The sequence below is a fragment of the Rana temporaria genome, assembly GCF_905171775.1.
Source record: "Rana temporaria chromosome 3 unlocalized genomic scaffold, aRanTem1.1 chr3a, whole genome shotgun sequence".
Classification (NCBI taxonomy): Eukaryota; Metazoa; Chordata; class Amphibia; order Anura; family Ranidae; genus Rana; species Rana temporaria.
The window spans coordinates 239,390-368,211 of record NW_024404423.1 but is presented as its reverse complement, the minus strand read 5'-3'; the positions used below and the strand labels follow the sequence as shown (position 1 = coordinate 368,211).

Sequence of the window (128,822 nt, the reverse complement as noted above, 5' to 3'; positions counted from 1 at the left end):
GGATCGGGATATTATATGTGATATCTGGGGGGATGGTGTAATAGGATGCAGTGTGATGTATCGGGATATTATATCTGATATCTGGGGGGATGGTGTAATAGGATGCAGTGTGATGTATCGGGATATTATATGTGATATCTGGGGGGATGGTGTAATAGGATGCAGTGTGATGTATCGGGATATTATATCTGATATCTGGGGGGATGGTGTAATAGGATGCAGTGTGATGTATCGGGATATTATATGTGATATCTGGGGGGATGGTGTAATAGGATGCAGTGTGATGTATCGGGATATTATATGTGATATCTGGGGGGATGGTGTAATAGGATGCAGTGTGATGTATCGGGATATTATATCTGATATCTGGGGGGATGGTGTAATAGGATGCAGTGTGATGTATCGGGATATTATATCTGATATCTGGGGGGATGGTGTAATAGGATGCAGTGTGATGTATCGGGATATTATATCTGATATCTGGGGGGATGGTGTAATAGGATGCAGTGTGATGTATCGGGATATTATATGTGATATCTGGGGGGATGGTGTAATAGGATGCAGTGTGATGTATCGGGATATTATATCTGATATCTGGGGGGATGGTGTAATAGGATGCAGTGTGATGTATCGGGATATTATATGTGATATCTGGGGGGATGGTGTAATAGGATGCAGTGTGATGTATCGGGATATTATATCTGATATCTGGGGGGATGGTGTAATAGGATGCAGTGTGATGTATGGGATATTATATCTGATATCTGGGGGGATGGTGTAATAGGATGCAGTGTGATGTATCGGGATATTATATGTGATATCTGGGGGGATGGTGTAATAGGATGCAGTGTGATGTATCGGGGATATTATATGTGATATCTGGGGGGATGGTGTAATAGGATGCAGTGTGATGTATCGGGATATTATATGTGATATCTGGGGGGATGGTGTAATAGGATGCAGTGTGATGTATCGGATTTATATCTGATATCTGGGGGGATGGTGTAATAGGATGCAGTGGATGTATGGGGAATATTATATTTGATATCTGGGGGGATGGTGTAATAGGATGCAGTGTGATGTATCGGGATATTATATCTGATATCTGGGGGGATGGTGTAATAGGATGCAGTGTGATGTATCGATATTATATGTGATATCTGGGGGATGGTGTAATAGGATGCAGTGTGATGTATCGGGATATTATATGTGATATCTGGGGGGATGGTGTAATAGGATGCAGTGTGATGTATCGGGATATTATATCTGATATCTGGGGGGATGTGTAATAGGATGCAGTGTGATGTATCGGGATATTATATGTGATATCTGGGGGGATGGTGTAATAGGATGCAGTGTGATGTATCGGGATATTATATGTGATATCTGGGGGGATGGTGTAATAGGATGCAGTGTGATGTATCGGGATATTATATGATATCTGGGGGGATGGTGTAATAGGATGCAGTGTGATGTATCGGGATATTATATGTGATATCTGGGGGGATGGTGTAATAGGATGCAGTGTGATGTATCGGGATATTATATCTGATATCTGGGGGGATGGTGTAATAGGATGCAGTGTGATGTATCGGGATATTATATCTGATATCTGGGGGGATGGTGTAATAGGATGCAGTGTCATGTATCGGGATATTATATGTGATATCTGGGGGGATGGTGTAATAGGATGCAGTGTGATGTATCGGGATATTATATCTGATATTGGGGGATGGTGTAATAGGATGCAGTGTGATGTATCGGGATATTATATGTGATATCTGGGGGGATGGTGTAATAGGATGCAGTGTGATGTATCGGGATATTATATCTGATATCTGGGGGGATGGTGTAATAGGATGCAGTGTGATGTATCGGGATATTATATCTGATATCTGGGGGGATGATGTAATAGGATGCAGTGTGATGTATCGGGATATTATATGTGATATCTGGGGGGATGGTGTAATAGGATGCAGTGTGATGTATCGGGATATTATATGTGATATCTGGGGGGATGGTGTAATAGGATGCAGTGTGATGTATCGGGATATTATATCTGATATCTGGGGGGATGGTGTAATAGGATGCAGTGTGATGTATCGGGATATTATATGTGATATCTGGGGGGATGGTGTAATAGGATGCAGTGTGATGTATCGGGATATTATATCTGATATCTGGGGGGGATGGTGTAATAGGATGCAGTGTGATGTATCGGGATATTATATCTGATATCTGGGGGGATGGTGTAATAGGATGCAGTGTGATGTATCGGGATATTATATGTGATATCTGGGGGATGGTGTAATAGGATGCAGTGTGATGTATCGGGATATTATATCTGATATCTGGGGGGATGGTGTAATAGGATGCAGTGTGATGTATCGGGATATTATATCTGATATCTGGGGGGATGGTGTAATAGGATGCAGTGTGATGTATCGGATTTATATGTGATATCTGGGGGGATGGTGTAATAGGATGCAGTGTGATGTATCGGGATATTATATCTGATATCTGGGGGGATGGTTGTAATAGGATGCAGTGTGATGTATCGGGATATTATATCTGATATCTGGGGGGATGGTGTAATAGGATGCAGTGTGATGTATCGGGATATTATATCTGATATCTGGGGGGATGGTGTAATAGGATGCAGTGTGATGTATCGGGATATTATGTGTGATAGCTGGGGGGATGGTGTAATAGGATGCAGTGTGATGTATCGGGATATTAATGTGATATCTGGTGGGATGGTGTAATAGGATGCAGTGTGATGTATCGGGATATTATAACTGATATCTGGGGGGATGGTGTAATAGGATGCAGTGTGATGTATGGGATATTATATGTGATATCTGGGGGGATGGTGTAATAGGATGCAGTGTGATGTATCGGGATATTATATCTGATATCTGGGGGGATGGTGTAATAGGATGCAGTGTGATGTATCGGGATATTATATCGATATCTGGGGGATGGTGTAATAGGATGCAGTGTGATGTATCGGGATATTATATCTGATATCTGGGGGGATGGTGTAATAGGATGCAGTGTGATGTATCGGGATATTATATGTGATATCTGGGGGATGGTGTAATAGGATGCAGTGTGATGTATCGGATATTATATCTGATATCTGGGGGGATGGTGTAATAGGATGCAGTGTGATGTATCGGGATATTATATCTGATATCTGGGGGATGGTGTAATAGGATGCAGTGTGATGTATCGGGATATTATATGTGATATCTGGGGGGATGGTGTAATAGGATGCAGTGTGATGTATCGGATATTATATCTGATATCTGGGGGATGGTGTAATAGGATGCAGTGTGATGTATCGGGATATTATGTGATATATGGGGGGATGGTGTAATAGGATGCAGTGTGATGTATCGGGATATTATGTGATATATGGGGGGATGGTGTAATAGGATGCAGTGTGATGTATCGGGATATTATGTGATATATGGGGGATGGTGTAATAGGATGCAGTGTGATGTATTGGGATATTATATGTGATATCTGGGGCGATGGTGTAATAGGATGCAGTGTGATGTATCGGGATATTATATCTGATATCTGGGGGGGATGGTGTAATAGGATGCAGTGTGATGTATCGGGATATTATATCTGATATCTGGGGGGATGGTGTAATAGGATGCAGTGTGATGTATCGGGATATTATATGTGATATCTGGGGGATGGTGTAATAGGATGCAGTGTGATGTATCGGGATATTATATCTGATATCTGGGGGGATGGTGTAATAGGATGCAGTGTGATGTATCGGGATATTATATCTGATATCTGGGGGGATGATGTAATAGGATGCAGTGTGATGTATTGGGATATTATATGTGATATCTGGGGGGATGGTGTAATAGGATGCAGTGTAATGTATCGGGATATTATATCTGATATCTGGGGGGATGGTGTAATAGGATGCAGTGTGATGTATCGGGATATTATATCTGATATCTGGGGGGATGGTGTAATAGGATGCAGTGTGATGTATCGGGATATTATGTCTGATATCTGGGGGGATGGTGTAATAGGATGCAGTGTGATGTATCGGATATTATATCTGATATCTGGGGGGATGGTGTAATAGGATGCAGTGTGATGTATCGGGATATTATATGTGATATCTGGGGGGATGGTGTAATAGGATGCAGTGTGATGTATCGGGATATTATATCTGATATCTGGGGGGATGGTGTAATAGGATGCAGTGTGATGTATCGGGATATTATATGTGATATCTGGGGGGATGGTGTAATAGGATGCAGTGTGATGTATCGGGATATTATATCTGATATCTGGGGGGATGGTGTAATAGGATGCAGTGTGATGTATCGGGATATTATATCTGATATCTGGGGGGATGGTGTAATAGGATGCAGTGTGATGTATCGGGATATTATATGTGATATCTGGGGGGATGGTGTAATAGGATGCAGTGTGATGTATCGGGATATTATATGTGATATCTGGGGGGATGGTGTAATAGGATGCAGTGTGATGTATCGGGATATTATATCTGATATCTGGGGGGATGGTGTAATAGGATGCAGTGTGATGTATCGGGATATTATATGTGATATCTGGGGGGATGGTGTAATAGGATGCAGTGTGATGTATCGGGATATTATATCTGATATCTGGGGGGATGGTGTAATAGGATGCAGTGTGATGTATGGGATATTATATGTGATATCTGGGGGGATGGTGTAATAGGATGCAGTGTGATGTATCGGGATATTATATGTGATATCTGGGGGGATGGTGTAATAGGATGCAGTGTGATGTATCGGATATTATATGTGATATCTGGGGGATGGTGTAATAGGATGCAGTGTGATGTATCGGGATATTATATCTGATATCTGGGGGGATGGTGTAATAGGATGCAGTGTGATGTATCGGGATATTATATGTGATATCTGGGGGGATGGTGTAATAGGATGCAGTGTGATGTATCGGGATATTATATGTGATATCTGGGGGGATGGTGTAATAGGATGCAGTGTGATGTATCGGGATATTATATCTGATATCTGGGGGGATGGTGTAATAGGATGCAGTGTGATGTATCGGGATATTATATGTGATATCTGGGGGGATGGTGTAATAGGATGCAGTGTGATGTATCGGGATATTATATGTGATATCTGGGGGGATGGTGTAATAGGATGCAGTGTGATGTATCGGGATATTATATTGATATCTGGGGGGATGGTGTAATAGGATGCAGTGTGATGTATCGGGATATTATATGTGATATCTGGGGGGATGGTGTAATAGGATGCAGTGTGATGTATCGGGATATTATATGTGATATCTGGGGGGATGGTGTAATAGGATGCAGTGTGATGTATCGGGATATTATATGTGATATCTGGGGGGATGGTGTAATAGGATGCAGTGTGATGTATCGGGATATTATATGTGATATCTGGGGGGATGGTGTAATAGGATGCAGTGTGATGTATCGGGATATTATATCTGATATCTGGGGGGATGGTGTAATAGGATGCAGTGTGATGTATCGGGATATTATATCTGATATCTGGGGGGATGGTGTAATAGGATGCAGTGTGATGTATCGGGATATTATATGTGATATCTGGGGGGATGGTGTAATAGGATGCAGTGTGATGTATCGGGATATTATGTGATATCTGGGGGGATGGTGTAATAGGATGCAGTGTGATGTATCGGGATATTATATCTGATATCTGGGGGGATGGTGTAATAGGATGCAGTGTGATGTATCGGGATATTATATCTGATATCTGGGGGGATGGTGTAATAGGATGCAGTGTGATGTATCGGGATATTATATCTGATATCTGGGGGGATGGTGTAATAGGATGCAGTGTGATGTATCGGGATATTATATCTGATATCTGGGGGGATGGTGTAATAGGATGCAGTGTGATGTATCGGGATATTATATCTGATATCTGGGGGGATGGTGTTAATAGGATGCAGTGTGATGTATCGGATATTATATGTGATATCTGGGGGATGGTGTAATAGGATGCAGTGTGATGTATCGGGATATTATATCTGATATCTGGGGGGATGGTGTAATAGGATGCAGTGTGATGTATCGGGATATTATATGTGATATCTGGGGGGATGGTGTAATAGGATGCAGTGTGATGTATCGGGATATTATATCTGATATCTGGGGGGATGGTGTAATAGGATGCAGTGTGATGTATCGGGATATTATATCTGATATCTGGGGGGATGGTGTAATAGGATGCAGTGTGATGTATCGGGATATTATATCTGATATCTGGGGGGATGGTGTAATAGGATGCAGTGTGATGTATCGGGATATTATATGTGATATCTGGGGGGATGGTGTAATAGGATGCAGTGTGATGTATCGGGATATTATATGTGATATCTGGGGGGATGGTGTAATAGGATGCAGTGTGATGTATCGGGATATTATATCTGATATCTGGGGGGATGGTGTAATAGGATGCAGTGTGATGTATCGGGATATTATATCTGATATCTGGGGGGATGGTGTAATAGGATGCAGTGTGATGTATCGGGATATTATATGTGATATCTGGGGGGATGGTGTAATAGGATGCAGTGTGATGTATCGGGATATTATATCTGGGGGATGGTGTAATAGGATGCAGTGTGATGTATCGGGATATTATATGTGATATCTGGGGGGATGGTGTAATAGGATGCAGTGTGATGTATCGGGATATTATATCTGATATTTGGGGGGATGGTGTAATAGGATGCAGTGTGATGTATCGGGATATTATATCTGATATCTGGGGGGATGGTGTAATAGGATGCAGTGTGATGTATCGGGATATTATATCTGATATCTGGGGGGATGGTGTAATAGGATGCAGTGTGATGTATCGGGATATTATATGTGATATCTGGGGGGATGGTGTAATAGGATGCAGTGTGATGTATCGGGATATTATATGTGATATCTGGGGGGATGGTGTAATAGGATGCAGTGTGATGTATCGGGATATTATATCTGATATCTGGGGGGATGGTGTAATAGGATGCAGTGTGATGTATCGGGATATTATATCTGATATCTGGGGGGATGGTGTAATAGGATGCAGTGTGATGTATCGGGATATTATATCTGATATCTGGGGGGATGGTGTAATAGGATGCAGTGTGATGTATCGGGATATTATATGTGATATCTGGGGGGATGGTGTAATAGGATGCAGTGTGATGTATCGGGATATTATATCTGATATCTGGGGGGATGGTGTAATAGGATGCAGTGTGATGTATCGGGATATTATATGTGATATCTGGGGGGATGGTGTAATAGGATGCAGTGTGATGTATCGGGATATTATATCTGGGGGGATGGTGTAATAGGATGCAGTGTGATGTATCGGGATATTATATGTGATATCTGGGGGGATGGTGTAATAGGATGCAGTGTGATGTATCAGGATATTATATCTGATATCTGGGGGGATGGTGTAATAGGATGCAGTGTGATGTATCGGGATATTATATCTGATATCTGGGGGGATGGTGTAATAGGATGCAGTGTGATGTATCGGGATATTATATCTGATATCTGGGGGGATGGTGTAATAGGATGCAGTGTGATGTATCGGGATATTATATCTGATATCTGGGGGGATGGTGTAATAGGATGCAGTGTGATGTATCGGGATATTATATGTGATATCTGGGGGATGGTGTAATAGGATGCAGTGTGATGTATCGGGATATTATATCTGATATCTGGGGGGATGGTGTAATAGGATGCAGTGCGATGTATCGGGATATTATATGTGATATCTGGGGGGATGGTGTAATAGGATGCAGTGTGATGTATCGGATATTATATCTGATATCTGGGGGGATGGTGTAATAGGATGCAGTGTGATGTATCGGGATATTATATCTGATATCTGGGGGGATGATGTAATAGGATGCAGTGTGATGTATCGGATATTATATGTGATATCTGGGGGATGGTGTAATAGGATGCAGTGTGATGTATCGGGATATTATATCTGATATCTGGGGGGATGGTGTAATAGGATGCAGTGTGATGTATCGGGATATTATATCTGATATCTGGGGGATGGTGTAATAGGATGCAGTGTGATGTATCGGGATATTATATGTGATATCTGGGGGGATGGTGTAATAGGATGCAGTGTGATGTATCGGGATATTATATGTGATATCTGGGGGGATGGTGTAATAGGATGCAGTGTGATGTATCGGGATATTATATCTGATATCTGGGGGGATGGTGTAATAGGATGCAGTGTGATGTATCGGGATATTATATCTGATATCTGGGGGGATGGTGTAATAGGATGCAGTGTGATGTATCGGGATATTATATCTGATATCTGGGGGGATGGTGTAATAGGATGCAGTGTGATGTATCGGGATATTATATCTGATATCTGGGGGGATGATGTAATAGGATGCAGTGTGATGTATCGGGATATTATATCTGATATCTGGGGGGATGGTGTAATAGGATGCAGTGTGATGTATCGGGATATTATTTTGGTATCTGGGGGGATGGTGTAATAGGATGCAGTGTGATGTATCGGGATATTATATCTGATATCTGGGGGGATGGTGTAATAGGATGCAGTGTGATGTATCAGGATATTATATCTGATATCTGGGGGGATGGTGTAATAGGATGCAGTGTGATGTATCGGGATATTATATCTGATATCTGGGGGGGATAGTGTAATAGGATGCAGTGTGATGTATCGGGATATTATATCTGATATCTGGGGGGATGGTGTAATAGGATGCAGTGTGATGTATCGGGATATTATGTGTGATAGCTGGGGGGATGGTGTAATAGGATGCAGTGTGATGTATCGGGATATTATATGTGATATCTGGTGGGATGGTGTAATAGGATGCAGTGTGATGTATGGGGATATTATATCTGATATCTGGGGGGATGGTGTAATAGGATGCAGTGTGATGTATGGGGATATTATATGTGATATCTGGGGGGATGGTGTAATAGGATGCAGTGTGATGTATCGGGATATTATATCTGATATCTGGGGGGATGGTGTAATAGGATGCAGTGTGATGTATCGGGATATTATATCTGATATCTGGGGGGATGGTGTAATAGGATGCAGTGTGATGTATCGGGATATTATATCTGATATCTGGGGGGATGGTGTAATAGGATGCAGTGTGATGTATCGGGATATTATATGTGATATCTGGGGGGATGGTGTAATAGGATGCAGTGTGATGTATCGGGATATTATATCTGATATCTGGGGGGATGGTGTAATAGGATGCAGTGTGATGTATCGGGATATTATATCTGATATCTGGGGGATGGTGTAATAGGATGCAGTGTGATGTATCGGGATATTATATGTGATATCTGGGGGGATGGTGTAATAGGATGCAGTGTGATGTATCGGATATTATATCTGATATCTGGGGGGATGGTGTAATAGGATGCAGTGTGATGTATCGGGATATTATGTGATATATGGGGGGATGGTGTAATAGGATGCAGTGTGATGTATCGGGATATTATGTGATATATGGGGGGATGGTGTAATAGGATGCAGTGTGATGTATCGGGATATTATGTGATATATGGGGGGATGGTGTAATAGGATGCAGTGTGATGTATTGGGATATTATATGTGATATCTGGGGCGATGGTGTAATAGGATGCAGTGTGATGTATCGGGATATTATATCTGATATCTGGGGGGATGGTGTAATAGGATGCAGTGTGATGTATCGGGATATTATATCTGATATCTGGGGGGATGGTGTAATAGGATGCAGTGTGATGTATCGGGATATTATATGTGATATCTGGGGGGATGATGTAATAGGATGCAGTGCGATGTATCGGGATATTATATGTGATATCTGGGGGGATGGTGTAATAGGATGCAGTGTGATGTATCGGGATATTATATCTGATATCTGGGGGGATGGTGTAATAGGATGCAGTGTGATGTATCGGGATATTATATCTGATATCTGGGGGGATGATGTAATAGGATGCAGTGTGATGTATTGGGATATTATATGTGATATCTGGGGGGATGGTGTAATAGGATGCAGTGCGATGTATCGGGATATTATATCTGATATCTGGGGGGATGGTGTAATAGGATGCAGTGTGATGTATCGGGATATTATATTGGGGTGGGGGGAGGGGATGTAATAGGATGCAGTGTGGGATATATTATATCGGATTTATATTTCAGGTGATGTGACTCCTCCCATAAATGAGATTTCTCCCATCCCCCGTGGTAATCTGACATTCTATCAGTTAGTGACGATTATAAAGGGGCGTGTCTCTGGGAGCCACTTTTCATTATTGTTTTGTTGCAATCGAGGAGCAGAGGGTCCGCAGAGTTCCCCTTTACATCGGGGTCCGCAGAGTTCCCCTTTACATCGGGGTCCGCAGAGTTCCCCTATACATCGGGGTCCGCAGAGTTCCCCTATACATCGGGGTCCGCAGAGTTCCCCTTTACATCGGGGTCCGCAGAGTTCCCCTTTACATCGGGGTCCGCAGAGTTCCCCTTTACATCGGGGTCCGCAGAGTTCCCCTTTACATCGAGGTCCGCAGAGTTCCCCTTTACATCGGGGTCCGCAGAGTTCCCCTTTACATCGGGGTCCGCAGAGTTCCCCTTTTTACTGTAAGGCAAACCCTGCAGACTCAGATGTATTGTAAAGGGGAACTTTGATGTAAGGGGGATTCTAATGTACTTCAAGGGCAAGAAGGGGCCCCCTGCAGAACACATGAAAGGGGCCCCCTGCAGAACACATGAAAGGGGCCCGCAATGCGAGTAAAAGTCCACGTGGTTCATCCGGCCCCCATTTTTTATATTTATTTTTTTGGAATGGTTGCGCTTCTCCCTTCTACCCGTCAGAATATATGAAATCCTGAATATCCAAGGACACAAAGTTTTCCTTCATCTTACTTCTCTTTGTTCCGATCATTTTCATTGGTCCCCAGATCTCATAGTGAGGGACAGAGAGAACCCAACGAGGGACAACCTTCCACACTCCATCTACTAATAACTCCCGTCCCTGAGGAGCTCCAAGGTGGCCGATGACTGACTCCAGGGACGTGATCGGGGCACTTAGCGTGTGCGTTCCTCTCTCTGTGTTTATATCAATGGAAGAGAATATGAACAATGCCCAACAGATCCCATCTCCTCTAACGTCCTCCCATCTCCTCCAACGTCCTCCCATCTCCTCCAACGTCCTCCCATGTCCTCCAACGTCCTCCCATGTCCTCCAACGTCCTCCCATGTCCTCCAACGTCCTCCCATCTCCTCCAACGTCCTCCCATCTCCTCCAACGTCCTCCCATCTCCTCCAACGTCCTCCCATCTCCTCCAACGTCCTCCCATCTCCTCCAACGTCCTCCCATCTCCTCCAACGTCCTCCCATCTCCTCCAACGTCCTCCCATCTCCTCCAACGTCCTCCCATCTCCTCCAACATCCTCCCATCTCCTCCAACATCCTCCCATCTCCTCCAACGTCCTCCCATCTCCTCCAACGTCCCCCCATCTCCTCCAACGTCCCCCCATCTCCTCCAACGTCCTCCCATCTCCTCCAACATCACCCCATCTCCTCCAACGTCCTCCCATCTCCTCCAACGTCCTCCCATCTCCTCCAACGTCCTCCCATCTCCTCCAACGTCCTCCCATCTCCTCCAACGTCCTCCCATCTCCTCCAACATCCTCCCATCTCCTCCAACATCCTCCCATCTCCTCCAACGTCCTCCCATCTCCTCCAACATCCTCCCATCTCCTCCAACGTCCTCCCATCTCCTCCAACGTCCTCCCATCTCCTCCAACGTCCTCCAATCTCCTCCAACATCACCCCATCTCCTCCAACGTCCTCCCATCTCCTCCAACGTCCTCCCATCTCCTCCAACGTCCTCCAATCTCCTCCAACATCACCCCATCTCCTCCAACGTCCTCCCATGTCCTCCAACGTCCTCCCATCTCCTCCAACATCACCCCATCTCCTCCAACGTCCTCCCATCTCCTCCAACGTCCTCCCATCTCCTCCAACGTCCTCCAATCTCCTCCAACGTCCTCCCATCTCCTCCAACGTCCTCCCATCTCCTCCAACGTCCTCCCATCTCCTCCAACATCACCCCATCTCCTCCAACATCACCCCATCTCCTCCAACATCACCCCATCTCCTCCAACATCCCCCCATCTCCTCCAACATCCCCCCATCTCCTCCAACGTCCCCCCATCTCCTCCAACGTCCTCCCATCTCCTCCAACATCCTCCCATCTCCTCCAACATCCTCCCATCTCCTCCAACATCCTCCCATCTCCTCCAACATCCTCCCATCTCCTCCAACGTCCTCCCATCTCCTCCAACGTCCTCCCATGTCCTCCAACGTCCTCCCATGTCCTCCAACGTCCTCCCATGTCCTCCAACGTCCTCCCATCTCCTCCAACGTCCTCCCATCTCCTCCAACGTCCTCCCATCTCCTCCAACGTCCTCCCATCTCCTCCAACGTCCTCCCATCTCCTCCAACGTCCTCCCATCTCCTCCAACGTTGTAACGGCTACCCTGTTGGTGTGAGGGTCTCAGCCGTTGGAGACGTCCTTTTCCCTGGCAAGCTGCGATATGCAAGTACCGCCAATGTGGTACATTCAATTGTGACAAGCCATGCAGTTCCTTGTAGTCCTCCCTGCATGAAGATTATAACTGTCCCGGCAGCATGCATATGTCCGTTACAAACGTCCTCCCATCTCCTCCAACGTCCTCCCATCTCCTCCAACGTCCTCCCCTCTCCTCCAACATCACCCCATCTCCTCCAACATCCCCCCATCTCCTCCAACATCCTCCCATCTCCTCCAACGTCCTCCCATCTCCTCCAACGTCCTCCCATCTCCTCCAACGTCCTCCCATCTCCTCCAACATCACCCCATCTCCTCCAACATCCCCCCATCTCCTCCAACGTCCTCCCATCTCCTCCGACATCCTCCCATCTCCTCCGACATCCCCCCATCTCCTCCAACGTCCTCCCATCTCCTCCAACGTCCTCCCATCTCCTCTGACGTCCTCCCATCTCCTCCAACATCCCCCCATCTCCTCCAACGTCCTCCCATCTCCTCCAACGTCCTCCCATCTCCTCCAACGTCCTCCCATCTCCTCCAACATCCCCCCATCTCCTCCAACGTCCTCCCATCTCCTCCAACGTCCTCCCATCTCCTCCAACGTCCTCCCATCTCCTCCAACATCACCCCATCTGTAACGGATCATGGACTATGCTGCCGGGACAGTTATAATCTTCATGAGGACTACAAGGAACTGCATGGCTTGTCACAATTGGATGTACCACATTGTATTCTGAGCTCAAAGGGTTAATTGGACAAAGGGTCTCTTTCACTGCTGAATGCTAATGTTCCCTTCGCATAGCTAATGAGAACTCTCTCTTGTGTGGAGGTAACAGCCTCCTGTGAGGTGTCTGCTCATGGGGATTATGTGTGAGTGATAATTGTTTTAAAGGTTAATTGAATTCTATTGTCTGATCAAGTTAAGGAGCCAAAACGGCTAGCGGCTGATTGGCTCAAGGGAGTGTCATTGTTTTAAAGTGTGTGTATTGAAGTCCCCCCTGGGGGGGGGGGGGAGTGTCATTTGTTTCTGTACAGTTGTAACCAGATATAAGGAGGAAAAATGTGGCAAATAAGGTCAGTCTGCTTGACCCTTCAAACATAGCACGTCTCGTTTCTTGGAAGGGCGTTCGATGGGATATACCGGCGGTACCTGCATATCGCATTTTGCCAGGGAAAAGGACTTCTCCAACGGCTGAGACCCTCACACTACATGGGTAGCCGTTACATTGGTGGCAGCAGTGGGATGGTCCTTTTATCCAAAGAGCAAGTGCTGAATGGAGTCGCAGTACGCCAGGCTGAAAAGATCCACACTAAAAGATCTATTGGAGAGTCGTGGTAGGAGTGCCAGCAACAGACCACGGAGGGAGCTGATAGCTGAACTGCTGCAGCTGGACGAAATGGATGGATCCATGGAAGGAACGGAGCCCCTTGCACCGGTCAGCAAAGAAGATGTAATTACTGGGATTGTACAGCGGAGATTATCTTTGTATCCAGAAACGTCCGTGGAACTAATCAACCAGCTGTTCCGGGAAGCAAGGGAAGAGATACAAACGAAGAGGGGACAAGAACTGGAACTGGTAAGAGCGAGACAGCCCATTACACCTGCAGTTCCTACCCCCCCACCTGCTGCTACAGGAAAGAAAATACCGTTCACTGCATTTAAAGCTTTTGTAGAAAGTGAGGAGGAAATCGATGGATATTTGGCGGACTTTGAGAGGCAGTGCTCACTACACCAGGTACCACCAGACCAATGGGTCACTATTTTGTCGGGGAAATTGTCGGGCAAAGCCAATGAAGCCTTTCGGGCTCTCGCACCAGAGGATATTTTACAATATCAGCAAGTTAAAAAGGCGCTGCTAACCCGATACGCCGTAACTCCAGAAGCCTACCGCCGGCGCTTCCGGGAGAACAAGAAGATGGCTGTGGACTCCCACATGGAATGGGCCAACCAGTTACAAAGGGTGGCATCCCTTTGGGTCCAAGGATGCAAGGCCAACACCGGGGAGGAAGTATTGCAGCTGTTCCTAATGGAACATTTCTTCCAAGACCTGGCCGCAGACATACAAGACTGGGTACGAGATCGCCGTCCCGCTAACTTAAACGAGGCGGCTCGGCTAGCAGATGAGTACGCGGAGACGAGGAAAGTAAGCCAGGGTACTATGCGGCTGGCTCAGAAGGTAGAACCGCGTACTCCAACCGTCACCCCACGCCCAGAGTTTCGGGCTCCAGTCCCACCACGTCCTCAGGGGCCTAGCAACTACCCCCGGGATTCGTCTAGGGTGACGTGCCATCACTGCAGCGACACTGGACATATTGCTCGTTATTGCCCTTTGAGAGCTACAAATAACAACTGGAGACGCACAGCACCCAACACAGAGGTCACTCCATCACGTCCCTCTGCGGCCCACTGCCTGGAGACCGAGGGGGGCCCTGAGGAATGTCTGGGAATTTGGTATGAGGCAGACCCAATACAAGCGGCCTCTCCAGATAACCGTCAGCATCACCGTCAGGAGGTACGAGTGAATGGACAAGTAGCACAAGGCCTAAGAGATTCCGGGACTACTATCACTCTGATTCAAAAACATCTGGTAAAGCCAGAGAACGTGTCCACTCGCACAGTTGCTGTCCGGGTCGCAGGGGGTGCTTTATTTCGCGTACCCACCACCCGGGTGCACTTAGACTGGGGAGTCGGGTCAGGAAAGACCACAGTTGGTATCATGGACAACCTACCTGCTGAGGTGGTGCTGGGCAACGACATTGGCCCTCTGACTTCGGCTTATTTACCTACACCTGCTGCTGCTTGGCCCGGGACCACCCGCGTTGCTGGAATCAACCCGCTTGCTGCTGAGAACCGGGTAAGACTACCTTCCCCGACATGTACTGTAGATCCGGCACAATATCACAGTCTAAAATGGGAATGTGACAAGTTGGCCAGTGAGAAATCAGAGATGCAACGACACTATGTCACGTATTATGAGATGTCCCGTGGCTTGAACATTGAAATGCACAAACAGGCGGAAATTGTCAAAAGATTAAATGGGATTTGCATCCAGGTGGTGCCGTATCTGTCCCAAGAGCATCAGCAACAGGTTTTGGGAGCCATTGAGAGAGCAAAGCAAGTGACTGTTCCAGAATTGAATTCTATTATTCACCGTCACCATCAGCTACCGACCTGGTAAGCCAATGGGAAGGCCGACGGACTGTCCAGGCAAACGGAACTTTTACCCTAACAGCAGACCGGACTTCCCCAAGTTGATCCGAAAAGGATCAATCCGGGTCTGCCGGAGTGTTCCACAAAAGGGGGGCAGTGTAACGGATCATGGACTATGCTGCCGGGACAGTTATACTCTTCATGAGGACTACAAGGAACTGCATGGCTTGTCACAATTGGATGTACCACATTGTATTCTGAGCTCAAAGGGTTAATTGGACAAGTCTCTTTCATTGCTGAATGCTAATGTTCCCTTCGCATAGCTAATGAACTCTCTCTTGTGTAGGTAAACAGCCCCCCTGTGAGGTGTCTGCTGAGGGGCATTATGTGTGAGTGATAATTGTTTTAAAGGTTAATTGAATTCTATTGTCTGATCAAGTTAAGGAGCCAAAATGGCTAGCGACTGATTGGCTCGAGGGAGTGTCATTGTTTTAAAGTGTGTGTATTGAAGTCCCCCCTGGGGGGGGGGTGTCATTTGTTTCTGTACAGTTGTAACCAGATATAAGGAGGAAAAATGTGGCAAATAAGGTCAGTCTGCTTGACTCTGCAAACGTAGCCCGTCTCGTTTCTTGGAAGGGCGTTCGATGGGATATACCGGCGGTACCTACATATCACATTTTGCCAGGGAAAAGGACTTCTCCAACGGCTGAGACCCTCACACTACATGGGTAGCCGTTACACCATCTCCTCCAACGTCCTCCAATCTCCTCCAACGTCCTCCCATCTCCTCCAACATCACCCCATCTCCTCTAACGTCCTCCCATCTCCTCCAACATCACCCCATCTCCTCCAACATCCCCCCATCTCCTCCAACGTCCTCCCATCTCCTCCAACGTCCTCCCATCTCCTCCAACATCCCCCCATCTCCTCCAACGTCCTCCCATCTCCTCCAACGTCCTCCCATCTCCTCCAACGTCCTCCCATCTCCTCCAACATCACCCCATCTCCTCCAACGTCCTCCAATCTCCTCCAATGTCCTCCCATCTCCTCCAACTTCACCCCATCTCCTCCAACGTCCTCCAACGTCCTCCCATCTCCTCCAACGTCCTCCCATCTCCTCCAACGTCCTCCCATCTCCTCCAACGTCCTCCCATCTCCTCCAACATCCCCCCATCTCCTCCAATGTCCTCCCATCTCCTCCAACGTCCTCCCATCTCCTCCAACGTCCTCCCATCTCCTCCAACATCCCCCCATCTCCTCCAACGTCCCCCAATCTCCTCCAACGTCCTCCCATCTCCTCCAACATCCTCCCATCTCCTTCAACATCCTCCCATCTCCTTCAACATCCTCTCATCTCCTTCAACATCCTCCCATCTCCTCCAACGTCACCCCATCTCCTCCGACGTCACCCCATCTCCTCCGACATCCTCCCATCTCCTCCGACATCCTCCCATCTCCCCCAACATCACCCCATCTCCTCCAACGTCCTCCCATCTCCTCCAACGTCCTCCCATCTCCTCCAACATCCTCCCATCTCCTCCAACATCCTCCCCATCTCCTCCAACGTCCTCCCATCTCCTCCAACGTCCTCCCCAATGCTGGTACATCTAAGAGAACATGAACAATGTCTAACAAATCCCATCATCCCAACGATGAGGAGAACATAAAGATGTAGGCGAGGAGTCACATTTCAGTTCCTTGGGGTTCACAAACTATTTCTCACATGTACTGTATATACTGGATACTAAACTTCTGAAAGCTGAGCTGCTCTTCATTTCATAATTCATGGATTTTCTTTTCTTCCACAGGCCAGTTCCCCTCCTGTGATTGTAAATACCGACACACTCGAAGCACCAGCATACGTAAGTATTGTGCGAAAAGTCTGTTCCTCGTTCTCCTCCTGCATCCCAATACTCACCTACCTACCATGCGACCCACCTATGGGGCTACAAGGCCATCCTTCCTCCTGCAGGGTGACAGAAGAGAGCTGAGTCTGTTCTCCTACTCCTGCAGGGTGACAGAAGAGAGCTAGGAGTCTGTCCTCCTGCAGGGTGACAGAAGAGAGCTATGAGTCTGTCCTCCTCCTCCTCCTGCAGGGTGACAGAAGAGAGCTAGGAGTCTGTCCTCCTCCTCCTCCTGCAGGGTGACAGAAGAGAGCTAGGAGTCTCTCCTCCTCGTGCAGGGGGACAGAAGAGGTCTATGAGTCTCTCCTCCTCCTCCTCCTGCAGGGTGACAGAAGAGGTCTATGAGTCTCCTCCTCGTGCAGGGTGACAGAAGAGGTCTATGAGTCTCCTCCTCGTGCAGGGTGACAGAAGAGAGCTAGGAGTCTGTCCTCCTCCTCCTGCAGGGTGACAGAAGAGAGCTAGGAGTCTGTCCTCCTCCTCCTGCAGGGTGACAGAAGAGAGCTAGGAGTCTGTCCTCCTCCTCCTGCAGGGTGACAGAAGAGGTCTATGAGTCTGTCCTCCTCCTCCTGCAGGGTGACAGAAGAGGTCTATGAGTCTCTCCTCCTCCTGCAGGGTGACAGAAGAGAGCTACGAGTCTCTCCTCCTGCAGGGTGACAGAAGAGAGCTAGGAGTCTGTCCTCCTCCTCCTGCAGGGTGACAGAAGAGAGCTGAGTCTGTCCTCCTCCTCCTCCTGCAGGGTGACAGAAGAGAGCTAGGAGTCTCTCCTTCTCCTCCTGCAGGGTGACAGAAGAGAGCTAGGAGTCTCTCCTCCTCCTGCAGGGTGACAGAAGAGAGCTAGGAGTCTGTCCTCCTCCTCCTCCTGCAGGGTGACAGAAGAGAGCTATGAGTCTGTCCTCCTCCTCCTCCTGCAGGGTGACAGAAGAGAGCTAGGAGTCTGTCCTCCTCCTCCTCCTGCAGGGTGACAGAAGAGAGCTATGAGTCTGTTCTCCTCCTCCTCCTGCAGGGTGACAGAAGAGAGCTATGAGTCTCTCCTCCTGCAGGGTGACAGACGAGAGCTAGGAGTCTGTCCTCCTCCTCCTGCAGGGTGACAGAAAAGAGCTAGGAGTCTGTCCTCCTCCTCCTGCAGGGTGACAGAAGAGAGCTAGGAGTCTGTCCTCCTCCTCCTGCAGGGTGACAGAAGAGTGCTATGAGTCTGTCCTCCTCCTGCAGGGTGACAGAAGAGAGCTAGGAGTCTGTCCTCCTCCTGCAGGGTGACAGAAGAGAGCTAGGAGTCTGTCCTCCTCCTCCTGCAGGGTGACAGACGAGAGCTAGGAGTCTGTCCTCCTCCTCCTGCAGGGTGACAGAAAAGAGCTAGGAGTCTGTCCTCCTCCTCCTGCAGGGTGACAGAAGAGAGCTAGGAGTCTGTCCTCCTCCTCCTGCAGGGTGACAGAAGAGTGCTATGAGTCTGTCCTCCTCCTGCAGGGTGACAGAAGAGAGCTAGGAGTCTGTCCTCCTCCTGCAGGGTGACAGAAGAGAGCTAGGAGTCTGTCCTCCTCCTCCTGCAGGGTGACAGAAGAGAGCTAGGAGTCTGTCCTCCTCCTGCAGGGTGACAGAAGAGAGCTAGGAGTCTGTCCTCCTCCTCCTCCTGCAGGGTGACAGAAGAGAGCTAGGAGTCTGTCCTCCTCCTGCAGGGTGACAGAAGAGGTCTATGAGTCTCTCCTCCTCCTCCTGCAGGGTGACAGAAGAGAGCTAGGAGTCTGTCCTCCTCCTCCTGCAGGGTGACAGAAGAGGTCTATGAGTCTCTCCTCCTCGTGCAGGGTGACAGAAGAGGTCTATGAGTCTCCTCCTCGTGCAGGGTGACAGAAGAGGTCTATGAGTCTCCTCCTCGTGCAGGGTGACAGAAGAGGTCTATGAGTCTCCTCCTCGTGCAGGGTGACAGAAGAGAGCTATGAGTCTCTCCTCCTCCTCGTGCAGGGTGACAGAAGAGGTCTATGAGTCTCCTCCTCGTGCAGGGTGACAGAAGAGGTCTATGAGTCTCCTCCTCGTGCAGGGTGACAGAAGAGGTCTATGAGTCTCCTCCTCGTGCAGGGTGACAGAAGAGGTCTATGAGTCTCTCCTCCTCGTGCAGGGTGACAGAAGAGGTCTATGAGTCTCTCCCCCTCCTGCAGGGTGACAGAAGAGGTCTATGAGTCTCTCCTCCTCGTGCAGGGTGACAGAAGAGGTCTATGAGTCTCTCCTCCTCGTGCAGGGTGACAGAAGAGGTCTATGAGTCTCCTCCTCGTGCAGGGTGACAGAAGAGGTCTATGAGTCTCCTCCTCGTGCAGGGTGACAGAAGAGGTCTATGAGTCTCCTCCTCGTGCAGGGTGACGCTCCTCTAGTAATGGTTTCCATGTTTTCTCTCTTCAGGTGAATGGTACAGAGGCAGAGATGGAATACGAGGAGATCACACTGGAGAGGGTGAGATTTGCCCCCCGTCTGTTGGCCCCCCGTCTGTCCCTCTTGGAGTCGCTCCTCGTTCTCTCGCACTCCTTCCTTACCTATTTGTATTCCTCTGTTACCAGGGCAACTCAGGATTGGGGTTCAGCATTGCGGGGGGCACAGATAACCCCCATGTAGGAGACGACCCCAGTATCTTCATCACAAAGATCATCCCGGGCGGAGCAGCGGCTCAGGATGGACGGCTCAGGTAGGTGGTTGTTACACCGCCAGGTGGGGGAGGGGATTATTGTACTGAACCTGGAGGTACCAAAGAAAGACACAACCTTCGCTAAGTGGAAGAGTGGGTTCTATAATACAGCTGGCAGGACCCCCACCCAGGACAGAGCCCCCCCGCCCAGGACAGGACCCCCGCCCAGGACAGGACCCCCGCCCAGGACAGAGCCCCACCCAGGACAGGACCCCCACCCAGGACAGGACCCCCACCCAGGACAGGACCCCCACCCAGGAGAGGACACCCACCCAGGAGAGGACCCCCACCCAGGAGAGGACCCCCACCCAGGACAGGACCCCACCCAGAACAGGACCCCACCCAGAACAGGACCCCACCCAGGACAGAGCCCCACCCACGACAGGACCCCCACCCAGAACAGGACCCCCACCCAGGACAGGACCCCCACCCAGGACAGGACCCCCACCCAGGACAGGACCTCCACCCAGGACAGGACCCCCACCCAGGACAGGACCCCCACCCAGGACAGGACCCCCACCCAGGACAGGACCCCCACCCAGGACAGGACCTCCACCCAGGACAGGACCCCCACCCAGGACAGGACCCCCACCCAGGACAGGACCCCCACCCAGGACAGGACCCCCACCCAGGACAGGACCTCCACCCAGGACAGAGCCCCACCCAGGACAGGACCCCCACCCAGGACAACGTCCAGTTACAGGGGCCCCTGAGGGTAATGCAGCAGAGGTGATGAAAATTCACCTTCATCTGAAAGTTGATTCATAAATGGGAATTGTCTCTGGTTGGTTGTGCATTGATGAAGCCACCGTTCAATCCGATGGACTCTTGTAACACCCCTCCCCCCCAATAACCCTAAAATATCTCACCCTAAGAACTGTCTTCTTGTGTCAGCCCGGCGCACGTCATAAATACCGCTACACGCCTTCTCAGTCATGGAGCCGTGTTGTGCGTTCCTACATGCACACCTCCCGACACGAGGGACACGGGCTGCACCAACGGTAAAGTGGCGATAGTTTTACAGCACTAAGAAAGGGTTAAATGCGCCCTAAAAGTGCCGCTGCCAAAATCGCTTTACAGGCGCTTCGCCAGCGGTGCCCATTGATTTCAGTGGGCAGGGGGGCGGTTTAGGATCTCGTCCATTGCCACCAAAAGATGCGGCTTGCAGGACTTTTTACCACTACTATTCCTTTATACTGGTGCAATGGTCACCACCGTTTACGATATTCCATTCCATCAACCCACGACAGCTTATCCGACAGTCCGACAAGCCAGCGGACACGATCCATAAGAATTCTCTCAGAAAGACGAGACAAACGCTCTGTGTTCTGAGTCAAATGAATGCACTTTAATGGTACACTCTCAGCTTTTTATGCAGTTACAGGGACAGTGAAACTCTCCACCCCCAAAACATCACACAATGGGGCTTCAATCACATTCTTTTAGATAATGACATTCAGAGGAGTTAATTATCCCCCAGACGTCCGGACTCCGCAAATAAGCGATTCACCTGTATTTTCGCATTTGCAACAAAAAGGATCACCATCTCAATCTAGAGAAATGCCTCTCTTCGATAGAGAACTGGATGACAAAGAGTTATCTTAAACTCAACGGAGCGAAAACAGAACTTCTCCTGTTTCACGCCAAGCGTTTGAAACAACCTGCAACAACCTGGACACCCCCGCCCATTCTGGGCAAAAACATCACCCCTAGCGCCAAAGTCAAAAGTCTCGGGGTCATCTTCGACACCTACATGACAATGGACGCACAAATAGGGTCAGTAGTCAGCGGAGCGCACCATCTGCTGCGCCTACTACGTAAACTCACTCCTTTCATTCCGAAAGAAGACATAGCTGTCATGGTGGGAGCAATTGTAAACTCCAGACTGGACTATGCAAATGCCCTTTACCTCGGACTCCCAAAGTACCAAATCGCTCGTCTGCAAGTAGTTCAAAATACGGCCGCTAGACTAGTGACTGGTAAAAAACCATGGGAATCAATCTCACCTTCATTGAGATCCCTTCACTGGTTGCCCGTTAAAGACAGAATCGTTTTCAAAGCACTCTGTCTAACGCATAGATGTATCCATGGGAACGCTCCCCATTATCTATGCAAAAACATAAAAGCTCACAACTCCAATCGCGTGCTGCGATCCACCAACCAAAATTTGCTCCAAATACCAAAAGCCAAATACAAGTCCAAAGGAGAAAGAAGATTCGCGGTCCAAGGGCCTAGACTATGGAACGCTTTACCAACCAGCATTTGGTTGGAGGAAAATCACTTAGCGTTCAGGAGAAAGATCAAAACTCATCTCTTTTGATATCAAAGGAGACAGGAACAACGAGCGCCCAGAGGCGATTTGGTTCGCATGTGCTGCGCTATATAAGTTTTTCATTCACCTGTATAATACACATTCCTATGTCAGACGTTTTGGCACCGGTCTGACATAATTAACATGACCTAATTACTACAGTTGACAAGTACATTCCACACACAAAACAGTATTAGCATACATAATGAAGGGTCTTAGGAACCAGGCTGAATTAACACCTAAAAGCTAGACATCTGACCTTTACAGACTTAATTAGCATCTCACAATGGAATGTCTAGGAGCAGACGCAATTAACACCTCAAAAGCATGTGTCCCCCCATTGAATGAAAACACTCCATTTGGAGTCAGACTTTAACAACTTGTAATATTCCAAGATATCCTGCAAAACATGAATTATCATTTATCAGTCACCCTATGCCCAAAAAGGGGCACAGGGTGACCCTAGACCCAGGAGTCATTAGTGACGCTGGCACAGGAGTATTCCCCATCCTTCAAACGTCTCTGGGTGTCACGGGCCATTCCGTGACATCTCTCCCCTTTCGGTGGGAGACTGACACAGGAGGGAACCTCAAACGGGTTGACTCCAAAGTTAGTCAGTAGTTCCAGTCCTCCAATGCTGGTATCCATACCGTACCCCAAATAAATTGTCCCAAACAGAGCATTACTCACCCCGCCAACCTCTGTCTCTCTCAGAGAACATGCCTGCCGCTGGGGAGAGGCCTGGACTGGCCCTTCCCCCTGGAGTCCTTTCAGCCGCTGGAGAGAAGACAGGGTGGCTGGGCTAAGTCCATCATGCTGTTGGGGATCTGGGCCAACTGGCCACCATTCCTGGGGTATACCAGTGGAGACTGGAGTCCCATCCACTGGTAGGTGAAAATCCCCCGATGCTTGCAAAGCAAAGCTGACATCCTCCTGTCTCAGTGCCGCACCATTTTCTGGGGTTGTGTCAGTGAAGATCGGAGTCCCATCCACTACCCCAGGAACTCCCTCTCCTGCTAGTTGGGAGCAGAGGCCTGGGGCACTCTGCTCTGTTGCCAGCTCTTCTGCTGGGTTGCTGTGAGTGGAGACCGCAGTCCCATCCCCCGATATCAGCTCAAGCTGCAGTTGTGTTCAGCGGTCAGTAGCATCCTGCCCCGCTGCCAGGGATTCAGCTGGGAGTAAAAGCTTTACCACCTCAGCTTGTTGCTGGAGAGAGGGGCCAACGGTCCCGGGTCCCTAGAACTCCACATCATCCGCTTCAGCTTTAGGGATGGCAATCTCCATATTTTCCACTGCCGATTCATCAGCCAGGATTTCACAGTTGTCATCTGAAATGTCCTCATAGTCCCAGGCAACGGGAGCCCCATCCTGCTGCTGAGCAGAGTCTAGCAGCTGTCTGTAGGCGTTCTCCAGCTCCCATTCCTGAACGGCCAGGAATTCCAAATCTTCCTGTAAACAGTGCCCTTCCGAGACATTCAATTTTTCCTCTCTGTGCTCCATTATGTCCTCCAAGCGCCACTCCCGGTCACCCCCGAAGTCAGGATCACTGGACATCCTCCAATACAACAATCCCAGGCCATCATAGTCATAGCCTTCCGTGGGGCTGTCATCCGCTGACCACGGGCACTCTTGGGCTACATACCACCGGAGGGCTCTGTAGCTCTCGTCCAACCGCATCTCTGCCCGGATCAGCCTGCTTAACTCGGCTGTCCACTCCTGCTTCGGTTGTTCCCCCAACAACGGCATTCGTACGTCATACTGCGGCCAGTACCTTACATGGATGGAGGGGAGGACCTTCCCTGGTGTTACTGCTCAAGAGCTAGCGCTTCCTTCCAGAGTTGGCAACGAATCACATCCGACCATCCAAGCAGGGCCTCCTCTGATACTGGTCCTCTGTGCTGTATCCGCATCTCTTGTAACCTCCTTCTGAATTCCTCTTCCATGGAGACTGGTATCTGTACCTCTCCTCTCTCTTCAGTTGGTGCTGCTGTGACTTCTGCTGCTGCAGCACCTCTTTGATGTAGCCAAGTGGCACCCACAGCCGATATACCCAGGTCTATGATCTCCGGTGGAGGATTAGGACCATACTGTGCCAGTCCTCGTTTAACAGCCTTTCAGCTCTATCCATTTCGACAAGTTGTGCGATAATGTCCCTTTTCTTACGGTTGCTGGCCGGTCTCCCCCGGCTCTCCAGTAAGTCCTTGTGGATAGAGAGCTTCAGCCGTTCATACAGCGTTTCCATTGTCCTGTGTCCTTGTAGCTGTTCCTCTGGCGAATGAAACATCCCACTGCTGCCACCACTGTAACGGTCACCACCGTTTACGATATTCCCATTCCATCAACCACGACAGCTCATCCGACACTCCACAATCTAGCAGACACGATCCATAAGAATTCCCTCAGAAAGACGAGACATACGCTCTGTGTTCTGAGTCAAATGAATGAACTTTAATGGTACACTCTCAGCTTTTTATGCAGTTAATTATCCCCCAGACGTTCCGTCTCCGCCAATACGCGATTCACCTGCATAATACACATTTCTATGTCAGACGTTTTGGCACCGGTCTGACATAATTAACATGACCTAATTACCACAGTTGACAAGTACATTCCACACACAAAACAGTATTAGCATACATAATGAAGGGCCTTAGGAACCAGGCTGAATTAACACCTAAAAGCTAGACATCTGACCTTTACAGACTTAATTAGCATCTCACAATGGAATGTCTAGGAGCAGACGCAATTAACACCTCAAAAGCATGTGTCCCCCCATTGAATGAAAACACTCCATTTGGAGTCAGACTTTAACAACTTGTAATATTCCATGATATCCTGCAAAACATGAATTATCATTTATTAGTCACCCTATGCCCAAAAAGGGGCACAGGGTGACCCTAGACCCAAGAGTCATTAGTGACGCTGGCACAGGAGTACCCCACATCCTTCAAAAGTCTCTGGGTGTCACGGGCCATTCCGTTACCACTGGCTTTTCAAATTTAGAAACTGGATGAAAAGCTTGGCTCAGGGAAACACTTTTTGAAAGATAAAAAAAAAAAACATTCTATACAGAACTCTGTAATCAGACCAAAATGAGGGACAAATGAGGAGGACATTCCAAATCCGGGACAGTCCCTCAAAATCAGGGACAGTTGGGAGCGATGCCTACATGACAGAAATCTGGAGACCACTTTCCTCATTTTTCCTTTCTTCTCACCTGGCACACCCTGGGCACACCCTGGGCGCACGCCTATGCCTGGGAGGTGACACCTTTGGCATTCATGGCCGCGGATCTCCTTCTCAGAGTCGGATTGGGTGAAGGTGGATTTGGTTTGGAATCTTTCTACTCATCACCTTGATTCAATCGTTGTCTTGGGAGGGTGAAGATAATCTCTTCATTCTCTCATTAGAAGTCAAGAAGAATGTTTTAGAGTTTTGTCCTCGTAGATTGTCAGGACCACCCAACGGGTCTACAAGTCATCAGTCCTCCTCCCTCCTCCTTCTAGCAGGGTTGTGGGGTCTGCGGGGAAAGGGGCCACCGGAGACCATTTGTAAGGCAGCGGTTGCCCCCAACTCATTTCTTCCGGGTGGGAGGTGAGTTTTGGGCCTGTAGATCCCAGAGAAACTTTCACTAATAATCATTCCGGACTTTAGAGGGCGGAGAGAAGGAGGTTCAGAAATCCGGAATTCTTTCCTCCCGGATCCTCCTCATGTCAGCGAGTCTATGGGAGGAGGAGCCATAGGGGCTGTCCTAGGGGCTCAGGAGGGCGGAGCTGACCCTTCAGGGGCTGACAAGAGGAGGCCCTAGAAAAGAAAAGCTATAGTTCCATTATCTTCCACCATAACTGCCCACCCTCCCCCATCATCCAATCATCTTCCACCATAACTGCCCACCCTCCCCATCATCTTCCACCATAACTGCCCACCCTCCCCCATCATCCAATCATCTTCCACCATAACTGCCCACCCTCCCCCAATCATCCAATCATCTTCCACCATAACTGCCCACCCTCCCCCAATCATCCAATCATCTTCCACCATAACTGCCCACCCTCCCCCATCATCCAATCATCTTCCACCATAACTGCCCACCCTCCCCCATCATCCAATCATCTTCCACCATAACTGCCCACCCTCTCCCATCATCCAATCATCTTCCACCATAACTGCCCACCCTCCCCCATCATCTTCCACCAGAGATGCCCAACTTCAAACATCATCTAGTAATTTTCCAATATATCTGCCCTTCCTCTCTCATCATCCAATCATCTTTCACCATAACTGCCCACCTTCTCCTTGATTTGGTTATCTTCAACTGCAACAGATCTCCCTCCTCCATCATCCATTCATCATAACTGCCCACCCTCCCCCATCCTCCAATCATCAGTCACCATAGCCACTCACTCTCCCATCATCAATCACCAGTCACCATAGCCACTCTCTCTCTCCATCATCCAATCACCAGTCACCATAGCCACTCTCTCTCCCCCATCATCCAATCATCAGTCACCATAGCCACTCTCTCTCTCCATCATCCAATCATCAGTCACCATAGCCACTCTCTCTCCCCATCATCCAATCATCAGTCACCATAGCCACTCTCTCTCCCCCATCATCCAATCATCAGTCACCATAGCCACTCTCTCTCTCCCATCATCCAATCACCAGTCACCATAGCCACTCTCTCTCCCCATCATCCAATCACCAGTCACCATAGCCACTCTCTCTCCCCATCATCCAATCATCAGTCACCATAGCCACTCTCTCCCCATCATCCAATCATCAGTCACCATAGCCACTCTCTCCCCATCATCCAATCATCAGTCACCATAGCCACTCTCTCCCCATCATCCAATCATCAGTCACCATAGCCACTCTCTCCCCATCATCCAATCATCAGTCACCATAGCCACTCTCTCCCCAATCACCAGTCACCATAGCCACTCTCTCTCTCCCATCATCCAATCATCAGTCACCATAGCCACTCTCTCTCCCCCATCATCCAATCACCAGTCACCATAGCCACTCTCTCTCCCCCATCATCCAATCACCAGTCACCATAGCCACTCTCTCTCCCCCATCATCCAATCACCAGTCACCATAGCCACTCTCTCTCCCCATCATCCAATCACCAGTCACCATAGCCACTCTCTCTCCCCATCATCCAATCACCAGTCACCATAGCCACTCTCTCTCCCCATCATCCAATCATCAGTCACCATAGCCACTCTCTCCCCATCATCCAATCATCAGTCACCATAGCCACTCTCTCCCCATCATCCAATCATCAGTCACCATAGCCACTCTCTCCCCATCATCCAATCATCAGTCACCATAGCCACTCTCTCTCTCCCCATCATCCAATCATCAGTCACCATAGCCACTCTCTCTCTCCATCATCCAATCATCAGTCACCATAGCCACTCTCTCTCCCCCATCATCCAATCATCAGTCACCATAGCCACTCTCTCTCTCCATCATCCAATCATCAGTCACCATAGCCACTCTCTCTCCCCCATCATCCAATCATCAGTCACCATAGCCACTCTCTCTCCCCCATCATCCAATCACCAGTCACCATAGCCACTCTCTCTCCCCCATCATCCAATCATCAGTCACCATAGCCACTCTCTCTCCCCCATCATCCAATCATCAGTCACCATAGCCACTCTCTCTCCCACATCATCCAGTCACTATAGCCACTCTCTCTCCCCCATCATCCAATCATCAGTCACCATAGCCACTCTCTCTCCCCCATCATCCAATCATCAGTCACCATAGCCACTCTCTCTCCCCATCATCCAATCATCAGTCACCATAGCCACTCTCTCTCCCCCATCATCCAATCATCAGTCACCATAGCCACTCTCTCTCCCCATCATCCAATCATCAGTCACCATAGCCACTCTCTCTCCCCCATCATCCAATCATCAGTCACCATAGCCACTCTCTCTCCCCCATCATCCAATCATCAGTCACCATAGCCACTCTCTCTCCCCATCATCCAATCACCAGTCACCATAGCCACTCTCTCTCCCCCATCATCCAATCATCAGTCACCATAGCCACTCTCTCTCCCCATCATCCAATCATCAGTCACCATAGCCACTCTCTCTCCATCATCCAATCATCAGTCACCATAGCCACTCTCTCTCCCCATCATCCAATCATCAGTCACCATAGCCACTCTCTCTCCCCCATCATCCAATCATCAGTCACCATAGCCACTCTCTCTCCCCATCATCCAATCATCAGTCACCATAGCCACTCTCTCTCCCCCATCATCCAGTCACCAGTCACCATAGCCACTCTCTCTCCCCATCATCCAATCATCAGTCACCATAGCCACTCTCTCTCCCCCATCATCCAATCATCAGTCACCATAGCCACTCTCTCTCCCCATCATCCAATCATCAGTCACCATAGCCACTCTCTCTCCCCCATCATCCAGTCACCAGTCACCATAGCCACTCTCTCTCCCCCATCATCCAGTCACCATAGCCACTCTCTCTCCCCCATCATCCAATCATCAGTCACCATAGCCACTCTCTCTCCCCCATCATCCAATCATCAGTCACCATAGCCACTCTCTCTCCCCCATCATCCAATCATCAGTCACCATAGCCACTCTCTCTCCCCATCATCCAATCATCAGTCACCATAGCCACTCTCTCTCCCCCATCATCCAATCACCAGTCACCATAGCCACTCTCTCTCCCCCATCATCCAATCATCAGTCACCATAGCCACTCTCTCTCCCCATCATCCAATCATCAGTCACCATAGCCACTCTCTCTCCCCCATCATCCAATCATCAGTCACCATAGCCACTCTCTCTCCCCCATCATCCAATCACCAGTCACCATAGCCACTCTCTCTCCCCCATCATCCAATCACCTGATGTCTCTTTGTGTTCCCCTCTCAGGGTGAATGACAGCATCCTGTTTGTGAATGAGGTGGATGTGCGGGAAGTGACGCACAGCACTGCTGTGGAGGCTCTGAAGGACGCCGGCTCCATCGTCCGTCTCTATGTCATGCGCAGGAAACCCGCGTCCGAGAAGATCCTGGAGATCAAACTCATCAAAGGGCCAAAAGGTGAGTCACTGGAGAGTGATGGGGGTGTAATGTGGCCCCCACCTATTTTATCTCTGATCCTGGGGGCCCTTCTGCCAACCCCCACTGGAAATGGGGGGGTATCATGCCCCCCCACCACGTTCTAATGTCTGCTCCTGGGGGCCCTCCTGCCAACCCCCACTGGAAATGGGGGGGTATCATGCCCCCCACCACGTTCTAATGTCTGCTCCTGGGGGCCCTCCTGCCAAACCCCCACTGGAAAGTGATGGGGGTATAATGTGGCCCCCACCTATTTTATCTCTGATCCTGGGGGCCCTCCTGCCAACCCCCACTGGAAATGGGGGGGGGGGGTATCACGCCCCCCACCACATTGTAATCTCTGCTCCTGTAGACCCCCGCCACCATCTATCACTGTAAATGGATTGGGATATAATGGGACCCACCAATGTCATTTCTGAGGCTCTGCCATTGGAAAGTGATGAGGTTTACTGAGGAGGAGGGGAATATTCCAAGAGAGAGGAACTCTAAAGGGAAACACACAGCAGTGTAATAGTCATAAAATAAGAAAATATTTATTAAAGTGACACTAAAGGTTCATTTTTTTTAAAACAACAAACATGTCCTACTTCCCTCCACTGTGCAGCACAGAGTGGCCCCGATCCCCCTCTTCTGGGGTCCCACGGCAGCTCTCACAGCTCCTCCCTGCATTAGATAACCCCCCTCTGGGAAGCTTTCTCCAATGGGGGTTACCTTGCTGGCGTCCATAGCCACCGAGTGTATGACTCGGCCCCGCCCCCCGGAGCCCGCGTCATTGGATTTCATTGACAGCAGCAGGAGCCAATGGCTGCGCTGCTATCAATCTATCCAATGAAGAGCCGAGAAGCCGTGGAGAGAGCGACCCAGGATCGCGCCCACGAACATTCCGGGGTTAAGGGAAGTAAAACGGCGGATCACCATGAGGGCCGATACTCCTTCCTCACCGGCAGATCTGTTCACCGCCGGGTCAGCGGATCACCATGAGGGCCGATACTCCTTCACTGACAGATCTGCTCACCGCCGGGTCAGCGGATCACCATGAGGGCCGATACTCCTTCCTCACCGGCAGATCTGCTCACCTCCGGGTCAGCGGATCACCATGAGGGCCGATACTCCTTCCTCACCGGCAGATCTGCTCACCTCCGGGTCATCGGATCACCATGAGGGCCGATACTCCTTCCTCACCGGCAGATCTGCTTACCGCCGGGTCAGTGGATCACCATGAGGGCCGATACTCCTTCCTCACCGGCAGATCTGATCACCGCCGGGTCAGCGGATCACCATGAGGGCCGATACTCCTTCCTCACTGGCAGATCTGCTCACCGCCGAGTCAGTGGATCACCATGAGGGCCGATACTCCTTCCTCACCGGCAGATCTGATCACCGCCGGGTCAGCGGATCACCATGAGGGCCGATACTCCTTCCTCACCGGCAGATCTGCTCACCGCCGGGTCAGCGGATCACCATGAGGGCCGATACTCCTTCCTCACCGGCAGATCTGTTCACCGCCGGGTCAGCGGATCACCATGAGGGCCGATACTCCTTCCTCACCGACAGATCTGCTCACCGCCGGGTCAGCGGATCACCATGAGGGCCGATACTCCTTCCTCACCGGCAGATCTGTTCACCGCCGGGTCAGCGGATCACCATGAGGGCCGATACTCCTTCCTCACCTGCAGATCTGTTCACCACCGGGTCAGCGGATCACCATGAGGGCCGATACTCCTTCCTCACCGCCGGGTCAGCGGATCACCATGAGGGCCGATACTCCTTCCTCACTGACAGATCTGCTCACCGCCGGGTCAGCGGATCACCATGAGGGCCGATACTCCTTCCTCACCGGCGGGTCAGCGGATCACCATGAGGGCCGATACTCCTTCCTCACCGGCAGATCTGTTCACCGCCGGGTCAGCGGATCGCCATGAGGGCCGATACTCCTTCCTCACCGACAGATCAGCGGATCACCATGAGGGCCGATACTCCTTCCTCACCGACAGATCAGCGGATCACCATGAGGGCCGATACTCCTTCCTCACCGGCAGATCTGCTCACCGCCGGGTCAGCGGATCACCATGAGGGCCGATACTCCTTCCTCACCGGCAGATCTGCTCACCGCCGGGTCAGCGGATCGCCATGAGGGCCGATACTCCTTCCTCACCGACAGATCAGCGGATCACCATGAGGGCCGATACTCCTTCCTCACCGACAGATCAGCGGATCACCATGAGGGCCGATACTCCTTCACTGACAGATCTGCTCACCGCCGGGTCAGCGGATCACCATGAGGGCCGATACTCATTCCTCACGGACAGATCTGCTCACCACCGGGTCAGCGGATCACCATGAGGGCCGATACTCCTTCCTCACCGGCAGATCAGCGGATCACCATGAGGGCCGATACTCCTTCCTCACCGGCAGATCTGCTCACCGCCGGGTCAGCGGATCACCATGAGGACCGATACTCCTTCCTCACCGGCAGATCTGTTCACCGCCGGGTCAGCGGATCACCATGAGGACCGATACTCCTTCCTCACCGGCAGATCTGTTCACCGCCGGGTCAGCGGATCACCATGAGGGCCGATACTCCTTCCTCACCGGCAGATCAGCGGATCACCATGAGGGCTGATACTCCTTCCTCACCGGCAGATCTGTTCACCGCCGGGTCAGCGGATCACCATGAGGGCCGATACTCCTTCCTCACCGGCAGATCTGTTCACCGCCGGGTCAGCGGATCACCATGAAGGCCGATACTCCTTCCTCACCGCCGGGTCAGCGGATCACCATGAGGGCTGATACTCCTTCCTCACCGGCAGATCTGTTCACCGCCGGGTCAGCGGATCCCCATGAGGGCCGATACTCCTTCCTTACCGCCGGGTCAGCGGATCACCATGAGGGCCGATACTCCTTCCTCACCGGCAGATCTGTTCACCGCCAGGTCAGCGGATCACCATGAGGACCGATACTCCTTCCTCACTGACAGATCTGATCACCGCCGGGTCAGCGGATCACCATGAGGGCCGATACTCCTTCCTCACTGACAGATCTGCTCACCGCCGGGTCAGCGGATCACCATGAGGGCCGATACTCCTTCCTCACTGGCAGATCTGCTCGCCGCCGGGTCAGCGGATCACCATGAGGGCCGATACTCCTTCCTCACTGGCAGATCTGTTCACCGCCGGGTCAGCGGATCCCCATGAGGGCCGATACTCCTTCCTTACCGCCGGGTCAACGGATCACCATGAGGACCGATTCTCCTTCCTCACTGACAGATCTGCTCACCGCCGGGTCAGCGGATCACCATGAGGGCCGATACTCCTTCCTCACTGGCAGATCTGCTCACCGCCGGGTCAGCGGATCACCATGAGGGCCGATACTCCTTCCTCACCGGCAGATCTGCTCACCACCGGGTCAGCGGATCACCATGAGGACCGATACTCCTTCCTCACGGACAGATCTGCTCACCGCCGGGTCAGCGGATCACCATGAGGGCCGATACTCCTTCCTCACCGGCAGATCTGTTCACCGCCGGGTCAGCGGATCACCATGAGGGCCGATACTCCTTCCTCACCGCCGGGTCAGCGGATCACCATGAGGGCCGATACTCCTTCACTGACAGATCTGCTCACCGCCGGGTCAGCGGATCACCATGAGGGCCGATACTCATTCCTCACGGACAGATCTGCTCACCGCCGGGTCAGCGGATCACCATGAGGGCCGATACTCCTTCCTCACCGGCAGATCTGTTCACCGCCGGGTCAGCGGATCACCATGAGGGCCGATACTCCTTACTCACTGACAGATCTGCTCACCGCCGGGTCAGCGGATCACCATGAGGGCCGATACTCCTTCCTCACCGGCAGATCTGCTCACCGCCGGGTCAGTGGATCACCATGAGGGCCGATACTCCTTCCTCACCGGCAGATCTGTTCACCGCCAGGTCAGCGGATCACCATGAGGGCCGATACTCCTTCCTCACCGGCAGATCTGCTTACCGCCGGGTCAGCGGATCACCATGAGGGCCGATACTCCTTCCTCACTGACAGATCTGCTCACCGCCGGGTCATCGGATCACCATGAGGGCCGATACTCCTTCCTCACCGGCAGATCTGCTTACCGCCGGGTCAGCGGATCACCATGAGGGCCGATACTCCTTCCTCACGGACAGATCTGCTCACCGCCAGGTCAGTGGATCACCATGAGGGCCGATACTCCTTCCTCACCGGCAGATCTGCTCACCGCCGGGTCAGCGGATCACCATGAGGGCCGATACTCCTTCCTCACCGACAGATCTGCTCACTGCCGGGTCAGCGGATCACCATGAGGGCCGATACTCCTTCCTCACCGGCAGATCTGCTTACCGCCGGGTCAGCGGATCACCATGAGGGCCGATACTCCTTCCTCACCGACAGATCTGCTCACCGCCGGGTCAGCGGATCACCATGAGGGCCGATACTCCTTCCTCACGGACAGATCTGCTCACCGCCAGGTCAGTGGATCACCATGAGGGCCGATACTCCTTCCTCACCGGCAGATCTGTTCACCACCGGGTCAGCGGATCACCATGAGGGCCGATACTCCTTCCTCACCGACAGATCTGCTCACCGCCGGGTCAGTGGATCACCATGAGGGCCGATACTCCTTCACTGACAGATCTGCTCACCGCCGGGTCAGCGGATCACCATGAGGGCCGATACTCCTTCCTCACCGGCAGATCTGTTCACCGCCGGGTCAGCGGATCACCATGAGGGCCGATACTCCTTACTCACTGACAGATCTGCTCACCGCCGGGTCAGCGGATCACCATGAGGGCCGATACTCCTTCCTCACCGGCAGATCTGCTCACCGCCGGGTCAGTGGATCACCATGAGGGCCGATACTCCTTCCTCACCGGCAGATCTGTTCACCGCCAGGTCAGCGGATCACCATGAGGGCCGATCCTCCTTCCTCACTGACAGATCTGCTCACCGCCGGGTCAGCGGATCACCATGAGGGCCGATACTCCTTCCTCACTGACAGATCTGCTCACCGCCGGGTCATCGGATCACCATGAGGGCCGATACTCCTTCCTCACCGGCAGATCTGCTCACCGCCGGGTCAGCGGATCACCATGAGGGCCGATACTCCTTCCTCACTGACAGATCTGCTCACCGCTGGGTCAGCGGATCACCATGAGGGCCGATACTCCTTCCTCACCGGCAGATCTGCTCACCGCCGGGTCAGCGGATCACCATGAGGGCCGATACTCCTTCACTGACAGATCTGCTCACCGCCGGGTCAGCGGATCACCATGAGGGCCGATACTCCTTCCTCACCGGCAGATCTGCTCACCGTCGGGTCAGCGGATCACCATGAGGGCCGATACTCCTTCCTCACCGGCAGATCTGCTCACTGCCGGGTCAGCGGATCACCATGAGGGCCGATACTCCTTCCTCACCGACAGATCTGCTCACTGCCGGGTCAGCGGATCACCATGAGGGCCGATACTCCTTCCTCACCGGCAGATCTGCTCACCGCCGGGTCAGCGGATCACCATGAGGGCCGATACTCCTTCCTCACCGCCGGGTCAGCGGATCACCATGAGGGCCGATACTCCTTCACTGACAGATCTGCTCACCGCCGGGTCAGCGGATCACCATGAGGGCCGATACTCCTTCATGCTACATGCCTGAGCTATACTGCCTCTCTCATGCCACATGCCTGAGCTATACTGCCTCTCTCATGCCACATGCCTGAGCTATACTGCCTCTCTCATGCTACTAATACTGAGCTATACTGCCTCTCTCATGCCACATGCCTGAGCTATACTGCCTCTCTCATGCTACTAATACTGAGCTATACTGCCTCTCTCATGCCACATGCCTGAGCTATACTGCCTCTCTCATGCTACTAATACTGAGCTATACTGCCTCTCTCATGCCACATGCCTGAGCTATACTGCCTCTCTCATGCTACTAATACTGAGCTATACTGCCTCTCTCATGCCACATGCCCGAGCTATACTGCCTCTCTCATGCTACATGCCTGAGCTATACTGCCTCTCTCAAGCAACTAATACTGAGCTATACTGCCTCTCTCATGCCACATGCCTGAGCTATACTGCCTCTCTCATGCTTCATGCCTGAGCTATACTGCCTCTCTCATGCTTCATGCCTGAGCTATACTGCCTCTCTCATGCTACATGCCTGAGCTATACTGCCTCTCTCATGCCACATGCCTGAGTTATACTGCCTCTCTCATGCCACATGACTGAGCTATACTGCCTCTCTCATGCTACATGCCTGAGCTATACTGCCTCTCTCATGCCACATGCCTGAGCTATACTGCCTCTCTCATGCCACATGCCTGAGCTATACTGCCTCTCTCATGCTACATGCCTGAGCTATACTGCCTCTCTCATGCTACATGCCTGAGCTATACTGCCTCTCTCATGTTACTAATACTGAGCTATACTGCCTCTCTCATGCCACATGCCTGAGCTATACTGCCTCTCTCATGCTACATGCCTGAGCTATACTGCCTCTCTCATGCTACATGCCTGAGCTATACTGCCTCTCTCATGCTACATGCCTGAGCTATACTGCCTCTCTCATGCCACATGCCTGAGCTATACTGCCTCTCATGCCACATGCCTGAGCTATACTGCCTCTCTCATGCTACATGCCTGAGCTATACTGCCTCTCTCATGCCACATGCCTGAGCTATACTGCCTCTCTCATGCTACATGCCTGAGCTATACTGCCTCTCTCATGCCACATGCCTGAGCTATACTGCCTCTCTCATGCTACATGCCTGAGCTATTCTGCCTCTCTCATGCCACGTGCCTGAGCTATACTGCCTCTCTCATGCCACATGACTGAGCTATACTGCCTCTCTCATGCCACATGCCTGAGTTATACTGCCTCTCTCATGCCACATGACTGAGCTATACTGCCTCTCTCATGCTACTAATACTGAGCTATACTGCCTCTCTCATGCCACATGCCTGAGCTATACTGCCTCTCTCATGCTACATGCCTGAGCTATACTGCCTCTCTCATGCCACATGCCTGAGCTATACTGCCTCTCTCATGCCACATGACTGAGCTATACTGCCTCTCTCATGCTACTAATACTGAGCTATTCTGCCTCTCTCATGCTACATGCCTGAGCTATACTGCCTCTCTCATGCCACGTGCCTGAGCTATACTGCCTCTCTCATGCCACATGACTGAGCTATACTGCCTCTCTCATGCCACATGCCTGAGTTATACTGCCTCTCTCATGCCACATGCCTGAGCTATACTGCCTCTCTCATGCTACTAATACTGAGCTATACTGCCTCTCTCATGCTACTAATACTGAGCTATACTGCCTCTCTCATGCTACATGCCTGAGCTATACTGCCTCTCTCATGCTACATGCCTGAGCTATACTGCCTCTCTCATGCTACTAATACTGAGCTATACTGCCTCTCTCATGCTACTAATACTGAGCTATACTGCCTCTCTCATGCCACATGCCTGAGCTATACTGCCTCTCTCATGCCACATGCCTGAGCTATACTGCCTCTCTCATGCCACATGCCTGAGCTATACTGCCTCTCTCATGCCACTAATACTGAGCTATACTGCCTCTCTCATGCCACTAATACTGAGCTATACTGCCTCTCTCATGCCACGTGCCTGAGCTATACTGCCTCTCTCATGCCACATGACTGAGCTATACTGCCTCTCTCATGCCACATGCCTGAGTTATACTGCCTCTCTCATGCTACATGCCTGAGCTATACTGCCTCTCTCATGCCACATGACTGAGCTATACTGCCTCTCTCATGCTACATGCCTGAGCTATACTGCCTCTCTCATGCTACATGCCTGAGCTATACTGCCTCTCTCATGCCACTAATACTGAGCTATACTGCCTCTCTCATGCTACATGCCTGAGCTATACTGCCTCTCTCATGCTACATGCCTGAGCTATACTGCCTCTCTCATGCTACATGCCTGAGCTATACTGCCTCTCTCATGCTACATGCCTGAGCTATACTGCCTCTCTCATGCCACATGCCTGAGCTATACTGTCTCTCTCATGCTACATGCCTGAGCTATACTGCCTCTCTCATGCTACATGCCTGAGCTATACTGCCTCTCTCATGCCACATGCCTGAGCTATACTGCCTCTCTCATGCCACATGCCTGAGCTATACTGCCTCTCTCATGCCACATGCCTGAGCTATACTGCCTCTCTCATGCCACATGCCTGAGCTATACTGCCTCTCTCATGCTACATGCCTGAGCTATACTGCCTCTCTCATGCAACTAATACTGAGCTATACTGCCTCTCTCATGCCACATGCCTGAGCTATACTGCCTCTCTCATGCTACATGCCTGAGCTATACTGCCTCTCTCATGCAACTAATACTGAGCTATACTGCCTCTCTCATGCCACATGCCTGAGCTATACTGCCTCTCTCATGCCACATGCCTGAGCTATACTGCCTCTCTCATGCCACATGCCTGAGCTATACTTCCTCTCTCATGCTACATGCCTGAGCTATACTGCCTCTCTCATGCCACATGCCTGAGCTATACTGCCTCTCTCATGCTACATGCCTGAGCTATACTGCCTCTCTCATGCCACTAATACTGAGCTATACTGCCTCTCTCAAGCAATACTAATGTCGCAATAGGAATTACTTCAAGTTTGATACTATAATTACCTAAGCTACTTTATCACGTATACGCAGGTGCTACTACGTTACTGCAGTACATCTGATATACAAGTACCCAGTTACTACAACTCCCAAATACTTTGAGCTTGGCAAAGTACAAATGTCTTATAGGCCTCGGCCTAATAGTTCGAACTTTGTTCTCTTCAACAATTGGCTTCTTGGCTAAGCGTTGATGCTATTTCATGGCGTCTCCCTTAGTAACCTAATACATGCCTGCATATCGCCACTTGCCAGGGAAAAGGACTTCTCCAACGGCTGATACCCTCTCACTAGATGGGTAGCCGTTACACATGGCATTTCCCTTAGTAACCTAATACATGCCTGCATGCTGCAGGTGATATGATGTAGAGATCCCCCAAACTCCTGTTGCTAGGAGCGACGCCTGGGGCCCCTTACTGAGAATCGTGCGCATGTACAGGTGTATTGGAATATATAACAAATATATTTGAATTGCTAAGCTCTGGTCGCATGTTGTAATGCTTAGTAGATGATGTAGAGATCCCCCAAACTCCTGTTGCTAGGAGCGACGCCTGGGGCCCAATACTGAGTTGTCGCATAGAGAATCGCCTTGAAATCCTTGCTAAACGCAGTTGTGTTTCACTCCGTTCACCAGCCCCTCTTACCATGGGCATCCGCTGAAATTTTTCAGAGGGGGGCGCTTCGGCAGCGGCGATACAGTCGCATTTTACCCTTTCTTCGACCGCTAGCGGGGGTTAAAAGCGCCCCCCCCCCATGTTAAAATGTAAAAACACCCCACTGTGTCCATTGCATCTTTCAATATCTCTTTGTCACTACTGTGTACCCCCTCTCCACAACTGGACCTCTGGACCCCTTTACATTACACAGCACCCCACAGCTCTGGCCCCCTTTACATTACACAGCACCCCACAGCTCTGGCCCCCTTTACATTACACAGCACCCCACAGCTCTGGCCCCCTTTACATTACACAGCACCCCACAGCTCTGGCTCCCTTTACATTACACAGCACCCCACAGCTCTGGCCCCCTTTACATTACACAGCACCCCACAGCTCTGGCCCCCTTTACATTACACAGCACCCCACAGCTCTGGCTCCCTTTACATTACACAGCACCCCACAGCTCTGGCCCCCTTTACATTACACAGCACCCCACAGCTCTGGCTCCCTTTACATTACACAGCACCCCACAGCTCTGGCCCCCTTTACATTACACAGCACCCTGTATCACTGGACCCCTTTACATTACACAGCACCCCACAGCTCTGGCTCCCTTTACATTACACAGCACCCCACAGCTCTGGCCCCCTTTACATTACACAGCACCCCACAGCTCTGGCTCCCTTTACATTACACAGCACCCCACAGCTCTGGACCCCTTTACATTACACAGCACCCTGTATCACTGGACCCCTTCACATTACACAGCACCTCTTTCCCTTGACTGAAACACTACACTATATTGACAGTATATGTATTTCAGGTATAAAAGAGGAACCTTTTGGAATGAGGGACAAAATGGATTTGATTCCAGAAGAGGGACAGGCACTCTTAATAAGGGACAACTAGAGGGAAGGGGAGCGCTGCAGTCACCGCTTAAATCGTCCCCAGGGCCAGTTCAACCCTGCTTCTGGCTCTCCCTGGCAATTTCAGGGGGGGGGGCAAACGACCCCCCTTGCCCTATGGAGCGGACGCCCATGCCTCTTACACTCGTCACAAAAGGAAAATTACAGTAAGGCCCCATACACACGAGAGGATCCATCCGCTGAAAAATCTCAGCGGATCGTTTTCAGCGGGTGGATCCCCTGGTGTGTACGCTCCAGCGGATCTTTATCCGCGGATATTTCCGAATTCCAGCAGATAAAAATTTGTTGACATGCCGACAAATCTATCCGCTGGAATCAGATCCCACGGATCGATCCGTCCGAGGGGATCCCCCGCATGCGTCGTAATGATTCGACGCATGCGTGGAATTCCTTATATGACTGCGTCGCGCACGTCGCCGCGTCATCATCGCGGCGACGGCGCGACACGTCATCGCCAGAGGATTTCGGCGCGGATTTCGATTCGATGGTGAGTACACTCCATCGCATGGAAATCCGCGGATAAATCCTCTCGTGTGTATGGGGCCTAAGTATTTGAATCCAATTTTCCGTTCTCCTTCCACTTTGCGCTGTTCTGGGGTCTTAACCCTTCATTCACGGGGGGACCAGAGAAGGAAGAAAACAGGAGAGAACTATATTCCCCGGATCTTCCCGATCCCCAACAATGGAAATTTAAAATAAAAACGTTTCCGTTATTAATTACATGTCTTGTTTTAGACCCAATGACCTCTCTGTGCTTATCTATGCAAATCAGGCAGATCATGGGGAAGGGGGATGTTCAAATGTCGCGATCGTTGTTGATATATCAGGGTTCCAAAAATACCTAGTGCCCCCCCCCTCTGCTTCTTGGGGCCCCTGACACCAACTATTACTAAAACATGACAGGGTGCAATGGGAATAGGCAGACTAATATATACCATTTGTACAACATGAGAATAGGCAGACAATAATGTGGGGGGGGGGGTGAGGGACCCCCATGAGTGCCGCCAGGTCCTGCTGTGTTTCTTCCCTCCACCCTGAAATGATTATCCACTTCCAGACCCGCGCACGACGATGTACGTCCATTTTTTATAGATTGATATCTCGGTAACGGCAGCAGCTGCTGTCACAACCGAGGTATCGATCTTTAGTGTGCGCGGTCTGGTACACGATAATGGCGGTCTCCGCGGCGGATTCACCGCGAGATCGCCGTTATCGGTGGCGGGAGAGGGCCCTCCCGCCGCTCTCCCGCGCCCTCCGCCGCTTACCGGAGCCGTCGGTAGCGGCGGAGGAGATCGGGACCGTTCGGCAGCTGACTGGGGTTGCGAGTGAAGGAGAAATCTCCCCCGCCCGTCCCCATAGCTCTGCTGGGCGGAAGTGACGTCAAAACGTCAGTCCCGCCCAGCGTCTTAAAGAGACAATTTTTTTTTTGGTCATTTGAAAAAATGACATTTTTTTATTTTTTTTTATTTTTTGCATTTAAGCCCAAATATGAGATGTTTGGTCTTTTTGACCCCAGATCTCATATTTAAGAGGACCTGTCATGCTTTTTTCTATTACAAGGGATGTTTACATTCACAGTAATAGGAATAAAAGTGATCAAATTATAATTTTTTTTTTTTCAGTGTAATAAATAAAAATAAATAAGAAAACAAAAAAAAAATTTTTTTAAAGTGCCCCGTCCCGACGAGCTCGCGCGCAGAAGCGAGCGCATACGCGAGTAGCGCCCGCATATGAAAACGGTGTTCAAATCACACAAGTGAGGTATCGCCGCGATCGTTAGAGTGAGAGCAATAATTCTAGCCCTAGAGCTACTCTGTAACTCAAAAAATGCAATCTCTAGAATGTTTTAAACATCGCCTATCGAGATTTTTAAGGGTAAAAGTTTGACGCCATGCCACGAGCGGGCGCAATTTTTAAGCGTGACATGTTGGGTATCATTTTACTCGGCGTAACATTATCTTTCAAAATATATAAAAAAATTGGGCCAAATTTATTGTTGTCTTATTTTTTAATTAAAAAAAGTGAATTTTTTCCAAAAAAAGTGCGCTTGTAATACCGCTGCGCAAATACGGCGTGACAAAAAGTATTGGAATGACCGCCATTTTATTCTCTATGGTGTTAAAAAAAAATATATATATATATAATGTTTGGGGGTTTTAAGTAATTGTCTAGCAGAAAAAACTGTTTTAGTCTTGCAAACACCGAATCTGAAAAACACCTAAGGTCTGGAAGTGGTTATGTGTATGACAGTCTGTGATGTCATAGTGTCCTCTGTCTGTGATGTCATAGTGTCCTCTCTGCTCAGGTCTCGGCTTCAGCATTGCCGGCGGTGTTGGGAACCAGCACATTCCTGGAGATAATAGTATATACGTGACGAAGATTATTGAGGGCGGAGCAGCACACAAGGATTGCCGGCTTCAGATTGGAGACAAAATCCTGGCGGTGAGTTCGCCATTTTTCCTCCGTTATTCCTCCATGTTGGATACGATCATCGAATGTGAGATCCGTCCTGGAGGGTCCGAAGAAAATTCCCGGGAATACATGTAATTCAAGGAGGAGCCTGGGGGGGCCCGTCCTCATTCTATCCACTCATTGTGGGTGGAGTTACCTTTTATGACTGGGTGGGGATAGAAATCTGAGCCAGATATGGTCCTCAGAGGGCGGTTCCCATCGATCATCTCCCAGCCAGGTGTGAGCTTTACACCAATGAGGTCTCAGTATGTTTCATCGCTCGTCTCCCTGACTTCTTATACAGCATAGCGAGGGAGAGCCGGACAAATCTTCCCTCCGTCACCTGTGTCACCTTCTCACCTGTGTGTCACCTTCTCACCTGTGTGTCACCTTCTCACCTGTGTCACCTTCTCACCAGTGTGTCACCTTCTCACCTGTGTGTCACCTTCTCACCTGTATCTCACCTGTGTCACCTGTGTTACCTTCTCACCTGTGTGTCACCTTCTCACCTGTGTGTCACCTTCTCACCTGTGTGTCACCTTCTCACCTGTATTTCACCTGTGTCACCTTCTCACCTGTGTGTCACCTTCTCACCTGTATCTCACCTGTGTCACCTGTGTTACCTTCTCACCTGTATTTCACCTGTGTCACCTTCTCACCTGTATTTCACCTGTGTCACCTTCTCACCTGTATTTCACCTGTGTGTCACCTTCTCACCTGTGTCACCTCCCCTGTATGTTACCTTCTCACCTGTATCTCACCTGTGTCACCTGTGTTACCTTCTCACCTGTGTGTCACCTGTGTTACCTTCTCACCTGTGTGTCACCTGTGTTACCTTCTCACCTTTGTGTCACCTTCTCACCTGTGTGTCACCTGTGTTACCTTCTCACCTGTGTGTCACCTTCTCACCTGTATATCACCTTCTTACCTGTATATCACATTCTCACCTGTGTGTCACCTCACCTGTATGTTACCTTCTCACCTGTGTTACCTTCTCACCTGTGTCACCTTCTCACCTGTATCTCACCTGTGTTACCTTCTCACCTGTGTGTTACCTTCTCACCTGTGTGTCACTTGTGTTACCTTCTCACCTGTGTTACCTTCTCACCTGTGTGTCACCTGTGTTACCTTCTCACCTGTGTGTCACCTTCTCACCTGTGTGTCACCTTCTCACCTGTATGTCACCTTCTCACCTGTATGTCACCTTCTTACCTGTATATCACCTTCTTACCTGTGTATCACCTGTGTCACATTCTCATCTGTGTGTCAACTGTGTCACCTCACCTGTGTGTTACCTTCTCACCTGTGTGTCACTTGTGTTACCTTCTCACCTGTGTGTCACCTGTGTTACCTTCTCACCTGTGTGTTACCTGTGTTACCTTCTCACCTGTGTGTCACCTTCTCACCTGTGTGTCACCTTCTCACCTGTATGTCACCTTCTTACCTGTATATCACCTTCTTACCTGTGTATCACCTGTGTCACATTCTCATCTGTGTGTCAACTGTGTCACCTCACCTGTGTGTTACCTTCTCACCTGTGTCGCCTTCTCACCTGTATCTCACCTGTGTCACCTGTGTTACCTTCTCACCTGTGTGTTACCTTCTCACCTGTGTCACCTTCTCACCTGTATCTCACCTGTGTCACCTTCTCACCTGTGTGTCACCTTCTCACCTGTATATCACCTTCTCACCTGTATATCACATTCTCACCTGTGTGTCACCTCACCTGTATGTTACCTTCTCACCTGTGTTACCTTCTCACCTGTGTCACCTTCTCACCTGTATCTCACCTGTGTTACCTTCTCACCTGTGTGTTACCTTCTCACCTGTGTGCCACCTGTGTTACCTTCTCACCTGTGTGTCACCTTCTCACCTGTATGTCACATGTGTCACCGTCTCACCTGTGTGTCACTGTCTCACCTGTGTTACCTTCTCACCTGTGTGTCACCTTCTCACCTGTATGTCACCTATGTCACCTTCTCACCTGTGTGATACCTCGACAGCATACCTAGAGGCGACTTTTAACACTAGTAATACTCCATACATTTTTTGGCGCCGTATTCCATTTTTTCATTATATAAAGATATAATATGTGTTTTATATGGCAGGTCTCTGTGGGGTTTTGTAGGTCTGTGATGACTTTATGTTGGCGTTTTCTTTTAACCCTTTGTTGCCTTGTAGGTGAATCACGTCAGTTTGGAGGATGTGATGCACGAGGATGCAGTGGCGGCTCTAAAGAACACATCAGATATCGTCTACCTGAAAGTGGCCAAACCCACCAACGTCTACCTGAATGATTCTTACGCTCCCCCAGATATCACAACTTGTACGTCACTGTCTGTGGTTCCTCCGACACCTTCATCTCACCTGTATGTCACTGTCTGTGGTTCCTCCGACACCTTCATCTCACCTGTATGTCACTGTCTGTGTTTCCTCCTCTACCTTCATCTCACCTGTATGTCACTGTCTGTGTTTCCTCCTCTACCTTCATCTCACCTGTATGTCACTGTCTGTGTTTCCTCCTCTACCTTCATCTCACATGTATGTCACTGTCTGTGTTTCCTCCTCTACCTTCATCTCACCTGTATGGCACTGTCTGTGTTTCCTCCGACACCTTCATCTCACCTGTATGTCACTGCCTGTGGTTCCTCCGACACCTTCATCTCACCTGTATGTCACTGTCTGTGTTTCCTCCTCCACCTTCATCTCACCTGTATGTCACTGTCTGTGGTTCCTCCTCCACCTTCATCTCACCTGTACGTCACTGCCTGTGGTTCCTCCGACACCTTCATCTCACCTGTATGTCACTGTCTGTGTTTCCTCCTCCATCTCACCTGTATGTCACTGTCTGTGTTTCCTCCGACACCTTCATCTCACCTGTATGTCACTGTCTGTGTTTCCTCCTCCATCTCACCTGTATGTCACTGTCTGTGTTTCCTCCGACACCTTCATCTCACCTGTATGTCACTGTCTGTGGTTCCTCCTCTACCTTCATCTCACCTGTATGTCAATGTCTGTGTTTCCTCCGATATCTTCATCTCACCTGTATGTCACTGTCTGTGGTTCCTTCTTTAGCTCTGTCTCAGATTCTCTCTCCCTCTCCCCCCCCCCCCTTCGGCTAATTCTCTCTCTCCCTCTCCCCCCCCCAGCTAATTCTCTCTCTCTCCCCCTCTCCCCCTCTCCCTCTCCCTCTCCCCCATCTCCCCCCCCCCAGCTAATTCTCTCTCTCTCCCCCTCTCCCCCTCTCTCCCTCTCTCTCTCTCCCCCCCCCTCCAGCTAATTCTCTCTCTCTCCCCCTCTCTCCCCCCCCCCCCCCCCTTCGGCTAATTCTCGCTCTCCTTCTCCCCGCTTTCCTTTTCTCTCTTCTTCATCCTGGTCTCTTTCTATTTGCAGCCTACTCTCAGCAGCTGGACGGTGATTTGTGTCACCCGAGTTACCTGGGCCCTGAGTATGCACCGGTCATGACACCGACGTCTCCTCGAAGATACTCACCAATCCCCAAAGAGCTGATGGGAGAGGAGGAGGTGCCACGGTAAGAGGGGCGGGGGGGTGAAAGAACGGTGGACATGGTCAGTGTTTGGTGTAGAATATTATATTGGATAGAAGAAAGGTCAGAGGTTCCGGGAGGAGGATGCAGGCAATGTGGGGACCGTTGGGTTCCGGGTGGAGGATGCAGGCAATGTGGGGACCGTTGGGTTCCGGGTGGAGGATGCAGGCAATGTGGGGACCGTTGGGTTTCGGGAGGAGGATGCAGGCAATGTGGAGACCGTTGGGTTCCGGGGGGAGGATGCAGGCAATGTGGGGACCGTTGGGTTTCGGGAGGAGGATGCAGGCAATGTGGGGACCGTTGGGTTCCGGGAGGAGGATGCAGGCAATGTGGGGACCGTTGGGTTCCGGGAGGAGGATGCAGGCAATGTGGAGACCGTTGGGTTCCGGGGGGAGGATGCAGGCAATGTGGGGACCGTTGGGTTTCGGGAGGAGGATGCAGGCAATGTGGGGACCGTTGGGGTTCCGGGAGGAGGATGCAGGCAATGTGGGGACCGTTGGGTTCCGGGAGGAGGATGCAGGCAATGTGGGGACCGTTGGGTTCCGGGAGGAGGATGCAGGCAATGTGGGGACCATTGGGGTTCCGGGAGGAGGATGCAGGCAATGTGGGCACTGTTGGGCTCTGGGAGGAGGATGCAGGCAATGTGGGGACTGTTGGGTTCCGGGAGGAGGATGCAGGCAATGTGGGGACCGTTGGGTTCTGGGAGGAGGATGCAGGCAATGTGGGGACCGTTGGGTTCCGGGGGGAGGATGCAGGCAATGTGGGGACCGTTGGGTTCCGGGTGGGGAACCAGGCAATGTGGGGACCGTTGGGTTCCGGGTGGAGGATGCAGGCAATGTGGGGACCGTTGTGTTCCGGGAGGAGGATGCAGGCAATGTGGGGACCGTTGGGTTCCGGGAGGAGGATGCAGGCAATGTGGGGACCGTTGGGTTCCGGGTGGGGAACCAGGCAATGTGGGGACCGTTGGGTTCCGGGTGGAGGATGCAGGCAATGTGGGGACCGTTGGGTTCCGGGAGGAGGATGCAGGCAATGTGGGGACCGTTGGGTTCCGGGTGGAGGATGCAGGCAATGTGAGGACCGTTGGGTTCCGGGAGGAGGATGCAGGCAATGTGGGGACCGTTGGGTTCCGGGTGGAGGATGCAGGCAATGTGGGGACCGTTGGGTTCCGGGAGGAGGATGCAGGCAATGTGGGGACCGTTGGGTTCCGGGGGCAGGATGCAGGCAATGTGGGGACCGTTGGGTTCCGGGAGGAGGATGCAGGCAATGTGGGGACCGTTGGGTTCCGGGGGGAGGATGCAGGCAATGTGGGGACCGTTGGGTTCCGGGTGGAGGATGCAGGCAATGTGGGGACCGTTGGGTTCCGGGAGGAGGATGCAGGCAATGTGGGGACCGTTGGGTTCCGGGTGGGGAACCAGGCAATGTGGGGACCGTTGGGTTCCGGGTGGAGGATGCAGGCAATGTGGGGACCGTTGGGTTCCGGGAGGAGGATGCAGGCAATGTGGGGACCGTTGGGTTCCGGGTGGAGGATGCAGGCAATGTGGGGACCGTTGGGTTCCGGGAGGAGGATGCAGGCAATGTGGGGACCGTTGGGTTCCGGGGGGAGGATGCAGGCAATGTGGGGACCGTTGGGTTCCGGGAGGAGGATGCAGGCAATGTGGGGACAGATGGGTTCCGGGAGGAGGATGCAGGCAATGTGGGGACCGTTGGGTTCCGGGAGGAGGATGCAGGCAATGTGGGGACCGTTGGGTTCCGGGAGGAGGATGCAGGCAATGTGGGGACCGTTGGGTTCCGGGTGGGGAACCAGGCAATGTGGGGACCGTTGGGTTCCGGGGGGAGGATGCAGGCAATGTGGGGACCGTTGGGTTCCGGGAGGAGGATGCAGGCAATGTGGGGACCGTTGGGTTCTGGGTGGAGGATGCAGGCAATGTGGGGACCGTTGGGTTCCGGGAGGAGGAAGCAGGCAATGTGGGGACCGTTGGGTTTAGGGAGGAGGATGCAGGCAATGTGGGGACCGTTGGGTTCCGGGAGGAGGATGCAGGCAATGTGGGGACCGTTGGGTTCCGGGAGGAGGATGCAGGCAATGTGGATACCGTTGGGTTTCGGGAGGAGGATGCAGGCAATGTGGGGACCATTGGGGTTCCGGGAGGAGGATGCAGGCAATGTGGGGACCGTTGGGTTCCGGGAGGAGGATGCAGGCAATGTGGGGACCGTTGGGTTCTGGGAGGAGGATGCAGGCAATGTGGGGACCGTTGGGTTCCGGGAGGAGGATGCAGGCAATGTGGGGACCGTTGGGTTCCGGGTGGGGAAGCAGGCAATGTGGGGACCGTTGGGTTCCGGGTGGAGGATGCAGGCAATGTGGGGACCGTTGGGTTCCGGGAGGAGGATGCAGGCAATGTGGGGACCGTTGGGTTCCGGGTGGAGGATGCAGGCAATGTGGGGACCGTTGGGTTCCGGGTGGGGAACCAGGCAATGTGGGGACCGTTGGGTTCCGGGAGGAGGATGCAGGCAATGTGGGGACCGTTGGGTTTCGGGAGGAGGATGCAGGCAATGTGGGGACCGTTGGGGTTCCGGGAGGAGGATGCAGGCAATGTGGGGACCGTTGGGTTCCGGGAGGAGGATGCAGGCAATGTGGGGACCATTGGGTTCCGGGAGGAGGATGCAGGCAATGTGGGGACCGTTGGGTTCCGGGAGGAGGATGCAGGCAATGTGGGGACCGTTGGGTTCCGGGAGGAGGATGCAGGCAATGTGGGCACTGTTGGGCTCTGGGAGGAGGATGCAGGCAATGTGGGGACCGTTGGGTTCCGGGAGGAGGATGCAGGCAATGTGGGGACCGTTGGGTTCTGGGAGGAGGATGCAGGCAATGTGGGGACCGTTGGGTTCCGGGGGGAGGATGCAGGCAATGTGGGGACCGTTGGGTTCCGGGTGGGGAACCAGGCAATGTGGGGACCGTTGGGTTCCGGGTGGAGGATGCAGGCAATGTGGGGACCGTTGTGTTCCGGGAGGAGGATGCAGGCAATGTGGGGACCGTTGGGTTCCGGGAGGAGGATGCAGGCAATGTGGGGACCGTTGGGTTCCGGGTGGGGAAGCAGGCAATGTGGGGACCGTTGGGTTCCGGGTGGAGGATGCAGGCAATGTGGGGACCGTTGGGTTCCGGGAGGAGGATGCAGGCAATGTGGGGACCGTTGGGTTCCGGGTGGAGGATGCAGGCAATGTGAGGACCGTTGGGTTCCGGGAGGAGGATGCAGGCAATGTGGGGACCGTTGGGTTCCGGGTGGAGGATGCAGGCAATGTGGGGACCGTTGGGTTCCGGGAGGAGGATGCAGGCAATGTGGGGACCGTTGGGTTCCGGGGGCAGGATGCAGGCAATGTGGGGACCGTTGGGTTCCGGGAGGAGGATGCAGGCAATGTGGGGACCGTTGGGTTCCGGGGGGAGGATGCAGGCAATGTGGGGACCGTTGGGTTCCGGGAGGAGGATGCAGGCAATGTGGGGACCGTTGGGTTCCGGGAGGAGGATGCAGGCAATGTGGGGACCGTTGGGTTCCGGGTGGGGAACCAGGCAATGTGGGGACCGTTGGGTTCCGGGTGGAGGATGCAGGCAATGTGGGGACCGTTGGGTTCCGGGAGGAGGATGCAGGCAATGTGGGGACCGTTGGGTTCCGGGTGGAGGATGCAGGCAATGTGGGGACCGTTGGGTTCCGGGAGGAGGATGCAGGCAATGTGGGGAACCGTTGGGTTCCGGGGGGAGGATGCAGGCAATGTGAGGACCGTTGGGTTCCGGGAGGAGGATGCAGGCAATGTGGGGACCGTTGGGTTCCGGGTGGAGGATGCAGGCAATGTGGGGACCGTTGGGTTCCGGGGGGAGGATGCACGCAATGTGGGGACCGTTGGGTTCCGGGGGCAGGATGCAGGCAATGTGGGGACCGTTGGGTTCCGGGAGGAGGATGCAGGCAATGTGGGGACCGTTGGGTTCCGGGGGGAGGATGCAGGCAATGTGGGGACCGTTGGGTTCCGGGTGGAGGATGCAGGCAATGTGGGGACCGTTGGGTTCCGGGTGGGGAACCAGGCAATGTGGGGACCGTTGGGTTCCGGGTGGAGGATGCAGGCAATGTGGGGACCGTTGGGTTCCGGGAGGAGGATGCAGGCAATGTGGGCACTGTTGGGCTCTGGGAGGAGGATGCAGGCAATGTGGGGACCGTTGGGTTCCGGGAGGAGGATGCAGGCAATGTGGGGACCGTTGGGTTCCGGGAGGAGGATGCAGGCAATGTGGGGACCGTTGGGTTCCGGGAGGAGGATGCAGGCAATGTGGGGACCGTTGGGTTCCGGGAGGAGGATGCAGGCAATGTGGGGACCGTTGGGTTCCGGGAGGAGGATGCAGGCAATGTGGGGACCGTTGGGTTCCGGGAGGAGGATGCAGGCAATGTGGGGACCGTTGGGTTCCGGGAGGAGGATGCAGGCAATGTGGGGACCGTTGGGTTCCGGGAGGAGGATGCAGGCAATGTGGGGACCGTTGGGTTCCGGGTGGAGGATGCAGGCAATGTGGGGACCGTTGGGTTCCGGGAGGAGGATGCAGGCAATGTGGGGACCGTTGGGTTCCGGGAGGAGGATGCAGGCAATGTGGGGACCGTTGGGTTCCGGGGGGAGGATGCAGGCAATGTGGGGACCGTTGGGTTCCGGGTGGAGGATGCAGGCAATGTGGGGACCATTGGGGTTCCGGGAGGAGGATGCAGGCAATGTGGGGACCGTTGGGTTCCGGGGGGAGGATGCAGGCAATGTGGGGACCGTTGGGTTCCGGGTGGAGGATGCAGGCAATGTGGGGACCGTTGGGTTCCGGGAGGAGGATGCAGGCAATGTGAGGACCGTTGGGTTCCGGGGGGAGGATGCAGGCAATGTGGGGACCGTTGGGTTCCGGGTGAAGGATGCAGGCAATGTGGGGACCGTTGGGTTCCGGGAGGAGGATGCAGGCAATGTGGGGACCGTTGGGTTCCGGGAGGAGGATGCAGGCAATGTGAGGACCGTTGGGTTCCGGGGGGAGGATGCAGGCAATGTGGGGACCGTTGGGTTCCGGGAGGAGGATGCAGGCAATGTGGGGACCGTTGGGTTCCGGGTGAAGGATGCAGGCAATGTGGGGACCGTTGGGTTCCGGGAGGAGGATGCAGGCAATGTGGGGACCGTTGGGTTCCGGGAGGAGGATGCAGGCAATGTGAGGACCGTTGGGTTCCGGGGGGAGGATGCAGGCAATGTGGGGACCGTTGGGTTCCGGGAGGAGGATGCAGGCAATGTGGGGACCGTTGGGTTCCGGGTGGGGAACCAGGCAATGTGGGGACCGTTGGGTTCCGGGGGGAGGATGCAGGCAATGTGGGGACCGTTGGGTTCCGGGTGGAGGATGCAGGCAATGTGGGGACCGTTGGGTTCCGGGAGGAGGATGCAGGCAATGTGAGGACCGTTGGGTTCCGGGAGGAGGATGCAGGCAATGTGGGGACCGTTGGGTTTCGGGAGGAGGATGCAGGCAATGTGGGGACCGTTGGGTTCCGGGTGGGGAACCAGGCAATGTGGGGACCGTTGGGTTCCGGGAGGAGGATGCAGGCAATGTGAGGACCGTTGGGTTCCGGGAGGAGGATGCAGGCAATGTGGGGACCGTTGGGTTTCGGGTGGAGGATGCAGGCAATGTGGGGACCGTTGTGTTCCGGGAGGAGGATGCAGACAATGTGGGGACCGTTGGGTTCCGGGAGGAGGATGCAGGCAATGTGGGGACCGTTGGGTTCCGGGAGGAGGATGCAGGCAATGTGGGGACCTTTGGGTTCCGGGAGGAGGATGCAGGCAATGTGGGGACCGTTGGGTTCCGGGAGGAGGATGCAGGCAATGTGGGGACCGTTGGGTTCCGGGAGGAGGATGCAGGCAATGTGGGGACCGTTGGGTTCCGGGAGGAGGATGCAGGCAATGTGGGGGCCGTTGGGTTCCGGGTGGAGGATGCAGGCAATGTGGGGACCGTTGGGTTCCGGGAGGAGGATGCAGGCAATGTGGGGACCGTTGGGTTCCGGGTGAAGGATGCAGGCAATGTGGGGACCGTTGGGTTCCGGGGGGAGGATGCAGGCAATGTGGGGACAGATGGGTTCCGGGGGGAGGATGCAGGCAATGTGGGGACCGTTGGGTTCTGGGAGGAGGATGCAGGCAATGTGGGGACCGTTGGGTTCCGGGTGGAGGATGCAGGCAATGTGGGGACCGTTGGGTTCCGGGAGGAGGATGCAGGCAATGTGGGGACCGTTGGGTTCCGGGAGGAGGATGCAGGCAATGTGGAGACCGTTGGGTTCCGGGAGGAGGATGCAGGCAATGTGGGGACCGTTGGGTTCCGGGTGAAGGATGCAGGCAATGTGGGGACCGTTGGGTTCCGGGGGAGGATGCAGGCAATGTGGGGACAGATGGGTTCCGGGGGAGGATGCAGGCAATGTGGGGACCGTTGGGTTCCGGGAGGAGGATGCAGGCAATGTGGGGACCGTTGGGTTCCGGGTGGAGGATGCAGGCAATGTGGGGACCGTTGGGTTCCGGGTGGAGGATGCAGGCAATGTGGGGACCGTTGGGTTCCGGGAGGAGGATGCAGGCAATGTGGAGACCGTTGGGTTCCGGGAGGAGGATGCAGGCAATGTGGGGACCGTTGGGTTCCGGGAGGAGGATGCAGGCAATGTGAGGACCGTTGGGTTCCGGGGGGAGGATGCAGGCAATGTGAGGACCGTTGGGTTCCGGGGGGAGGATGCAGGCAATGTGGGGACAGATGGGTTCCGGGGGGAGGATGCAGGCAATGTGGGGACCGTTGGGTTCTGGGAGGAGGATGCAGGCAATGTGGGGACCGTTGGGTTCCGGGTGGAGGATGCAGGCAATGTGGGGACCGTTGGGTTCCGGGAGGAGGATGCAGGCAATGTGGGGACCGTTGGGTTCCGGGAGGAGGATGCAGGCAATGTGGAGACCGTTGGGTTCCGGGAGGAGGATGCAGGCAATGTGGGGACCGTTGGGTTCCGGGTGAAGGATGCAGGCAATGTGGGGACCGTTGGGTTCCGGGGGGAGGATGCAGGCAATGTGGGGACAGATGGGTTCCGGGGGGAGGATGCAGGCAATGTGGGGACCGTTGGGTTCTGGGAGGAGGATGCAGGCAATGTGGGGACCGTTGGGTTCCGGGTGGAGGATGCAGGCAATGTGGGGACCGTTGGGTTCCGGGTGGAGGATGCAGGCAATGTGGGGACCGTTGGGTTCCGGGAGGAGGATGCAGGCAATGTGGGGACCGTTGGGTTCCAGGAGGAGGATGCAGGCAATGTGGGGACCGTTGGGTTCCGGGAGGAGGATGCAGGCAATGTGGGGACCGTTGGGTTCCGGGAGGAGGATGCAGGCAATGTGGAGACCGTTGGGTTCCGGGGGCAGGATGCAGGCAATGTGAGGACCGTTGGGTTCCGGGAGGAGGATGCAGGCAATGTGGAGACCGTTGGGTTCCGGGAGGAGGATGCAGGCAATGTGGGGACCGTTGGGTTCCGGGGGGAGGATGCAGGCAATGTGGGGACAGATGGGTTCTGGGGGGAGGATGCAGGCAATGTGGGGACCGTTGGGTTCCGGGAGGAGGATGCAGGCAATGTGGAGACCGTTGGGTTCCGGGAGGAGGATGCAGGCAATGTGGGGACCGTTGGGTTCCGGGAGGAGGATGCAGGCAATGTGGGGACCGTTGGGTTCCGGGGGCAGGATGCAGGCAATGTGGGGACCGTTGGGTTCCGGGTGGGGAACCAGGCAATGTGGGGACCGTTGGGTTCCGGGTGGGGAACCAGGCAATGTGGGGACCGTTGGGTTCCCGGGGGGAGGATGCAGGCAATGTGGGGACCGTTGGGTTCCGGGAGGAGGATGCAGGCAATGTGGGGACCGTTGGGTTCCGGGAGGAGGATGCAGGCAATGTGGGGACCGTTGGGTTCCGGGAGGAGGATGCAGGCAATGTGGGGACCGTTGGGTTCCGGGGGGAGGATGCAGGCAATGTGGGGACAGATGGGTTCTGGGGGGAGGATGCAGGCAATGTGGGGACCGTTGGGTTCCGGGAGGAGGATGCAGGCAATGTGGGGACCGTTGGGTTCCGGGAGGAGGATGCAGGCAATGTGGGGACCGTTGGGTTCCGGGAGGAGGATGCAGGCAATGTGGGGACCGTTGGGTTCCGGGTGGGGAACCAGGCAATGTGGGGACCGTTGGGTTCCGGGTGGGGAACCAGGCAATGTGGGGACCGTTGGGTTCCGGGTGGGGAACCAGGCAATGTGGGGACCGTTGGGTTCCGGGTGGGGAACCAGGCAATGTGGGGACCGTTGGGTTCCGGGGGTCACGCCTCTCCCTCTTCTGCAGGGAACCTCGGAGGATCGTCATACATCGCGGATCCACGGGTCTCGGATTTAATATCGTTGGTGGAGAAGACGGGGAGGGAATTTTTATCTCCTTCATCTTGGCGGGGGGCCCGGCTGATCTGAGCGGAGCCCTGCGGAAAGGCGATCAGATCCTTTCTGTGAGTACGGAACCCCTCCCCCCCCATGTTGTGTCTTTATGTGTAACATGTGAGCGGCGTATACGTGACGCATGGAACCTTCAATCCCCAGGTGAACGGCGTGGATCTGAGGAACGCGACACATGAACAAGCAGCACTCGCCCTGAAGAACGCCGGCCAGACCGTCACCATCATCGCACAATACAAACCGGAAGGTACGCCGCGTGCTTCCTGTCCCTCAGTCGTGATTGGATGAGGCGGGCCGGTAAACGATCCGTGTGACAGAAAACACAAGGGAGGCGGGAAGGGCGGCCAATCACTGTCATTCCAATAGAAGGTCCACCCCTCCGTGTAAAGATCGTCTTCCATCATTCCACAGTAACCAAAGCCTGAGTACAGAGACGTCATAACAGCCGAAACGCGTCAGCCTCTGTTCTCAGCCTGTGGTCACTGCGGAGGAGGTAACAAAGGTTGCTGATCTTCTATTCCATGTCCCTCACCAAATTCTAAAGGAACACACTTGGGGGGAGGGGGGGTGTGATATGGTGGCTCCTGTCAGTCATGTGGCCCTATGATGTGTCCCTGCAGAGTACAGCCGCTTTGAGGCCAAAATCCACGACCTGCGGGAACAGCTGATGAACAGCAGTCTGGGGTCCGGCAGCGCCTCCCTGCACAACACCAACGGCAACAAACGGGGATTCTACATCCGGTAAGATGGAGGAGAAATGTCACACCCCCGACATACGTGACACACCCCCAACATATGTGACACACCCCCGACATACATTACCCACCCCCGACATACGTGACACACCCCCAACATATGTGACACACCCCCGACATACATTACCCACCCCCAACATACGTGACACACCCCCAACATGATACACCCCCGACATACATGACACACCCCCGACATGATACACCCCTGACATACATGACACACCCCCGACATGATACACCCCTGACATACGTGACACACCCCCAACATACGTGACACACCCCCAACATGATACACCCCCAACATACATGACACACCCCCGACATACGTGATACACCCCCAACATGATACACCCCTGACATACATGACACACCCCCAACATACGTGACACACCCCCAACATGATACACCCCTGACATACATGACACCCCCCGACATACGTGACACACCCCCAACATACGTTATACACCCCCGACATACATTACCCACCCCCGACATACGTGATACACCCCCGACATACGTGACACACCCCCAACATACGTGACACACCCCCGACATACATTACCCACCCCCGACATACGTGATACACCCCCGACATACATTACCCACCCCCAACATATGTGACACACCCCCAACATATGTGACACACCCCCGACATACGTGACACACCCCCGACATATGTGATACACCCCCAACATACGTGACACACCCCCAACATGATACACCCCCCGACATACATGACACACCCCCCGACATACATGACACACCCCCAACATACGTGACACACCCCCAACATGATACACCCCTGACATACATGACACACCCCCCGACATACACGACACACCCCCAACATACGTGACACACCCCCAACATGATACACCCCCGACATACGTGATACACCCCCGACATACGTGACACACCCCCAACATACGTGACACACCCCCAACATGATACACCCCCGACATACGTGACACACCCCCAACATACGTGACACACCCCCAACATGATACACCCCCGACATACGTGACACACCCCCGACATACGTGACACACCCCCGACATACGTGACACACCCCTGACATACGTGACACACCCCCAACATGACACACCCCCAACACACGTGACACACCCCCAACATGATACACCCCTGACATACATGACACACCCCCAACATACGTGACACACCCCCAACATACGTGACACACCCCTAACATGATACACCCCTGACATACATGACACCCCCAACATACGTGACACACCCCCAACATGATACACCCCTGACATACGTGACACACCCCCAACATGATACACCCCCCGACATACATGACACACCCCCGACATACGTGACACACCCCCAACATGATACACCCCTGACATACATGACACCCCCAACATACGTGACACACCCCCAACATACGTGACACACCCCTAACATGATACACCCCCGACATACATGACACACCCCCAACATACGTGACACACCCCCAACATGATACACCCCTGACATACGTGACACACCCCCAACATGATACACCCCCGACATACATGACACACCCCCGACATACGTGACACACCCCCAACATGATACACCCCTGACATACATGACACCCCCCGACATACGTGACACACCCCCGACATACGTTATACACCCCCGACATACATGACACACCCCCAACATACGTGACACACCCCCCAACATGATACACCCCCAACATACGTGACACCCCCCCGACATACGTGACACACCCCCGACATACGTGACACACCCCTGACATACGTGACACACCCCCAACATGACACACCCCCGACATACATGACACACCCCCAACATACGTGACACACCCCCAACATACGTGACACACCCCCAACATGATACACCCCTGACATACATGACACACCCCCAACATACGTGACACACCCCTAACATGATACACCCCCGACATACATGACACACACCCAACATACGTGACACACCCCAACATGATACACCCCTGACATACATGACACACCCCCGACATACGTGACACACCCCCAACATGATACACCCCTGACATACATGACACCCCCCGACATACGTGACACACCCCCGACATACGTTATACACCCCCGACATACATGACACACCCCCAACATACGTGACACACCCCCCAACATGATACACCCCCAACATACGTGACACCCCCCCGACATACGTGACACACCCCTGACATACGTGACACACCCCTGACATACGTGACACACCCCCAACATGATACACCCCCGACATACATGACACACCCCCAACATACGTGACACACCCCCAACATACGTGACACACCCCCAACATGATACACCCCTGACATACATGACACACCCCCAACATACGTGACACACCCCTAACATGATACACCCCCGACATACATGACACACACCCAACATACGTGACACACCCCAACATGATACACCCCCGACATACGTGACACACCCCCAACATGATACACCCCTGACATACATGACACCCCCGACATACGTGACACACCCCCGACATACGTTATACACCCCCAACATACGTGACACACCCCCAACATACGTGACACACCCCCAACATACGTGACACACCCCCGACATACGTGACACACCCCCGACATACGTGACACACCCCCGACATACGTGACACACCCCCAACATGATACACCCCTGACATACATGACACCCCCCGACATACGTGACACTCCCCCGACATACGTTATACACCCCCGACATACATGACACACCCCCAACATACGTGACACACCCCCAACATGATACACCCCCAACATACGTGACACACCCCCGACATACGTGACACACCCCTGACATACGTGACACACCCCTGACATACGTGACACACCCCCAACATGATACACCCCCGACATACATGACACACCCCCAACATACGTGACACACCCCCGACATACATGATACACCCCTGACATACATGACACACCCCCGACATACATGATACACCCCTGACATACATGACACACCCCCAACATACGTGACACACCCCCAACATACGTGACACACCCCTAACATGATACACCCCCGACATACATGACACACACCCAACATACGTGACACATCCCCGACATACGTGACACACCCCCGACCCCCCCCGACATGATACACCCCCGTCATACGTGACGCACCCCTAACATGACACACCCCCGACATAAGTGACACACCCCAACATGACCCACCCCCAACATACGTGATACTCTCCCAACATACATGATGCACCTCCGACAATCTACAGTATCTCAGAAAAGTAAGTACACCCCTCAGTCACTTTTCATGTGACAACACTGAAGAAATGACACTTTGTATCTACAATGTTGTGTAGTGAGTGTACGGGGGGGGGAGGGGAGGGGTGTACAGGGGGGAGGGGGGGTGTACACAGGGGGGAGGGGTGTACACGGGGGGAGGGGGGGTGTACACAGGGGGGAGGGGTGTACACAGGGGGGAGGGGTGTACACGGGGGGAGGGGGGGTGTACACAGGGGGGAGGGGGGGTGTACACAGGGGGAGGGGTGTACACGGGGGGAGGGGGGGTGTACACAGGGGGAGGGGTGTACACGGGGGGAGGGGGGGTGTACACAGGGGGGAGGGGTGTACACAGGGGGGAGGGGTATACACGGGGGGGGCGGGGAGGAGTGTACAGGGGGGGGGGGAGTGTTCAGGGGGGGGAGGAGTGTACACGGGGGGAGGGGTGTACACAGGGGGGAGGGGTGTACAGCTTGTATAACAAATAACTCAACACACAGCCAATAATGTCTAAACCGCTGGTAACAAAAGTCAGGACACCCCTAAGTGAAAATCTCCAAATTGGGCCCAAAGTGACAATATTTTGTGTGGCCGCCATTATTTTTAACCCTCTTGGACATGGAGGTCACCAGGTTGTCACGGAGTCCTCTTCCCCTCCCCCATGATGACATCACAGAGCTGGTATCACTTGTTTGTCCTCCCCACCTGGTCTCCCCACGCCCCCACGCCTGACACCATCTGACACCAAATACCCTACCCCTCCCCCCTCTGCAGCAATGCAAATACGTCTATTTCCCAAAGACGACCTCTGGATATGACGCTGATCACGTGACCTCGCCTTCCTCGGAGGACCATGGCGAGGCGGGGGAACCCGTCCTGTTACACCGCTGGATGGTCCCGGCCCCCCGCGCTGCAGATCAGTTTCAGGGTCTCGGCGATCTTCTTATATCCTCGGCCATCTTTATGTAGAGACACAGGGCCAGATCCACAAAGCAGATGCGCCGACTTAACTCGAGATACGCGGCGTAATTGAAATTTGCGCCGCGCGTATCTTTGCGCCGTATCCTCAAAACGAGATACGCCTGAAATCCAGGTTTTTCCGTCCTACCTAAAAGAATTACACTGGCGCTTTCTCGCGCGCAAAATACGCTAGACACACCGCTGTTTTGATAGGCAAAGGTGCAAATGAGGGAGATAAGGCGATCCACAAAATTAAGTGTGTGCGGCGTAGGCTACGCCCTGTGCGCTTCTGCTAGTTTCAATGTGTAAAATTACACTTTATAAAAGCAGCCCTAATTTTACACATGCCGTTGTAAAGCAACACCGTTAGGGAAGAGCTGAGCACACATTTGCAGGACACCAATCTGCATGCCAACATGCCAGGGGGCATCCATGCGCATAGCTAGACTAGTGACTTCAGTGACCCAGGGTACCCCCTCTTCTGAGGGAACAGCAGTCAGGAGACGCCTCGCAGAATGCATCTTTGCACAGTAAACACACACATTAATCATGTCACAATGAGAATGCATGCATGCACACCCACTGTGGTCCCTAGCACAGACACATCACATGCACATCTAATTGGATTAGATCCAAGTACCCCCAATGGTACTTGGGAGCAGTAACGCCACGCCACGGCTCCAATTATGTCACTGTGCATTCATACACCTTTCACATGGACCTGGGATCACTTCTCCCTGGTCCTGGGGATCCCTACTCCACCAAAACTGAGGGTGACACCCTTATTTAATCAGGAATGCCACCCCCCACATTCACACACATTAAACAAATCATAAGTACATTATACCAAAAAAAAAAAAATCAAAAGTACCCCCAAAAATTAACGGCGGCGGCGTAAGCATGGCCACGGCCAACCAGAGGAGCCTCCTGGGGGGGGGTGTGTGAGCAGGGAAAGCAGGATCCTCCTGGGGGGGGTGAGCAGGGGAAGCAGGATCCTCCTGGGGGGGGTGAGCAGGGGAAGCAGGATCCTCCTGGGGGGGGGTGAGCAGGCGAAGGAGGAGCCTCCCCTGGTGACTGTCCTCTTGCTGGCCTGCCCTCCAAGGCCACTGCTATCCTGGTCAGACAGATTGTGAGGGCAGCCCGGGTATTGTCCTGGACAGCCTGGGTCAGGGCACTCACCTCCTGGGCCATGCCTGTTGTGGCGGTCTGCAGGTCACACAAGCATGTGATGACCGCCAAGGAGTTTGTGGCTACATCAGTGAGTGACTCCTTAATTAAGCCCAGGCTGTCCTCCATCTGGCTCAGAGTCTGTTTGATCTGAGCCAGAGTGCGGGTCTGCCGGGCATTGTCCCTCTGCAGACGGGCAGGCAGATGCTCGGCCACCCCCCTGGTCTCATGGGTCGCCATCCTGCCTGCAGCCGAGTCTTGTGGCCTGGGAGGAGGGGAGAGAGAGACCCTTGTGGGTTGAGGCCTGTTGGGGGAGGAGTGGGAGGGGCTACCCCTGATGGTGGCCTGACTGCTGCCAGCCTCAGGGGTAGCCTCAAGGGTCAACAAATCCGAGGCCAAAAGGACTTGCCTGGCAATGTCCATATCTTCATCCTCCACCCCCTGATCCTCCTCATGAGGGGAGCTGTGGCCACTCCCCTCCCCTGGGGACTCCTGCCCTTCTTGGGACTCCTCAGCAGCCTCTTGTCCAGGGGATGGTGCATCCTGGCCTGATGGGCCAGCAACCTCCTGGCCATCTGTGGAGGACACAAAACAATCACAGGTTGGAGAATCCACACACTTGGCACATCTTCCCTTCCCCCACCCACACATGCTAATCACCAGATAGAAAAAGCCAAAACTTACCTGTCCTCACAGGAGAATCAGATTGATAGCCAGGCAGGCCCACCACCTGCTGTGGGTGGAAACACCTGGCCACTGCCCATTCCTCCTCACTCAGCCTGATGGGGCAGGATGTGCCTCCTCCAGTGCCCCTGGCATGGGCATTGATCTTGGCCATCTTCTCACGGACCAGGCTCTTCTTTTGTATCCCACCGGGGGTCCTCGTCTCCCCCCCCCCCGCCACATTGATCTGATCCGTAATTTTCTGGATGATCTCCTTCCCCCCGTGTACACCCTCCCCCCATGTACACTCACTACACAACCCCTCCCCCCCCCATGTACACTCACTACACAACATTGTAGATACGAAGTGTCATTTCTTCAGTGTTTTCCCTATTCCCCCGTATTGGAAGTTGGTATGTCCCTGTTCCCCCGTATTGGAAGTTGGTATGTCCCTGTTCCCCCGTATTGGAAGTTGGTATGTCCCTGTTCCCCTGTATTGGAAGTTGGTATGTCCCTGTTCCCCCGTATTGGAAGTTGGTATGTCCCTGTTCCCCCGTATTGAAAGTTGGTATGTCCCTGTTCCCCCAGTATTGGAAGTTGGTATGTCCCTATTCCCCCATATTGGAAGTTGGTATGTCCCTGTTCCCCTATATTAGAAGTTAATATGTCCCTATTCCCCCTATATTAGAAGTTAATATGTCCCTATTCCCCCTATATTGGAAGTTGGTATGTCCCTGTTCCCCCATGTTGGAAGTTGGTATGTCCCTATTCCCCCTATATTGGAAGTTGGTATGTCCCTGTTCCCCTGTATTGGAAGTTGGTATGTCCCTGTTCCCCCGTATTGGAAGTTGGTATGTCCCTGTTCCCCCGTATTGGAAGTTGGTATGTCCCTGTTCCCCCATATTGGAAGTTGTTGATATTGATTGGCTCCTCCCCTTTTAGGGCGCTCTTTGACTACGACAAGACGCGGGATTGCGGCTTCCTCAGCCAGGCCCTGAGCTTTAAGTTCGGAGATGTTCTGCAGGTCTTGGATGCCACAGACGAGGAATGGTGGCAGGCGCGCCGGGTCCAGCCGGAGGGGGAGGAGATCGGCTTCATCCCCAGCAAAAGAAGGTGAGATGGGGCCCTTTAGATGTCCCGTCACTCGGGGTCCAGCTCCTGCAGATGAGACCTGGAGACCCCAATCCCACCCTTCTATCAGGAGACCCCAACCCTAGACTGATCCTGGGTCCCCTTTACATCAGGAGACCCCAACCCTAGACTGATCCTGGGTCCCCTTTACATCAGGAGACCCCAACCCTAGACTGATCCTGGGTCCCCTTTACATCAGAGGGCCCCAACCCTAGACTGATCCTGGGTCCCCTTTACATCAGAGGGCCCCAACCCTAGACTGATCCTGGGTCCCCTTTACATCAGAGGGCCCCAACCCTAGACTGATCCTGGGTCCCCTTTACATCAGAGGGCCCCAACCCTAGACTGATCCTGGGTCCCCTTTACATCAGAGGGCCCCAACCCTAGACTGATCCTGGGTCCCCTTTACATCAGAGGGCCCCAACCCTAGACTGATCCTGGGTCCCCTTTACATCAGAGGGCCCCAACCCTAGACTGATCCTGGGTCCCCTTTACATCAGAGGGCCCCAACCCTAGACTGATCCTGGGTCCCCTTTACATCAGAGGGCCCCAATCCTAGACTGATCCTGGGATCATGGGGGGCCCTCGTGGTGTAGTGAGAGTCCCGCACCTCTCTTCTGAGACATAGGACCCCTGAGACTAGAGATATTACCCCCCAGGGGGATCATGGGGGCCCTCGGTGGTGTAGTGAGAGTCCCGCACCTCTCTTCTGAGACATTGAACCCCTGAGACTAGAGATATTACCCCCCAGGGGGATCATGGGGGGCCCTCGTGGTGTAGTGAGAGTCCCGCACCTCTCTTCTGAGACATAGGACCCCTGAGACTAGGGATATTACCCCCCAGGGGGATCATGGGGGGCCCTCGGTGGTGTAGTGAGAGTCCCGCACCTCTCTTCTGAGACATTGAACCCCTGAGACTAGAGATATTACCCCCCAGGGGGATCATGGGGGCCCTCGGTGGTGTAGTGAGAGTCCCGCACCTCTCTTCTGAGACAAAGGACCCCTGAGACTAGAGATATTACCCCCCAGGGGGATCATGGGGGGCCCTCGGTGGTGTAGTGAGAGTCCCGCACCTCTCTTCTGAGACAAAGGACCCCTGAGACTAGAGATATTACCCCCCAGGGCCCTCGGTGGTGTAGTGAGAGTCCCGCACTGTATTGTCACACATTCCTCATCATCCAATCAGAAATTAAGGATTTTTCTCTTTCCCTTGCAGGGTGGAGAGGCGGGAATGGTCTCGGTTAAAGGTGAGATTATGTTGTGATGTTGGGGTGTCTGTGTATAAAATACTCATCATTGGGGTGACCCTGTGTTGGGCCTGAGACATCAAGTCTTAAATGCGGGGGGCACAATACAGAGGTATGCGGGGGGCACAATACAGAGGTATGCGGGGGGATGTGGGGTACAGAATACAGTGATGTGGTTGGGGGGGTGTGGGGTACAGAATACAATGATGTGGTTGGGGGGGTACAGAATACAGTGATGTGGTTGGGGGGGGGGGTGGGGTACAGAATACAGTGATGTGGTTGGGGGGGGGGGTACAGAATACAGTGATGTGGTTGGGGGGGGTACAGAATACAGTGATGTGGTTGGGGGGGGGTAAAGAATACAGTGATGTGGTTGGGGGGGGTACAGAATACAGTGATGTGGTTGGGGGGGTGTGGGGTACAGAATACAATGATGTGGTTGGGGGGGTACAGAATACAGTGATGTGGTTGGGGGGGGGGGGGGTGGGGTACAGAATACAGTGATGTGGTGGGGGGGGGGGGTACAGAATACAGTGATGTGGTTGGGGGGGGTACAGAATACAGTGATGTGGTTGGGGGGGGGTACAGAATACAGTGATGTGGTTGGGGGGGGGGGGGGTAAAGAATACAGTGATGTGGTTGGGGGGGTACAGAATACAGTGATGTGGTTGGGGGGGGTGTGGGGTACAGAATACAGTGATGTGGTTGGGGGGGGTACAGAATACAGTGATGTGGTTGGGGGGGTACAGAATACAGTGATGTGGTTGGGGAGGGGGTACAGAATACAGTGATGTGGTTGGGGGGGGGGGTACAGAATACAGTGATGTGGTTGGGGGGGGGTACAGAATACAATGATGTGGTTGGGGGGGGGGTACAGAATACAGTGATGTGGTTGGGGGGGGGGGTGGGGTACAGAATACAGTGATGTGGTTGGGGGGGGGTACAGAATACAGTGATGTGGTTGGGGGGGGTACAGAATACAGTGATGTGGTTGGGGGGGGTACAGAATACAGTGATGTGGTTGGGGGGGGGGGTAAAGAATACAGTGATGTGGTTGGGGGGGGGTACAGAATACAGTGATGTGGTTGGGGGGGGGGTACAGAATACAGTGATGTGGTTGGGGGGGTACAGAATACAGTGATGTGGTTGGGGGGGGGGTACAGAATACAGTGATGTGGTTGGGGGGGATTTAGGGTGGAGGACCCAGTGATGTCATGGGGGGGTGGAATAGTGATGTGGTGGGGGGAGGGGGGTACCTAACACCGTACCTGCCTCTGTCCAGGGTGGGGATTGGTCCATACACTGCATGTCAATGTTCTCTTGGTGTCCATGATTGGTGGATGTGAGTTGGGTGTGGAGACCGAATCTCACTAACCCCTCCCCCGTCTGACTGATCGACCTTTACTATTCTCTCCTCTGCTGCACACAGGATCGAGGCAGCACCACAGGCTCCCAGAGTATGTATCTCCCTCCTGTGTACCCCACTTCTTCTTCACCCCCCTCCTGCCTGTGTACCCCACTTCTTCTTCACCCCCCTCCTGCCTGTGTCCCCCACTTCTTCACCCCCATCCTGCCTGTGTCCCCCACTTCTTCACCCCCATCCTGTCTGTGACGGTAGTAGAATGATATCCCCGTCAAGCATTCCCTTCTTCCCATAAAGAAAATCACCCCAATATTCCATGAGTAGGAATCCCTGGAATCGCCCCAATAATCCACACATGAGCCAAGCTTAATGCTGGAACAAGAGACACTTTAATGGCAGCATTCAGCTAGTTATATACAGTTTACAAGCTAATCATCAATCAACGAACAATGAAATTTCCACCCCCTTTCCACACACTGGGGGCTCTCATACAGATTATAGGTAGACACTTCGGAGCCGACCCTGTAGACACATTTCTTAAGGGTAAACACAGGTCTTCTTCACACACACAATAGATCAATTACCCTTTAGAATAGAGAGCTGGCTGGGGATGGGACATTAACATTTCAACAGCCTGTTACACAGAGGAATGAGTCACACATGAAATCACCTTTTACACCTAACACACACAGACATTAGAATAGCAGGGAGAGAATTAGACTGAAGCATATAGGCAATTGCATAAAAGTCCTTCACAATGGCCCCCCTTTTTCTCCCTGCTCCGGCAACTCGGTTGGGCCTTCCCTGGTCCAGTAGGGTTGACGGGTTCAGAGCTTTTAGTCCGAGGTTAACTCCGTTTGGCGTGGCAATCCATCGGCATTCCTGTTTTGCTTGCTTGGGCGATAATGAATCGTAAAGTCATAGGGCTGTAAGGCCAAGCAAACGGGCGTTGTCCCCTGAAACCCGGTTAAGCCACACCAAGGGGTTGTGATCGGTGATGAGAGTGAAAGCCCGGCCATAAAGGTAAGGTGTGAGCTTTTTGAGTGCCCATACCAAGGCCAAACACTCTTTTTCAATGGTGGCGTAACTGACACCCCTTAGCAACAGTTTCCGACTCAGGTATGCCACCGGGTGCTCTCCTCCACCCTCCCCGATCTGGCTTAGTACTGCCCCCAGTCCAAACATTGAAGCATCTGTGTGGACAATAAATCTTTTGTTAGGATTTGGGGTAACCAACACCGGAGCATTAACCAGAGCAGTCTTTAGGGTTTGGAAAGCCACCTCGCATTCCGGGGACCACAGGACTTGTTGGGGTAGCTTCTTTTTGGTCAAGTCGGTCAGGGGTTTGGCCAGGGCGCTATAGTCGGGTACAAAGCGTCTGTAATAGCCGGCTGTGCCCAAGAAAGCCATGACTTGTGTCTTGGTGTGGGGAGTGGGCTAATTGGCAACGGCCTCGATCTTAGCCGGCTCCGGCCATTGCTTACCACATCCTACTCGGTGGCCCAAATATTGTACCTCCCCCATACCCAAATGACATTTGTCGGGTTTCAGGGTCAGCCCGGCCCCCTTGATCCTATCCAGTACTACCCCTACGTGCTCTAGGTGCGCTTCCCATGTATCGCTGTAGATGGCGATGTCATCCAGATAAGCGCATGCAAAGCTCTGGAGACCCCCAAGTAACTGATCCACCATCCGTTGGAAGGTGGCCGGGGCGTTCTTCATCCCGAACGGCATAACCCGTAATTGGTATAGGCCGAACGGGGTGATGAAGGCCGACTTCTGTCTGGCATCTTCTGCTAGGGGAATCTGCCAATATCCCTTGCATAGGTCTATCGTGGTCAGGCGTCCGTAACTGTCTTGTCATTGAGGCGCCGGTAATCTACACAGAAGCGGGTTGTCCCATCCTTCTTAAGCACTAAGACTACCGGCGAGGCCCAAGGACTTTCTGAGGGTTCGATTACGCCTAGCCGAAGCATCTCATCTATTTCCTTCCGCATCCCGTCCCGGACTGCTTCGGGGATACGGTAAGGAGGCTGTCTCAGGGGTGTCTGTCCTGGAGTCTCCACCTTGTGTACGGCTAGGCGTGTGTATCCAGGCTCCTGAGAGAATGTGGCCTGTTTTATTTCTAGTAAGCGGCCAGCTTGAGCCCGCTCTTGCGGCTCCAGCTGTTCACCTAGCTGGACTTTCTCTATCTGGGTCATCCCTTCGCTACTGCCCAATAGGTCGGGAAGGGGTAGGGTCTCTGTGTCTTCTCCTGCTGGTGCACAGATAGCGGCTACCTCCTCTGCCCGTTCCTGATAGGCCTTGAGCATGTTGATGTGAAAGGTTCGTTTCACATCTTCATCCTCGCAGCTGGCTATCGTGTAGGTAGTGTCGCATATCTGTCCTATAACTTTATAGGGGCCCTGCCAGGCGGCCTGGAGCTTGTCTGTTCGGACCGGCCTTAATACCATGACCTTTTGGCCTATCCGAAAGCTCCGGTGCCTAGCCCGTCGGTCATACCATACCTTCTGGCGCTGTTGGGCCGCCTGGAGGTTCTCTCGCACTGTCTGGGCTAATTCCTCCATGCGGTCCCTCAGCTCCAGGACATAAGGTACAACCGGGGTCCCCTCAATTTCTGTTTGCCCCTCCCAGTGATCCTTGATGAGATCTAAGGGCCCCCTCACCCGCCTCCCATAGAGAAGTTCGAAGGGTGAGAATCCGGTCGATTCCTGCGGCACCTCTCGATAGGCAAAGAGAAGGTGTGGCAGGAAACGACTTCAACATTTGCTTTAGCGTTCCGTTGAAGCATTTGCACAGGCCGTTAGTCTGGGGGTGGTATGGGGAGCGCTAGTCAGGGATTTAACTCCACAGGTTTTCCATATCTGCTGGGTTACCTCGGCCGTGAATTGTGTACCTTGGTCGGACAGAACCTCCTTGGGAAAGCCTACGCGGGAAAATACTTTAACTAGGGCCTCTGCTACGGTCTCAGCCTGTATGTTAGAGAGAGCTACCGCTTCGGGGTAACGGGTGGCGTAGTCTACTACGGTGAGTATATACCGCTTGCCGAAACGGCTAGGTTGGGCCAGGGGCCCTATAATGTCCACGGCCACCCTTGTGAACGCTTCTTCAATAATGGGCATGGAAACTAGTTTAGCCTTTGGGTGGTCTCCCTTTTTACCTATACGTTGGCATACCTCGCACGTTTGACAATACGCCCTGACGTCGTCGGATACCCCAGGCCAGAAGAAGTTCTGGGTTATCCGATACCCTGTCTTGCGTATTCCCAAATGGCCTGCCAAGGGTACGTCGTGCCCAATCCTCAATAACTCCTGCCGGTACTTCCGGGAACTATCAGCTGGCGTTTTTGCTTAGGCCCTGGGGCATTACCCCGGGTCTCGGTGAGCCTGTACAAGCGGCCTTTCTCCCAGATAAATTGCTCCTTCTCTAACCCCCCTTGGTCCCTCCCGGCTTTCTCTCGATACTTTCTGAGGGAAGGGTCTCCGGTCACCTCCCGCCCAAAGTCCTCTGGGGTGTCCCAGGGTAGGGGGTCCACAGTCAAGGGTAGGTTGGGTTGGCTTACCTGGGTCTCAGTAGGAAGCAGATGGCTCTCGGCAGCGCGACTTTGTGCTCTGGTGGTTACTGAGTGGGCCTCCTGAGCAGTGGTAGAGGTAAACGCCGAAGTCAGGGGGCCAATGTCGTTGCCCAAGATGACTTCAGAAGGTAAGTCTTTCATGACGCCCACATGAACATCGCCAGCTCCCGCACCCCAGTCCAGGTGTACCTGTGCAGTAGGAATACGGTATACTGCCCCCCCTGCCACTCTCACAGCAATTGATTTCCCCATTTTCTCTGATGCATTAATAAGGCGTCTTTGTACCAACGTGATGGTCGCCCCACTGTCTCTTAATCCCCGGGCGTTTTTTCCGTTAACCATGACCAGCTGACAATGGTGTTTCCTGTTGTCCGTAATAACAGATTGTACCATGAGGGCTTCGTAAAGGGTGCCCAATGGTTCTTCCTGACCCAGCTCCTGGGGATCCCAAGTCGAGTCTACACAATGGGCTGCTGCTGGTGGGCGGTACCCAGGTCGAGACCAATTTGACCTGGTGTTGTCATTCATGGGGCAATTCTGCTTGAAGTGACCCAGCTGTTTGCACCGGAAGCAGCGTTGTCCTCCTGGCGTGGATAGCGAGGGCTAGATGTCACCGGTCTGTTAGGAGGTTGGTATCTAGCGGCTGGTGGGTGTGAGGGCACCGTTGGTCGTGGAGGTTGTACCCGTGGTGTGACCTGGTTTGTCTTGCGAGTATCAGCATATTCATCCGCCAACTTAGCGGCCTCTGGTAGAGTCATGGGCCTGCGATCTCTCACCCAGTCTTTGACGTCCGTCTGGATGTGATTGTAAAATTGCTCCAGGAGCATTAGTTGCAAAATGTCCTCTGCGGTGGTGGCCTGGCTGCTGTTAACCCAGTTAGAGGCCGACAGGGATAACTGGCATGCCCATTCCGCGTAAGAGTCTTTCGTGGTTTTGCGTGAGTCCCTGAACTTCTGTCGGTGGGACTCTGGGGTTACTGCATAACGAGCCAGGAGCACTTCTTTAACCCGGGCGTAGCTATGGATATCCTGATCTGGCACGGTCCGGAAAGCATCAGAAGCTTTGCCTGACAGTTTGCCTGACAATATTGCAACCCACTCTCCTCTAGCTATTCGGTGCAGGTTACATTGTCGCTCAAAATCCGCCAGGAAGTTATAAATCTCACAGTCCTTTTCATCAAAAGCTTTAAAAGCGCTAAACGGGATCTTCCTTGTGTCTGCTGTGCTGTACTCACTGTTCGGAGAATGTGCGGCTGCTTGTTGGACTGCTGCCAGTTTTAACTGTAGCTCTGCGTCTCTTATTTGTTTAGCCTTCTGTAGCTCTGCGTCTCTTATTTGTTTAGCCTCCTCCGCTAACAGGTCCATCACTTTCAGCACCACATCCGCCGTTGGGTTCGGACCGAACCATGCTAGCTTCTCTCTCATTACTTTGTTGGCTGGCGATTCCTCTTCCTGAATCACTGGTGTCTCCATCTCTTGTACTGCCGGCGTTGCTGCAACCAAGTTGTCCTGGTCTAGCTCCATTAATTCTGCTATGATGACCCGCTTGGTTGTGTTGCTAGCAATCCTTCCACGAACTTCCAGTAGTTCTTTCAGTGTATTTCTTTTAAGTCGGGTGTACCAGCCTTCTATTCACTGTTCCCAGTGTCTGCTTGGAATCCTGGTGTAAAGGAAAGTAGAAGGGAAAATCCCGCTGCTGCCAACCAGTTGTGACGATAGTAGAAGAGATCCCCGTCAAGCAGTCCCTTCTTCCCATAAAGAAAATCACCCAATATTCCATGAGTAGGAATCCCTGGAATCGCCCAATAATAAGCCACACATGAGCCAAAGCTTAATGCTGGAACAAGAGACACTTTAATGGCAGCATTCAGCTAGTTATATACAGTTTACAAGCTAATCATCAATCAACGAACAATGAAATCTCCACCCCCTTTCCACACACTGGGCTCCCATACAGATTATAGGTAGACACTTTGGAGCCGACCCTGTAGACACATTTCTTTAGATAATGACATCAGTGAAGTTAATTACTACAACAAAGCAACATGAGCCAATTATCTAATCATTTAGCCTGATGATACAATACACATCTCTTAAGGGTAAACACAGGTCTTCTTCACACACACAATAGATCAATTACCCTTTAAAATAGGACTGGCTGGGGAAGGGACATTAACATTTCAACAGTCTGTTACGCAGAGGAATGAGTCACACATGAAATCACCTTTTACCTCCAACACACACAGCATTACTAGCAGGGAGAGAATTACTGAAGCATATAGGCAATTGCATAAAAGTCCTTCACACTGTCTATATCCCCACTTCTTCACCCCCATCCTGCCTGTGTACCCCACTTCTTCACCCCATCCTGCCTGTGTACCCCACTTCTTCCCCCCCCCCTCTCCTGCATGTGTACCCCACTTCTTCACCACCCTCCTGCCTGTGTCCCCCACTTCTTCTCCCCCACTTCTTCACCCCCATCCTGTCTGTAACCCAACTTCTTCACCCCCATCCTGTCTGTATCCCCCACTTCTTCACCCCCACCCTGCCTGTGTACCCCACTTCTTCACCCCCATCCTGTCTATATCCCCACTTCTTCACCCCCATCCTGCCTGTATCCCCCACCTCTTCACCCCCACCCTGCCTGTATCCCCCACTTCTTCACACCCACCCTGCCTGTATCCCCCACTTCTTCACCCCCATCCTGCCTGTATACCCCACTTCCTTACCCCCATCCTGTCTGTATCCCCCACTTCTTCACCCCCATTCTGCCTGTGTACCCCACTTCCTTACCCCCATCCTGCCTGTGTCCCCCACTTCTTCACCCCCCATCCTGCCTGTATCTCCCACTTCTTCACCCCCCTCCCTCCTGTGTACCCCACTTCTTCACCCCATCCTGCCTGTGTACCCCACTTCTTCACCCCCCTCCTGCCTGTATCTCCCACTTCTTCACCCCCCTCCTGTCTGTATCCCCCACTTCTTCACCCCCATCCTGCCTGTATCTCCCACTTCTTCACCCCCATCCTGTCTGTATCCCCCACTTCTTCACCCCCCTCCTGCCTGTATCCCCCACTTCTTCACCCCCATCCTGTCTGTATCCCCCACTTCTTCACCCACATCCTGTCTGTATCCCCCACTTCTTCACCCCCATCCTGTCTGTATCCCCCACTTCTTCACCCCCATCCTGCCTGTATCTCCCACTTCTTCACCCCCTCCTGCCTGTGTACCCCCACTTCTTCACCCCCATCCTGCCTGTATCTCCCACTTCTTCACCCCCCTCCCTCCTGTGTACCCCACTTCTTCACCCCCATCCTGTCTGTATCCCCCACTTCTTCACCCCCACCCTGCCTGTATCCCCCACTTCTTCACCCCCATCCTGCCTGTATCTCCCACTTCTTCACCCCCATCCTGTCTGTATCCCCCACTTCTTCACCCCCCTCCTGCCTGTATCTCCCACTTCTTCACCCCCATCCTGCCTGTATCTCCCTCCCTATATACCTCAATCTTGTCCTGTATACTCCTCCATCCCGTCCCCTATCCCTCCACTCCTCCATCCCGTCCCCTATCCCTCCACTCCTCCATCCCGTCCCCTATCCCTCCACTCCTCCATCCCGTCCCATATGCCTCCACTCCTCCATCCCGTCCCCTATCCCTCCACTCCTCCATCCCGTCCCCTATCCCTCCAATCCTCCATCCCGTCCCCTATATCTCCACTCCTCCATCCCGTCCCCTATCCCTCCACTCCTCCATCCCGTCCCCTATCCCTCCACTCCTCCATCCCGTCCCCTATCCCTCTACTCCTCCATCCCGCCCCCTATCCCTCTACTCCTCCATCCCGTCCCCTATCCCTCTACTCCTCCATCCCGTCCCCTATCCCTCTACTCCTCCATCCCGTCCCCTATCCCTCCACTCCTCCATCCCGTCCCCTATCCCTCTACTCCTCCATCCCGTCCCCTATCCCTCCACTCCTTCATCAAGTCCCCTATCCTTCCACTCCTCCATCCCGTCCCCTATCCCTCTACTCCTCCATCCCGTCCCCTATTCCTCCACTCCTTCATCAAGTCCCCTATCCTTCCACTCCTCCATCCCGTCCCCTATCCCTCTACTCCTCCATCCCGTCCCCTATTCCTCCACTCCTCCATCCCGTCCCCTATTCCTCCACTCCTCCACCCCGTCCCCTATCCCTCCACTCCTCCATCCCGTCCCCTATCCCTCCACTCCTCCACCCTGTCCCCTATCCCTCTACTCCTCTTGTGTGCATGGTGTTGTGGTGAATATTTGTGAATGATTTTGCACTGTTAATGATTTTGGTGCCTCTAATGATTCTTCTTTTCTTTTTCTTTATAAGATCGGGAAGACATAGTACTTAGTTATGAATCCGTTGCACAGATGGAAGGTAGGTGTCTTCTATCAGACATTCATCTATAATCTGTGTGGCACTCCAGTGGTGGAAGCTTTGTGATGGACTTCCAAGGTTTTTGCATTTGAACCACAAGCACTGCCCGGGAGTCCACGCTGGGTGTCACTAATCTCAGGACTTTTTCTCTCTTCAGTTCATTACGCTCGTCCAATCATAATCCTGGGTCCCGGGAAGGACAGAGTAAACGATGACCTTCTTTCTGAGTTTCCGGATAAGTTTGGCTCATGTGTCCCACGTAAGTATTTCTATTGGTGGTTTAATTTCTTACATGCTGTGACGGGGGTCACTTTGGGTGGGGGGCTGTGACGGGAGTCACTTTGGGTGGGGGGCTGTGACGGGAGTCACTTTGGGTGGGGGGCTGTGACGGGAGTCACTTTGGGTGGGGGCTGTGACGGAAGTCACTTTGGGTGGGGGCTGTGACGGAAGTCACTTTGGGTGGGGGGCTGTGACGGAAGTCACTTTGGGTGGGGGGCTGTGACGGAAGTCACTTTGGGTGGGGGGCTGTGACGGAAGTCACTTTGGGTGGGGGGCTGTGACGGGAGTCACTTTGGGTGGGGGGCTGTGACGGGAGTCACTTTGGGTGGGGGGCTGTGACGGGAGTCACTTTGGGTGGGGGGCTGTGACGGAAGTCACTTTGGGTGGGGGGCTATGACGGAGGTCACTTTGGGTGGGGGGCTGTGACGGAAGTCACTTTGGGTGGGGGGCTGTGACGGGAGTCACTTTGGGTGGGGGGCTGTGACGGAAGTCACTTTGGGTGGGGGGCTGTGACGGAAGTCACTTTGGGTGGGGGGCTGTGACGGAAGTCACTTTGGGTGGGGGGCTGTGACGGAAGTCACTTTGGGTGGGGGGCTGTGACGGCAGTCACTTTGGGTGGGGGGCTGTGACGGAAGTCACTTTGGGTGGGGGGCTGTGACGGAATTCACTTTGGGTGGGGGGCTGTGACGGAAGTCACTTTGGGTGGGGGGCTGTGACGGAATTCACTTTGGGTGGGGGGCTGTGACGGAAGTCACTTTGGGTGGGGGGCTGTGACGGAATTCACTTTGGGTGGGGGGCTGTGACGGAAGTCACTTTGGGTGGGGGGCTGTGACGGAAGTCACTTTGGGTGGGGGGCTGTGACGGAAGTCACTTTGGGTGGGGGGCTGTGACGGAATTCACTTTGGGTGGGGGGCTGTGACGGGAGTCACTTTGGGTGGGGGGCTATAATAAGGGGTGAAGAAGTGGGGGTACATAACTGGTTTATAGACCGGATACATCCTAAATATAGAACCATTTATCCAACTGTCCATCCAGAGCCTCTGGTTTATAGACCGGATACATCCTAAATATAGAACCATTTATCCAACTGTCCATCCAGAGCCTCTGGTTTATAGACCGGATACGCCCTAAATATAGAGCCATTTATCGCACGGTATGCGCGGTTCTTGTCTGGGTGGCAGCCATGGCATCCTTCATAGTTCTAGAGTTGGAATAATTGTACCCACCCAAGGTCGGGAAGTATGTTTTCCGCGGGATCACCGGGTAAAAATACACAGAAAAATCTGAAATAAAACGAACTAACAAGCTGCATAATGAGGATTTGTTGTTGGGCTCCAGACTCCGAACTCGGGATTCATGTTTATTATCCATCTGTGCTTTGTAAATACGGAGAGTCATCAATTATTTCTGATCACCATGGTGACGAGATCAATAAAACCGGGGGGCGGGGTCACCACATCCTTAATCTAAAAGCTGGTCTCCCCTTCCAGATACGACGCGCCCCAAGAGGGACTACGAGGTGGACGGCAGAGACTATCACTTTGTCTCCTCGCGGGAGAAGATGGAGAAGGACATTCAGAGTCACAAGTTTATTGAAGCCGGACAGTATAATGGCCACCTATACGGGACGAGTGTGCAGAGCGTGCGCGAGGTGGCAGAGCAGGTAGTAGTAAAATAGCCAATCCGCTCACGTGTAGTACATGCTCTACTGCTAGATCTCCATCCCAGGAGGATCTCCCTCCTCACTCCTCATTCCTACATCTCCATCCCAGGGGGATCTCCCTCCTCATTCCTACATCTCCATCCCAGGAGGATCTCCCTCCTCATTCCTACATCTCCATCCCAGGAGGATCTCCCTCTACACTCCTCATTCCTACATCTCCATCCCAGGAGGATCTCCCTCCTCATTCCTACATCTCCATCCCAGGAGGATCTCCCTCTACACTCCTCATTCCTACATCTCCACCCCAGGAGGATCTCCCTCTACACTCCTCATTCCTACATCTCCATCCCAGGAGGATCTCCCTCCTCATTCCTACATCTCCATCCCAGGAGTATCTCCCTCCTCACTCCTACATCTCCATCCCAGGGGGATCTCCCTCTACACTCCTCATTCCTACATCTCCACCCCAGGAGGATCTCCCTCTACACTCCTCATTCCTACATCTCCACCCCAGGAGGATCTCCCTCTACACTCCTCATTCCTACATCTCCATCCCAGGAGGATCTCCCTCCTCATTCCTACATCTCCATCCCAGGAGGATCTCCCTCCTCACTCCTCATTCCTACATCTCCATCCCAGGAGGATCTCCCTCTACACTCCTCATTCCTACATCTCCATCCCAGGAGGATCTCACTCCTCATTCCTACATCTCCATCCCAGGAGGATCTCCCTCTACACTCCTCATTCCTACATCTCCACCCCAGGAGGATCTCCCTCTACACTCCTCATTCCTACATCTCCATCCCAGGAGGATCTCCCTCCTCATTCCTACATCTCCATCCCAGGAGGATCTCCCTCCTCACTCCTCATTCCTACATCTCCATCCCAGGAGGATCTCCCTCCTCACTCCTCATTCCTACATCTCCATCCCAGGAGGATCTCCCTCCTCACTCCTCATTCCTACATCTCCATCCCAGGAGGATCTCCCTCTACACTCCTCATTCCTACATCTCCATCCCAGGAGGATCTCCCTCTACACTCCTCATTCCTACATCTCCATCCCAGGAGTATCTCCCTCCTCATTCCTACATCTTCATACTGTCATTATCTCCCTCCTCTTCCTCTACACTCCTCATTCCTTCATCTTCATACTGTCAGAATCTCCCTCCTCTTCCTCTACACTCCTCATTCCTTCATCTTCATACTGTCAGTATCTCCCTCCTCTTCCTCTACACTCCTCATTCCTTCATCTTCATACTGTCAGTATCTCCCTCCTCTTCCTCTACACTCCTCATTCCTTCATCTTCATACTGTCAGTATCTCCCTCCTCTTCCTCTACACTCCTCATTCCTTCATCTTCATACTGTCAGTATCTCCCTCCTCTTCCTCTACACTCCTCATTCCTTCATCTTCATACTGTCAGTATCTCCCTCCTCTTCCTCTACACTCCTCATTGTTCTTTTTCCATCCTGTGAGTATCTGACTCCTATTCCTATTGTGTTCAATTTCGATCAATGTGGGAGGGGTTACCTTCTGTGTCACTTCCTGTCTATTAGGAAGTGGGAGGGGTTACCTTCTGTGTCACTTCCTGTCCATTAGGAAGTGGGAGGGGTTACCTTCTGTGTCACTTCCTGTCCATTAGGAAAACAGTTGTCACCAAACCAAGTGTTCCCATTGGAAGATTTGTTCTCTATTCCTGGTTTGGTGACAACTCAGAAATATTGGATTTGTTCTTTCTTCAGACTCGATGACAATGGTCACCAGGGACACAGACAGCAATAAAAACCTGACAGGAGTTCTGCTTCCTCTCCAATCCATGTAGTGTGATGTAGTTCTGCTTTGGCCGCGGTCCTGACTTCCCTAATTCTCTCCTCAGGGCAAGCACTGCATCCTCGATGTTTCCGCCAACGCCGTCCGACGTCTTCAGGCAGCTCAACTACAACCTATTGCTATTTTTATACGTCCAAAATCCCTGGAGAACATTTTGTAAGAACCTTCGAGTGTTTGTCTCTTGTCAGTTTTCTTTGTTCATCTTATTTCTGCAGATTGGATTCCGAGTTCTGGATTTTATCCAAACTGAGGAAGAATTGGAGCAAAAGGGACGACCTTAGATAATTCAATATATTCTAAATACGAGCTTCCCGAATATTCCATTCCAAAACCCTACATTCCTCCCCAGACTAGAGAACGAGAAGTCCTGATTATCTCCAGAATGATGAAGGATGAGGGTCGGGTTCTGATTATCTCCAGAATGATGAAGGATGAGGGTCGGGTTCTGATTATCTCCAGAATGATGAAGGATGAGGGTCGGGTTCTGATTATCTCCAGACTAGAGAACGAGGAGTCAGGTCCTGATTATCTCCAGAATGATGAAGGATGAGGGGTCGGGTTCTGATTATCTCCAGAATGATGTAGGATGAGGGTCGGGTTCTGATTATCTCCAGAATGATGTAGGATGAGGAGTCGGGTTCTGATTATCTCCAGAATGATGTAGGATGAGGGTCGGGTTCTGATTATCTCCAGAATGATGAAGGATGAGGAGTCGGGTTCTGATTATCTCCAGACTCTTGTAGGATGAGGGGTCGGGTTCTGATTATCTCCAGAATGATGAAGGATGAGGGTCGGGTTCTGATTATCTCCAGAATGATGAAGGATGAGGAGTCGGGTTCTGATTATCTCCAGACTCTTGTAGGATGAGGGTCGGGTTCTGATTATCTCCAGAATGATGAAGGATGAGGAGTCGGGTTCTGATTATCTCCAGACTCTTGTAGGATGAGGGTCGGGTTCTGATTATCTCCAGACTAGAGAACGAGGAGTCCTGATTATCTCCAGAATGATGTGGGATGTGAGGGGTCAGGTCCTGATTATCTCCAGAATGATGTAGGATGAGGGTCGGGTTCTGATTATCTCCAGACTCTTGTAGGATGAGGGTCGGGTTCTGATTATCTTCAGACTCTTGTAGGATGAGAGTCGGGTTCTGATTATCTCCAGACTCTTGTAGGATGAGGGTCAGGTTCTGATTATCTCCAGACTCTTGTAGGATGAGGGTCGGGTTCTGATTATCTCCAGACTCTTGTAGGATGAGGGGTCAGGTTCTGATTATCTCCAGACTCTTGTAGGATGAGGGTCGGGTTCTGATTATCTCCAGAATGATGAAGGATGAGGGTCGGGTTCTGATTATCTCCAGAATGATGAAGGATGAGGGGTCGGGTTCTGATTATCTCCAGAATGATGTAGGATGAGGGTCGGGTTCTGATTATCTCCAGAATGATGTAGGATGAGGAGTCGGGTTCTGATTATCTCCAGAATGATGTAGGATGAGGGTCGGGTTCTGATTATCTCCAGAATGATGAAGGATGAGGAGTCGGGTTCTGATTATCTCCAGACTCTTGTAGGATGAGGGGTCGGGTTCTGATTATCTCCAGAATGATGAAGGATGAGGGTCGGGTTCTGATTATCTCCAGAATGATGAAGGATGAGGAGTCGGGTTCTGATTATCTCCAGACTCTTGTAGGATGAGGGTCGGGTTCTGATTATCTCCAGAATGATGAAGGATGAGGAGTCGGGTTCTGATTATCTCCAGACTCTTGTAGGATGAGGGTCGGGTTCTGATTATCTCCAGACTAGAGAACGAGGAGTCCTGATTATCTCCAGAATGATGTGGGATGTGAGGGGTCAGGTCCTGATTATCTCCAGAATGATGTAGGATGAGGGTCGGGTTCTGATTATCTTCAGACTCTTGTAGGATGAGAGTCGGGTTCTGATTATCTCCAGACTCTTGTAGGATGAGGGTCAGGTTCTGATTATCTCCAGACTCTTGTAGGATGAGGGTCGGGTTCTGATTATCTCCAGACTCTTGTAGGATGAGGGTCGGGTTCTGATTATCTCCAGACTCTTGTAGGATGAGGGTCGGGTTCTGATTATCTCCAGACTCTTGTAGGATGAGGGTCGGGTTCTGATTATCTCCAGAATGATGAAGGATGAGGGTCGGGTTCTGATTATCTCCAGAATGATGAAGGATGAGGGGTCGGGTTCTGATTATCTCCAGCTCTTGTAGGATGAGGGTCGGGTTCTGATTATCTCCAGACTCTTGTAGGATGAGGGTCGGGTTCTGATTATCTCCAGACTCTTGTAGGATGAGGGTCGGGTTCTGATTATCTCCAGACTCTTGTAGGATGAGGGTCGGGTTCTGATTATCTCCAGACTCTTGTAGGATGAGGGTCGGGTTCTGATTATCTCCAGAATGATGAAGGATGAGGGTCGGGTTCTGATTATCTCCAGAATGATGTAGGATGAGGGTCGGGGTTCTGATTATCTCCAGACTCTTGTAGGATGAGGGTCGGGTTCTGATTATCTCCAGACTCTTGTAGGATGAGGGTCGGGTTCTGATTATCTCCAGACTCTTGTAGGATGAGGGTCGGGTTCTGATTATCTCCAGAATGATGTAGGATGAGGGTCGGGTTCTGATTATCTCCAGACTCTTGTAGGATGAGGGACGGGTTCTGATTATCTCCAGACTCTTGTAGGATGAGGGTCGGGTTCTGATTATCTCCAGACTCTTGTAGGATGAGGGTCGGGTTCTGATTATCTCCAGAATGATGTGGGATGTGAGGGGTCAGGTTCTGATTATCTCCAGAATGATGTAGGATGAGGGTCGGGTTCTGATTATCTCCAGACTCTTGTAGGATGAGGGTCGGGTTCTGATTATCTCCAGACTCTTGTAGGATGAGGGTCGGTTCTGATTATCTCCAGACTCTTGTAGGATGAGGGTCGGGTTCTGATTATCTCCAGACTCTTGTAGGATGAGGGTCGGGTTCTGATTATCTCCAGACTCTTGTAGGATGAGGGTCGGGTTCTGATTATCTCCAGACTCTTGTAGGATGAGGGTCGGGTTCTGATTATCTCCAGACTCTTGTAGGATGAGGGTCGGGTTCTGATTATCTCCAGACTCTTGTAGGATGAGGGTCGGGTTCTGATTATCTCCAGAATGATGTAGGATGAGGGTCGGGTTCTGATTATCTCCAGAACGATTTAGGATGAGGGTCGGGTTCTGATTATCTCCAGACTCTTGTAGGATGAGGGTCGGGTTCTGATTATCTCCAGACTCTTGTAGGATGAGGGTCGGGTTCTGATTATCTCCAGAATGATGTAGGATGAGGTCGGGTTCTGATTATCTCCAGACTCTTGTAGGATGAGGGTCGGGTTCTGATTATCTCCAGACTCTTGTAGGATGAGGGTCAGGTTCTGATTATCTCCAGACTCTTGTAGGATGAGGGTCAGGTTCTGATTATCTCCAGACTCTTGTAGGATGAGGGTCGGGTTCTGATTATCTCCAGACTCTTGTAGGATGAGGGTCAGGTTCTGATTATCTCCAGAATGATGAAGGATGAGGGTTGGGTTCTGATTATCTCCAGAATGATGTGGGATGTGAGGGGTCAGGTTCTGATTATCTCCAGCTCTTGTAGGATGAGGGTCGGGTTCTGATTATCTCCAGACTCTTGTAGGATGAGGGTCGGGTTCTGATTATCTCCAGACTCTTGTAGGATGAGGGTCGGGTTCTGATTATCTCCAGACTCTTGTAGGATGAGGGTCGGGATCTGATTATCTCCAGACTCTTGTAGGATGAGGGTCGGGTTCTGATTATCTCCAGACTCTTGTAGGATGAGGGTCGGGTTCTGATTATCTCCAGAATGATGTAGGATGAGGGTCGGGTTCTGATTATCTCCAGAACGATTTAGGATGAGGGTCGGGTTCTGATTATCTCCAGACTCTTGTAGGATGAGGGTCGGGTTCTGATTATCTCCAGACTCTTGTAGGATGAGGGTCGGGTTCTGATTATCTCCAGAATGATGTAGGATGAGGGTCGGGTTCTGATTATCTCCAGACTCTTGTAGGATGAGGGTCGGGTTCTGATTATCTCCAGACTCTTGTAGGATGAGGGTCGGGTTCTGATTATCTCCAGACTCTTGTAGGATGATGGTCAGGTTCTGATTATCTCCAGACTCTTGTAGGATGAGGGTCAGGTCCTGATTATCTCCAGACTCTTGTAGGATGAGGGTCGGGTTCTGATTATCTCCAGACTCTTGTAGGATGAGGGTCAGGTTCTGATTATCTCCAGACTCTTGTAGGATGAGGGTCAGGTTCTGATTATCTCCAGACTCTTGTAGGATGAGGGTCGGGTTCTGATTATCTCCAGACTCTTGTAGGATGAGAGTCGGGTTCTGATTATCTCCAGACTCTTGTAGGATGAGGGTCAGGTTCTGATTATCTCCAGACTCTTGTAGGATGAGGGTCGGGTTCTGATTATCTCCAGACTCTTGTAGGATAAGGGGTCAGGTTCTGATTATCTCCAGAATGATGAAGGATGAGGGTTGGGTTCTGATTATCTCCAGAATGATGTGGGATGTGAGGGGTCAGGTTCTGATTATCTCCAGCTCTTGTAGGATGAGGGTCGGGTTCTGATTATCTCCAGACTCTTGTAGGATGAGGGTCGGGTTCTGATTATCTCCAGACTCTTGTAGGATGAGGGTCGGGTTCTGATTATCTCCAGACTCTTGTAGGATGAGGGTCGGGTTCTGATTATCTCCAGACTCTTGTAGGATGAGGGTCGGGTTCTGATTATCTCCAGAATGATGTAGGATGAGGGGTCGGGTTCTGATTATCTCCAGTCTCTTGTAGGATGAGGGTCGGGTTCTGATTATCTCCAGACTCTTGTAGGATGAGGGGTCGGGTTCTGATTATCTCCAGAATGATGAAGGATGAGGGTCGGGTTCTGATTATCTCCAGAATGATGTAGGATGAGGGACGGGTTCTGATTATCTCCAGACTCTTGTAGGATGAGGGTCGGGTTCTGATTATCTCCAGACTCTTGTAGGATGAGGGTCGGGTTCTGATTATCTCCAGAATGATGTGGGATGTGAGGGGTCAGGTTCTGATTATCTCCAGAATGATGTAGGATGAGGGTCGGGTTCTGATTATCTCCAGACTCTTGTAGGATGAGGGTCGGGTTCTGATTATCTCCAGACTCTTGTAGGATGAGGGTCGGTTCTGATTATCTCCAGACTCTTGTAGGATGAGGGTCGGGTTCTGATTATCTCCAGACTCTTGTAGGATGAGGGTCGGGTTCTGATTATCTCCAGACTCTTGTAGGATGAGGGTCGGGTTCTGATTATCTCCAGAATGATGTAGGATGAGGGTCGGGTTCTGATTATCTCCAGACTCTTGTAGGATGAGGGTCGGGTTCTGATTATCTCCAGACTCTTGTAGGATGATGGTCGGGTTCTGATTATCTCCAGACTCTTGTAGGATGAGGGTTGGGTTCTGATTATCTCCAGACTCTTGTAGGATGAGGGTCGGGTTCTGATTATCTCCAGACTCTTGTAGGATGAGGGTCGGGTTCTGATTATCTCCAGACTCTTGTAGGATGAGGGTCGGGTTCTGATTATCTCCAGAATGATGTAGGATGAGGGTCGGGTTCTGATTATCTCCAGACTCTTGTAGGATGAGGGTCGGGTTCTGATTATCTCCAGACTCTTGTAGGATGATGGTCGGGTTCTGATTATCTCCAGACTCTTGTAGGATGAGGGTCGGGTTCTGATTATCTCCAGAACGATTTAGGATGAGGGTCGGGTTCTGATTATCTCCAGACTCTTGTAGGATGAGGGTCGGGGTTCTGATTATCTCCAGACTCTTGTAGTATGAGGGTCGGGTTCTGATTATCTCCAGACTCTTGTAGGATGAGGGTCGGGTTCTGATTATCTCCAGACTCTTGTAGGATGAGGGTCGGGTTCTGATTATCTCCAGAATGATGTAGGATGAGGGTCGGGTTCTGATTATCTCCAGACTCTTGTAGGATGAGGGTCGGGTTCTGATTATCTCCAGACTCTTGTAGGATGAGGGTCGGGTTCTGATTATCTCCAGACTCTTGTAGGATGATGGTCGGGTTCTGATTATCTCCAGACTCTTGTAGGATGAGGGTCGGGTTCTGATTATCTCCAGAATGATGAAGGATGAGGGTCGGGTTCTGATTATCTCCAGACTCTTGTAGGATGATGGTCGGGTTCTGATTATCTCCAGACTCTTGTAGGATGAGGGTCGGGTTCTGATTATCTCCAGACTCTTGTAGGATGAGGGTCGGGTTCTGATTACCTCCAGACTCTTGTAGGATGAGGGTCGGGTTCTGATTATCTCCAGACTCTTGTAGGATGAGGGTCGGGTTCTGATTATCTCCAGACTCTTGTAGGATGAGGGTCGGGTTCTGATTGTCTCCAGACTCTTGTAGGATGAGGGTCGGGTTCTGATTACCTCCAGACTCTTGTAGGATGACGGGTCGGGTTCTGATTATCTCCAGAATGATGTAGGATGACGGGTCGGGTTCTGATTATCTCCAGAATGATGTGGGATGTGAGGGGTCGGGTTCTGATTATCTCCAGAATGATGAAGGATGAGGAGTCGGGTTCTGATTATCTCCAGACTCTTGTAGGATGAGGGGTCGGGTTCTGATTATCTCCAGACTCTTGTAGGATGAGGGTCGGGTTCTGATTATCTCCAGAATGATGTAGGATGACGGGTCGGGTTCTGAGTATCTGCAGACTCTTGTAGGATGAGGGTCGGGTTCTGATTATCTCCAGACTCTTGTAGGATGACGGGTCGGGTTCTGATTATCTCCAGACTCTTGTAGGATGAGGGTCGGGTTCTGATTATCTCCAGACTCTTGTAGGATGAGGGCCGGGTTCTGATTATCTCCAGAATGATGTAGGATGACGGGTCGGGTTCTGATTATCTGCAGACTCTTGTAGGATGAGGGTCGGGTTCTGATTATCTCCAGACTCTTGTAGGATGAGGGTCGGGTTCTGATTATCTCCAGACTCTTGTAGGATGAGGGTCGGGTTCTGATTATCTCCAGACTCTTGTAGGATGAGGGTCGGGTTCTGATTATCTCCAGACTCTTGTAGGATGAGGGGTCGGGTTCTGATTATCTCCAGACTCTTGTAGGATGAGGGTCGGGTTCTGATTATCTCCAGACTCTTGTAGGATGAGGGTCGGGTTCTGATTATCTCCAGACTCTTGTAGGATGAGGGTCGGGTTCTGATTACCTCCAGACTCTTGTAGGATGAGGGTCGGGTTCTGATTACCTCCAGACTCTTGTAGGATGAGGGTCGGGTTCTGATTATCTCCAGAATGATGTAGGATGAGGGTCGGGTTCTGATTATCTCCAGACTCTTGTAGGATGAGGGCCGGGTTCTGATTATCTCCAGACTCTTGTAGGATGAGGGTCGGGTTCTGATTATCTCCAGACTCTTGTAGGATGAGGGTCGGGTTCTGATTATCTCCAGACTCTTGTAGGATGAGGGTCGGGTTCTGATTATCTCCAGACTCTTGTAGGATGAGGGTCGGGTTCTGATTATCTCCAGACTCTTGTAGGATGAGGGTCGGGTTCTGATTATCTCCAGACTCTTGTAGGATGAGGGACGGGTTCTGATTATCTCCAGACTCTTGTAGGATGAGGGTCGGGGTTCTGATTATCTCCAGACTCTTGTAGGATGAGGGTCGGGGTTCTGATTATCTCCAGACTCTTGTAGGATGAGGGTCGGGTTCTGATTATCTCCAGACTCTTGTAGGATGAGGGTCGGTTCTGATTATCTCCAGACTCTTGTAGGATGAGGGTCGGGTTCTGATTATCTCCAGACTCTTGTAGGATGAGGGTCGGGTTCTGATTATCTCCAGACTCTTGTAGGATGAGGGTCGGGTTCTGATTATCTCCAGAATGATGTAGGATGAGGGTCGGGTTCTGATTATCTCCAGACTCTTGTAGGATGAGGGTCGGGTTCTGATTATCTCCAGACTCTTGTAGGATGATGGTCGGGTTCTGATTATCTCCAGACTCTTGTAGGATGAGGGTTGGGTTCTGATTATCTCCAGACTCTTGTAGGATGAGGGTCGGGTTCTGATTATCTCCAGACTCTTGTAGGATGAGGGTCGGGTTCTGATTATCTCCAGACTCTTGTAGGATGAGGGTCGGGTTCTGATTATCTCCAGAATGATGTAGGATGAGGGTCGGGTTCTGATTATCTCCAGACTCTTGTAGGATGAGGGTTGGGTTCTGATTATCTCCAGACTCTTGTAGGATGATGGTCGGGTTCTGATTATCTCCAGACTCTTGTAGGATGAGGGTCGGGTTCTGATTATCTCCAGAACGATTTAGGTTGAGGGTCGGGTTCTGATTATCTCCAGACTCTTGTAGGATGAGGGTCGGGGTTCTGATTATCTCCAGACTCTTGTAGGATGAGGGTCGGGTTCTGATTATCTCCAGACTCTTGTAGGATGAGGGTCGGGTTCTGATTATCTCCAGAATGATGTAGGATGAGGGTCGGTTCTGATTATCTCCAGACTCTTGTAGGATGAGGGTCGGGTTCTGATTATCTCCAGACTCTTGTAGGATGAGGGTCGGGTTCTGATTATCTCCAGACTCTTGTAGGATGATGGTCGGGTTCTGATTATCTCCAGACTCTTGTAGGATGAGGGTCGGGTTCTGATTATCTCCAGACTCTTGTAGGATGAGGGTCGGGTTCTGATTATCTCCAGAATGATGAAGGATGAGGGGTCGGGTTCTGATTATCTCCAGACTCTTGTAGGATGATGGTCGGGTTCTGATTATCTCCAGACTCTTGTAGGATGAGGGTCGGGTTCTGATTATCTCCAGACTCTTGTAGGATGAGGGTCGGGTTCTGATTACCTCCAGACTCTTGTAGGATGAGGGTCGGGTTCTGATTATCTCCAGACTCTTGTAGGATGAGGGTCGGGTTCTGATTATCTCCAGACTCTTGTAGGATGAGGGTCGGGTTCTGATTATCTCCAGACTCTTGTAGGATGAGGGTCGGGTTCTGATTACCTCCAGACTCTTGTAGGATGACGGGTCGGGTTCTGATTATCTCCAGAATGATGTAGGATGACGGGTCGGGTTCTGATTATCTCCAGAATGATGTGGGATGTGAGGGGTCGGGTTCTGATTATCTCCAGACTCTTGTAGGATGAGGGTCGGGTTCTGATTATCTCCAGACTCTTGTAGGATGATGGTCGGGTTCTGATTATCTCCAGACTCTTGTAGGATGAGGGTCGGGTTCTGATTATCTCCAGAACGATTTAGGATGAGGGTCGGGTTCTGATTATCTCCAGACTCTTGTAGGATGAGGGTCGGGGTTCTGATTATCTCCAGACTCTTGTAGGATGAGGGTCGGGTTCTGATTATCTCCAGACTCTTGTAGGATGAGGGTCGGGTTCTGATTATCTCCAGAATGATGTAGGATGAGGGTCGGGTTCTGATTACCTCCAGACTCTTGTAGGATGAGGGTCGGGTTCTGATTATCTCCAGACTCTTGTAGGATGAGGGGTCGGGTTCTGATTATCTCCAGACTCTTGTAGGATGAGGGTCGGGTTCTGATTATCTCCAGACTCTTGTAGGATGAGGGTCGGGTTCTGATTATCTCCAGACTCTTGTAGGATGAGGGTCGGGTTCTGATTATCTCCAGAATGATGAAGGATGAGGGGTCGGGTTCTGATTATCTCCAGACTCTTGTAGGATGATGGTCGGGTTCTGATTATCTCCAGACTCTTGTAGGATGAGGGTCGGGTTCTGATTATCTCCAGACTCTTGTAGGATGAGGGTCGGGGTTCTGATTATCTCCAGACTCTTGTAGGATGAGGGTCGGGTTCTGATTATCTCCAGACTCTTGTAGGATGAGGGTCGGGTTCTGATTATCTCCAGAATGATGTAGGATGAGGGTCGGGTTCTGATTATCTCCAGACTCTTGTAGGATGATGGTCGGGTTCTGATTATCTCCAGACTCTTGTAGGATGAGGGTCGGGTTCTGATTATCTCCAGAATGATGAAGGATGAGGGGTCGGGTTCTGATTATCTCCAGACTCTTGTAGGATGATGGTCGGGTTCTGATTATCTCCAGACTCTTGTAGGATGAGGGTCGGGTTCTGATTATCTCCAGACTCTTGTAGGATGAGGGTCGGGTTCTGATTATCTCCAGACTCTTGTAGGATGAGGGTCGGGTTCTGATTATCTCCAGAATGATGTAGGATGACGGGTCGGGTTCTGATTATCTCCAGACTCTTGTAGGATGACGGGTCGGGTTCTGATTATCTCCAGAATGATGTAGGATGACGGGTCGGGTTCTGATTATCTCCAGAATGATGTGGGATGTGAGGGGTCGGGTTCTGATTATCTCCAGAATGATGAAGGATGAGGAGTCGGGTTCTGATTATCTCCAGACTCTTGTAGGATGAGGGGTCGGGTTCTGATTATCTCCAGACTCTTGTAGGATGAGGGTCGGGTTCTGATTATCTCCAGAATGATGTAGGATGACGGGTCGGGTTCTGATTATCTGCAGACTCTTGTAGGATGAGGGTCGGGTTCTGATTATCTCCAGACTCTTGTAGGATGACGGGTCGGGTTCTGATTATCTCCAGACTCTTGTAGGATGAGGGTCGGGTTCTGATTATCTCCAGACTCTTGTAGGATGAGGGCCGGGTTCTGATTATCTCCAGAATGATGTAGGATGACGGGTCGGGTTCTGATTATCTGCAGACTCTTGTAGGATGAGGGTCGGGTTCTGATTATCTCCAGACTCTTGTAGGATGAGGGTCGGGTTCTGATTATCTCCAGACTCTTGTAGGATGAGGGTCGGGTTCTGATTATCTCCAGACTCTTGTAGGATGAGGGTCGGGTTCTGATTATCTCCAGACTCTTGTAGGATGAGGGGTCGGGTTCTGATTATCTCCAGACTCTTGTAGGATGAGGGTCGGGTTCTGATTATCTCCAGACTCTTGTAGGATGAGGGTCGGGTTCTGATTATCTCCAGACTCTTGTAGGATGAGGGTCGGGTTCTGATTACCTCCAGACTCTTGTAGGATGAGGGTCGGGTTCTGATTACCTCCAGACTCTTGTAGGATGAGGGTCGGGTTCTGATTATCTCCAGAATGATGTAGGATGAGGGTCGGGTTCTGATTATCTCCAGACTCTTGTAGGATGAGGGCCGGGTTCTGATTATCTCCAGACTCTTGTAGGATGAGGGTCGGGTTCTGATTATCTCCAGACTCTTGTAGGATGAGGGTCGGGTTCTGATTATCTCCAGACTCTTGTAGGATGAGGGTCGGGTTCTGATTATCTCCAGACTCTTGTAGGATGAGGGTCGGGTTCTGATTATCTCCAGACTCTTGTAGGATGAGGGTCGGGTTCTGATTATCTCCAGACTCTTGTAGGATGAGGGACGGGTTCTGATTATCTCCAGACTCTTGTAGGATGAGGGTCGGGGTTCTGATTATCTCCAGACTCTTGTAGGATGAGGGTCGGGGTTCTGATTATCTCCAGACTCTTGTAGGATGAGGGTCGGGTTCTGATTATCTCCAGAATGATGTAGGATGAGGGTCGGGGTTCTGATTATCTCCAGACTCTTGTAGGATGAGGGTCGGGTTCTGATTATCTCCAGAATGATGTGGGATGAGGGTCGGGTTCTGATTATCTCCAGACTCTTGTAGGATGAGGGTCGGGTTCTGATTATCTCTAGACTCTTGTAGGATGAGGGTCGGGTTCTGATTATCTCCAGACTCTTGTAGGATGAGGGTCGGGTTCTGATTATCTCCAGACTCTTGTAGGATGAGGGTCGGGTTCTGATTATCTCCAGACTCTTGTAGGATGAGGGTCGGGTTCTGATTATCTCCAGATTCTTGTAGGATGAGGGTCGGGTTCTGATTATCTCCAGACTCTTGTAGGATGAGGGTCGGGTTCTGATTATCTCCAGACTCTTGTAGGATGAGGGTCGGGTTCTGATTATCTCCAGAATGATGAAGGATGAGGGTCGGGTTCTGATTATCTCCAGACTCTTGTAGGATGAGGGTCGGGTTCTGATTATCTCCAGACTCTTGTAGGATGAGGGTCGGGTTCTGATTATCTCCAGAATGATGTAGGATGAGGAGTCGGGTTCTGATTATCTCCAGACTCTTGTAGGATGAGGGTCGGGTTCTGATTATCTCCAGACTCTTGTAGGATGTTGTGACGGTATCGGTATGATATCCCCGTCAAGCATTCCCTCCTCTCCATACAAGAACATCACAGGATTCCCCACACATGAGTCAAGACTGGATGCTGGAACCAAGACACTTTATTGACACAAAAACTCAGCTTATATGTGGTTACAGCCTGTTAGGAACGCCCCCCTCACACAGTGGGGTTTCCCATACAGATTATAGGAGACAAGTCGGAGCCGACCATGCAGACACGTTTCTTTAGATAAAGACATCAGGGGAGTTAATTAATACACTGAAGCAATCAGAATAATTAACATACTACTTCTCTAATCATTTAGCCTGATGATACAATACACATCTTTTAAGGGTAAACACAGATCTTCTTTACACAACACAATAGATCAATTAACGTTTAGAATAGTGAGGGGACATTAGCACGTCAATAACCGGTCAGAGGAATGAATCACACATGAAATTCCTTTCTACCTCTACAGACATGGCTAGCAGGGAGCAGTAAACTGAGACATATAGGCAAATGTATCACAATGGCCCCCCTTTTGCTCCCTGCTCCGGCAAACCCGGTTGGACCTTCCCTGGTCCAGTAGGGTTGACGGGTTCAGAGCTTTTAGTCCGAGGTTAACTCCGTTTAGCATGACTGACCTCCCTTGGCAACTGCTTCAGACTCAGGTATGTCACCGGGTCGTCAGATCACACGCCGGTCAGTCCCCGAGTCTTTGTGCGATCTGCAAAGTCACCAGAAGTCAGTGTGAAGACAGCGAATGGGTCTGTGCGCCGCCATCTAGGTGTCCCGCTATGGGAGGGGGCAGGTTATGGCTCTGAAGTGACAATCACAGGAGATTCATAAAAAAAAAAGTTATATTTGTTGAAATGCTGTAGCACTGGTGCTCAGAGTCCGGGGGGGGGGGAGGGGAATCAGAGCCCCATAAGATCAGCCACCCCCTGCTCCCTCCGCAGCCGCCGGTTCTCCTCTTTGAGCTTCTCCAGCTCCATCTCCAGTTCATGGAGCCTGGGGGGGTCAGCCCGCTGTGACCTCAGGTGGTTGTTCTCCTCCTCCATGCGGCTTATGCACTCCTCCAGCTCTATGTACTCACGGATCAGATCCTGCTTGCTCATGTCCTGCAGGCTCTCCACGTGGTCCTTCATCATCAGGAACTGGGTGGTGGTGTAAGGGGCCACCGGTGGGCCCTTGGCGAACATCTCGGCCCGCATCTGGGGCGCCCGCTGCGATTCCATCTCCTCCAGTCGCTTCTTCTCCTCCCAGGTCCGCTGGTTATATGACTTCCAGGACCTCTTCTTCTTGGAGGGTAGCTGGCGGTGCCTCTTTCTGCCCAACTCCCTCCGGCTCATGGTGGTCGCCCATGACCAGCTGACAATGGTGTTCCCTGTTGTCCGTAATAACAGATTGTACCATGAGGGCTTCGTAAGGGGTGCCCAATGGTTCTTCCTGACCCAGCTCCTGGGGATCCCAAGCCGAGTCTACACAATGGGCTGCTGCTGGTGGGCGGTACCCAGGTTGAGACCAATTTGACCTGGTGTTGTCATTCATGGGGCAATTCTGCTTGAAGTGACCCAACTGTTTGCACCGGAAGCAGCGTTGTTTGTTGTCCTCCTGGCGTGGGTAGCGAGGGCTAGATGTCATCGGTCTGTTAGGCGGTTGGTATCTAGCGGCTGGTGGGTGTGAGGGCGCCGTTGGTTGTGGAGGTTGTACCCGTGGTGTGACCTGGTTTGTCTTGCGAGTATCCGCATATTCATCCGCCAACTTCGCGGCCTCTGGTAGAGTCATGGGCCTGCGATCTCTCACCCAATCTTTGATATCCGTCTGGATGTGATTGTAAAATTGCTCCAGGAGCATTAGTTGCAAAATGTCCTCTGCGGTCCTCTGGCCTGGCTGCTGTTAACCCAGTTAGAGGCCGACAGGGACAGCTGGCATGCCCATTCTGCGTAAGAGTCTTTCGTGGTTTTGCGTGAGTCCCTGAACTTCTGTCGGTGGGACTCTGGGGTTACTGCATAACGAGCCAGGAGCGCTTCTTTAACCCTGGCGTAGCTATGGATATCCTGATCTGGCACGGTCCGGAAAGCATCAGAAGCTTTGCCTGACAGTTTGCCTGACAATATTGCAACCCACTCTCCTCTAGCTATTCGGTGCAGGTTACATTGTCGCTCAAAATCCGCCAGGTAGTTATCAATCTCACAGTCCTTTTCATCAAAAGCTTTAAAAGCGCTAAACGGAATCTTCCTTGCGTCTGCTGTGCTGTACTCACTGTTCGTAGAAGGTGCGGCTGCTTGTTGGACTGCTGCCAGTTTTAACTGTAGCTCTGCGTCTCTTATTTGTTTATCCTTCTGTAGTTCTGCGTCTCTTATTTGTTTAGCCTTCTGTAGTTCTGCGTCCCTTATTTGTTTATCCTTCTGTAGTTCTGCGTCCCTTATTTGTTTATCCTTCTGTAGTTCTGCGTCTCTTATTTGTTTATCCTTCTGTAGTTCTGCGTCTCTTATTTGTTTAGCCTCCTGTAGCTCTGCGTCCCTTATTTGTTTAGCCTTCTGTAGCTCTGCGTCTCTTATTTCTTTATCCTTCTGTAGTTCTGCGTCCCTTATTTCTTTAGCCTCCTGTAGTTCTGCGTCCCTTATTTCTTTAGCCTCCTGTAGTTCTGCGTCCCTTATTTCTTTAGCCTCCTGTAGCTCTGCGTCTCTTATTTGTTTGGCCTCCTCCGCTAACAGGTCCATCACTTTCAGCACCACATCCGGCGTTGGGTTCGGGCCGAACCACGCTAGCTTCTCTCTCATTAGCTTGTTGGCTGGTGATTCCTCTTCCTGAATCACTGGTGTCTCCATCTCTTGTACTGCTGGCGTTGCTGCAATCACGTTCTCCTGGTCTAGCTCCATTAATTCTGCTATGATGACCCGCTCGGTTTTGTTGCTAGCAATCCTTCCACAAACTTCCAGTAGTTCTTCCAGTGTCTGCTTGGAATCCGGGTGTAAAGGAGAGTAGAAGGGAAGATCCCGCTGCTGCCAACCAATTTGTGACGGTATCGGTATGATATCCCCGCCAAGCATTCCCTCCTCTCCATACAAGAACATCACAGGATTCCCCACACATGAGTCAAGACTGGATGCTGGAACCAAGACACTTTATTGACACAAAAACTCAGCTTATATGTGGTTACAGCCTGTTAGGAACGCCCCCCTCACACAGTGGGGTTTCCCATACAGATTATAGGAGACAAGTCGGAGCCGACCATGCAGACACGTTTCTTTAGATAAAGACATCAGGGGAGTTAATTACTACACTGAAGCAATCAGAATAATTAACATACTACTTCTCTAATCATTTAGCCTGATGATACAATACACATCTTTTAAGGGTAAACACAGATCTTCTTCACACAACACAATAGATCAATTAACGTTTAGAATAGTGAGGGGACATTAGCACGTCAATAACCTGTCAGAGGAATGAATCACACATGAAATTCCTTTCTACCTCTACAGACATGGCTAGCAGGGAGCAGTAAACTGAGACATATAGGCAAATGTATCACAGGTGTACCTCAGGTTTAGATGTGAAGGATGCTCCTTAGGGGCTCTGTCACACGGGCCAGTTTTTTAGGCGGACCTGAACGGGCGCTCCGTGATCCTCTATGGAGCCGCGGATGTCAGCGGTGACACGCCCCCTGACATCCGACCCGCTCCGATCCGCCAAAGTGTGACGGAGGAAAAATACCTACTTTTCCATCTGTCTGGCGGATCGGATCGGGTGAGCACGGACAGACGGTCCCCCCATAGGGGAGAGCGGAGAAAGACAGGGCGGTCCCTATACAGTGTGCGGGGATCGCTCTGTCATCCGCCGGCTCAGCGGGGATCAACGGAGCGACCCCCGCTGAGCAAGCGGAGGTTCACATTACTGATCTGCCCCGTGTGAAAGGGGCCTAAGCCTCGTACACACAATCGCACTTCCATCTGACTTTTCCGTGGATTTTGGTCTGAAGGGCGTTGTCCGTGAACTTGTTCTGCATTCACACGGCAGAACATTTTCAGCCAACATTCACCAAATCATGTGGTTTTTCAGCTCTTTACCGCCACCCTTTGGGCAACTTCTGCTATTGTTGTCTAATGTTTAGCATTGGTTCCGAGCATGCGTGTTTGGACTTTAGTCCGATGGACTTGTGTACACACGATCGGATGATCCTCCATTGGACATTTGTTGTCGGAAAGTTTTAGAGCATGCGCAGCGAACATTTGTCCCTTGAAAAAACAAAAACCATTGTCCGATGGAGCGATCAGACGATCGGATTGTTTGATAAAGTCACAGCTAGTTCCCTTTTCTTTGTCTTTTGTTTAGCCGAGTCTGAGCTCAGCAATTTCTGTTGGTTATTTAAATGAATTATCTGATGGGAAGGCCTGAAGTAGCTCCAGAGCTTCTCTCTGTCTCCTTTTTCTGTCTCCCTCTTCTCTGTCTCCCTTCTTCTCTGTCTCCCTTCTTCTCTGTCTCCCCTCTTCTCTGTCTCCCTTCTTCTCTGTCTCCCTTCTTCTCTGTCTCCCTCTTCTCTGTCTCCCTCTTCTCTGTCTCCCTTCTTCTCTGTTTCCCTTCTTCTCTGTCTCCCTTCTTCTCTGTCTCCCTCTTCTCTGTCTCCCACTTCTCTGTCTCCCTTTTCTCTGTCTCCCTTTTCTCTGTCTCCCTCTTCTGTCTCCCTCTTCTGTCTCCCTCTTCTCTGTCTCCCTCTTCTCTGTCTCCCTCTTATGTCTGTCTCCCTCTTCTCTGTCTCCCTTCTTCTCTGTCTCCCTTCTTCTATGTCTCCCTCTCCTCTGTCTCCTTCTTCTCTGTCTCCCTTCTTCTCTGTCTCCCTTCTTCTCTGTCTCCCTTCTTCTCTGTCTCCCTTCTTCTCTGTCTCCCTCTCCTCTGTCTCCTTCTTCTCTGTCTCCCTCTTCTCTGTCTCCCTTCTTCTCTGTCTCCCTTCTTCTCTGTCTCCCTTCTTCTCTGTCTCCCTTCTTCTCTGTCTCCCTCTTCTCTGTCTCCCTCTTCTCTGTCTCCCACTTCTCTGTCTCCCACTTCTCTGTCTCCCTCTTCTGTCTCCCTCTTCTGTCTCCCTCTTCTGTCTCCCTCTTCTCTGTTATGCTTCTTCTCTGTATCCTTCTTCTCTGTCTCCATCTTCTCTGTCTCCCCTCTTCTCTGTCTTCCCTCTTCTCTGTCTCCCCTCTTCTCTGTCTCCCCTCTTCTCTGTCTCCTTCTTCTCTGTTATGCTTCTTCTCTGTCTGCTTCTTCTCCGCCTCCCACTTCTCTGCCTCCCTCTTCTCTGTCTCCCCTCTTCTCTGTCTCCCCTCTTCTCTGTCTCCCCTCTTCTCTGTCTCCCCTCTTCTCTGTCTCCCCTCTTCTCTGTCTCCCCTCTTCTCTGCCTCCCTCTTCTCTGTCTCCCCTCTTCTGTCTCCCTCTTCTCTGTTATACTTCTTCTCTGTCTCCTTCTTCTCCGCCTCCCTCTTCTCTGCCTCCCTCTTCTCTGTGTCCCCTCTTCTCTGTCTCCCTTCTTCTCTGTCTCCCTTCTTCTCTGTCTCCCTTCTTCTCTGTCTCCCTTCTTCTTTGTCTCCCTCTTCTGTTATCCTTCTTTTCTGTCTCCCTCTTCTGTTATCCCTCTTCTCTGTCTCTTTCTTCTCTGTCTCCCTTCTTCTCTGTCTCCCTTCTTATCTGTCTCCCTCTTATCTGTCTCCCTCTTATCTGTCTCCCTCTTATCTGTCTCCCTCTTCTCTGTCTCCTTCTCTGTCTCCCTCTTCTCTGTTATCCTTCTTCTCTGTCTCCTTCTTCTATGTCTCCCACTTCTCTGTCTCCCTCTTCTCTGTCTCCCTCTTCTCTGTCTCCCTCTTCTCTGTCTCCCTCTTCTCTGTCTCCTTTTTCTCTGTCTCCTTTTTCTCTGTCTCCTTTTTCTCTGTCTCCTTTTTCTCTGTCTCCTTTTTCTCTGTCTCCCTCTTCTCTGTCTCCCTCTTCTCTGTCTCCTTTTTCTCTGTCTCCTTTTTCTCTGTCTCCCTATTCTCTGTCTCCCTCTTCTGTCTCCCTCTTCTCTGTTATGCTTCTTCTCTGTCTCCTTCTTCTCTGTCTCCTTCTTCTCTGTCTCCCTCTTCTCTGTCTCCCTCTTCTCTGTCTCCCTCTTCTGTCTCCTTCTTCTCTGTCTCCTTCTTCTCTGTCTCCTTCTTCTCTGTCTCCTTCTCTGTCTCCTTCTTCTCTCTCCCTATTTTCTGTCTCCCTCTTCTCTGTCTCCCTTCTTCTCTGTCTCCCTTCTTCTCTGTCTCCCTTCTTCTCTGTCTCCCTCTTCTCTGTCTCCCTCTTCTCTGTCTCCGTCTTCTCTGTCTCCTTCTCTGTCTCCCTCTCTGTCTCCCTCTTATCTGTCTCCCTCTTCTCTGTCTCCTTCTCTGTCTCCCTCTTCTCTGTCTCCTTATTCTCTGTCTCCCTCTTCTCTGTCTCCTTATTCTCTGTCTCCCTCTTCTCTGTCTCCTTTTTCTCTATCTCCCTCTTCTCTGTCTCCTTTTTCTCTGTCTCCCTCTTCTCTGTCTCCTTATTCTCTGTCTCCCTCTTCTCTGTCTCCTTTTTTCTCTGTCTCCCTCTTCTCTGTCTCATTCTCTGTCTCCCCTCTTCTCTGTCTCCCCTCTTCTCTGTCTCCCCTCTTCTCTGTCTCCCCTCTTCTCTGTCTCTCTCTTCTCTGTCTCCCCTCTTCTCTGTCTCTTTCTTCTCTGTCTCTTTCTTCTCTGCCTCCCTCTTCTCTGTCTCCCTCTTCTCTGTCTCCCTCTTCTCCGTCTCCCCTCTTCTCCGTCTCCCCTCTTCTCCGTCTCCCTTCTTCTCCGTCTCCCTTCTTCTCCGCCTCCCTCTTGTCTGTCTTCTCTGTCTCCCTTCTTCTCCGTCTCCCTTATTCTCCGCCTCCCTCTTGTCTGTCTTCTCCGTCTCCCTTCTTCTCCGCCTCCCTCTTCTCTGTCTTCTCCGTCTCCCTTCTTCTCTGTCTCCCTTCTTCTCTGTCTCCCTCTTCTCTGTCTCCCTCTTCTCTGTCTCCCTCTTCTCTGTCTCCCTCTTCTCTGTCTCCCTTCTTCTCTGTCTCCCTTCTTCTCTGTCTCCCTTCTTCTCTGTCTCCCTTCTTCTCTGTCTCCCTCTTCTCTGTCTCCCCTCTTCTCTGTCTCCCCTCTTCTCTGTCTCCCCTCTTCTCTGTCTCCCCTCTTCTCTGTCTCCCCTCTTCTCTGTCTCCCCTCTTCTCTGTCTCCTCCTTCTCTGTCTCCCTCTTCTCTGTCTCCCTCTTCTCTGTCTCCCTCTTCTCTGTCTCCCTCTTCTCTGTGTCCTTCTTCTCTGTCTCCTTCTTCTCTGTCTCCCTCTTCTCTGTCTCCTTCTTCTCTGTCTCCCCTCTTCTCTGTCTCCCCTCTTCTCTGTCTCCCTCTTCTCTGTCTCCTTCTTCTCTGTCTCCTTCTTCTCTGTCTCCCCTCTTCTCTGTCTCCCTCTTCTCTGTCTCCTTTTTCTCTGTCTCCTTCTTCTCTGTCTCCCCTCTTCTCTGTCTCCCCTCTTCTCTGTCTCCCCTCTTCTCTGTCTCCCTCTTCTCTGTCTCCTTTTTCTCTGTCTCCTTCTTCTCTGTCTCCCCTCTTCTCTGTCTCCCCTCTTCTCTGTCTCCCCTCTTCTCTGTCTCCCTCTTCTCTGTCTCCTTTTTCTCTGTCTCCTTCTTCTCTGTCTCCCCTCTTCTCTGTCTCCCCTCTTCTCTGTCTCCCTCTTATCTGTCTCCCTCTTCTCTGTTATCCTTCTTCTCTGTCTCCCCTCTTCTCTGTCTCCCTTCTTCTCTGTCTCCTCCTTCTCTGTCTCCCTCTTCTCTGTCTCCCTCTTCTCTGTCTCCCTCTTCTCTGTCTCCCTCTTCTCTGTCTCCCTCTTCTCTGTCTCCCTCTTCTCTGTGTCCTTCTTCTCTGTCTCCTTCTTCTCTGTCTCCCTCTTCTCTGTCTCCCCTCTTCTCTGTCTCCCCTCTTCTCTGTCTCCTTCTTCTCTGTCTCCTTCTTCTCTGTCTCCTTCTTCTCTGTCTCCCCTCTTCTCTGTCTCCCTCTTCTCTGTCTCCCCTCTTCTCTGTCTCCCTCTTCTCTGTCTCCTTCTTCTCTCTCTCCTTCTCTGTCTCCCTCTTCTCTGTCTCCCTCTTCTCTGTTATGCTTCTTCTCTGTATCCTTCTTCTCTGTCTCCCTTCTTCTCTGTCTCCCCTCTTCTCTGTCTCCCCTCTTCTCTGTCTCCCTCTTATCTGTCTCCCTTCTTCTCTGTCTCCTTCTTCTCTGTCTCCCTCTTCTCTGTCTCCTTCTTCTCTGTCTCCCCTCTTCTCTGTCTCCCTCTTCTCTGTCTCCTTTTTCTCTGTCTCCTTTTTCTCTGTCTCCTTCTTCTCTGTCTCCCCTCTTCTCTGTCTCCCCTCTTCTCTGTCTCCTTCTTCTCTCTCTCCTTCTCTGTCTCCCTCTTCTCTGTCTACCTCTTTTCTGTTATGCTTCTTCTCTGTATCCTTCTTCTCTGTCTCCCCTCTTCTCTGTCTCCCTTCTTCTCTGTCTCCCTCTTCTGTTATCCCTCTTCTCTGTCTCTTTCTTCTCTGTCTCCCTCTTCTCTGTCTCCCTTCTTCTTTGTCTCCCTCTTCTCTGTCTCCTTCTTCTCTGTCTCTTTCTTCTCTGTCTCTTTCTTCTCTGTCTCCCTTCTTCTCTGTCTCCCTTCTTATCTGTCTCCCTCTTATCTGTCTCCCTCTTATCTGTCTCCCTCTTATCTGTCTCCCTCTTCTCTGTCTCCTTCTCTGTCTCCCTCTTCTCTGTTATCCTTCTTCTCTGTCTCCTTCTTCTATGTCTCCCACTTCTCTGTCTCCCTCTTCTCTGTCTCCCTCTTCTCTGTCTCCTTCTTCTCTGTCTCCCTCTTCTCTGTCTCCTTTTTCTCTGTCTCCTTTTTCTCTGTCTCCTTTTTCTCTGTCTCCTTTTTCTCTGTCTCCCTCTTCTCTGTCTCCCTCTTCTCTGTCTCCTTTTTCTCTGTCTCCTTTTTCTCTGTCTCCCTATTCTCTGTCTCCCTCTTCTGTCTCCCTCTTCTCTGTTATGCTTCTTCTCTGTCTCCTTCTTCTCTGTCTCCCTCTTCTCTGTCTCCCTCTTCTCTGTCTCCCTCTTCTCTGTCTCCCTCTTCTGTCTCCTTCTTCTCTGTCTCCTTCTTCTCTGTCTCCTTCTTCTCTGTCTCCTTCTCTGTCTCCTTCTTCTCTCTCCCTATTTTCTGTCTCCCTCTTCTCTGTCTCCCTTCTTCTCTGTCTCCCTTCTTCTCTGTCTCCCTTCTTCTCTGTCTCCCTCTTCTCTGTCTCCCTCTTCTCTGTCTCCGTCTTATCTGTCTCCCTCTTCTCTGTCTCCTTCTCTGTCTCCCTCTCTGTCTCCCTCTTATCTGTCTCCCTCTTCTCTGTCTCCTTCTCTGTCTCCCTCTTCTCTGTCTCCTTATTCTCTGTCTCCCTCTTCTCTGTCTCCTTATTCTCTGTCTCCCTCTTCTCTGTCTCCTTTTTCTCTATCTCCCTCTTCTCTGTCTCCTTTTTCTCTGTCTCCCTCTTCTCTGTCTCCTTATTCTCTGTCTCCCTCTTCTCTGTCTCCCTCTTCTCTGTCTCATTCTCTGTCTCCCCTCTTCTCTGTCTCCCCTCTTCTCTGTCTCCCCTCTTCTCTGTCTCCCCTCTTCTCTGTCTCCCCTCTTCTCTGTCTCCCCTCTTCTCTGTCTCTTTCTTCTCTGTCTCTTTCTTCTCTGCCTCCCTCTTCTCTGTCTCCCTCTTCTCTGTCTCCCTCTTCTCCGTCTCCCCTCTTCTCCGTCTCCCCTCTTCTCCGTCTCCCCTCTTCTCCGTCTCCCTTCTTCTCCGTCTCCCTTCTTCTCCGCCTCCCTCTTGTCTGTCTTCTCCGTCTCCCTTCTTCTCCGCCTCCCTCTTCTCTGTCTCCCTCTTCTCCGTCTCCCCTCTTCTCCGTCTCCCCTCTTCTCCGTCTCCCTTCTTCTCCGTCTCCCTTCTTCTCCGCCTCCCTCTTGTCTGTCTTCTCCGTCTCCCTTCTTCTCCGCCTCCCTCTTCTCTGTCTTCTCCGTCTCCCTTCTTCTCTGTCTCCCTCTTCTCTGTCTCCCTCTTCTCTGTCTCCCTCTTCTCTGTCTCCCTCTTCTCTGTCTCCCTCTTCTCTGTCTCCCTCTTCTCTGTCTCCCTTCTTCTCTGTCTCCCTTCTTCTCTGTCTCCCTTCTTCTCTGTCTCCCTCTTCTCTGTCTCCCTCTTCTCTGTCTCCCCTCTTCTCTGTCTCCCCTCTTCTCTGTCTCCCCTCTTCTCTGTCTCCCCTCTTCTCTGTCTCCCCTCTTCTCTGTCTCCCCTCTTCTCTGTCTCCTCCTTCTCTGTCTCCCTCTTCTCTGTCTCCCTCTTCTCTGTCTCCCTCTTCTCTGTCTCCCTCTTCTCTGTCTCCCTCTTCTCTGTCTCCCTCTTCTCTGTGTCCTTCTTCTCTGTCTCCTTCTTCTCTGTCTCCCTCTTCTCTGTCTCCTTCTTCTCTGTCTCCCCTCTTCTCTGTCTCCCCTCTTCTCTGTCTCCCTCTTCTCTGTCTCCTTCTTCTCTGTCTCCTTCTTCTCTGTCTCCCCTCTTCTCTGTCTCCCTCTTCTCTGTCTCCTTTTTCTCTGTCTCCTTCTTCTCTGTCTCCCCTCTTCTCTGTCTCCCCTCTTCTCTGTCTCCCCTCTTCTCTGTCTCCCTCTTCTCTGTCTCCTTTTTCTCTGTGTCCTTCTTCTCTGTCTCCCCTCTTCTCTGTCTCCCCTCTTCTCTGTCTCCCTCTTATCTGTCTCCCTCTTCTCTGTTATCCTTCTTCTCTGTCTCCCCTCTTCTCTGTCTCCCTTCTTCTCTGTCTCCCTTCTTCTCTGTCTCCTCCTTCTCTGTCTCCCTCTTCTCTGTCTCCCTCTTCTCTGTCTCCCTCTTCTCTGTCTCCCTCTTCTCTGTCTCCCTCTTCTCTGTCTCCCTCTTCTCTGTCTCCTTCTTCTCTGTCTCCTTCTTCTCTGTCTCCCTCTTCTCTGTCTCCTTCTCTGTCTCCCCTCTTCTCTGTCTCCCCTCTTCTCTGTCTCCCTCTTCTCTGTCTCCCTCTTCTCTGTCTCCTTCTTCTCTGTCTCCTTCTTCTCTGTCTCCTTCTTCTCTGTCTCCCCTCTTCTCTGTCTCCCTCTTCTCTGTCTCCTTTTTCTCTGTCTCCTTCTTCTCTGTCTCCCCTCTTCTCTGTCTCCCCTCTTCTCTGTCTCCCCTCTTCTCTGTCTCCCTCTTCTCTGTCTCCTTCTTCTCTCTCTCCTTCTCTGTCTCCCTCTTCTCTGTCTCCCTCTTCTCTGTTATGCTTCTTCTCTGTATCCTTCTTCTCTGTCTCCCTTCTTCTCTGTCTCCCCTCTTCTCTGTCTCCCCTCTTCTCTGTCTCCCCTCTTCTCTGTCTCCCTCTTATCTGTCTCCCTTCTTCTCTGTCTCCTTCTTCTCTGTCTCCCTCTTCTCTGTCTCCTTCTTCTCTGTCTCCCCTCTTCTCTGTCTCCTTTTTCTCTGTCTCCTTTTTCTCTGTCTCCTTCTTCTCTGTCTCCCCTCATCTCTGTCTCCCCTCTTCTCTGTCTCCTTCTTCTCTCTCTCCTTCTCTGTCTCCCTCTTCTCTGTCTACCTCTTTTCTGTTATGCTTCTTCTCTGTATCCTTCTTCTCTGTCTCCCCTCTTCTCTGTCTCCCCTCTTCTCTGTCTCCCTCTTATCTGTCTCCCTCTTCTCTGTTATCCTTCTTCTCTGTCTCCCCTCTTCTCTGTCTCCCCTCTTCTCTGTCTCCCCTCTTCTCTGTCTCCCTCTTCTCTGTCTCCCTTCTTCTCTGTCTCCTTCTTCTCTGTCTCCCTCTTCTCTGTCTCCTTCTTCTCTGTCTCCCTCTTCTCTGTCTCCCTCTTCTCTGTCTCCCCTCTTCTCTGTCTCCCTCTTATCTGTCTCCCTCTTCTCTGTTATCCTTCTTCTCTGTCTCCCCTCTTCTCTGTCTCCCTTCTTCTCTGTCTCCCTTCTTTTCTGTCTCCCTCTTCTCTGTCTCCTTCTTCTCTGTCTCCCTCTTCTCTGTCTCCCTCTTCTCTGTCTCCCCTCTTCTCTGTCTCCCTCTTATCTGTCTCCCTCTTCTCTGTCTCCCTCTTATCTGTCTCCCTCTTCTCTGTTATCCTTCTTCTCTGTCTCCCCTCTTCTCTGTCTCCCTCTTCTCTGTCTCCTTCTCTCTCTCCCTCTTCTCTGTCTCCCCTCTTCTCTGCCTCCCTCTTCTCTGTCTCCTTCTTCTCTGTCTCCTTCTCTGCCTCCTTCTTCTCTCTCCCTCTTCTCTGTCTCCCTCTTATCTGTCTCCCTCTTCTCTGTCTCCCTCTTATCTGTCTCCCTCTTCTCTGTCTCCCCTCTTCTCTGCCTCCCCTCTTCTCTGCCTCCCGTCTCTTCTCTGTCTCCTTCTTCTCTGTCTCCCTCTTCTCTGTCTCCCCTCTTCTCTGTCTCCCTCTTCTCTGTCTCCCTTCTTCTCTGTCTCCCTTCTTCTCTGTCTCCCTCTTCTCTGTCTCCCTCTTCTCTGTCTCCCCTCTTCTCTGTCTCCCTCTTCTCTGTCTCCCTTCTTCTCTGTCTCCCCTCTTCTCTGTCTCCTTCTTCTCTGTCCCTCTTCTCTGTCTCCCTTCTTCTCTGTCTCCCTCTTCTCTGTCTCCCCTCTTCTCTGTCTCCTTCTTCTCTGTCCCTCTTCTCTGTCTCCTTCTTCTCTGTCTCCCTCTTCTCTGTCTCCCCTCTTCTCTGTCTCCCTCTTCTCTGTCTCCCTTCTTCTCTGTCTCCCCTCTTCTCTGTCTCCCTCTTCTCTGTCTCCCTTCTTCTCTGTCTCCCTCTTCTCTGTCTCCCTCTTCTCTGTCTCCCCTCTTCTCTGTCTCCCTCTTCTCTGTCTCCCTTCTTCTCTGTCTCCCCTCTTCTCTGTCTCCTTCTTCTCTGTCCCTCTTCTCTGTCTCCCTTCTTCTCTGTCTCCCTCTTCTCTGTCTCCCCTCTTCTCTGTCTCCTTCTTCTCTGTCCCTCTTCTCTGTCTCCTTCTTCTCTGTCCCTCTTCTCTGTCTCCCTCTTCTCTGTCTCCCTCTTCTCTGTCTCCCCTCTTCTCTGTCTCCCTCTTCTCTGTCTCCCTTCTTCTCTGTCTCCCTCTTCTCTGTCTCCCCTCTTCTCTGTCTCCCTTCTTCTCTGTCTCCCTCTTCTCTGTCTCCCCTCTTCTCTGTCTCCCTTCTTCTCTGTCTCCCTCTTCTCTGTCTCCCCTCTTCTCTGTCTCCCTTCTTCTCTGTCTCCCTCTTCTCTGTCTCCCCTCTTCTCTGTCTCCCTTCTTCTCTGTCTCCCTCTTCTCTGTCTCCCCTCTTCTCTGTCTCCCCTCTTCTCTGTCTCCCCTCTTCTCTGTCTCCCCTCTTCTCTGTCTCTCTCTCTTCTCTGTCTCCCCTCTTGTCTGTCTCCTCTGCCTCTCACATCCCCCTCTTCTGTGCCTCTCGTATCTCACATCCCCCTCTTCTGTGTCTTCTGTCCCATTCTTTTCTCTTTTCCTTCTCCTTCGCCTCCTTTGTCCCTCTTTTCTCCTGTCCCTCCTCTTGGTCTCCTCGGCTTCCTCACTCTTTTTATCCGTCTGCTTTCCTTTTCTCTTCTCTCATCTTTCTTTCATCTCTTTAGAGAAATTAACAAACGCCTGACAGAGGAACAAGCGAGGAAAACGTACGAGAGATCCACAAAGCTGGAACAAGACTTCACAGAGTGCTTCTCAGGTAGGATGTTCTACGTAAAGGGGCCCCGGGGGTTTATAATGCAGACAAGGGGCCCCGGGGGTTTATAATGCAGACAAGGGGCCCCGGGGGTTTATAATGCAGACAAGGGGCCCCGGGGGTTTATAATGCAGACAAGGGGCCCCGGGGGTTTATAATGCAGACAAGGGGCCCCGGGGGTTTATAATGCAGACAAGGGGCCCCGGGGGTTTATAATGCAGACAAGGGGCCCCGGGGGCTTATAATGCAGACAAGGGGCCCCGAGGGCTTATAATGCAGACAAGGGGCCCCGGGGGCTTATAATGCAGACAAGGGGCCCCGGGGGTTTATAATGCAGACAAGGGGCCCCGGGGGTTTATAATGCAGACAAGGGGCCCCGGGGGTTTATAATGCAGACAAGGGGCCCCGGGGGTTTATAATGCAGACAAGGGGCCCCGGGGGTTTATAATGCAGACAAGGGGCCCCGGGGGCTTATAATGCAGACAAGGGGCCCCGGGGGCTTATAATGCAGACAAGGGGCCCCAGGGGCTTATAATGCAGACAAGGGGCCCCAGGGGTTTATAATGCAGACAAGGGGCCCCGGGGGCTTATAATGCAGACAAGGGGCCCCGAGGGCTTATAATGCAGACAAGGGGCCCCAGGGGTTTATAATGCAGACAAGGGACCCCGGGGGTTTATAATGCAAACAAGGGGCCCCGGGGGTTTATAATGCAGACAAGGGGCCCCAGGGGTTTATAATGCAGACAAGGGGCCCCGGGGGTTTATAATGCAGACAAGGGGCCCCGGGGGTTTATAATGCAGACAAGGGGCACCAGGGGTTTATAATGCAGACAAGGGACCCCGGGGGTTTATAATGCAGACAAGGGGCCCCGGGGGTTTATAATGCAGACAAGGGGCCCCGGGGGCTTATAATGCAGACAAGGGGCCCCGGGGGTTTATAATGCAAACAAGAGGCCCCAGGGGTTTATAATGCAGACAAGGGGCCCCGGGGGTTTATAATGCAAACAAGGGGCCCCAGGGGTTTATAATGCAGACAAGGGGCCCCGGGGGTTTATAATGCAAACAAGGGGCCCCGGGGGTTTATAATGCAGACAAGGGGCCCCGGGGGTTTATAATGCAGACAAGGGGCCCCGGGGGTTTATAATGCAGACAAGGGGCCCCGGGGGTTTATAATGCAAACAAGGGACCCCAGGGGTTTATAATGCAGACAAGGGGCCCCGGGGGTTTATAATGCAGACAAGGGGCCCCGGGGGTTTATAATGCAAACAAGGGGCCCCAGGGGTTTATAATGCAGACAAGGGGCCCCAGGGGTTTATAATGCAAACAAGGGGCCCCAGGGGTTTATAATGCAGACAAGAGGCCCCAGGGGTTTATAATGCAGACAAGGGGCCCCCGGGGGTTTATAATGCAGACAAGGGGCCCCAGAGGTTTATAATGCAGACAAGGGGCCCCAGGGGTTTATAATGCAGACAAGAGGCCCCAGGGGTTTATAATGCAGACAAGGGGCCCCGGGGGTTTATAATGCAGACAAGGGGCCCCCGGGGGTTTATAATGCAGACAAGGGGCCCCCGGGGGTTTATAATGCAGACAAGGGGCCCGGGAGTGTAATATGCATTGAAGGGGCCAAAGTAGTATAAAATATATAGTACTATTTGATAAAAATACTTCCTAATGTAAATGCCACACCAGACTTCTTCTGTCACCCCGAATCCTGCATTCCTACATCCTGGCCTATTTCCAGGACAGTCATTAGCCCCCCCACCCCCACCCGGCACCGCAGAATTGAGCGCACTCCAGTGCACTCTCTCCCATCTCTGGGCTACAAGAAAATGGCCACAAAGTCTCCTTTCTAGGGGACAACTAAAAAGATTTTGAATTTGTCTTCCAAGAAGGCTCAGTAGCCATTTTGTTGTAGCCCATGTCCTGGTAATAAATCAGGACATAGGATTGTAAACATCTGTAGTATTTCAGCCAGGCTTCGTGGGTGACAGAAAACACCTACAGGTATGGCGAACATACTGCTCACACCCAGCGCGACGCCCCCGCCGCTCACACCCAGCGCGACGCCCCCGCCGCTCACACCCAGCGCGACGCCACTTACACTCACACCCAGCAAGGCGCCCCCGCCGCTCACACCCAGCGCGACGCCCCCGCCGCTCACACCCAGCGCGACACCACTTACACTCACACCCAGCACGGCACCCCCACCGCTCACACCCAGCGCGACGCCACTTACACTCACACCCAGCACAGCGCCCCGCCGCTCACATCCAGCACGGCGCCACCGCCGCTCACATCCAGCACAGCGCCCCCCGCCGCTCACACCCAGCAAGGCACCCCCGCCGCTTACACCCAGCACAACGCCCCCGCCGCTCACACCCAGCGCGACGCCACTTACACTCACACCCAGCACGGCGCCCCCGCCGCTCACACCCAGCGCGACCCCACTTACACTCACACCCAGCAAGGCGCCCCCGCCGCTCACACCCAGCACGGCGCCCCCGCCGCTCACACCCAGCGCGACGCCACTTACACTCACACCCAGCACGGCGCCCCCGCCGCTCACACCCAGCGCGACCCCACTTACACTCACACCCAGCAAGGCGCCCCCGCCGCTCACACCCAGCACGGCGCCCCCGCCGCTCACACCCAGCGCGACGCCACTTACACTCACACCCAGCACGGCGCCCCCACCGCTCACACCCAGCGCGACGCCACTTACACTCACACCCAGCACAGCGCCCCGCCGCTCACATCCAGCACGGCGCCACCGCCGCTCACATCCAGCACAGCGCCCCCGCCGCTCACACCCAGCAAGGCACCCCCGCCGCTTACACCCAGCACAACGCCCCCGCCGCTCACACCCAGCGCGACGCCACTTACACTCACACCCAGCACGGTGCCCCGCCGCTCACATCCAGCACGGCGCCCCTGCCGCTCACACCCAGCACAACGCCCCCGCCGCTCACACCCAGCGCGACGCCACTTACACTCACACCCAGCACGGCGCCCCCGCCGCTCACACCCAGCGCGACCCCACTTACACTCACACCCAGCAAGGCGCCCCCGCCGCTCACACCCAGCACGGCGCCCCCGCCGCTCACACCCAGCGCGACGCCACTTACACTCACACCCAGCACGGCGCCCCCGCCGCTCACACCCAGCGCGACCCCACTTACACTCACACCCAGCAAGGCGCCCCCGCCGCTCACACCCAGCACGGCGCCCCCGCCGCTCACACCCAGCGCGACGCCACTTACACTCACACCCAGCACGGCGCCCCCACCGCTCACACCCAGCGCGACGCCACTTACACTCACACCCAGCACAGCGCCCCGCTGCTCACATCCAGCACGGCGCCACCGCCGCTCACATCCAGCACAGCGCCCCCGCCGCTCACACCCAGCAAGGCACCCCCGCCGCTTACACCCAGCACAACGCCCCCGCCGCTCACACCCAGCGCGACGCCACTTACACTCACACCCAGCACGGTGCCCCGCCGCTCACATCCAGCACGGCGCCCCCGCCGCTCACACCCAGCACAACGCCCCCGCCGCTCACACCCAGCGCGACGCCACTTACACTCACACCCAGCAAGGCGCCCCCGCCGCTCACACCCAGCACAACGCTCACGCCCAGCACGACGCCCCCGCCGCTCACATTCAGCACGGCGCCCCCGCCGCTCACACCCGGCATGGCGCCCCCGCCGCTCACACCCGGCACGGCGCCCCCGCCGCTCACACCCAGCACAACTCCCCCGCCGCTCACACCCAGCGCGACGCCACGTACACTCACACCCAGCAAGGCACCCCCGCCGCTCACACCCAGCATGGCGCCCCCGCCGCTCACACCCAGCGCGACGCCACTTACACTCACACCCAGCACAGCGCCCCCGCCGCTCACACCCAGCACGGCGCCCCCGCCGCTCACACCCAGCACGACGCCATTTACACTCACACCCAGCACGGCGCCCCGCCGCTCACATCCAGCACGGCGCCCCCGCCGCTCACATCCAGCACGGCGCCCCCGCCGCTCACACCCAGCACGGCGCCCCCGCCGCTCACACCCAGCACGGCGCTCCCACCGCTCAAACCCAGCACAACGCCCCCGCTGCTGACACTCAGCACGGCGCCCTCGCCACTTACACTCACACCCAGCACGGCGCCCTCGCCACTTACACCCAGCATGGCGCCCTCAACACTTACACCCAGCACGGTGCCCCCCGCCACTCAAACCCAGCACGGCGCCCTCGCCACTCACACCCAGCACGGCGCCCTCGCCACTCACACCCAGCACGGCGCCCCCGCCGCTCACACTCAGCACGGCACCCTCGCCACACGCCTAGCACAAAACCCTCGCCACTCACACCCGGCGCCACCCACTCCATACCCAGGTATTACGGCGTCACTCAATGCATACTCATACTTCAGGAAATCTCCCCATTGTGGGAGGGGCAGAGACACACACTATTCTTGGCATCGGAGATGGAGTGTTCAGTAAGGCAAGTTTAAGGATTTCTAAATACAAAAATGTAATATATCGCAGCTTACTAGTCCTTGGATGCTTTGGCTGCATTTGTTTTCTTTTCTTTTTACTTGGTGATCCTGCCAGTATTATTATTATACAGGATATATATAGTGCCGTCAGTTTACACAGCGATTTACAACATGAGGGCAGACAGTACAAATACAATACACCTTAATACAGGAGGAATCAGAGGTCCTTGGAGCTTACAATCTAAGAGGGAGGGTCAAGAGACACAAGAGGTAATAACTGTGGGGGATGGGCTGGTGGAGAAAATAAATGTAGAGTTGTTAGGTGGGGGCCAGAGAGGCTTCTCGAAGAGATGAGTTTTCCAGGATCGTTTGAAAGTAGACAAAGTAGGAGATAGTCGGACAGATTGTATTGGGGAGTTCCATAGGATGGGAGAGGCTCGGAAGAAGTCCTGGACATGACCAGGCTAGTGATGTAGATGGGGGCAGGTTCTGGATGGCTTTGTAAGTTACTGTTAGTTGAGCCAGTAATACACTTCCTGCCTGAGGGTGGCTACGCTCACTCATCCACTGTATATGTGGAGGAGAAATGTAGCCAGCCTTGGAGAGCAGCATGGTCATCCTGAGGAGAGGATGAGAATTTAGATGGACTAACAGTTACAGTAATGATTGGTGGGGGGAGGGGGGGCTTTATATGTAACGTATGTGAAGAACTCTCCATCCCTGATTCAGTAGAAACGAATGGGACTTTATATGAGGGGGGTAAAAAAACACACAATGTTTATTGCTTAGTAATAATTACGTTAGAAAAATCCATTCATAAGTTTTGTATTCATATTGACAACAAGTAACAAACATTGTATAATAAATCTCTACATGGAGATAATACATTGTATAATACATCTCTACATGGAGATAATACATTGTATAATACATCTCTACATGGAGATAATACATTGTATAATAAATCTCTACATGGAGATAATAATACATTGTATAATAAATCTCTACATGGAGATAATACATTGTATAATACATCTCTACATGGAGATAATACATTGTATAATAAATCTCTACATGGAGATAATAATACATTGTATAATACATCTCTACATGGAGATAATAATACATTGTATAATAACTCTCTACATGGAGATAATAATACATTGTATAATAACTCTCTACATGGAGATAATAATACATTGTATAATAAATCTCTACATGGAGATAATACATCGTATAATAAATCTCTACATGGAGATAATACATTGTATAATAACTCTCTACATGGAGATAATAATACATTGTATAATAAATCTCTACATGGAGATAATAATACATTGTATAATAACTCTCTACATGGAGATAATACATTGTATAATAAATCTCTACATGGAGATAATACATTGTATAATACATCTCTACATGGAGATAATACATTGTATAATACATCTCTACATGGAGATAATACATCTTATAATAAATCTCTACATGGAGATAATACATCGTATAACTAGAAAAGATACAATTTCTGGGGAAATTGTGCTGCGTGGTCTTGCCTCCACCAATACTCCTGACTGGAGACGGTGCCCCTGGAGATGTAAATGTGATCCAACAGTGTGTCAATCCAGTTCGATCCATTGCCCCATCAAAAACTGCTCCATCAAAAACTACCCCATCAAAACTGCACCATCCTATTTGCCCCATCAAAAACTGGTTGCTATGGAGGGTTGCTATGGACTGGTTGTTATGGACGGATTGCTATGGAGTGGTTGCTATGGATGGTTGCTATGGATGGTTGCTATGGACTGGGTGCTATGGACTGGTTGCTATGGAGGGTTGCTATGGACTGATGGCTATGGACGGGTTGCTATGGACTGGTTGCTATGGACGGTTGCTCTGGACGGTTGCTATGGACTGGTTGCTATGGACTGGATGCTATGGAGGGTTGCTATGGAGTGGTTGCTATGGAGTGGTTGCTATGGACTGGGTGCTATGGAGGGTTTCTATGGACTGGTTGCTATGGAGGGTTGCTATGGACTGATGGCTATGGACTGGTTGCTATGGACGGGTTGCTATGGACGGTTGCTATGGACTGGATGCTATGGAGGGTTGCTATGGAGTGGTTGCTATGGAGTGGTTGCTATGGAGTGGTTGCTACGGACGGATTGCTATGGACTGGTTGCTATGGACGGTTGCTATGGACTGGTTACTATGGACTGGTTTCTATGGACTGATGGCTATGGACTGGTTGCTATGTAGTGGTTGCTATGGACTGGTTGCTATGAACTGGTTGCTATGAACTGGTTGCTATGGAGTGGTTGCTATGGAGTGGTTGCTATGGAATGGTTGCTATGGAATGGTTGCTATGGAGTGGTTGCTATGGAGTGGTTGCTATGGACCGGTTGCTATGGACCGGTTGCTATGGATGGGTTGCTATGGAGGGTTGCTATGGACTGGTTTCTATGGACGGGTTGCTATGGACTGGTTGCTATGGAGTGGTTGCTATGGAGTGTTGCTATGGAGTGGTTGCTATGGACTGGTTGCTATGGACGGTTGCTATGGACTGGTTGCTATTGAGTGGTTGCTATTGAGTGGTTGCTATGGAGGGTTGCTATGGACTGGTTGCTAGGGACGGTTGCTATGGAGTGGTTGCTATGGAGTGGTTGCTATGGACTGGTTGCTATGGAGTGGTTGCTATGGACTGGTTGCTATGGAGGGTTGCTATGGACTGATGGCTATGGACGGTTGCTATGGACTGGTTGCTATGGACTGGTTGCTTTGGAGTGGTTGCTATGGACTGGTTGCTTTGGAGTGGTTGCTTTGGAGTGGTTGCTATGGACTGGTTGCTATGGACTGGTTGCTATGGTCTGGTTGCTATGGTCTGGTTGCTATGGTCTGGTTGCTATGGACTGGTTGCTATGGACTGGTTGCTATGGACTCAATGTGTCAATCCAGTTCGATCCATTGCCCCATCAAAAACTGCTCCATCAAAAACTACCCCATCAAAACTGCACCATCCTATTTGCCCCATCAAAAACTGGTTGCTATGGAGGGTTGCTATGGACGGATTGCTATGGAGTGGTTGCTATGGATGGTTGCTATGGACTGGGTGCTATGGACTGGTTGCTATGGAGGGTTGCTATGGACTGATGGCTATGGACGGGTTGCTATGGACTGGTTGCTCTGGACGGTTGCTCTGGACGGTTGCTATGGACTGGTTGCTATGGACTGGATGCTATGGAGGGTTGCTATGGAGTGGTTGCTATGGAGTGGTTGCTATGGACAGTTGCTATGGACTGGGTGCTATGGAGGGTTTCTATGGACTGGTTGCTATGGAGGGTTGCTATGTACTGATGGCTATGGACTGGTTGCTATGGACGGGTTGCTATGGACGGTTGCTATGGACTGGTTGCTTTGGACTGGATGCTATGGAGGGTTGCTATGGAGTGGTTGCTATGGAGTGGTTGCTATGGAGTGGTTGCTACGGACGGATTGCTATGGACTGGTTGCTATGGACGGTTGCTATGGACTGGTTACTATGGACTGGTTTCTATGGACTGATGGCTATGGACTGGTTGCTATGTAGTGGTTGCTATGGACTGGTTGCTATGAACTGGTTGCTATGAACTGGTTGCTATGGAGTGGTTGCTATGGAGTGGTTGCTATGGAGGGTTGCTATGGAATGGTTGCTATGGAATGGTTGCTATGGAGTGGTTGCTATGGACCGGTTGCTATGGACCGGTTGCTATGGATGGTTGCTATGGACTGGTTTCTATGGACTGATGGCTATGGACGGGTTGCTATGGACGGTTGCTATGGACTGGTTGCTATGGAGTGGTTGCTATGGAGTGTTGCTATGGAGGGTTGCTATGGAGTGGTTGCTATGGAGTGGTTGCTATGGAGTGGTTGCTATGGACTGGTTGCTATGGATGGTTGCTATGGACTGGTTGCTATGGACTGGTTGCTATGGACTGGTTGCTTTGGACTGGTTGCTATGGACGGTTGCTCTGGATTGGTTGCTATGGACTGGTTGCTATGGACTGGTTGCTATAGACGGTTGCTATTGAGTGGTTGCTATGGAGGGTTGCTATGGACTGGTTGCTAGGGACGGTTGCTATGGAGTGGTTGCTATGGACTTGTTGCTTTGGAGTGGTTGCTATGGACTGGTTGCTATGGTCTGGTTGCTATGGTCTGGTTGCTATGGTCTGGTTGCTATGGTCTGGTTGCTATGGACTGGTTGCTATGGACTGGTTGTTATGGACTGGTTGCTATGGACTGGTTGCTATGGTCTGGTTGCTATGGTCTGGTTTCTATGGACTGGTTGCTATGGTCTGGTTTCTATGTATGGTTGCTATATGCAGAGCATGCAGAAGTTACGCAGAGCCAAAAAAACTGAGCCATATCACCTCACAGTGTGTGGGAGGAGCTATAGAAAGCCCCCACAGATGTGTGTATGAAGGTTTTTACCTCAGCGTCTCCTAGGAAACCAATGTAAACATATGCAAGCAGCTAAGCAGAGGAAAGTTCCCTCAGCCTTGTGTGGGAGGAGCCAACTCACCTCACAGCTGTTTGGGAGGAGTTATTAAACTCCTCAGCATCTCCTAGGAAACCAATTGTTTGGTTTGCAGCCTCTCTGTAAACACAGCAGAAATTGAGGAATGTTTTTGAATACTTGTCCTTCAAATGAAGATATTTACCTCACAGAAAACACCCCACAGAAAACACCTCACAGCTGTATGGGAGGAGCTATAGAAAGCCCTCACAACTGTGTGGGAGGAGCTATAGAAAGCCCTCACAACTGTGTGGGAGGAGCTATATAATCCCCTTACAGCTGTGAGGAGTTTTAATTACCTCAGCGTCTCCTAGGAAACCAATGTAAACATAAGCAAACATACTCTAAGCAGAGACTCAGATTCTTGCCTGGTACTTGTCCTTCAAATGGTTGTATTTTAAAAACTATAAATTGTACAGCGAATATCTTTATATTTTACGAATCACAAGACCCAGACCTACATTTTGATGTATAGTATGTCTCTGAAATAATAAAATTGAAGGCACAGTCGTAGTTTACAAATTCCCCAGCAGATTTTAGTTTTTTCTTAACCCTGACCTCCATTGACTTCCATTGAAATAATGGATGGCGTAGGTTGCAAACAAATTACCATATTGTGAAAACGGTTTGATCAATCACTTAGCCGTGAACAGGTGTGGTGGCAGCAGGGATAGCTGAACGTTTTGATATAAGATTTGTGTAGGTCGGCTTGAAAATGAGGGAGTGGTCGCAGTTTACAAATCATGTGCTGATTTTTCAGTTTTTGACATTTCACACTCTAGCTTTTCCCATTCATTCCTATGGAAAAATTTCGCCGCAAAAATGACGATATTTTGCGAACGATTCGGCGAAACGTTCCACAAAGTAATAGCCCACCGATCGGGAACAATCCGCACGATTCGATATATTACTCGTCTATGTAGTGTAAAAACTGTGGGAGGAGTTAGGGGGGCAAATTTGGCTATAAGAATAATAATATATATGTGAGATAACAATAAGTGATCTTGCTATGAAGACCACTTAATAAATCTATGAAAACCATCCTGGACGACACGACCACCTCACAGACAGAATCTGTATATATAAAACTGTCTGAACCATCCAATGAAGATGAGATCTACGCGTTTCGTGCATTTATTCCACTCTTCAGGGGCAAAAGCATTAAATATCTGTGAAAAAAACACAAATATAAAAAATAATAGCGGCCATATAATTATTTTATTGTCAGTTTTACATACAATGTTTGTTGTCAATATGAACACAAACCTTTGAATGGATTTTTCTAATGTAATTATTACTAAGAAATAAACATTGTTTTCCACGGACCCCCCGCCCCCCCCCCCATATAAGGTCCCATTCATTTCTTCCCTTTTGTATAACTAGCTGACCATTGTCAAAGTTAAATGATTTGTCTTAACCCTCTAACTGCTATTCTTTCTGGACTTCTTGGGTTGTTAAAGTAAGTTGACAGATAACAGAATTTCTGGCAGGATCACCAGGTAATAAAGATGTTTCAGGAAGGCCTCATATATATATATCTTACTCCTTTATATACAAAGTAATTGCATATCATTGTCTTCTCTCTCCTGGGCCTACTGTGGACATTGCTAAAGACACCCCCCCCCCACAAGTCTTTATAAAGAACTTTAGTTCACAAAAAATTTCTACTAATCCTAGGCCAATAAAATTCAAGCTTATGTGTGGCCACCAGAAAATGCTTTAAATGTAATGAGATTAAACTGACTGCTGATCATCTTTTCTCTTTCTTCTTTTCCTCTCTGCTCCTCGGATGTCCTCCCTGGTCCTCGGATGTCCTCCCTGCTATTCGGATGTCCTCCCTGCTATTCGGATGTCCTCCCTGCTATTCGGATGTCCTCCCTGCTATTCGGATGTCCTCTCTGCTCCTCGAATGTCCTCCCTGCTCCTCGGATGTCCTCCCTGCTATTCGGATGTCCTCTCTGCTCCTCGGGTGTCCTCTCTGCTCCTCGGATGACCTCCCTGCTATTCGGATGTCCTCCCTGCTACTCGGATGTCCTCCCTGCTCTTCGGATGTCCTCTCTGCTCCTTGGGTGTCCTCTCTGCTCCTCGGATTTCCTCTCTGCTCCTCGGATGTCCTTCCTGCTCCTCGGATTTCCTCTCTGCTCCTCGGGTGTCCTCCCTGCTATTCGGATGTCCTCCCTGCTATTCGGATGTCCTCTCTGCTCCTCGGATGTCCTCCCTGCTATTCGGATGTCCTCTCTGCTCCTCGGATGTCCTCCCTGCTATTCGGATGTCCTCTCTGCTCCTCCTCGGATGTCCTCCCTGCTATTCGGATGTCCTCTCTGCTCCTCGGGTGTCCTCTCTGCTCCTCCTCGGGTGTCCTCTCTGCTCCTTGGGTGTCCTTTCCTTCTTCCCTTCAGCGGTGGTCGAGGGAGACAGCTTTGAAGAGGTCTACCATAAAATAAAAGGGATCATCGAGGATCTGTCAGGACCCTACATCTGGGTTCCTTCTCGTGAAAGACTTTAAAACCAACTTCTTCCTTCACCCTCAGCATGATGTCCATGACTGGAGACTGCTCTCTCCTGGAGCTTTGTAAATGTGGAGGCAATAAGGCACTTCCTGGCTTCTGATGGCCTCCCCTCCCTGGAGGGCCTTATGTCATATCCTCTTACATATCAGGAGGCCATTAAGTTTGTGTTTATATGTTTTTACGTGTGTATTTTATACATGCACAAAACTCATATAGACCACAATCCGGCACTCCTCTGGTTTTCATGGCTCCTCGTGGGAGTGGTTTCCTTGTGGTCCAGCCCCTGCTGAGTGCAGTTGGTTTGGATCCTGCAGTCCCACCTAATAGAGTGGGTGGAGCCTGTTGTATAAAGAGACTTTTAGTCCTGGTTTTTTTATCTCGCTGTCTGCGTTAATCTTGTGCATGCGTCTTATACTGGAAGGGGGGACTCTGGAAAAAAAATTCCCCCCATCCCCACGCACATGCCCTTACAGTTTGGGGCAATATGAACTATGACTCCCCTTGTAAGGGGCAATAGATTCATGGATGTCTCCTTAGCTCTAAAACAAAGCCATGGAGGGATGTTCAATGCTCTTCGGGGCCCGGACAGGAGAGAGACTGACCAGAAAGCACTGCTGGCACTCTCGTCAGAACGCGGGATGAAAGGGCGGAGCTCTGCGGGGCTCAGGCAGGCGGAGGGTTACATACAGTACAGTAATAAAGATAAAACTATTTTATGTGGATAAATAAAATGTTATATATTTATTTGCTGTCTCTGTGTAGTGTGGTGCCGTCCATGTTAGAAAATTCTGTTGTAGATACCATATTATGTCCCCAAAAAAACTCAACCAAACGGCCTCCCCTACACTGATATGACCTTCAGCCCCCTCTCCACTGATATGACCTTCAGCCCCCTCTCCCCAATGACCTTCAGCCCCCTCTCCACTGATATGACCTTAAGCCCCCGGTGACCCTTAGCCCCCCTCTCCACCGATGACCTTCAGCCCCCCTCTCCACCGATATGACCTTCAGCCCCCTCTCCACCGATATGACCTTCAGCCCCCTCTCCCCCAATGACCTTCAGCCCCCTCTCCACCGATGACCTTCAGCCCCCTCTCCACTGATATGACCTTCAGCCCCCTCTCCACTGATATGACCTTCAGCCCCCTCTCCACTGATATGACCTTCAGCCCCCTCTCCACTGATATGACCTTCAGCCCCCTCTCCACTGATATGACCTTCAGCCCCCTCTCCACTGATATGACCTTCAGCCCCCCTCTCCACCCATATGCCATCCAGCCCCCCTCCACCGATATGACCTTCAGCCCCCTCTCCACTGATATGACCTTCAGCCCCCCACTCCACCGATATGGCCTTCAGCCCCCCTCTCCACCCATATGCCATCCAGCCCCCCTTTCCACCGATATGACCTTCAGCCCCCTCTCCACTGATACGACCTTCAGCCCCCTCTCCACTGATATGACCTTCAGCCCCCTCTCCACCGATATGACCTTCAGCCTCCCTCTCCACCGATACGACCTTCAACCCCCCTCTCCACCGATACGACCTTCAGCCCCCCCCGTCTCCACTGATATGACCTTTAGCCCCCTCTACACCGATATGACCTTCAGCCCCCCTCTCCACCGATATGACCTTCAGCCCCCCTCTCCACCGATACGACCTTCAACCCCCCTCTCCACCGATACGACCTTCAGCCCCCCCGTCTCCACTGATATGACCTTCAGCCCCCTCTACACCGATACGACCTGATTCAATATTGATATAAAACAGCAGAAAAATCCTATTTTTTCCATCTCACCTCCCATGTTCAGCACTCTGCATCCTGCAGGAAACAACCCCGGTAGGTGGGCATACACGCCAGTGGAGGAGAATGGATGGAGTTGTGTCGGACATACACCAAAGTATTTAATATAATGAATAAATATACCATGGAGCTCCGAGCAACCACAAAAGAGAAAAAGCAAATGGCAGAACGCCTGGAGACTTACTTTATGTGTAAAGATTAAAAGGGAACATTATAGATACAGAATATTTGCAGATATTAAACTGATGCAAGTCTAATAAATGATATTCTGTATGTCTGAAGACAACGTGGGCAGAAAAACGACAAAAGTCCATCGAATTCAACCAATAACACAAAACCTTCAACTGACCAGAACTAACTCCTGAGAGAGTCTTCCAAACCTTCACAGCTTTTACTATGAAGAAGCCTTTCCGTATGTGGAGTGACCCAATGACCTGTAATATACTGTATGTAGATCTTTTTTGTTTCATTTTATGTAGGACCCATCTTAAAAGTTGTTTTATTTCTTCTGTTTGCTACAAGGATGTTTGACTTTCCTGTAAAATCCTTTTCTAGTACCCCATAATCTAATCTACCTAGAGATGGTGGAAGGAGATGCAGGACAAACACAGAATCCGAAGTTCAGATGGACACAATGGTGTTCGAGATATAAGTTTGCACTACACCTACCCTAATGTAGAGAGACCTCTTTGTGGTGCAGAACAAAGAGAAGGCAGGAAGACGTCCTGATTAAGTGAAAAGAAGAAACCACCTTATAGAGAAAAGAGCCTCGGGGCCCAAAACCACCTTATAGAGAAAGGATCCTCAGGGCCCAAAACCACCTTATAGAGAAAAGAGCCTCGGGGCCCAAAACCACCTTATAGAGAAAAGAGCCTCGGGGCCCAAAACCACCTTATAGAGAAAAGAGCCTCGGGGCCCAAAACCACCTTATAGAGAAAGGATCCTCTGGGCCCAAAACCACCTTATAGAGAAAGGATCCTCGGGGCCCAAAACCACCTTATAGAGAAAGGAGCCTCGGGGCCCAAAACCACCTTATAGAGAAAGGATTCTCGGGGCCCAAAACCACCTTATAGAGAAAGGATCCTTGGGGCCCAAAACCACCTTATAGAGAATGGATCCTCGGGGCCCAAAACCACCTTATAGAGAAAGGAGCCTCGGGGCCCAAAACCACCTTATAGAGAAAGGAGCCTCGGGGGCCCAAAACCACCTTATAGAGAAAAGAGCCTCGGGGCCCAAAACCACCTTATAGAGAAAAGAGCCTCGGGGCCCAAAACCACCTTATAGAGAAAGGATCCTCGGGGTTGGTATAAGAAGAACATGTGGGTAGAGGGACAAGGCCAGTATAAGAAGAACATGTGGGTATAGGGACAAGGCCAGTATAAGAACATGTGGGTATGGGGACAAGGCCAGTATAAGAACATGTGGGTATAGGGACAAGGCCGGTATAAGAAGAACATGTGGGTATGGGGACAAGGCCAGTATAAGAAGAACATGTGGGTATGGGGACAAGGCCGGTACAAGGCCAGTATAAGAAGAACATGTGGGTATGGGGACAAGCCCGGTATAAGAAGAACATGTGGGTAGAGGGACAAGGTCAGTATAAGAACATGTGGGTATGGGGACAAGCCCGGTATAAGAAGAACATGTGGGTAGAGGGACAAGGTCAGTATAAGAACATGTGGGTATGGGGACAAGGCCAGTATAAGAACATGTGGGTATGGGGACAAGGCCAGTATAAGAAGAACATGTGGGTATAGGGACAAGGCCAGTATAAGAACATGTGGGTATAGGGACAAGGCCAGTATATGAACATGTGGGTATGGGAACAAGGCCAGTATAAGAACATGTGGGTATGGGGACAAGGCCAGTATAAGAACATGTGGGTATAGGGACAAGGCCAGTATAAGAACATGTGGGCATAGGGACAAGGCCAGTATAAGAACATGTGGGTATGGGGACAAGGCCAGTATAAGAACATGTGCGTATAGGGACAAGGCCAGTATATGAACATGTGGGTATGGGGACAAGGCCAGTATAAGAACATGTGGGTATGGGGACAAGGCCGGTATAAGAACATGTGGGTAGACGGACAAGGCCGGTATAAGAACATGTGGGTAGAGGGACAAGGCTGGTATAAGAAGAATATGTGGGTAGAGGAACAAGGCTGGTATAAGAATATGTGGGTAGAGGGACAAGGCCAGTATAAGAAGAACATGTGGGCATAAGGACAAGGCCAGTATAAGAACATGTGGGCATAGGGACAAGGCCAGTATAAGACGAACATGTGGGCAAAGGGACAAGGCCAGCATAAGAACATGTGGGTATGGGGACAAGGCCGGTATAAGAACATGTGGGTATAGGGACAAGGCCGGTATAAGAACATGTGGGCATAGGGACAAGGCCAGTATAAGAACATGTGGGTATGGGGACAAGGCCAGTATAAGAAGAACATGTGGGCATAGGGACAAGGCCAGTATAAGAACATGTGGGTATAGGGACAAGGCCAGTATAAGAACATGTGGGTATAGGGACAAGGCCAGTATAAGAACATGTGGGCATAGGGACAAGGCCAGTATAAGAACATGTGGGCATGGGGACAAGGCCAATATAAGAACATGTTGGTATGGGGACAAGGCCAGTATAAGAACATGTGGGTATAGGAACAAGGCCAGTATAAGAACATGTGGGTATAGGGACAAGGCCAGTATAAGAACATGTGGGTATAGGGACAAGGCCAATATAAAAACATGTGGGTAGAGGGACAAGGCCAGTATAAGAACATGTGGATATAGGGACAAGGCCAGTATAAGAACATGTGGGTAGAGGGACAAGGCCAGTATAAGAACATGTGGGCAGAGGGACAAGGCCGGTATAAGAACATGTGGGTAGAGGGACAAGGCCGGTATAAGAAGAACATGTGGGCATAGGGACAAGGCCAGTATAAGAACATGTGGGCATAGGGACAAGGCCAGTATAAGAACATGTGGGCATGGGGACAAGGCCAATATAATAACATGTGGGTATGGGGACAAGGCCAGTATAAGAACATGTGGGTATAGGGACAAGGCCAGTATAAGAACATGTGGGTATAGGGACAAGGCCAATATAAGAACATGTGGGTATGGGGACAAGGCCAGTATAAGAACATGTGGGTATGGGGACAAGGCCAGTATAAGAACATGTGGGTATGGGGACAAGGTCAGTATAAGAACATGTGGGCATAGGGACAAGGCCGGTATAAGAAGAACATGTGGGTATAGGGACAAGGCCAGTATAAGAACATGTGGGTAGAGGGACAAGGCCAGTATAAGAACATGTGGGTATAGGGACAAGGTCAGTATAAGAACATGAGGGCATAGGGACAAGGCCGGTATAAGAAGAACATGTGGGCATAAGGACAAGGCCAGTGTAAGAACATGTGGGTAGAGGGACAAGGCCGGTATAAGAAGAACATGTGGGCATAGGGACAAGGCCAGTATAAGAACATGTGGGTATAGGGACAAGGCCGGTATAAGAACATGTGGGTAGAGGGACAAGGCCGGTATAAGAACATGTGGGCATAGGGACAAGGCCAGTATAAGAACATGTGGGTAGAGGGACAAGGCCGGTATAAGAACATGTGGGCATAGGGACAAGGCCAGTATAAGAACATGTGGGTAGAGGGACAAGGCCGGTATAAGAACATGTGGGCATAGGGACAAGGCCAGTATAAGAACATGTGGGTAGAGGGACAAGGCCGGTATAAGAACATGTGGGTAGAGGGACAAGGCCGGTATAAGAACATGTGGGCATAGGGACAAGGCCAGTATAAGAACATGTGGGTAGAGGGACAAGGCCGGTATAAGAACATGTGGGTATAGGGACAAGGCCGGTATAAGAACATGTGGGTATGGGGACAAGGCCAGTATAAGAAGAACATGTGGGCATAGGGACAAGGCCAGTATAAGAACATGTGGGTATAGGGACAAGGCCGGTATAAGAAGAACATGTGGGTATAGGGACAAGGCCAGTATAAGAACATGTGGGTATTTGGACAAGGCCGGTATAAGAAGAACATGTGGGTATTTGGACAAGGCCGGTATAAGAAGAACATGTGGGTATTTGGTCAAGGCCGGTATAAGAACATGTGGGCAGAGGGACAAGGCCGGTATAAGAACATGTGGGCAGAGGGACAAGGCCGGTATAAGAACATGTGGGTAGAGGGACAAGGCCGGTATAAGAAGAACATGTGGGCATAGGGACAAGGTTGGTATAAGAACATGTGGGCATGGGGACAAGGCCAGTATAAGAACATGTGGGTAGAGGGACAAGGCCGGTATAAGAACATGTGGGCATAGGGACAAGGCCAGTATAAGAACATGTGGGCATAGGGACAAGGCCAGTATAAGAACATGTGGGCATGGGGACAAGGCCAATATAAGAACATGTGGGTATGGGGACAAGGCCAGTATAAGAACATGTGGGTATAGGGACAAGGCCAGTATAAGAACATGTGGGTATAGGGACAAGGCCAGTATAAGAACATGTGGGTATAGGGACAAGGCCAGTATAAGAACATGTGGGTATAGGGACAAGGCCAGTATAAGAACATGTGGGTATGGGGACAAGGCCAGTATAAGAACATGTGGGTATGGGGACAAGGCCAGTATAAGAACATGTGGGTATGGGGACAAGGCCAGTATAAGAACATGTGGGTAGAGGGACAAGGCCAGTATAAGAACATGTGGGTATGGGGACAAGGCCAGTATAAGAACATGTGGGTATAGGGACAAGGCCAGTATGAGAAGAACATGTGGGTATAGGGACAAGGCCAGTATAAGAACATGTGGGTATAGGGACAAGGCCGGTATAAGAACATGTGGGTATGGGGACAAGGCCAGTATAAGAACATGTGGGTATAGGGACAAGGCCAGTATAAGAAGAACATGTGGGTATAGGGACAAGGCCAGTATAAGAACATGTGGGCAGAGGGACAAGGCCAGTATAAGAACATGTGGGTATGGGGACAAGGCCAGTATAAGAACATGTGGGTATGGGGACAAAAAAACAGTATAAGAACATGTGGGTATGGGGACAAGGCCAGTATAAGAACATGTGGGTATGGGGACAAGGCCAGTATAAGAAGAACATGTGGGTATAGGGACAAGGCCAGTATAAGAACATGTGGGTATGGGGACAAGGCCAGTATAAGAACATGTGGGTATAGGGACAAGGCCAGTATAAGAACATGTGGGTATGGGGACAATGCCAGTATAAGAACATGTGGGTATAGGGACAAGACCGGTATAAGAAGAACATGTGGGCATATGGACAATGCCAGTATAAGAACATGTGGGTATAGGGACAAGGCCAGTATAAGAACATGTGGGCATAAGGACAAGGCCGGTATAAGAAGAACATGTGGGCATAGGGACAAGGCCGGTATAAGAACATGTGGGCAGAGGGACAAGGCCGGTATAAGAAGAACATGTGGGCAGAGGGACAAGGCCGGTATAAGAAAAACATGTGGGCATAGGGACAAGGCCAGTATAAGAACATGTGGGCAGAGGGACAAGGCCGGTATAAGAACATGTGGGCAGAGGGACAAGGCCGGTATAAGAACATGTGGGTAGAGGGACAAGGCCGGTATAAGAAGAACATGTGGGCATAGGGACAAGGTCAGTATAAGAACATGTGGGCATAGGGACAAGACCGGTATAAGAAGAACATGTGGGTATAGGGACAAGGCCAGTATAAGAACATGTGGGTATAGGGACAAGGTCAGTATAAGAACATGTGGGCATAGGGACAAGACCGGTATAAGAAGAACATGTGGGTATAGGGACAAGGCCAGTATAAGAACATGTGGGTAGAGGGACAAGGCCAGTATAAGAACATGTGGGTATAGGGACAAGGCCAGTATAAAAACATGTGGGTATAGGGACAAGGCCGGTATAAGAAGAACATGTGGGCATAAGGACAAGGCCAGTGTAAGAACATGTGGGTATGGGGACAAGGCCAGTATAAGAACATGTGGGTATAGGGACAAGGCCAATATAAGAACATGTGGGTATGGGGACAAGGCCAGTATAAGAACATGTGGGTATAGGGACAAGGCCAGTATAAGAACATGTGGGTATAGGGACAAGGCCAATATAAGAACATGTGGGTATGGGGACAAGGCCAGTATAAGAACATGTGGGTATGGGGACAAGGCCAGTATAAGAACATGTGGGTATGGGGACAAGGCCGGTATAAGAACATGTGGGCATAGGGACAAGGCCAGTATAAGAACATGTGGGTATAGGGACAAGGCCAGTATAAGAACATGTGGGTATGGGGACAAGGCCAGTATAAGAACATGTGGGTATGGGGACAAGGCCAGTATAAGAACATGTGGGTATGGGGACAAGGCCAGTATAAGAACATGTGGGTATAGGGACAAGGCCAGTATAAGAACATGTGGGTAGAGGGACAAGGCCAGTATAAGAACATGTGGGTATGGGGACAAGGCCAGTATAAGAACATGTGGGTATGGGGACAAGGCCAGTATAAGAATAACATGTGGGTATAGGGACAAGGCCAGTATAAGAACATGTGGGTATGGGGACAAGGCCAGTATAAGAACATGTGGGTATAGGGACAAGGCCAATATAAGAACATGTGGGTATGGGGACAAGGCCAGTATAAGAACATGTGGGTATGGGGACAAGGCCAGTATAAGAACATGTGGGTATGGGGACAAGGCCAGTATAAGAACATGTGGGTAGAGGGACAAGGCCAGTATAAGAACATGTGGGTATGGGGACAAGGCCAGTATAAGAACATGTGGGTATAGGGACAAGGCCAGTATGAGAAGAACATGTGGGTATAGGGACAAGGCCAGTATAAGAACATGTGGGTATGGGGACAAGGCCAGTATAAGAACATGTGGGTATGGGGACAAGGCCAGTATAAGAAGAACATGTGGGTATAGGGACAAGGCCAGTATGAGAAGAACATGTGGGTATAGGGACAAGGCCAGTATAAGAACATGTGGGTATAGGGACAAGGCCAGTATAAGAACATGTGGGTATGGGGACAAGGCCAGTATAAGAACATGTGGGTATGGGGACAAGGCCAGTATAAGAACATGTGGGTATGGGGACAAGGCCAGTATAAGAACATGTGGGTATAGGGACAAGGCCAGTATAAGAACATGTGGGTATGGGGACAAAAAAACAGTATAAGAACATGTGGGTATGGGGACAAGGCCAGTATAAGAACATGTGGGTATGGGGACAAGGCCAGTATAAGAATAACATGTGGGTATAGGGACAAGGCCAGTATAAGAACATGTGGGTATGGGGACAATGCCAGTATAAGAACATGTGGGTATAGGGACAAGGCCAGTATAAGAACATGTGGGCATAAGGACAAGGCCGGTATAAGAAGAACATGTGGGCATAGGGACAAGGCCGGTATAAGAACATGTGGGTAGAGGGACAAGGCCGGTATAAGAAGAACATGTGGGCAGAGGGACAAGGCCGGTATAAGAAAAACATGTGGGCATAGGGACAAGGCCAGTATAAGAACATGTGGGCATAAGGACAAGGCCAGTATAAGAACATGTGGGTATAGGGACAAGGTCAGTATAAGAACATGTGGGCATAGGGACAAGACCGGTATAAGAAGAACATGTGGGTATAGGGACAAGGCCAGTATAAGAACATGTGGGTAGAGGGACAAGGCCGGTATAAGAACATGTGGGTAGAGGGACAAGGCCGGTATAAGAACATGTGGGTAGAGGGACAAGGCCGGTATAAGAAGAACATGTGGGCATAGGGACAAGGTTGGTATAAGAACATGTGGGTATAGGGACAAGGCCGGTATAAGAACATGTGGGCAGAGGGACAAGGCCGGTATAAGAAGAACATGTGGGTAGAGGGACAAGGCCGGTATAAGAACATGTGGGTAGAGGGACAAGGCCGGTATAAGAAGAACATGTGGGCATAGGGACAAGGTTGGTATAAGAACATGTGGGTATAGGGACAAGGCCGGTATAAGAACATGTGGGCAGAGGGACAAGGCCGGTATAAGAAGAACATGTGGGTATAGGGACAAGGCCAGTATAAGAACATGTGGGTAGAGGGACAAGGCCGGTATAAGAACATGTGGGCAGAGGGACAAGGCCGGTATAAGAAGAACATGTGGGTAGAGGGACAAGGCCGGTATAAGAAGAACATGTGGGCAGAGGGACAAGGCCGGTATAAGAAGAACATGTGGGTATAGGGACAAGGCCAGTATAAGAACATGTGGGTAGAGGGACAAGGCCGGTATAAGAACATGTGGGCATATGGACAAGGCCAGTATAAGAACATGTGGGTATAGGGACAAGGCCGGTATAAGAACATGTGGGCAGAGGGACAAGGCCAGTATAAGAAGAACATGTGGGTATAGGGACAAGGCCAGTATAAGAACATGTGGGTATGGGGACAATGCCAGTATAAGAACATGTGGGTATAGGGACAAGGCCAGTATAAGAACATGTGGGCAGAGGGACAAGGCCAGTATAAGAAGAACATGTGGGTATAGGGACAAGGCCAGTATAAGAACATGTGGGTATGGGGACAATGCCAGTATAAGAACATGTGGGTATAGGGACAAGGCCAGTATAAGAACATGTGGGTATGGGGACAAGGCTGGTATAAGAAGAACATGTGGGCATAGGGACAAGGCCAGTATAAGAACATGTGGGTAGAGGGACAAGGCCGGTATAAGAACATGTGGGCATAGGGACAAGGCCAGTATAAGAACATGTGGGCATATGGACAAGGCCGGTATAAGAAGAACATGTGGGTATAGGGACAAGGCCGGTATAAGAACATGTGGGTAGAGGGACAAGGCCGGTATAAGAACATGTGGGCATATGGACAAGGCCGGTATAAGAACATGTGGGTATAGGGACAAGGCCGGTATAAGAACATGTGGGCAGAGGGACAAGGCCGGTATAAGAAGAACATGTGGGTATAGGGACAAGGCCAGTATAAGAACATGTGGGTAGAGGGACAAGGCCGGTATAAGAAGAACATGTGGGCAGAGGGACAAGGCCGGTATAAGAAGAACATGTGGGTATAGGGACAAGGCCAGTATAAGAACATGTGGGTAGAGGGACAAGGCCGGTATAAGAACATGTGGGCATATGGACAAGGCCAGTATAAGAACATGTGGGTATAGGGACAAGGCCGGTATAAGAACATGTGGGCAGAGGGACAAGGCCAGTATAAGAAGAACATGTGGGTATAGGGACAAGGCCAGTATAAGAACATGTGGGTATGGGGACAATGCCAGTATAAGAACATGTGGGTATAGGGACAAGGCCAGTATAAGAACATGTGGGTATGGGGACAAGGCTGGTATAAGAAGAACATGTGGGCATAGGGACAAGGCCAGTATAAGAACATGTGGGTAGAGGGACAAGGCCGGTATAAGAACATGTGGGCATAGGGACAAGGCCAGTATAAGAACATGTGGGCATATGGACAAGGCCGGTATAAGAAGAACATGTGGGTATAGGGACAAGGCCGGTATAAGAACATGTGGGTAGAGGGACAAGGCCGGTATAAGAACATGTGGGCATATGGACAAGGCCGGTATAAGAACATGTGGGTATAGGGACAAGGCCGGTATAAGAAGAACATGTGGGTATAGGGACAAGGCCAGTATAAGAACATGTGGGTAGAGGGACAAGGCCGGTATAAGAACATGTGGGCATATGGACAAGGCCAGTATAAGAACATGTGGGTATAGGGACAAGGCCAGTATAAGAACATGTGGGCATAAGGACAAGGCCGGTATAAGAAGAACATGTGGGCATAGGGACAAGGCCGGTATAAGAACATGTGGGTAGAGGGACAAGGCCGGTATAAGAAGAACATGTGGGCAGAGGGACAAGGCCGGTATAAGAAAAACATGTGGGCATAGGGACAAGGCCAGTATAAGAACATGTGGGCATAAGGACAAGGCCAGTATAAGAACATGTGGGTATAGGGACAAGGTCAGTATAAGAACATGTGGGCATAGGGACAAGACCGGTATAAGAAGAACATGTGGGTATAGGGACAAGGCCAGTATAAGAACATGTGGGTAGAGGGACAAGGCCGGTATAAGAACATGTGGGTAGAGGGACAAGGCCGGTATAAGAACATGTGGGTAGAGGGACAAGGCCGGTATAAGAAGAACATGTGGGCATAGGGACAAGGTTGGTATAAGAACATGTGGGTATAGGGACAAGGCCGGTATAAGAACATGTGGGCAGAGGGACAAGGCCGGTATAAGAAGAACATGTGGGTATAGGGACAAGGCCAGTATAAGAACATGTGGGTAGAGGGACAAGGCCGGTATAAGAACATGTGGGCAGAGGGACAAGGCCGGTATAAGAAGAACATGTGGGTATAGGGACAAGGCCAGTATAAGAACATGTGGGTAGAGGGACAAGGCCGGTATAAGAACATGTGGGCATATGGACAAGGCCAGTATAAGAACATGTGGGTATAGGGACAAGGCCGGTATAAGAACATGTGGGCAGAGGGACAAGGCCAGTATAAGAAGAACATGTGGGTATAGGGACAAGGCCAGTATAAGAACATGTGGGTATGGGGACAATGCCAGTATAAGAACATGTGGGTATAGGGACAAGGCCAGTATAAGAACATGTGGGTATGGGGACAAGGCTGGTATAAGAAGAACATGTGGGCATAGGGACAAGGCCAGTATAAGAACATGTGGGTAGAGGGACAAGGCCGGTATAAGAACATGTGGGCATAGGGACAAGGCCAGTATAAGAACATGTGGGCATATGGACAAGGCCGGTATAAGAAGAACATGTGGGTATAGGGACAAGGCCGGTATAAGAACATGTGGGTAGAGGGACAAGGCCGGTATAAGAACATGTGGGCATATGGACAAGGCCGGTATAAGAACATGTGGGCATAGGGACAAGGCCGGTATAAGAACATGTGGGCAGAGGGACAAGGCCGGTATAAGAAGAACATGTGGGTATAGGGACAAGGCCAGTATAAGAACATGTGGGTAGAGGGACAAGGCCGGTATAAGAAGAACATGTGGGCAGAGGGACAAGGCCGGTATAAGAAGAACATGTGGGTATAGGGACAAGGCCAGTATAAGAACATGTGGGTAGAGGGACAAGGCCGGTATAAGAACATGTGGGCATATGGACAAGGCCAGTATAAGAACATGTGGGTATAGGGACAAGGCCGGTATAAGAACATGTGGGCAGAGGGACAAGGCCAGTATAAGAAGAACATGTGGGTATAGGGACAAGGCCAGTATAAGAACATGTGGGTATGGGGACAATGCCAGTATAAGAACATGTGGGTATAGGGACAAGGCCAGTATAAGAACATGTGGGTATGGGGACAAGGCTGGTATAAGAAGAACATGTGGGCATAGGGACAAGGCCAGTATAAGAACATGTGGGTAGAGGGACAAGGCCGGTATAAGAACATGTGGGCATAGGGACAAGGCCAGTATAAGAACATGTGGGCATATGGACAAGGCCGGTATAAGAAGAACATGTGGGTATAGGGACAAGGCCGGTATAAGAACATGTGGGTAGAGGGACAAGGCCGGTATAAGAACATGTGGGCATATGGACAAGGCCGGTATAAGAACATGTGGGTATAGGGACAAGGCCGGTATAAGAACATGTGGGCAGAGGGACAAGGCCGGTATAAGAAGAACATGTGGGTATAGGGACAAGATCGGTATAAGAACATGTGGGTATAGGGACAAGGCCGGTATAAGAAGAACATGTGGGTATAGGGACAAGGCCAGCATAAGAACATGTGGGTAGAGGGACAAGGCCGGTATAAGAACATGTGGGCATATGGACAAGGCCAGTATAAGAACATGTGGGTATAGGGACAAGGCCGGTATAAGAACATGTGGGCAGAGGGACAAGGCCAGTATAAGAAGAACATGTGGGTATAGGGACAAGGCCAGTATAAGAACATGTGGGTATGGGGACAATGCCAGTATAAGAACATGTGGGTATAGGGACAAGGCCAGTATAAGAACATGTGGGTATGGGGACAAGGCTGGTATAAGAAGAACATGTGGGCAGAGGGACAAGACCGGTTTCAATGGCTGGTCCATGTGTAACAAATCTTCCAGGAGAGCAACAAAAAATAGGATTTTTGTACTCACCGTAAAATCCATTTTTCTGAGTTCATAGACGGACACAGCCTTCATTGACCTTAGGGTTATGCTTCTTCCTACCAGGAGATTTTAGGCAGAATTCTACAGCACTGAAGGTGTTAAAAACCTTTCCTTCATGCCGCTCCTCCCAGGGGGTGTGGCTCCCCCAGGCATAACCCACACCCTGCTCCAGCAGCCTCAGTTCGTAACAAGCAGTACAAACCAAGGAGGGGTGGGTGCTGTGTCCGTCTATGAACTGAGAGAAATGGATTTTACGGTGAGTACAAAAATCCTTTTTTCTCTTTCGTTCATAGACGGACACAGCAGCATTGACCTTAGGGACATCCCCAAGCAGTGTAAAAAAATTCGAGGGGTGGGAAAATAACACAGCAAAAACAGGTTACACCCCAAACAAAACCGGAGTTACTTAACGGAGGAACTCCAACCTTAAACTGCCGCCTGTAACACCCTGTGGCCGAAGGAGGCATCA

General features: G+C 51.5%; 1 protein-coding gene across 2 annotated transcripts; it reads left to right on the top strand.

Moving 5' to 3' along the window:
* The first annotated feature begins 17,578 nt into the window (after positions 1-17,578).
* Positions 17,579-115,095, top strand: DLG4 (discs large MAGUK scaffold protein 4). 2 transcript variants are annotated; one of them, XM_040334213.1, is made up of 19 exons: positions 17,579-17,682; positions 20,110-20,160; positions 20,265-20,389; positions 29,626-29,795; positions 42,391-42,527; positions 44,718-44,862; positions 45,930-46,068; positions 54,442-54,598; positions 54,690-54,792; positions 55,166-55,286; positions 62,310-62,480; positions 63,714-63,744; positions 65,174-65,201; positions 73,029-73,076; positions 73,234-73,335; positions 74,846-75,018; positions 76,895-77,004; positions 102,705-102,796; positions 114,241-115,095. In XM_040334213.1, the coding sequence occupies exons 2-19, from the start codon at positions 20,131-20,133 to the stop codon at positions 114,345-114,347; spliced, it is 1,989 nt and encodes a 662-aa protein (XP_040190147.1). In that variant the 5' UTR covers positions 17,579-17,682; positions 20,110-20,130; the 3' UTR covers positions 114,348-115,095. The 2 variants fall into 2 exon arrangements, with proteins under 2 accessions (XP_040190147.1, XP_040190146.1); XM_040334212.1 differs by having other exon boundaries at positions 74,846-75,021.
* Positions 115,096-128,822: the final 13,727 nt, after the last annotated feature.

Excerpts from the sequence above, each read along its gene's own strand:
- DLG4 (XM_040334212.1), top strand. The coding sequence starts at position 20,131 with ATGGAATACGAGGAGATCACACTGGAGAGG. Across the intron at positions 77,005-102,704 it reads AAATCCCTGGAGAACATTTT|AGAAATTAACAAACGCCTGA; the intron begins GTAAGAACCTTC and ends TCATCTCTTTAG. Across the intron at positions 102,797-114,240 it reads CTTCACAGAGTGCTTCTCAG|CGGTGGTCGAGGGAGACAGC; the intron begins GTAGGATGTTCT and ends TCTTCCCTTCAG.